This window comes from Pipistrellus hanaki (genome assembly GCF_964339955.1).
Source record: "Pipistrellus hanaki genome assembly, chromosome: 2".
In the NCBI taxonomy this organism is placed as follows: domain Eukaryota; kingdom Metazoa; phylum Chordata; class Mammalia; order Chiroptera; family Vespertilionidae; genus Pipistrellus; species Pipistrellus hanaki.
Window position 1 is genome coordinate 182,414,628 of NC_140504.1, and position 140,161 is coordinate 182,554,788.

At 55.8% G+C, this 140,161-nt stretch overlaps 2 protein-coding genes across 4 annotated transcripts; both read left to right on the forward strand.

The window, feature by feature from the left end:
• The first annotated feature begins 7,986 nt into the window (after positions 1-7,986).
• On the forward strand, positions 7,987-33,163 carry LAPTM5 (lysosomal protein transmembrane 5). Its single transcript, XM_084874361.1, has 8 exons — positions 7,987-8,169; positions 24,395-24,488; positions 25,188-25,264; positions 26,674-26,802; positions 27,997-28,119; positions 30,127-30,222; positions 30,930-31,022; positions 32,684-33,163. The coding sequence occupies exons 1-8, from the start codon at positions 8,086-8,088 to the stop codon at positions 32,771-32,773; spliced, it is 786 nt and encodes a 261-aa protein (XP_084730487.1). The 5' UTR covers positions 7,987-8,085; the 3' UTR covers positions 32,774-33,163.
• A 13,661-nt stretch (positions 33,164-46,824) lies between these two features.
• On the forward strand, positions 46,825-56,087 carry MATN1 (matrilin 1). 3 transcript variants are annotated; one of them, XM_084875689.1, is made up of 8 exons: positions 46,825-47,343; positions 48,970-49,316; positions 50,939-51,161; positions 52,219-52,344; positions 52,720-53,136; positions 53,944-54,096; positions 54,950-55,029; positions 55,580-56,087. In XM_084875689.1, the coding sequence occupies exons 1-8, from the start codon at positions 47,250-47,252 to the stop codon at positions 55,628-55,630; spliced, it is 1,491 nt and encodes a 496-aa protein (XP_084731815.1). In that variant the 5' UTR covers positions 46,825-47,249; the 3' UTR covers positions 55,631-56,087. The 3 variants fall into 3 exon arrangements, with proteins under 3 accessions (XP_084731815.1, XP_084731814.1, XP_084731813.1); XM_084875688.1 differs by lacking the exon at positions 46,825-47,343 and adding an exon at positions 47,765-47,942; XM_084875687.1 differs by lacking the exon at positions 46,825-47,343 and having other exon boundaries at positions 48,470-49,316.
• Positions 56,088-140,161: the final 84,074 nt, after the last annotated feature.

Genomic DNA, 140,161 nt, shown 5'->3' on the forward strand with positions numbered 1-140,161 from the left:
CTCTGTGAAGAGCGATTTGTCAGTATGCAGTCTTTCACATGCTAGTAATTCCACTGTTAAGAAACTTATCTCACATGTGTACTCAAACGTGAGAGTGATGCACATACAATGAGATCAACGGCTGCTGTGTCTGTAATTGCAGAATTGGAGTTAGTCTAATACCCACTGGTTAAAGTTTACTTAGTGATGAGGGAGCCTCTCCAAGGAAGACTATGCAGCCATCACACAGCGGGGGAGCACTCTGTATGTACCCGAATGGGACAAGCTCCAAACTTGTGTAAGGTTTGCAGGCATTTAAAAAAAAAACAAAAAACATATTTTTATTGGTTTCAGAGAGGAAGGGGGAGGGAGAAGGAGAGCGAAACATCAGTGATGAGAGGGAATCATTGCACACCCTCGCTGCCTCCTGCACACCCTCTCCTGGGGATTGAGCCAGAAACCTGGGCATGTGCCCCTGACTGGGAATTGAACCGTGACCTCCTGGTTCATAGGTTGACGCTCCACCACTGAGCAACACCGGCCTGGCTGTGCTACCGTTTTCAGTAATGATGGTATAACGATATGTGTGTGTATATGCGTAAAAAACTTGGGAAAGAAATGCCAGCAGCCAGGTGTTAGTGTTGCCCCGGGGGTAGCTGTTGGACTGGGTTGGAAGGATACCAGTTTTCCCCTCTAGGTCCCTTTGTGCAGGTGCAGTTGCTACTTATTCAAAACTAACTGTAAAACATTGACTGGCAAGGGCACTGCCTCACCCGCAGGAAGCAGGGCTGATGGGAGAGCCTCAGGCATCACGAATGAAGGAGCAGAGAGGACAGAGCCTGTCTGCACCCTGTACCTCCCTCAGCACTGCTTTTCGGTCCGGGGCAGCGTCAGGAGGTGCTGTGGGTTGGTGGAGACGATGAAGGCTTCAAGCCTGAACCCCAACTCGAAGCGGGTCAACCAATCCACCACTGGGAGCCTCAGTTTCTCAGTCTGTAAAAAGGGGACACACCCAGTCCCTTTGCAGACTTAAAATGAGACCGTGCATGGGAAAGGCCAACCCTCCACAGGGGCTCTGTAACCCCTGGAGGTTCCGAGGGATGATGGGGTCAGTGATGTTTCCCTGGACGCCGTCACTGCCCCCCCGAGTCATTCCCGGGAACCCCCTAGGGGGCAGGGCTCAGGCCCCCCTCCTCGGAGGAGCACGTAGCCGCGTTGCTTAGCAGAGCCGCTGAGGGGTGGGGTGGAAAATGTCAACATCAGATTAGCCCGATGGGAAACAGCACTCGTTGCCAACCACAAACACCCCCACGTTTCCCTCCGGCACAAGGGGGTTTTGGGGAACTGGAGGGGGCCGGAGGCTGGTGACAGCAGTGACACCTTCAGGTCTAGCACCCCAAACCCTCTGGCCAAGGTATTGGGGGGTGGGACGCCCCTGCAGGTTTCTGGGCTCGTGGCTGCCCCACCACGCGGGATCCGGAAGAGCTCTGCCTTAGAGAAGGGCCTGCCTTCACGGGGGAGGGGCAGAGGTGCCCAAGAATGGGTCCTACAGGCTCTCCGGCGCCACGGCGGGTTCCCGAGCCAGCCAGGGCTCATTCAGAGCCAGCCTTTTGGGGGTGAGGTTGGCAGGGAGGACGGTGATGAGTTGGGGAGAGCAGGTACCTCCGAGGCCCTGTACCCAGCGCCGCATCTTCCCCGTCTCAGTCTCCACAGTAATTCTGCAAGAAGGGCCGGCCCACTGTTCCGCCCACTTTACAGATGAAGAAACAGAGGGAGCCGGTGAGCCTGGCTCTCAGCCACACAGCTTGCCCTGGGTGAAGGTGGGGTGTCCCTGCCAGGGGCTTCGGACTTCCCCTGCACCTGACTCCTGTCTAACGGAGGGGCCCGCTATTTTTAGATCGCCGGCTTCATTTCGATTATCCTTTTTACTAAGAGGCAGAATGGGTACCCCGGTCCCCGCGATGCTGTTCCTGGTCGTGTGGCTATTATTGGCTGCCGTCTTACCCAGCTGGGTTTTGGCGACTCGCGGGGGCTGCCACCTGGGGACCTGGCTTGCTCAGCCTCAGGCCCTCCTGACTGTGCAGAACCCACCCCCCCCCCCCGCCCCCGACTTTCCCGAATGGGGGCTGGGATGGAGCGGGCACCCTGCTCGAATGGCAGCCCATTCGCAGGCAGGACCTTGGCCTTGTCCACTGTTCTGTCCACGGGGCCTCGCACGGGGTCTGAGACAGTGTGGGAGCACAATAAATTAAGGTGACCAGACGGCCCGCTTTTGGCAGGACAGTCCGATCTTTAACAGTTTGTCCCACGTCCCGCGGCGTTTTAAAAAAGTCCTGATTCTTTCCAAAAAGCGGGCCGTCTGGTCACCTCACAATAAATGCTGAATGAGGAAGTGAGTGAGCAGCCACCTGTCCAATTAGCATGTCCACCTCTACTCCCCGATGAGGACCCTGGCATAGACCCAGCTTCCCCTGACCGTGAGACCAGGGCTGACCTGGGCCTGGGGCAGGGGGCAGCGGGGTGCCCAGAGCAGGGCTGGGGGACCCCGGGACAGCAGGCGGGTGCCGCCCAGCCTCGAGGCCCGGCTTCTCGACCTGCTCAGGGCCCTGCCCTGCACTGGCAGCGAGAGCACTTGGCCACAATCGGGCCCTTCAGCCTTCAGCTGGCCAGGGACGGGCCTTTCGGCGGCTGGTGGGGATTTATTGGCGGCGCTGAGAGGCTGCAGTTAGGAGGCTGGGCCGGTAGAGGGGCTGCCCCACTGTTTGCCCAGGGCGGAGGAACCTGAGGCAGCACGTCCATCCCCGCCAGGCTGGAGTGGCTCCAAGCGCTGGGCCCAGCAGCTCAGGATCAGGAACCTGCCTGGCCTGGGACTGGCCCAGGGGACCACTCCTTGAGGTTACACACAGGGAGCCCGAGGGTGGGGTGGGGCGTGGTTGTCCCCAAACCTGCAGGGGGGCTGTTCTCTGGTCCAGACCAGACCGGCTGGAGGAGGCTGGGAGCGGCAGCTGGGAAGGGGCACTTGCTGACATGCCCTCGTTCCTGTGGGTCCTTGTAACTGCCTCCCCACCAGGATGTCCCCGTGAGAACAGGGGTCTGTCCATCTTCCCCCCCCCCCCAATATATATTTATTGATTTTCCACAGAGAGGAAGGGAGAGGAATAGAGAGCTAGAAACACTGATGAGAGAGAAACATGGACCAGCTGCCTCCTGCACACCCCCCAGTGGGGATGTGCCCGCAACCAAGGTACAGCCCTTGATCGAAATCGAACCTGGGACCTTTTAGTCCGCAGACTGACGCTCTATCCACTGAGCCAAACCGGTTTTGGCAGGGGCCTGTCCATCTTGCCCTCTGCCGTGTCCCTTGTGGCTGACCGGTCCTCTTGCTGAATGGATGGATAAGTCGGGAGCCTAGGTCGGGTTCCTTTTATCACCTCGCACATGTCCCGAGGAGGGGGGCTCAGAGCGGGAGCAGAGGCTGCACGAGTCCATCAGCGCCCCCACTCTGTCTGTCTCTCTCTGCCCTGGACCTCGAGGCTGTGGCTTTTGTCCTCATGCTTCCCCAGGGGCTGCCGCCTCACTGGGCACTGTGCCTGCAATCCCGGCAGGAAGAGGGGAGGTAGGACAAAGGGTGGAGCAGGCATCGCTGATCTGTCCTTTGTCAGTCAGGGTCACCGTAGATTTGATTTCCTAGAAGTCCCCGAATAGTCAGCCGTGGTGCGTTGCTTTCTTACGTTTTTAAACCTCTCTCAGGGCCAGGGCCCTCGGCAGGCCTCTCACGTGTGTTGTTGGGTGGTTGTTGTGTTGGTTGGCTCAGTAAAAACCCCCGCTCCAGGGGAAATGCCCCAATGAGGTCATCCCACCGCAGTGCCCACGGCAGGTGTGCCGCCGCGGGACCTGGATCTCAGGTTCTTTCCGAGGAGGGTTGGCAACTGGCAGCAGGGAGGCGCTGGCCTTCTGGTCCTCGCAGCAGCCTGGGCCAGCGTGGCGATGCCCGCTCCCGAGCGCCAGAGCCGGGCAGAGGCCGGGTGGGGCTGCAGCCGGAGGGGAGGGGCGTGCCCGGCTCCAGGGTCAGCGCTCTGCTCCCCACAGACAGTGCCCGTCCTAACAGGTGCCGTCACTCCGTGGCCTCCTGCCCAGGGGCCTCTGCCTTTATGTATTTATCTTTCTTTTTTAAAATATATTTTTTATTGACTTCAGAGAGGAAGGGAGAGGGAGAGAGAGAAACATCGATGATGAGAGAGAATCATGGATCGGCTGCCTCTGGCACGCCCCACACTGGGAATCAAGCCCTCAGCCCGGGCCTGTGCCCGGACCCAGAATTGAACCATGACCTCCCGGTTTATGGGTTGACGTTCAACGGCTGAGACACGCTGGCCAGGAGCTTCTGCCTTTAGAGCCACGACAGCATGGACCGCCCAGTAGATGGCACGATGTGGCCCGGTGCAGCCGGTGACGGCTGAGCACCTGGGTGAGAGGCGGCCTCCTTGATGGGATGACCGAGAGACAGCCTCGGGGGCCCTGCCTACCTGGCTGGCTGGCTGGATACTGGAGGGCGTGCTGTCCCCAAGCCCAGGCCTGTGGCCGTTCTTGCCAGGCTGACCCTCGGAGGGACGGGAGAGGAGGGGCGGGATCCTGAGGTTTCATGCCAGGCCCCAGCCCCTGGTGGTGGGCATGCGAGGTTGCGGGCAGGATAAGGGCAGGGCGTGCGGTGGGATTCTCCAGTTCCCAGGCGGCAGCTCCAAACGTCAAAGATGGGAGTGAGGTGGGGAGGGCGGCAGGAGGGAATGCCCGGGAATGCCAGTGGTCTGGCAGGAAGCTGGACCTTCGGCCTGAGCAAGGTGCAGGGGCCCCAGCAGCTCCAGAGGGGAGAGGCCTGGAGCTGCCCGGGGCGGCCCCACTCACACACCTCCCCAGCAACTGTCCCTGAGCAGGACCTGAGGTCTCCTGATGCTGCTGACCAGCCATGCGCCCGCCCAGTGGCCGGTCGCTGCCCTCCTGGCCCTGCCAGGCACAGCTCAGCACCTCGGGGCTGCCTTCTGGTCTGGGCTGGGGCAGTGGAGGCCCCGCTGAGCTGGGAGCTGGGACAGGGCTGAGCTGAGGACAGAAACGATCGCAGCAGCGGTCAGAATCACACGATCCTGCCGCTGCGGCCTGACTCAGAGCCAGACTCTGCTCCGGGGAAGGACACAGGGCTGTCCAGCTCTTTGTTTAAACTTGGCCGAGCGGTGTGTTTATTTTTACCTCCAGGCATGTGGGTGAAGAGGGAAGTTCCGGGCATGCTCTGGCTTGACAAAGAAAACTTGTCACTTCCCTTGAGGCACAGAGCTGTCTGCGGACACCAGCGTGCGCCACAGCGGCAAATCATCCAACGAGACACACAGCCGCGGGATGGGCCGTCTCGATGGAAGATGCCGTTGTTGGTTGTGCACATCCCTCCTGAAGTCAGTGGGTTTTGAAAGCCTCCTTGGTCAGAAGCAACCGTTGGGAGGACAGTCTGCTAAGCAGTCCCGCTCCGTTTGGCTGTGACCTTGGAGCTGGAGAACAATTCCTCCCAATTATCCCGAGGACTGAGGTTTCCAAGGTCCACCCACTTTAGAAAGAGAGTTTAAAAAGTAGTCCACGGGAGTTCATGATGTGTCATTTGTGACAGAAGATGGCAGAATAGGAGTAAGGGGCATATTCATGGTGCTGCCCCTGTCCCCCGCCCCCTGCAAGGGCATTTTCTTATTGAATACTCACAGGCCATGAGATGGTTTTATCCCCACCCTACAGAGGAGGAAGCTGAGGCTCAGAGGAGTCCTCAAATCGTACAAGGTCACACAGTGAGGAAGTCAAGGGCTGTGCTTCTCAGGATGGGGGTGGGGATGAGGACTGTGGCTTCTGTGGGGTGGGCTTGGGCTCCAGTGTCAGAGGGACCTGGGATCCACTATGGACTCTGCAGAGGAGATGTATGAGTTTGCCGTTGCTGCTGTAACAAACTAGCCACAAATCAGCGGCGAGAAACAACACCAATGTATCATCTGATAGTTCTGGAGGTCAGAAACCCACAGTGGGACTCACTGGGCTAAAACCAAGGTGTCAGCAAGGCCGCAGTCCTTTGGACCGGGGCACACCTTCCTTCCTTTCCCAGCTTCCGCAAGAGGCCTGTGTTCCTGGGCTGCGGGCCAGCAGGTTAGCCTCTTCTGATCTCTATCTGACTCTGATATTCCCACTCTTACACGAACAGGGACCCTTCTGACTACATTGGGCCCACCTGGATATTCCAAGATAATCCCACCATCTCAAGATCCTTTATTTAATCACAGCTGCAAAGTCCTTTTGCCAAGTAAGGCAACATATGTTCACAGGATCCAGCCATTTAGATGTGGGTATTTGGGGGTGGGGGGTTCTGTATTCTGCCCACCGCACTGGGCTTGGTCAAGGGCATGGCCTCTGGGATAACAGCGATTCCTCTCTCAGGAGGTTCGGAGGAGGTGAAAAAAGAAGACTGGGATTCTGTCCTTAGAAAGCGACGGAGGTCTCCATCAAGGGACCAGCTGTTCCAGAGGCTGGGGACCCAGCAGAGAACACGTGATCTATCAGAAGTGTGCTTCTGGGAGGGAGCCGGCCTGGGAGATGTGGTCACTGGCCCCTCCTGGAGGCGTGGCCCGGGACTGCATCAGGCCCAGCTCTACCTCCCGCAGCCTGAGGGGGGTTGGTGGGAGGGCGGGAAGGGGAGCCGGGTGGGCCAGGAAGGGAGGAAACAAACAAGCTGGGTTTGCACATGACCTCATTTCACTGCCACCAAGGTGGAGCTTCTGCCTCTGGTTTGCAGATGTGGAAACAACAGCTCAGAGACCTCAAGCATCTTGTCTGACATCACACAGCGACTGCAAGATTTCTCACCCACCAGGATCCCTACACCCGTGGTGCCCACTCCACCTCCATGGCTGCTTGCCACACCTGCCTGCCTCCTGGCCTACGGTGGCTGTGATATTTTTCTTTAAATCAATGTATTGCTTTTTTTTTTTTTTTTTTTAAACTTAAATGCATCTATTTTAAAATGCGACCTTATATTACTCCCATACATGGAAAATCACGGAATTCACCAGCGGGGTATGTATATTTTTAAGATGCACACTTAAACGAATCTGTCATCCGTGGACCACATAAAACAGCTGACACCCAGTGCTGGCCTGTGAACATGCCTGTCTCTGAGGGTGCAGGGGGGCTGGAGGGGCAGCCTCTGGAACAGCGAGCCCCGGTCCAAGTCCCCATTCCGCCACGGGCTCCCGTGTGACTTTGGACAAATCCCTTCCCACCTCTGAGCCCCAGGTTCTTCATCTGCAAAGCAGGGACAATAAGAATACCTCCTGCCTAAACCAGTTTGGCTCAGTGGATAGAGCGTCGGCCTGAGGACTGAAGGGTCCCAGGTTCGATTCTGGTCAAGGGCAAGTACCTTGGTGGCGGGCACATCCCCAGTAGGGGGTGTGCAGAGGCAGCTGATGGATGTTTCTCTTCCATCGATGTTTCTAGCTCTCTATCCCTCTCTCTTCCTCTATAAAAAAATCAATAAAATATATATTAAAAAAAAAAAAGTACCTCCTTCAAAGGGCGGAGGTGAGGGTGAAAGGGTTAATCCGGGCCCATGCTTAGAGCGGGCAGGAATGAGTAGATAACAGTTGTTTTCCCAGTCTTCCAGCCCTGGCTGTGGATTCTGCCACCAGCAAGGACTGCTGTGTGATTTTAGGTGAACGCCTTGATGTCTTTGGGCCTCTGTTTCTCTCTCTGGAAATGGGCCTGGTGACAATGCCTGCTTCTAAGGTGGAGGTGAGCATCCAGCCTGCCGGGGGGGACGGGTGAAGACGCTTCCACAAGGCAGGCAGATGCTGACGGTGAAGGGCCTGCCCTTCCGGGAAGCCCCCTTCCGGAGGGGCAGGGGCCAGCCGCCTCCCAGGCGGGCGGGGGCCCCCCCAGCGGCCCCGCCCCATTGTGACGGCCTTGCCCCTGCCTGTCTGAGGGGCAGGAAGGAAGTGAGGAGGGCAGTGGCAGCTTCCCCTTTTCTGTCCTGCTCCGGGAGCCGGGCTTCTTCCCCCTCAGAGCCTCCGAGGAGGGGACAGCGGCACCATGGCTCTCGGCACGGCCGTCCGCCAGACCTGCTGCTGCTTCAACGTCCGCATCGCCACCACCGCCCTGGCCATCTACCATGTGGTGAGTGCGGGCTGGCCCGGGGCCCGGGGCCCGGGGGAGTGTGTGTGTGAGTGAGAGGGGGGACCTCTGGTCTCCTGAGCCCCTCCAGCTGGGCAGCCACCGGATGGCCGCTGCTCCCCACCTTTCTGTGGGCTCCTGCTTGGGTGTCACCTCCCTCCCTGTCCCCTGGCGGTAGGGGAGGGGACCCTGTAGCAGCCGCCTGAGCCGAACAATGGTGGAAGGAGGGGTCCTTGTAGCAAGGTAACATAGTTCACGCTCTCTCAGAAGCTCAGTTTGTCCCTCTGTAAAATGGGACAAGAGAGCAGCCCCAAGGTCAACCGGATGGCAACAGAACTCTAGAAGGGAAAGTGATCTGGGAGCCAGGACTCTTGGGAGAAGCGGGGGGCTGGGACTGCTGCCAGGAGGTGGGCCAGGCACAGGCATGGCTACCCCCCCCCCCGTCCCCCCCCCCCCCCCCCCCCCGGAATCTCTCTCTGTCTCCTCATGGAGGAAGGAAGGAGTCCTCGAGTTTACAGCCGGCCAAACACTGCCTTCTCCTCAGGAAGCCTTGAGGCTTTGTGCTAATGGATAGGGGGCCTGCCTGGCTCTGTCTCTTGGGGGGGGGGGGGGTCATCCCGAGTGGGGAGCAGGCCCAGCGGTTCCACTTCGGGGGCTGGTGTGCACCTGCCTGGTGTGGAGCCTTGACTCTGGGGGAGTCATAGCCCTCTGGGCCAGCGGTCCCCCATCTTAGTGGCTGAGGTCTGGGGCTCCCGCTCCCCCTCCCCATAACTCCAAGCCGTGCCCGGCCCCCCGGGCCTAGGCGCCTTCCCCCAGGGTGAGTCATGGCCTGTGGGGAGCAGTTCTCCCAGGAGCCTGGAAGGGCTTCCTCAAAACCAGCCCAGCCCGCAGGCGGCGGGGGCTGCGCTGAGCTTAGGCCTGGCTGCCTCCGCTTCCTGTGGAGGCCGGCGGGCCTGCGGTGCGGGAGCCCAGCCTGCAAGGGGTGAGGATGCTCTTCAGGGCACACGGCCTCTGGGTACGGTGCCCTGGGTGCAAGTCCTGCCCCGCCCCCACCTCCCCACTCCCTAGCTGTGCAGCCCTGGCTACTTGCTAAACCCCGCGGAATGTCAGCTTCCTGCTCCAAGGAAGGGCCACCCAGCAGCCTCTGGGGGGCCGCCTGTGAGGGGCACAAGTGTTACCCCCAGGGCAGTGCCTGACGCAGGCTGAGCCTCTTAGCGAGCAGGGTATTGGTCACCTGCAGTCACCCCGCAGCCCCCAGACGCTGGCTTGGGGCGGCGCTCCGAGGTCGCCCTGCCTGGCCTCTGCCAACGCAAGGCGATGCTGAGAGAAGGCTGGTGGCGTGGCTGTCCCCACACCAAGTCCTGTGGCCCCTTCAGCTCGGAGGTCGCCAACGTTCTCGGCAGATCAGGGTGGGTCCGCAGAGGAGGCCCCTCGGACCCTTACCCCCCCCCCCCCCCCCACTCTGCCACTAGCCAGCCGTCCTATTTGGGCAAGCCTCGCTCCTGGGCCTCAGCCTCCCTTTGTAAAAGGAAGGAGGTGTAGGGGGTGTGGACCGGCTCCGAGGTCTCAAACTCCAGCACCTGGGCAGGGGGTGGGGAGGGGGGGCAGGCGGTCATGGGAGTGAGCGTGGGGGGCAGCCGGACCTGCGGGGGGCCTGGGGCCTGTCCGGGCCACTCTGGCAGCTGCTCTCTGTTTCCGCCGATTGTTGCCATGAAGGCATGTGGGCTCTCCTGGTGTTTAGAGAAACAGGGAACACGGGCTTTGATGTCTTAGCTTCTGATGTTTCCAGTTGGTGACTGCTTCGAGGTAAAAAAAAACAACAACAAACCCCTGTGCAGGCCAAGCCGAAGCCACCTGCCGGCCGCCTGGGTGGGAGGCTGCCCTACAAGCTCTGGCCTCTGTGATCTGAAGGTTTCTCCTGAGGTCCTCACCTTAGGTCCTCACATTAAGTCATATCAGTGCCTGCCCTCAGAGGAAGGACCATCTGCGGGCAAACGATCAAGGGAGACCTCTTGGAGGTGGTGTCCTGGGCAGAGGCATAGAGTCCCGTGGTGTGGGGTGTGGGTGGGGCAGAAGGGGTGTGCTGAGGCGTGGAGGCCGAAGGACAGAGGCTTGTGCCGGAGACACTACACAGACCCGCCTCGAAGCTTCCGGCTGGCGAGCAGGAGGCGGGAGGGGCCGGGAGTGACAAGGGAAAGAGCCGGGACTTTCTCTGCTGATGTTTGGGGCTGGAGAGCGAACCCGTGGTTGTGGGGCCGGAGCTGTCTGTTGTGAGATGTTTGGCGGCATCCATGGCCACGGCCCACAGGGTGCCGATAGCACCCCCCGGCTGTTAACCAAAAACATTCCCACACGTTGCCGACGTCCTCTCCCTGGAGAAACACTTTACGGCGTGAGACACGGCAGCCATGGGATGCTCTGGAGTGGGAGGTGTGAGTAGAAGCCTGGAAACTGTCTGTCAGGCTCGAGCAGCTGTCTCTGGGCTGCGGTCCTTAGTTGATTCCAGTGGGGGGAGGGGGGGAGGGGAATAGGGAGGAGGGGAGGGGTCCTCCTCCTGCCCACTCTGTGACGGGGACTAGGGCTTCTCCTGTGGCCCAGCAGCCGGTGGCAGATGTGCTGTCAGGGCCTTGAACATCTGGATGGAAAAGGAGAAGTCACCGCCCAGATGTGTCAACCACCGAGCTCGCCTTCATCTGGAGCCAGCCGAGGGTGACCACGCTAGCGTATTGAGAGCTATTCGTGGACTCGGGCCTCTGGGGAGGGTTAAATCGGGCCCTTGGTGCCTCGGGTCGCGTTACACGCTATGGAGTCACAGGGAGCGTTATTCCTGGAGGGACCCTCTAGTGTCCGATGGCTGGAGGCCCTTCCGCAGGGTTTTGCTGGGCTTGGGGAGAAGATTCGCTGGGTCACAGGTGATTTCTAACCCAGACTTGCGCAGGTAGGGGAAGGAGAGGACTTTCTTACAGTGGCCACGTGGGTCCTGGCTTGTCTGGCGATCCTATGTGTGCCCTAAGTCAGTGGTAGGGGGGCGGGGGGAGCCCTAGAAGATCCTTCTGCCCAGAGGGATTTCCTTCCCTGACCTTGAATTCCATTGGAAGTGCATTGCCTCGGGGAGAGCTCACAGCTGCTGTGATTCTGACCCTGGAGCAGCAGGATACGGTGAGGAGGGAGGGCCCTGGCCCTAGTCATCTCTGGGTGATAGGATTGTGAGCTCAGGTTGTTCTCAGCTTTTCTCTGTTCTTCCTCTGGTATCGTGGGCACGACTGCTTTTAAAAAGGACCTCTTGATTTGGAATGGTTTGGGTTTGCAGAGCAGTGTTGAACAGAGCCCAGAGTCTGTGTCTACTCCACACCAGGCTTCCCTCGTTGCCAACATCTCACATTAAGGAGGCACAGGGGTCACAGTTGCTGAGCTAGTACCGTCCCCTGTTATTAACTGAAGTCCGTCCTTCGTTCCGACCCCTCCGCTGTCCCCGATGCCCCTTTCCTGTCCCGGGAGCTCCTCCAGCCTCCCCTGTCACCCTGAGGCCTTCGGTTCCTCTCGGCTGAGGCGGTTTCTCAGGTTTTCCTCGTTGGCGATGGCCTTGACCGTGGTGAGGGTACCGGGGAGGCACTGTGCCGGATATCCCTCAGAGGGGCTTGCCTGACAGCTTCCGCGTGGCTGGACTGGAGGGACGTGCTTTTGAGAGGAAGACGGCAGAGGCAAAGCTGTTCTCAGCTCATCATCACATCACATCACTGTTGACCTTGATCCCCTGGCTGAGTGCTGTCAACAGCCTTTTCCACCGTGAAGTGACTGTACCGCCCCCTCCCCCACCCCGCTCTCGTGGGCAGGAAGTCACTGTGCACAGCCCACACGTAAGGAAGAGGGAGGTGTGCTCCCTTCTTGAGGGCAGCGTCGCTACATAAATTATTTTATTTTTTTTTAAAAAAATATTTTATTGATTTTTTACATGGAGGAAGGGAGAGGGAGAGAGAGTTAGAAGCATTGATGAGAGAGAAACATCAGTCAGCTGCCTCTTGCACACCTCCTACTGCGGATATACCCACAATCTAGGTACACGCCCTTGACCGGAATCGAACCCGGGACCTTTCAGTCCACAGTCTGACGCTCTGTCCACTGAGCCAAACCGGTTAGGGCTACATAAATTATTTTAAATTCCTCATGGGACATTTGTTAGTTCTCCTCATTTATTACATAAATAAGGGGCTGATTTATGTTTTTATCAGCTTGGCCTCCGGCATATTTATTTTATACTTTGGCTTCTAATCCAATGCTACTTTGTTTATTTGGTCGCTCGAGTGTGTACTGCTTTTTAAATTGGGAAAAAAAAAAAAAGCAAAGCAGCCTCTGTTATGTCAAGAGTCTCTAGTGAGTACAGATACATGTCTTCATTTTTCACGCTCGGCCCCGGGCCAGGGCCCAGGCCTGGCTCCTTCCTGGCCTCTGCCCTCCAGGGGTTCGAGTCTGTCCCGGAAACGCTGTGACTGTGACTCTGATGGGTGACAGCGCTGGTGATGGGGTGCCGAGGAGGGGTCTTCACCCAGCCCCTGGTGGAGAGAGAGGCTCCAGGAAAGGCTTCTTGGAGGAGGCCCGAGAGCTAACTCTGAGCAGGACTTCACTTGGGTATGTTGGGGAGGAAAGGGAGGGGACAGCATGAGCAAGGCTTGGCGGTGGGGAGACCATGTGATGCTGAGACATTATCAGGCTGGGCTGGAGGAAGGAGGGCTGTGAGGAGCGGTGGGGGATGCGGGAGAGGTGACCAGCGGTGGGACTGGACCAAGTCCCTCGCTTCTTTCAGGCTTCATAGCAAAACGCTGGATCTCTGCCTGGCCCAATCCTCACATTTTACAGAGGAGAAGACAGAGGTCCAGGAGGGGTCACCCGAGGTGGAGGGGGTGTGAGCAAGGCCTTGGCACCCAGGTGTGCGGAATAAGCCCGGCAGAGAACAAATGAATTATTTTCCTGGCTCACAGGCCAGGGGTGGTTAGGTGTCTGGATGCCCTTCATTTCTTCTTTTTGCTTCCACCTCCAGGAAGCCTCCCCAGATTTTCTTCTTCTTTGAATTCCAGGGGCTCCTCTCTCTGTTCCACTTTGAGATAGGAGAGATCACAGACTTGTCTGCATCACTTACACTCCATGTGACCTTGAGCAGGCAGGCCTCTTTGCTGGCTGGGCCTCGGTTTCCTCACCCATTCAATGGGGCTAGTAGTCCCTGTCTCCAGGGTAACCGTTTCCAGGTATTGAGCCCATGAGGCCCCAGTGGAGTGGGCGGCGGGAGCTGGCAGGCAAGGCCCAGCGTTGTTCGCCAGAGCAGACCTCAGAGGCCACGCTCCTTTTCAAATCTCAGCTGCTTGGGGCCTTAAAATAGGCCCCAACGGTCGGGCGGTGAAAGCCCCAGATGAGAATCTGTTAGGTTCTTTACCTTCACGCCCAGTGCCCCCGTGTGGGCCAGAGAAGCCTTCACGCCTGATGCTCCCGTGTGGGGCGAGAGGCCTGGCCCTGTGGGCCCTTCCTGCAGGGCTGGGGAGGTGAGGGGAAGGGATAGGGTGGGGTGTCTGCCTCTCCCCAGCACCATGGCCGAGGGAACGAGTGGTGCTCCTCACCCCAGGCCTGTGCATCCCACCGTCTAGCTCAGTGGTCGGCAAACTCATTAGTCAACAGAGCCAAATACCAACGATACGATGATTAGAATTTCTTTGGAGAGCTGAATTTTTTAAACTTAAGCTTCTTCTAACGCCACTTCTTCAAAATAGACTCACCCAGGCTGTGGTCCTTTGTGGAAGAGCCACACTCAAGGAGCCAAAGAGCTGCATGTAGCTCAAGAGCCGCTGTTTGCTGAGCACGGGTCCAGCTTATAAAACGTTGAGGGCCCACGAGGTGGCTGGACCCATGAGGCCAAGGGGAGAGGCGCGCGGGGCCCTCTGTGGCCAAAGAGGCTCTTGGTGCTGCACCAGGTCAGTCACCTGTGTGAGGTGAGCTGGGCTGCCCGACCCTAGCCTGGGCCTCATCCTCTCCCCAGCGGCCTGGGTCTCAGGCCCAAAGGAAGGGCAGGAGGAGGCTCTGGGAATGGCTGGCGGTGGTGGTCCAGTCGTTGGGGTCGCCTTGGTGGGAGATACTCACCGCTGTCAGAGGGCCTCTGCGGGGGGGAGACACCGGCCTGGGAGAGGGTCCTCCTGATGCAGGGACTGGGCCTGCTCAGACCGGTGTGGCGGGAGGGCAGGGCCTGGGGGGCCGAGGGTTCTTGGTCACCACCCTGTCCCCGAGCTCCCAGGAAGCGAGGCTGTCATTTGCAGCTGGGGCAGCGGTCTGGAACTAGGACTCGGCTCTGAGGTCACAGTGAGGCCTGTGTGGGTCTCCCAGGGGACCCTGCATTGACGGAGGGGAAGCGGGTACAGAACACCCAATGAGGCGTGCAGCTGAACAAGGAGCTGTGCAGAGCGGGCCTGCTGGCTCCCTGCCCTTCCATCCTCAGCCCGGGCGGGGCCAGGGTGTCCCTTCCAGCCTCAGTGTCCTCCCCTGTCAAATGGGGGTCAGCGACCATGACCTGCAGAGCTGCTCGGAGACGCCAAAAAGAGCAGGTGGCCTCACACCTGGCACCTAGTGAGTGCCCCACGAATGGCAGCTGCCGCCAGAGCCCCCACCTGACAGAGGAGGAAACGGAGGCTCAGAGCGGCCGGCTCTTCTGTGCTCCAGACTGTGGTTGGGGAGGGGTCAGGGGTGGGGGGACCATCGGCTGTAATATCCGATTGGGAGCCTCGTCCCGATCGCCTTTTTTCTTTTAAGCAATCTTGATTGAAGGGCAGCTGACACGCGCGTTCCGTGGGCTTCAGGCGTTGGGCACAGTGATTCTGGGCGGCTGTGCCTCACCGTGCGGCCACGGCGATGTGTCTCGTCCCAGCGCTGTCACCGAGCAGAGTGATGCTGATGGTGCATTCCCGGTGCCCCCTCCACATCCCCGTGGCTCACCCCGTTTACAGCTGGGAGTTCGCACCTCTTGTTCGGGGAGCCTGGCTCTTATTAGCACGGAGCCCGCGTGGGAAGACATGTCTCCATTTCCCTGCAAAACGGGGCAGACAGTCCTGTTAGCAGAATCTGCCTCCCAGGACGAAGCGAGGGCGGGGGAGGTGGGAGTCTGCGTTCAGAAGACCTGTCCTCCCATAATGCTCAGCTGTAAGAGCAAAGCTTATCATCATGGGGCGGGTGTGTGTGTGTGTGTGTGTGTGTGTGTTTGGGCGGGTGTGTTTGCTCTGAACGGGAATAGGGAAGTCATGGTTCATGGGGATAGACTGTGGGGTGCGGGCCACTTCCCTAGAACCCAAAGAGGAGGAGGACTAGGGCTTAGGTCAGGCCCCTGAGTGTCGGCCCATAGAAGATTTGATAATGTAGTCTCCATCCTCTCCCTCCCCTGCCCCCACCTCCCTGCATGTGGAAAGCCCCTGGAAGTCATTAGGGCAGGAACTTTTTAAAAAAATGTATTTTATTGATTTTTTACAGAGAGGAAGAGAGAGGGATAGAGAGTTAGAAACATCAACGAGCGAGAATCATCAATCAGCTGCCTCTTGCACACCCCCCACTGGGGATGTGCCCGCAACCAAGATACATGCCCTTGACCAGAATCGAACCTGGGACCTTTCAGTCCGCAGGCCGACACTCTATCCACTGAGCCAAACCGGTTTCAGCTAGGGCAGGAACTTGATCCTCCATGCCCGTTTCTTGCCATTTTGCCTTCTTTCATCGGGGCAGGTCCGGAAGGGCAGAGGCCAGAGGGCAGAGGGCATGCCTCGCTGGGCTGCCACAGGCCCCGCACGGGCGTTCCCACGAGGCCCCGGGGCAGAGCGGGCCGCTCCCTGTCCGGTGCTCCGGTCCCTGTTCCAGGCTGCGGGTGTGCACAGCGTGCGGGGCGTCCACACGGCGGCCAGCCGGCCTTTGCCCAAGCGCTTCCCTCCGGTCCCCGCCAGCCCCAGAGTCACGCCTTCGGAAAACCCTGTGCCCCCCAGCGTCTCCCACATCCTTCCCCCAGCCCAGCCACACGGCAGCTACCATTTCCTGGCCTACTGTGTGCCAGGCACATGGGTCACCCCCAGTCACAGCTCCCCGAGGGAAACTTCTTGCCGTTTCCTCAATGCACCTCATCCACGTTTGCTTTTTCCTCCTGCCTGCCATGCCCTCTGCCTGCAGCACCTTCCCATGTCCTTTGGGAGAATCATCAAGACTTACCGCCTCTCAGAAGCCGGAGCTCCCTGCACCCACCCCCTCCCAGGGCGGCTCACGGCTGAGGGGGGGGGTCAGCTCCAGGGTCTGACCCAGAGGAGGGGTCAGCCCCAGGGTCTCTATTTTATTTCACCTTTGTAGACCTTTTATGGATGTGTAACTGGCCTATCACCACCACACATCTGGACAAACTTCAGCAGAGCGAGCACACCCGTGCAATCGCTACTCACATGATCGTAGCTGTTACCACCACGCCAGACCCAGCAACAGTCACCTCTACCCAGATAAGGAAATAGGATAGGACCAGCACCCGGAGACCCCCAATCCCTCCCGCCGCTGCCACTCCCCTGCCCCACTGACTGCCCCCAACATGCGAGGCTCTAGGCCACCCGGGGGTGAGGTCACACACACGTGCAGCTCCTTTTCTCAGCAGTGTGTCTGCGAGCTTCCCCCATGTTGCTGTGTGCTCATCCCTCTGCCCTCGCCCGTCAAGTATTGTGTGTCATGAACATAGAAAGTGCATTTGCCTGTCCTGTTGGGGGTGGGAGTGGGGTGGGGGATATGGGCCGTTGCCAGCTTAGGGCAGTTACCAATAGCGTGGCCACTGCACGGGGACCTGGGGCTTGATTCCTACTCACCAGTGCTTTTGCAGGCCAGTCCGTCCTCTGAATCTCTAACTTTGGGGACAGGCCTATGTTCTGCAGACGCGGCGGCTGGGCCAGGGGAGGAGAGCGGCAGGCGGAGCGGACAGGGACAGAGATGGGAGGACAGGAGGCGGCAGCCCCAGAGAGGAGCGGGCTCTGGGCAGGTGGGGCGGCCGGGCTGGGGCTGCAGCTGAGCCTCGGCTCTGAGGCTCTGAGAGGGGGAGTCGCGATGGTATCTGGGCCGCTGGGGATGTGGTTGCGGAGATAATGCTGCAGGGGAACGGCCCCCACCGGTGCCCCCTGATTAGCTGCGGCAGGAAGTGCGGGCTGGGGGCGGGGAGCTTCCTCTTGCCGCTGGTGCGTCTGGTTCTCTTCTCCTTCCAGAAAACTGGGGGGGAGGGGGTGCGGTGCACAGGGAAAGCAGGGTGAGCCTGGGAGGTCGGGAAGACGGAGCTCCAGGCTGAGGCTGACAGCAGGGATGATGGTGGTGGCCTCGGTGTGCTGGGGCCCTGCAGCCCCAGGCCTCCCGGCGGAGGGTCAGGCTGAGGACAGGAAAGGGTGTGGCCGGGGGGGTCCGGTTTGCAGCCTGCGTTATCTGTGGGAGACTCCAGCTTGGCCTCTGAGAAGTCACACACAGGCCCCGCTCTCTTCGTGGGGAAGTGGGGGGCCATCGACCTCACAGGCCTATCAGGAGGCAGCAGAGAAGGTCACGGACGGATTTGTGACCTCGCACCGCAGGGACATGGCGGGGGCCCGCGGAGGGCTGATCTGTCAAGTGGAGCCCCTGAAATCTCAGAGGGGGTGTCTGCCTGCTTCTGAGAGGCTGGGTCCTGCACTGCCAGGAGGCCAAGAGAGTGGGCCCACCTTCTGGGGAGGGAAGTGGCATTTGAGCCCCACACGAAGGGGTCCAGTATCCCCATCATCTTCATCACCACCCCCGTATCCTGATGTCACCACCCCCTCCAGCAGCAGCAGCAGCAGCAGCAAGGCCGTGTGAGTGATCGCTGCAGTTAACCGCCACTCACCAGCATCACTTTAATCGCCACCAGCGTGGCCACACCCACTGCCGCCTCTGTAATCACCGCTCACATGATCGTGGCTGTTCCCGCCACACCAGACCCCGCGGCACGCAAGCCGTCCCCCCACCTCCCAGCCCGGTCCCCACGGCGGGCCTCTCCCCGCCAGACTTCCTTTTTTTTAAAAAAAAAAAATATTTTTATTGATTTTTTACAGAGAGGAGGAGAGAGGGATAGAGAGCTAGAAACGTCCATGAGAAAGAAACATCGACCAGCTACCTCCTGCACACCCCCAGCAACCAATGTACATGCCCTTGGCCGGAATCGAACCTAGGACCTTTCAGTCTGCAGACTGACGCTCTACCACTGAGCCAAACCGGTTTCGGCTCCCCGCCAGACTTCTTCCATTACACTCAGCTGTGGCATCACGTCCCACGGCGAAGGCCATGCTCAGGAGGGCCCCGTGCCCCTGCAGCCCGGTTTCCCTCTCCTCCCATGGGCCCTGCCCCTGTTTGTCAGCTGAAGCTCTCGGTGGCCTCTCAGAGCCACCAGGAGGACAAACAAGAGCGCCCGCCGGCCGCTCGCCCGCGGCTCAGCTTGGGGAAGTGGTGCTGGCGATTGAGAAAGAAGGAGCTGGGTGGGGGTGGGGGTGGGAACAGAAACCAGGGGGAAGCAGAGAGAAGGGCTAAAAAGAGGAATGGAGAGCGGGGGTGGCAGGGAGGGCGGTTGGCAAGGCCAGGACTGACTCAGTCTGGCAGCCTGAGCCCTAACGTGGCCCCGGGAGGAGGGAGGCCGGTCCTGGCTCCACAGCAGACTTCCCTGCGACACCGTGGGCTGCTTTCTCCTCCTCTCCGAGCGCCGTTCCCCCTCCGGGACCCCCTCAGGGAAGAGGCGTTCCGCCCGTGTCCCCGGACCTGCACTGCCAGGTGCCAGGCCTCTGCACATGACATTCCTTTCTCCAGGAGCGCGTTTCTCTCTCCCCATCGGAAAACCGCTCTTTGTCCGGCAAAAGCATCTCAGGCTTTCCCCGCTGGTGACATCCCCCCTGAGGTCTCCGGGCGGCGGGGATCACTGCTTCCTCAGGGACCCTCACGCCTGTGTGCTCCCGGTCATGGCTCTGAACACACTGGTCACTTAGCAGTCCCCCCGGAGGACTGTGGCACCTGCTCGTCGCCAGGGTCTTGGCTTACCCAGGGCCTGGGCGTGGCCTGTGCTCAGAGAGTATTTGCTGGAAGGGGAAGAAGGAACACCCACAAGGTTCGTGAACACTGCCCCGCAGTGCTGGTTTAGTAGGGGTGTCGAAGGGGCCAAAATCTAAAATCCAGCCTAAATCGCTGGCCGAATGGTTTACTGAACAGTCATAAACTGACAATGTCATAAACTGACAGCGGAGTGCAGTGATGACAGCGCGGTGCGGGCCACATTGCAAGGCCTGGCGGGCTGGATTTGGCCCGCGGGCCTTGTGTTTGACACATGTGGTTTAGGGCGTGCTGTCTGTCTGTCTGTCTGTCTGACTCCGGGCCGCCTGCCATTCGACCGGAGAGTGACCTTACAAGGCAGGGCCGGTTATTACACCCATTTCCCAGATGAGGAGACTGAGGCTCAGAGAGGTTAACGGTTCACTTAAGAGGCTAAAGCTCAGCTTAGGCCCAGGACCACCTGACTCTAGCACCGTGCTCTTCACCGCATGGTTTCCCCGTGCAGAGTTAAGGACTAGGGAGAGGGAAGACGCAGTAACGGAGGGACAGTGGGTGCGTGAGCGCTGTCTGCCTGGGCTCTATAGGAGAGAAGCCCTGTCCCAGGAGGGTGTGGGTCACGGCCCAGCCAGGCTCTCGGCGCTCAGGGAGAGGGCAGTGCTGTGTCCAGGTGGAAGCCGGGTGAGGTGAGCGGAGCGGATGGCCTGGGAAATCGGGGCTCCTGGGTTTTCCGGGCCTCTCCCAGCAGATGCTGAAGGTAAGCCAGGTACTTTTCCGAAATGGCAAATGTCTTGGTTCCAGGCTTGGGTGGAGCAGTGAGGGCGGTCGGATGAGCAGGGTGCAGCTCAGGGCTGGAGCCTGGGTGCGATACGCCACAATTTGCAGAAGTTCCACTGCCCTGACTCTCCTGTGCTCAATCGTCCCGGTGGAGCTGGGTGCAAACGGGGTGACTCTGCTTGTTGACAGGGGTGGGGGGGAAGGAGGAGGGGAACACAGGCCAGGGAGGAGCCAGGACCTGGCTAGGCTAGGACAGCAGTGAGGCTGTGGGGGAGCTCCCCTCCCCCCTGTAGTGCTCTAGCTGCTATGCCCTGAACCCCGAGTCTCTGGGGCTGGGCAAGGATGGGCAGAGGCTTGGTGTGACCTGGGGCTGAGCCCCGGAGCAGCCACTTGGCCTTGGGTGGAGCCCTGGGCCCTGGGCGCACAGGTACCAGGGTTCAAATCCCAGCTGGACCACCTGCCCCAGAGCATGTGATTTCTCTCCTCTGAGCCTCCGCTTCCTCATCGGTAACACGGGGAACACGCTGCCGTTCTGGTAGTGTTTGGCAGTTTGTGGTGCAGACCTGTGAGTACCGATCTGAGCACACCGTGGCTGCTCCCTAAATGTCGATTCCTCACCATCCCATCTAGGCTGTGGAGTCTCCTCTCTTTCTCCTGGATTGGGGACCTGTGTCTTTGTGGGAGGTTAGGGGTCCGAGGAGGGTCTGAGTCAGGCCCCGAGGCTGCCTGGGGCTGTGACCCGGGGCTGGCTCCTGCCCTTCGGAGCCTCAGGGTTTCCATCTGGTGAAAGCGGACGGAATCGCCTCTCCCTGTACAGGAGTGCCGAGGAGGTGAAACGGGTGAAGATGGGGGGCTACAGGGCGCCCCGCTCTGGTGCTCGCTGCTGCGTCTTACGTAAGCTGCGGGCAGGACAGGGACTCCAAGGGGAAGGAGGAGAAGCGCGTCCCTCTCTGACTCCACGGGGGCGCTGACGTGAGAGAGGGGGCGGGGAGCAGGCCTCACAGAGCCAGGAGGCTGGGGGACGCTGGGAGGACCGGGAGAGGGGGTGAGAACCACACTCTTCAGCCCCAGTTTGAATCCTGGCCCTACAGACTGCAGACTGGGGAGCCCGGGACCTCGCTGAGCCTCACTGTCCCCATCTTTGAAATGGGGGTGGGAGGATGCAGCACAGCCCTTCACCGGGCTGTGGGAGGATCACCGGGCCCACAGCGGAGTCAGGTTGCACAAATGTCCCTCCCCTTCCTGCAGGAGGCGTGATGGGGCGCCAATGGCAGGACTGAGGCCTGGTGGGAAGGCACCAGGGCAGCACCGGGAGACTTGGACTTCAGTTCCATCTGTCCCCAGCTTGCTGTGTGTCCCTGGGCAAGCCACCGAGCCTCTCTGAGCCCATAAAACAAGCAGAGGGAGCTTATACAAGAAGGGGACAAAGGCTCTTCCCCAAAACTGGAGGTTGAGATCCTCTGACTCTGAGCTTCGTCCCAGATCGCGGACGAGCCTGGATTCTCTAGATTTCAAAAAGATAACTGTCCACGGAGACACCTGGAGGGGGGACGGGCGTCTCCGTGGAGAAGTTAGGGGTCTCTCTGAGCCCGGCTGTGACTCCTCTGGGCCCTGCTGGCACACTCCCAGGCACCTCACCCCGCAGGGCCCTGTCCCCGGTTCGGTCCTAGACGGAGCTGTCGTCCGCCTCCCTTTCTCTTTCTTTCTTTCACTGAAGGTGAAACTGGGGGGAGAGGGCTTGAGGAAGCAGCGTTTCTCCCTCAGGGCAGTTTCTATGGGTGCCAGCTGCAGGCCCCGCCGCGTCTGCCTTCCGGTCTGGGCTGCTCTCACCTTCCTGGTGAAACAAAGCCTATTTGGTGACCCAGGCGGAGGGGGCAGCGAGAGCAAGCTCACGGCCAGCCCCTGGCACCTGCCCCTGGGACTGCCCGACCAGCCCTCTTTGGCTAAGGTGATCAGACGTCCCACTTTTGGCGGGACAGTCAGGATTTTTAACAATTTGTCCCGCGTCCCGCGGCGTTTTAAAAATGTCCCGATTTTTACGTCGTGGGACGCGGGACAAATTGTTAAAAATCCGGACTGTCCCACCAAAAGCGGAACGTCTGGTCACCTTATCTTTGGCTCATAGGCATCCCTCAGAAATGAGCCCCAATCCGGTGATGCTGCTGAGCCCCTATTGCCAGGCCCCAGGCTCAGTTCTTCCCAAACACAACCGGATGTTTTCCCTCTGGATCCAGGGATTGCCACGTGCCGGCGAGAACACAGAGAGGCGGAGTGACTTGCCCAAGGTCACACAGCGACCCGGATTCACACCCACCCCTGCCTCCCTCTGGAGTCCAGCCCTGCATTCCTGCTCTGTGTTGCCCCTTTCTGCCCCGCCGAACAGGATGTAACGTGGCAGGAAGACCCGCCGAGTCCTGTGTCGGAGCTAAAATAACCGCACCGTCTGCCTGGGGAAACAGATGGTGGGGTCGGGCTGCCTGTCAGCTGAGCATGAGCTGCCAGGGCAGGGCTGCCTAGAGGCCCATCTAAACATAAGCCGTATTGCCCAAACCGGTTTGGCTCAGTGGTAGAGCATCGGTCTGTGGACTGAAAGGTCCCGGGTTCGATTCTGGTCAAGGGCATGTACCTGGGTTGTGGGCACATCCCTAGTAGGGGGTGTGCAAGAGGCAGCTGGTCGATGTTTCTCTCTCATCGACGTTTCTAGCTCTCTATCTCTCTCCCTTCCTCTCTGTAAAAAATCAATAAAATATATTAAAAAATAAAAAAATAAAAGGCTAACTTAAAAAACAAAACAAAAACAAAAACAAAAAACATAAGCCGTGCTAATAGAGGCCGGACACCCGCTGCGAGGGAGGAGACAGTCTGGTTCTCAGCGTGGGCAGAGGGTGCCCAGAGAATTGGGTGTGTGATGGAGGAAGGGCAGAGGCCTCCTCGAGGACACAGATGGAATATTCCGAGTCCCCGTGGCGGGAAGCATGTGGATAGAGGCTGTGTGACCGGGACGCCTGCAGGGGAAGGGGGAGGGCATGGACAGGTGCCCCCCGAGGCCTTTCAAACTGAGGCTTGTGGCTGGACTTCGTCAGTGGCTTGGGCCACCTCAATACTCACCCCCATCAGATGTGCCCCTTCTCCATTATTCTCTGCCAGGGTCCCCTGAGGGGATGGGGTTCATTAGTCCATCCCTCCATCCCTCCATCCCTCCATTCATCCCTCCATCCTTCCCTCCATCCCTCCCTCCATCCCTCCATCCCTCCATCCTTCCTTCCCTCCCTCCCTCCCTCTCTCCCTCCCTCCCTCCCTCCCTCCCTCCCTCTATCCCTCCCTCCCTCCCTCCCTCCCTTCCTCCCTCCCTCCCTCTATCCCTCCCTCCCTCCCTCCCTCTATCCCTCCCTCCCTCTCTCTCCCCATCCATCCATCCATCCATCCATCCAGTCAGCCACCCATTTATTCATCAAATAAAACAGCCAGAGCAGTGAACAGGAGAGACACAGAAGCCTGTAGTCCAATGGGGATAACCGTAATGATAGGAAACAGGCTGAGTGCTTAGATTAGGGGTGTCAAACTCAATTAGATAAGGGGCCAAAATCTAAAATCCAGCCTAAATCGCGTTCCGAATGGTTTACTGAACAGTCATAAACTGACAATGTCATAAACTGACAGCGGAGTGCAGTGATGACAGCGCGGTGCGGGCCACATTGCAAGGCCTGGCGGGCTGGATTTGGCCCGCGGGCCTTGTGTTTGACACATGTGGCTTAGATCCACCAGCACTGTGAGTGAATTCCGTCCCACTGCAGCCTGGGAGGCAGGCATTGTCATTGTCCTCACCTGGCAGGTGGGCCAGAAGGAACGGGTTGTGGAGGGCACCCCAGGGACTCATGGGTCAGATGCTCCCAGGCCTGTGCTGACGACTCCGTGAACTTGAAGCTCTCTCCTGCTCAGACGCCGTGGCTAAGGTCCCCTGATGACCAGCGCCTGCGGTTAGAAAAGACCCAGGCTCAGCCCCCACCTTCTCTCCAAGGCTGCCCTCCAGCATTCCTTTGACCCCTGTGATGGGAACACGGGTCTGAGAGCTCTGGGGATGTTCTCATTGACTCCTCCTAAGACCCTCCTAAGGTGGCTGCTCCGGTACCCTCCTTTTCCGGAGGGGGAAACTGAGGCCCAGGGAGGCCACTAACTTGCCCAAGCCACTCAGCTGGGAAGAGGAAGAACCCGGATCATGAGCTTGCTCAGGCAGAACTTTAATCAGGATGCTCTACTGACCTGCCCTCCCATCTCCTCCAGGACCCTCCTCCCAGGCCCCGCTGGCCCCTGAGGAGGGAGAGGGCTGGGGAGAGGGGGAACAGTGCTGACCCCGCTGACGCATGCTCCGTTCTGCCCCCAGATCATGAGTGTCCTGCTGTTCATCGAGCACGCCGTGGAGGTGGCCCACGGCAAAGCCTCCTGCAAAGTCTCCCAGATGGGCTACCTCAGGATCGGTAGGTCCCGGGGACCAGAAGGGGAGCCGGGACTGAGAGGGGAGGGGGCCCTGGCGGGGGCAGACTGGCTGAGGTTTGAGGCTCTGCCACTTCCCCTTTTTGAGCTGCAGATCTTTCATCTGGCAATGAGCCTATGCCACCCGCCTGGCCCAGGTGTGGGAGCGGACGGGAGGGCGCTTTGCAAACCTAACCAGCTCAGAAAGGGGACAGGAGGACCCCACTGCCCACACTGCCAAGGCTGCCCATTGAGCCAGAATAAAATTGTGAGACGCAGCCCCTGCCTACCTGCTGGCCACACAGGTCCTTGAAGCTCCCTCTTGGCTTCCTCCAGGCTGTCCTGGCTGCCCGAGCTCCTGCTGCTCTGACCGCACCTTGTCTCAGGCCCCTGCCTGAGTGCCTTGTGGCTCAGCTCACAGGCTGCCCCCCCAGAGGTCTTCCCAGTCCTCACCCTACTGACACAGACCCCAGCCTGCCCTCCCCGCCTCAGCCGGGACCCCGTGTCATACATACCCTCTGTGTCACCTGAAATGCTATGATTGCATCGCTGTAGCCTCTTAAGACTGAGAACTACTGAGGGGAGGGCCTGGGCTTCCTTCTTCCCTGGGCTCCCACACCAGTGGTTCCCAAAGTGTGGCCCTTGGAACCCCGGCGGGGTTCCCCGGGCACCTCTGGTCCCTCACTGCTCTCCCTGCCTTTCAGCTGACCTGATCTCCAGCTTCCTGCTCATCACCATGCTCTTTGTCATCAGCCTGAGCCTGCTGGTTGGCGTGGTCAAGGTGAGAATCCTGAGGGGGAAGAGGCAGGACTTGGGGAGCCCCAACTGCCCTCCTACCCCCTCCTAGTCTAAGGTGGCCAGATTTTAACATTGGTAAAGCGGGACACCATTGACGGGGGGGGCCCCGGGGGATTTTTGATTAAAAATTTGGTCTAGATGGAGCAACAAAAATTTTCATAGAACGCAAAAATAGTATTGTAATATTTTTAAAACGCCGTGGGATGCAGGACAAATTGTTAAAAATCGGGACGTCTGGTCACCTTATCCTAGTCACACCCAGTGGGTGGGCAGAATTGGCTGCTGAGACGGTGGGTATTTTGGGAGACCCCACCTATACCCTAGACATCATCCCTGGTGACCCACATTTTTTTATAATGCAAATGGAGGCAGGGCGTTTGGGTGGCAGAAGAGCGGTTTGGAGGAGTGAGGAGGGGGGAGGAGGCAGCCTGCTCACTGTGTAACCCGGAGAGGAGCCAAGGCAGAGGGGCCAGTGTAGACGTGGACAGCTCAGTTCGTCGGTGAGCAGAGGAGACCGCGGGGCTGTGGCTCAGCCTCCTGCAAAGAGGAACCACTGCCCCTCGGCCCCCGGGAGGCGGAAGCCAGGACCGGAAGCAGGGCCTTCCCGGGCAGACAGTGGCCTGGAGCCCTCAGGGCCGGGACAGGGAGCCCCGGGTGTGGTGCCAGGTTGGAATGCTTCCACCTTGCATGCAATGTCACCCTCGCCCCCTGGCCAGTGCCAGCTCCCAGCCCTGCGCCCCAGGGACGGGCTCCCCCTTGTTCAGGGCGGCACCCCGGTGCTTAGGCAGAAACGCAAAGGGCCCAGCGATCAAAGGACCCGGGCCGTCCCCGGAGGCTCTGAGACCGGCCTGGGTCGTTTGGGCCACATCCTGAGTGGTTTTAGACAACCACCTGAGAAACCAGAAAACCACCCTTTCTGTGATCTGGTCCCACCTGTGGTTTCCGAGGCAGTCCAGCCCCACAGAGGTCACTGCTTTCGGTTGAAGGAGAGGGAGCTCACTGCTGGCTCGTCTGCCTCCACTACCCTCCCCCTTCCCACCCTTCCACGTCTACCCGGTGCCTCCACCTCCAGGAAGTCCTCTCTGATCCCTTCTCGTCTGTAAAATGGCCCATCCTGGTGGAGTTCCTGAAAGGGAATTGAGCCGAACCTGCTCCTCGAGGCCCTGGAGCTCTTCCCTCTGTAGATGGGGACCGTTCTGTGTCTCCCGGATACCAGGGCTCCTTGCATTCAGGGCCAGGGTCTTGCCTTGTCCCCATCCTCATAGCGTCACCCAGGGGACGGCATGTGGAGTCACGGGGGATGGGAGAGTGGGCTGGGAGGGAGCTGCTGGTGAGTGGGGGCACGGGGACGTGTGCCAGAGACGCCCTGACCGCGCCGGGCCTGCCTTTCAGAACCGGGAGAAGTACCTGCTGCCCTTCATGTCCCTGCAAATCATGGACTACCTGCTGTGCCTGTTCACCTTGCTGGGCTCCTACGTGGAGCTGCCTGCCTATCTCAAGTTTGCTTCCCGGAGCCGGGCTGTGAGTACCCAGCCCCCACCTCGGCCCACCCAGCCTGGGGGTGGGGGGAAGGGCTGAGGCAGAGCCAGGGAGCCCCCGGAGTCCCTTCCTAGCTGGTGACCTTCAGCAAGTCCCTGGGTAAAGTGTCCCAGAGTTCCTTGTTCTGGGGAATGGACCTGGGAGTCCCAGCTGCTCACTGCGCCCTGGCAGCACTGACTGAGGACGGGGTGCAGAGGTGCTCACACACGGGGAGCACTCAGCACATGCCCACAGCGTGAGCCCACAGCGGGGGGAAGGGCGTGGGCCCCCCTTCAGCCCGCTCTGCCTCGTCCCTCCTTGTAACTGAGGAGGGACGAGGCAGCAAAGCTAGCATTCAGAATTGAAGGGCAGATAAAAAGCTTCACAGATCAGAAAAAGCTAAAAGAGTACACCACCACCAAACCAGGATTATATGAAATGCTGAAATGTGTTCTTTAAAAAGAGGAAAAATGAGAAAAAAGTAAAGACAACAATTATGAACAACAAACACATATCTATCAACAAGTGAATCTAAAAGTCAAGTGAATTAAAAATTGGAGGAACAGAATAAACTGGTGAATATAATAGAACCAGGGGCATAGAATGGGAGGGGACTGATAATTCTCAGAGGGAAAGGGGTGTCTGTGTGGGGGGTATGGGAAGAGACTGGACAAAAATCATACACCTATGGCTGAGGACAGTGGGGGGAGGTAAGGGCAGAGGGTGAAGTGGGGACCAGGTGGAAGGGAGCTATGGGGAGGGGGGAGGGAGGAGAAACAATTGTAATAATCTGAACAATAAAGATTTATTAAAAAAAAAATAAAGAGAGAGGAAGACGGTTAAAGCCACGCTGAACACACACGTGAGATGCCCTTGCTGGCTTGCGCCACTCGCTGACGTGGCTCCCCAGAACTGCTTTCCACATTTCCCTCACAACACCGGGGAGCTGGACTGTGGAAGGGCCTGGAAAGGGGGTCAGGACCCTGGCTCTGGTCCCAGCGTCTGCCACCTGCCCTGGGCACGAACTCTGAGCCAGGGGCACCCATTTCTTTCTGGGCACAGGGGACTGGAGGGCTGCTGGACGCTGTAGCCGAGACAGCCTCTCAGGCCGAGGGCCCTCCACCTGCCCCGTGGTCCAGGGCCTCTGGTTGGGGGCTAACTGTGGTCTGTCTTCCTCCTTGTCTCTGTCCCCCTCAGCACCCCTCCAAGGTCCCGGTGTTAACCCTGCAGCTGCTGGACTTCTGCCTGAGCATCCTGACCCTCTGCAGCTCCTACATGGAAGTGCCTACCTATCTCAACTTCAACTCCATGAACCACATGGTGAGTCTGGGCCCGGGGCCCACTCGGGTTGCCGGCTGTGTGGCCTTGAGCACGCTGCTTCCCCTCTCTGTGCCTCCGTGCTTAGGCTGGGCCGGAGGGGAGCGTGGGAGGAGGATTCTTTTATGAGTGGTTTTTGGAGGGGCAGCGCTCAGGAAGAATCTAGAAAACAGCGAGGGAGGCAGGTGAGACACAGGGAAGCAGCCAGGCAGACACGGGGCTTTAGGAGTAGCCCTGCCCCATCCCAGAGGGAGCCCTGCCTTGTGAACCGCACCACAGAGGTTACATTATCTTTTTATTATGGCCTGACCAATTCTCCCCAAACAGGGACTTAAAGCAACAGCACTCGTCTCACACAGAGGCTGGAGATCAGGACTTTGGGAGCGGCTTAGTGGGGTGGTTCAGATTCAGAGTCTCTCTCTCACGAGGTCCCAGCCGAGATGGGGTGGGGCTGCGGACGATGAGGGCTTGGCTAGGTCTGAAGGACCCCCCCAAAGATGGCTTACCCATGGGTCTGTCAGCCCTCTGCCTCCATCCCGCAGCCTGTGTACCTTGGATAAGGAGCTTGAGCATCCTCATGGCATGGCTGCTGGCTCCCTCTGCCCCGTGAGTGTCTGAGGGGTGGAGCCAGGAGAAAACTGCTGTCTCTGAGGTCACCCTCACCTCTGCCTCCTCTGTTATCCAAAAGATGTGAGGCCCCAAGTCTGGCCCACGCTTGGGGGAGGGAAGTGAGCTCCGGGTTTTGAAGGGGGGGGTGTCAATAAATGTGTGCACACGTGTGCACATGCCAGAGAGCAGGCATGTCAAACTCAAAGGCTAACAGGGTCACATGAGCAAGGTGTAAGTTTGTGTGGGCCGAAAAAAAACAAAGGCTTCAATTTCCAAAGAAACGTAGGCTTATTTCGATGGAAACATGCTGAACACAAAGGGCTGAAATAAATGAGTCATCGTTAACATAAAACAATAGAACATTTAAAAAATATATTTTTATTGATTTCAGAAAGGAAAGGAGAGGGAGAGAGAGATAGAAACATCCATGATGAGAGAGAATCATTGATCGGCTGCTTCCTGCACACCCCCTACTGGGGGATCAAGCCCGCAACCCAGGCATATGCCCTTGACCGGAATTGAACCTGGGACCCTCAGTCCACAGGCCAATGCTCTATCCACTGAGCCAAACCAGCTAGGGCAAAACAATAGAACATTTTAATAAAAATTAATGTTTTTTTCTTGGACATTAACTTACCAAACACTGAATAATGGCACAAATTAATAAGCGTAACACAACTAAACCTATTTTTCTTGTTCTCCGAAAGCGAAATATTTCCTGTTGCATGCACCAAACAAGTCAGTACAAGACTAACGACGTGGCCATCGGCTGCTAAAATATTCACCCTAGTGTTAATGGAGAGAAATGGCGCTCCTGATCGGAGAGGAAGGGACATGAATGCAGCACGATTACAGCAATCAGTCACTAGCGAACGTTGTAGTTTGTTATTAATAATTATGTATAACAGGATGTTGTAAAAATTAAGCTATGGAATTTTTATTAAAACATTTCTTACATGCCGTTATACTGGCTGGGCTGCGAAAATACTCGTTGTGGGCCGCGGGCTTGACACGCTCGCTGTAGAGGCTGTCCTGCTGTGAGCAGAGACCTGGCCCCCGTTAGCTCTGCTGTGAGCTGCCCCTAGGGGAGGGCCCTCCCAAGTGTTCAGGATCCGGTGGTTCTATCAGCCAAGCCTGCTCCAAGGAGGGCATGCCACCGCCAGCAGGGGTGGGGCCCCGTCAGGTGAGGGCCATCGGGCCGGCAGGGGCTGCAGCTGCTTCTTTTGGTTTGCTCCTTCGTCACCTGGGGCTGATGGTAAGCAGCACCTGCCTCCCGGGGCCCCTGCAGGATCAGCCAGGGTAGTGGCTGTGCCATGCGTGTTCCTGCGTGTGCGGCGAGCAGGTATGTCGTTCTTCCACGTGTAGCCAGAGGCACTGACATGGCCCCCAAATCTGTTGCAGAATTACCTGCCCAGCCAGAAGGAGATGGCTTATAACCAGTTCGTCAAGATGATGATCATCTTCTCTGTCGCCTTCATCGCTGTCCTCATCCTGAAGGTGAGCAGCGCCTGCCCCGTGGCTCTGGGAGGGGCGGTGAGGCGGGGGGACTGTTTGGAGGCGGGAGGAGGGAAGATGTCTTATTCTTTTGTCTTTTTTAAAAAAATATATTTTATTGATTTTTTACAGAGAGGAAGGGAGAGAGCTAGAGAGCTAGAAACGTTGATGAGAGAGAAACATCGACCAGCTGCCTCTTGCACACCCCTACTGGGGATGTGCCCGCAACCAATATACATGCCCTTGACCAAAATCGAACCTGGGACCTTTCAGTCCGCAGAGTTGTCTTATTCTTCTCTGGAGTGGTCAGGCCCAGAGGACAGAGTCCAGTTCAGGTCCCAGTCTCTAGAGAGATGGTGACAAACAGGAGGATGGAGGCCCTAGGGGTGAACAAGTGAGCTCCCAGGCCCCCGGGTGAACAGTGGGGTCTGCAGGACTATTGGCAGGGGCTTGAGGGTGGCTCAGCAGCTTCCAAAAGCCCCTTCCTGTGCTGAGTCTGTGGGGTAGTAACCAGGGGGATGCCTGGAGCACTTAGGACTGGCAGGTGAGGCCCCCCTTCAACCAGAAGAAGGGTCTGAGCAGCAGCAGCATGAAGGATGCTGCCTTCCCAGGGTGAGCTGGGTCTTCCCAGGAAGCCTGGCACCTATCTCAGGGCTGCGGGGGCAGCGAGGAAGGTCAGCATCGCTCAGCCTGACCGGGGCCTTTTCTAGGTCTACATGTTCAAGTGCGTGTGGAGATGCTACCGGCTCATCAAGTGCATGAACTCGGCCGAGGACAAGAGCAGCTCCAAGATGCTGCCGAAGGTGAGCCTGGGGGGTTTCGGGGAGCATTGGGTCTGCCCCTCACTATGTTATTCGGGGAGGTCTCTCTCCCTGGCCGTGCCTCAGTTTCTCCACCTGTAAGAGGAGGGCTGGACCAGACAAACTCCCAAGATCTCTGATAATCTAGGGTTCTTTCGTGCAGGCATGCACCCAGTACTCCCTGCCTCTCACTCTTCCTTGGCCTCACATACAACCCTGGGGCTATAAGAAAAACGAAGATGCCACCCCGTTCTAGAGGAGGGTACAGTCCAGAGCGAACCCAGACACAGAGATCTGGTTACAGGGGCCTGTGCAGGGGCGATGGGAGCAGAGGAGGGGGCTGGTCTCATCCGGGTGTCAGGTAAGCTTCCCAGAGGAGGTGACATTGACCAAGTCTTACACTGTCCGCTGGTCCAGGCTAGCTGGGAAAGGTGGCCTTACAACAGCTGTTGGGAGAAGGGATGGGAAAAGGGCAGCTGGTTTAAATGGCTTGTGGTTCGCTGTCCGCATCTGTGAGACGGGCATTGTATTCGACATGGCTTTTTTGTTGCAAGTGGCAGGAAGCCAACATAATCCGGCTTAAAAAAGAAAACTGTATTGGTTCACAGAACTGGAAAGTCCAGTATATGCCTGGCTGAGTCCCGACATCCAGATGCGACCTCATCCTTTCCGTTTTTCTGTTTGTTTGTTTTTTTGTTTTGGGCTATTTAATTTATTTTTATTTTTAAAATTAATTCCTTTAATTTAAAAGGTTAAGGTATCACATATTTGTCCTCAATCCCCATTCCAATCCACCATCCCCCCCACTCATGCCCCCACCCCCCTATTGTCCTTGACCACTGGTAAGGCTCATATGTGTGCACATAATCCTTTGGTTGATCTCTCCCTTTTATCTCCACCCTCCTTTGAGGTCCAACAGTCTGACCCATGACTCCTTATCTCTGGGTCTGTTCTTGTTCATCAGTCTATGTTGTTCACTATTTCCCCTAGATGAGTGAGATCCTGTCCTACTGGAAATATACTTATCAGAATCAAAAATGAGACAAGCAATAATCGTTGTGCTGAAAGGCATATGAATCAGTCTGTAGTGAGCTTCTTTCTGGGCCACCAGTTCTTTCGAGACCCAATTTCAATGTCAACCTTTCCATCGTTTGAACCTCCTTTCCTCAGTGGAGGCTCCATTTGAGGCAGCCCTTTCCTCATGGTGGCAAAGTCGCTGCTGCAATCCCAAGGGCTGACATCCCACCCTTTCAGCAGCCCCAGCAGAAAGGAAGTCCCCGAAGCAGCTTCGATTGGACCCGGTTGGGTCACCAGCCTATGCCCAAACCAATGACTATAGCTAGCCAGGGGGATGAAATTCTACTCTGAGGGGCCCCGTCCAGATCATCTGTCTACCCCGTCCATCTGAGGGATGGGGCCGATTCTTCTGGAAGCAGATGGATGGAGAATGTTTTCTCAGGGAAAATGTGTGTTGTTGTCAGACACGCAGAGGGGGCTTGATGCAGAGACAAGCCTGTTCACGACAGGAGCAGAAACCGCACCCGTGTGGTGCACGCTATGCCCGGCACCTAGTAGGTACACAAGGTGTGCCAACCATGGCATCCTTCTGTCAGAGGGGTGGTTCCTTCTGGCCAGTCCTCAGCCCTCGTCTCTGTCCCTCCCAGGTGGTCCTGCCATCCTACGAGGAAGCCGTATCTCTGCCATCCAAGACGCCAGAAGGGGACCCAGCGCCTCCCCCGTACTCCGAGGTCTGATGGCGCTAGGCCCCCGTCCCAGTGCCGGGAGGGACGGGGCTGCCTCGCAAAGCACTTCTTCGCTTTGGCAGCCCCGGTGGCCCGGGAGAGCCACCCAGCCGACTTCAGGACAATCCGCTTGTGTACCCCTTGCTGGCCTGCTTTTCCCGTGGGGCCCGGGAGACGCTCACCGCTGGGTCAACCCTTTAGGCTAACGGACGCCTTGGGTCTCTCGAAGATTCGCTCTAACAACACGTGGCTTATTTTGATCAGCTTTGATGTTTATTTAAACAATTGGTCACTCTCAATTCGTTGAGTTTGGTTCAATAACTTTCAGCTTGGCCAGCATAACCAAGTGGCTGACAAATTAAAAACTTGTCAGTTCAGTAAAATAATTCAGTAAAACAACAACAGTCCGTCGCGCTGATTTTGTAAGTAGCTGTCAGTTCACACAGCAATTTCCTGAAGTAATCATCGATGAGTCCCTCCCCCCGCCAAATCCATATGTTCAATGTCTTCAAATAGCTTGCTTACATAATGATCGAGTCAGCCAACCCAGCCAATTTAGAATAGGGAATAACTTCAATAAGAAGATGTCAGATAATTCAATCCGATCCAGTAACTGGCTGCCCACACCGGCCAATTCAGTACTTCCGAGTGGCTGAATAATGGTTAATTCAAATGAAAATCCAGGCAGTTGCCAAACCATCACTCAATAGCTAGTTCCAGGGAATAGCAGTCACTTTGAACACACATTGTTTTGCTTAAGAGTTGTCACCGTCAATGTTCAGTCACACGTGGCTGGAACAGTCATGTGTGGTCAGGGCAGTCACACAGCCGTGGACTCCGTGAAATGGGTCGCCTCGACCACGGTCACCTCTAGTAACCAGCCACCAACCAGTCCATTCCTCAGCTCAGTCCCTCCAACGCCAGTTTGTTTGTCAGTGACCCGGTGCTGCCCGATGCTTGTGGTCAAGCAGAAATTCAGCCTTGAAATCAGGCAAATCCATTTGTTGGACTAAATCCACAGGTTGGTTCAGTCAAAACAGGCAAACCCTGATGAGTGCAGACCGTGCCCTGGGGGCTGGGGTTGGTGGGGCTGTACGGAAGGTTTTGGCCCCAACACCCCTTCTTTTGCTTGCTTCCCTGAGGACGGGGGTTCCCGAAGGAGCTGACCCAAAGGTGGAGACAGGGCCATAGGGGCAGGCTCTCGGGTGTGGTGGGGGGTACAGAAGGAGAGGGCTCGGTGCCAACACCTCACCAAATGGCTCTGTGTGTGACAGAGATAAAGCAGCAACATGCTTCTCTTAGGCTGATGTGCTTCCTCACAGATGGAATAGGCGGGGCTCCATCATCCTCAACACACACACACACACCCTGTTTGTTCCATAGACTCCCAGGGCAGCATGGCCAGCTGGGGAGTGCCATGACGTGGCATTGTTTTTGATTACAAATCACGGGCCATGTACACATCATGATGTCTCCCAGGTAAGGTGGGAACTCCACTCACCTGGAGAGCACCCACCCCAATCCAGATGCTCACGGGGGTGGGTGTTGCGATGGGTCAGACTTGCCTCCCGTTACCCACAGTGTAGGGTGGATGACGACAGACCCATAACTAACGATAATCGCTCGAGGAACAGCCAACACCATGACGGGGAAAGTCTGAGGGGCGTCAGGCAGTCAGAGAAGGCTTCCTGGAGGAAGTGTCACCAAGCTGAGTGAAGATTGAGCGGGCAGCAGTGAACAAAGTGGGGCAGGATGTTCTAGGCAAAAGCAGCAGGATACGGACGGCCCCTGCAGATGCGGGGAGGGGAGCTGGAATCCAGAGCCCAGTCTGGCTACTAGTCAGGAGGGCTGGAGGGAGGCTGGTAACCTCTGGGGCCTGGGTCAGCTGGATCAGGAGGAGCCTTGGGGACCTTAGGGCTTTTTGGCTGCAAGCCCACCCTGTCTGACCTTAGCCAAGAAGGACATTACAGGAAGGAGATGGCTGCAGGAAACATAAACCTGAATGAGCTAAGTTTGTTTTTTAGGAAAAGGTGGTCACGGAACTTCTAGTTCACATAAAGGAGAAGCCCAGGCACTCCTGGCGTTAGGAGTGGTTGGACCTGGGATTCGAACTCTTCACTAATGCTTTCTCTCCCCCACCTCTTGCCCTCTTCCTCCCGGCCGAGCCGCTGCGGGCCTGCCTGAGCGTGCCGTCGGCAGGGAGCCCAAGGCGGTGTGAGTTGGGCTTCTCCACTGGTGTCCAGAGACCTAACAGAGCCTTGAACGTCACACCCAGAAGTGTGGGCTTATCCCGGGGCGGGGGAGTCTTTGAAGGGTTGGGGCAGTGGAGTTCCAGGGTCAGGCTTGGGCTTGCGTTTTAGGAAGGAAGAGTGCCAGTGAAGGGACCCATAGGAGGCTGGCGAAGGTGACCTTGGGGAAGAAGGGGAGGGGATGGACTGGAGACGCCTGTCAGCTTTCCTTGGGGGCAGCAGGTTTCTTCAAGGGTTTCAAATGCTCTTTATCAGATCACCAAGCAACGGATAAAGCTAGGCTGTGATAGAGATGGACAGCGAGCTCCCATCCACACAGGAGGGCACTGGGGCCCAGAGGCATCAAGTAACTTTCCTGAGGCCACACAGCAGTCAGGGATTACACCAAGGGTCTTCCCCCGCTCCCTCCAAATGGAGGCTGTTAAGAGGGGTTGGGGTCCCAGCCTGTGTGAGCTCTTGCTTCTTTGTGCAGATTCATATGAAGAGCCCCCCAACCCCCCCCGCCCGCCCCCAATTACCCCACCAAGTGGGGACTAGGGGCAGAGGTTACAGGAGGAAGGACTGGCCTTGTCCCCAGCCTCGCATCCTCATCAAGAGGACACCACTCGGCCGGCCGAGGCTGTGTGCCCCCAGGAATAGCTGAGGGGATGCCGCCGCCCCCAGCCCTGGCCTGGAGCCGAGGATCGGGCTGGATGTGTGGTTGGATTGTGCCTGCGGGCAGGCGGCTGGGAGGGGGCCGGCCCAAGGAACAGGAAATAGCTGGGTTTGGGGAAGTCTCGTGGGCCGGCCAAGCCAAGCCAGCCCTCGATCCGCTGGGCAGCTCTCACCAGGGCCCATCAATGCCCTGTTTGAGGCGCACACAGGGGCCTTTGACGGGGCCAGGCCGGACCACTGTTCCAGCCACTGAGAGGGCCTGTGTGAGCTCGCAGCCTGGAAGGGGCTGGCCCGGCACAGAGGGCTGCACAGGCCGGGCAGGTGAGGGCCACCCAGGCGGCTGTCTCTTGGGGAGAAGGAGAGCCTGCGGAGCCAAATCCGGGGGCCACGCACGAGCACCTCGGTCCTCAGGCTGGGATGGTGGCAGGCATGGTCCCCGCAATTGGTACACTCTTCAGGGTCATCCCCGTGACTCTCCCCCTGGCCCATGCGGCAGGTGCCGAGGGATGGTCGTTCCTGGGCTTGGGGTTGGCCAGCCATTGCCCAAGGTCGCAGTCAGTTGAGGGGCAGAGCTGGCAGAGCTGTGATGGGGGCGGGGTCCAGGGTGGGTGACTGGCCCAGACAGAAGGAGGTGGCCCAGCGGAGGAGTGCTGGGGACCTGACCCAGACAGAGACAGTGGGGCTGGGTACATTCAAGAGGCATTTGGGAGGCAGGACCTGCAGGGCCTGGACAGAGCAGGGAGGAAGAGGGGGATCAAGGCGGGTGCCCAGGTGTGGGGAGCATTTGGGGTGGTGGTGCCCAGTTCAGAACTAAGGCCACAGGGCGGGAACCAAAGCTGTGCTCAGCTTTGCTTACTCTTAGCTAGGGGACACACGCTCAGGGGACGGCTGTGTCTACAGGTCTGGTGTTCAGGGCGGTGAGCAAGGAGGGAGGGGGGGTGTGAGTGTCCACCGTGGTCACAAGGGGGGGATGTCACCGAGGTTCATGGAGGATAGCACACCAGCCGGACACGAAGCCGACACGCCCCATGGCCAAAGCACAGGCCTCCGTGCCCTGTCTGGCCTCTGGCCCCCGGCGCCCGACCACCTCCAGGGCCTGAGACCAGCACAGCACGTGTGAGGTGTGACGAACCACCTGAGACACACACACACACACACACACACACACACACACACACACACACACGGGGCCCTGCGCAGATGGGGAAACCTGTGCTGATGGGCAGGCTCTCCACTCTGTGGGGTCTCCGCTGGCTGTTGGGGAGACCAGAGACTCATACGCACGCAGGCACCCCGGGACTGCCTCCAGTTGGCAACGAAACCATTGTACGCGCGAGGAGAGCAGTTCCAGGGTTAAAGGCAGTGGTGGGGGGAAGCTGGGCCCACCTGGGGTTTTGTGTGGCATCTGAGAACCAGCTACTGTAGGTGTCTGTGGCCACAGGCCCTGCCCACCACCTGCCCGATGCCCGCTGGGAGTCAGCATGCACAGCCCGCCCTCTCTCCTGGGGCGCCGGGAGGAAGCTGGCTAATTAGCCACCGAGTGCCCGGCAGGCAGCGGGCTTGGCAGAGCGCGGTTGCACCGGGAGCTGCCGCCCTCAATAAACATGGTGCGCCCGGTAAACAGCTCTGCTGCCACCTCAGGGCCCCGGTGCTCACCTGCTGGGGGCACCGGCCTCGCAGCTGCCTCTGCCCACCTGCTGGGGGCACAGTCCAGGCCAGGAGACGGCCCGGGCAAAGGCCTGGAGACAGACCGCAGGTCACAGGGCCACTGCAGCCTGGGAACCTCCAATTCCAGAGGTGCTCAGCCCTGACCTTGACGGGGCCACGCTGCTGGACGTTCACCCATCGGTGGAGCTGAATTCCCACCTGAGGCTTTGGGAGAGAAGGAGGAACTTTCATTCCGCAGCACTTCAGGGGGGACGGGGGAAGGGATGGATGTGGCAGGCGTGTGGGAGGGAAGGGGTCCGTGTTCTGGGACTGGACATCCGCATGGACACGCTGACAGTCCACAGGGCCAGGCCTTCTCCCCAGTCACCAAACTCCACGTTCCCTCCCCCCTTCCTGGCGGAAGCACCGGAGGGAAGGGCCTGGAGGCTGGGCCAGGAGAGCATCCCGATAGCTGGAGTTTGGTCCGTTATTTAGCAACTCCACCTTCCCACCTGACCTTGAGCAACTTCCCCCCAACTGAAAAAGGCTTTATTTCCTTGTCAGTCCCCTGCCCTCTTCCCCCCTTCCCTTCTTCTATGCCCAGACACACCACCCAACGTAGGCAGGATTCCGAGATGCCCTCCAATGACCTATGACCTTGTCTAGTCTTCTCCCTTCTTGAGTGTGGGTGGGGCTGGTGACTGACAGGACAGTCGCTCTTGGGACTAGGCTATGTCACATGGCACCGTTAACGTGAAGAGAGGGACATGATCTGGGGTGGGACCCGGCTCTTCCTGAAGAGGGGGGCTCGGCATAGGAGAGAGGTGAGGCACAGGGGGCCTCGGAACAGACCATACGGCAGGGAACTGTGGGTGGCCTCCGGGAACCAGCGAGGCCTGGCTAACAGCCAGCAGGAGGATGGGGGCGGGGAGGAACTGAGTTCAGCCCAGCACTGTGTGAGAGTGAAAGCGGATCTGGGCCCCAGAAAAGAACACAGCCCAGCCAACGTCTGTATCTCAGCCTGAGAGGCACCGGGCAGAGAGCCCCGTTTAGTGGTACCCAGACTTCAGACCTACGGGAACTCCGGGAACACATTTGTGCTGTTTCAAGCCGCTCAGTTTTCAGTAATTTGTTACATACCAATAGAAAGTGAAAGTACCAATTGGGAGGAAGTTTTGTAAGTTTTGTTTCACACACACACACACACACACACACACAAATATATATATTATTGATTTTTTTACAGAGAGGAAAGGAGAGGGATAGAGAGTTAGAAACATCGATGAGAGAGAATCATCCATCAGCTTCCTCTTGCACACCTCCTACGTACTGGGGATGTGCCTGCAATCCAGGTACATGCCCTTGACCGGAATCGAACCCAGGACCTTTCAGTCAGCAGGCTGATGCTCTCTATCCACTGAGCCAAACCAGTTTCAGCTACTTATAACCAGTTTCAGCTACTTATATATTTTTAAAATATGTTTTTATTGCTTTCTTTAGAGAGAGAGGAAGGAAGAGGGACAGAGAGAGAGGAACATCGAATTGGCTGCCTCCTGCATGTGTCCTGACTGGGAATCGAACCAGCGGTCTCTTGTTTACGAGGTCAACGCTCAGCCATTGAGCTACACCAGCCAGGCAGGAAGTTTTCTTTCTTTCCTCCTTAAACTTCTAAGTGGCGGCAACAGCAATCATCCTGGAGGTCTGAAATCTTGGTCAGTGTAGATCCTAAGGTTTGAAAGTGAAGGATGAAAGAGGCGAGCGGAACACTGTTCACATCGTCATGGCTCTTAGGTCTCCAGAGGCTCTGTTTTGAGGCGGAGGGGACCCAGCAGGGATTTTAGGCAGCACAGAGTTGAGAGTAGGTAATCTGGGAAATGGGGGAGGAAATATATTCTGTCCTGCTAACGGGAGGATTACATTAAATTCAGAGCCCGAATCTTTCAGAAGGAAAGAGACAAATTGAACTGCCACCGGGACCTGGCACCAGGCTAAAGAGGATGTTTGTAAGAAACAAGGATGTTTTCATTAGAGAGGCACCAACTCAGCGGAGACGTGACCGTGGCCTTCAGGTCACTGAACATGGTACACCAGCAGGCGTGCTCGCTGCAGAGTTGATGGAATACTCGTTGGTTGGATACTCCCTATCCAAGAGGTGTTCCCAAGACACCGAGAGGATTTATGTTTCATTTGGGAGGCTGGACGAAGTGGGTGGTTTAGTTACCTCAGGACCACCTGGAGAGCTTAGAAATACAGATTTGCTGGGTCTGGGATGGGGCCCGAGAATCTGCTTTTTATAGAAACTGATGAACAAAAGTAGATCCAGAGACTAAGAAACACGGATCAGACTGTCCAGCCTCAGAGAGAAGGAGGAGGGAGAGTAAGAGATCAACCAAAGGACTTGTTTTCATGCATATTAGCATCACTGGGTGGTGGGGGCTTGTTCTGGGGGGTGGGAGTGGTGATGGGGGAGGGTGGTTAATTGGGGAAAAAGGAGACATATGTAATACTTTAAACAATAATAATAATAATAAAACAAACAAAACAAAACAAAAAACACACAAACCTTTACCAAACCTGTTGCCGGGTTGGGGTAACTGAAGGAGGGATAAAACAGAATAATGCAGCTGATCTAGATGATGATGTTTATTCTGTTTAGCATGAGTGACGGCGGGAGTCCTTCCCCACAGGAACCTCTGACAGCTGCCCCCAGCTGGCCACAGGGCCCTGTGCAGACACCTCCCTTTCTCGCGTTCACCTGTCAGGACTGTTCTCCCCTAGGAGAGCCTCACACAAGGCCTGTCTGGGACTCCCGCCTGGACAGAGCTTTGCCTTAGCTTCGTTTAAATGCCTCCAAAGCTGATCCCGAGACAAAGGCGTCATTTATTTGGGAGGTGGTCCCAGGAAATACAGTGAGAGGGGAGGGGAGGTCGGGAAGGGATAAAAGCCGGTAAAAAGTGCATTCACAGTTCGCTCCTGTGGCAATTGGGGCTCACTCCCCGTTGGGGACTCTCCGAGGGACCATGAGGAGCACATCTCAGCACTGTCCACCAGGGGGCAGTGGGAAGCTGGGGTATTGGTTCACAGTGTCCATCCCCCACTGGTTGAGGGTTGCCCTCCAGATGTGAAATGCCCAGGCTGCCTTGCTCACTGTCAGGGAGTGGGCAGTCAGGAGATGTGCCTGCTGCAGCTGTCGGTGAACCAGAGGTGGGTTGAGGGGCCATGGGGAGGAGGATCGACTGGGCCTCGGCCTGCTGCAGTTCCCAGTGCTAATCCTGTGCCCGCCCTCTACACGAGTGACTGACAGCGGATCCTTCCCCAGGGGAACCTCTGACAGCTGCCCCCAGGGCTGGGGGCTGACCCTCCGGCAAGGGACTCTGTGTTTGTAACCAGCTCTCCAGAGAAGCACGATTGGGGGGGAGGGGGGAGGGAGGTGGGCTGTCTGAGTTTCCTTCAGGGCCTGCGATTCCAGGGTTTACACATCCCCCAGACAAGATGAGTCACTGAGGGCGACTTCTGAAAATGGTGCTGCCAAAGGCAGTCTCTGCCTCTGCAGCTCTCAGGGCCCAGGGGGTGGGAATCCCTGAACCCAGGAAGTCAAATCTGAAAAAACACCTGCTGCAATTGAGGCAGAAAAAAAAAAAAGGTGTGAAAACGAAGGAGAGTGTGAGTCACTGTGTGGCAGAGAACAGAGGCCGGTGGGGGAGGGGACGAGAGGCTGGCACGGCCGGGGAAAGCTTGTGCAATACCCTCAACGCCAGCGAAGCTTGAGTGTTCAGGAGAGGGAAGACAGTGCCCACAGGAGCTTTTTTTTTAGTTTTTTATTTTTATTTTTTCACTTGGGAGCGGTCACTGCCCCACTGAATACCCACGTCCCACCCCTGGACTTCCAGGTAGCCAGGCGATGTGCACTCCATGTCTGAGGCAGTAGGAGAGTCACTTGCTGTCCCTCTCATCCCTGTGGCTGGAGATGAAGGACTTGGACACGATGGGACGGAGAGCTGACTGTCTAATGTCGACCTCGGTCACGAGACAGAAACTGGCCCATGTGTTAACGCCATGGTGACCAAGGGCTTGTTTGTTCCTGCAGCTTAACCTGTTCTCTCCTGACTACCATGCGAGACACAGTGAAAACAACACGGACACAGTGTTCACTACAGTTCCTTCTCAACCACCGGTGCCACTGCCGTAGAGACCCCAATTTGCAGACGGGACCCCCAAGAGCAGTAAAGTGAAGGGAGTCACCTGACGTCAAAGCCGCTGGCAGGTGGCAGAATCAAACCCAGCTCTGCCTGGTCCCAAAGTGGCTTCGCCTCACAGGATGCCTCCAAGTCTGGCCTGCGTGCCACTGGCAGGATGCAATATAATTTTTGGCACTAAGTGGATAAACTCGCAGGCTCTGAAGGGAACTCGGACAGCCCACCTGTCCCCGCGCTCCCCTCCTCCCTCCACCCAATTGTGCTCCTCTGGAGAGCTGGTTACATTGAACTTGTTTCTAATTTGTTTAAGGGCATATCAGAACAAACATATCTATATATTGGGTCGGCAGCTAAGTAATTGCGGGTTTCACACATATATGGCTTCAGTTGAATTTTTAGGTTTGCAGACGTAGTACAAATGTAAAACACATTTTGTTATTTGATAGTTGGCTATTCAGCTGTTAATCAGTAAAAAAAGTTTTTTGATCTGTTTTGTAGTTTTCGTTTGGCGTTCGTTGAAAAATGGAAAATCAAAAGGAACATTTTCGTCATATTTTGCTTTTTTATTTCCGCAAAGGGAAAAACGCATCGCAAGCTCATAAAAAGTTATGTGCTGTTTATGGTGACGAAGCCTTAAAAGAACGGCAGTGTCAAAATTGGTTTGCCAAATTTCGTTCTGGTGATTTTTCACTCAAAGATGAAAAACGCTCTGGTTGTCCAGTTGAAGTTGATGACGCCCTAATCAAAGCAATAATCAATTCGGACTGTCACAGTACAACACGTGAGATTGCAGAGAAGTTTCATGTATCACATACATGCATTGAAAATCACTTAAAACAACTTGGCTATGTTCAAAAACTCGATACATGGGTTCCTCACGAACTGAAAGAATCACAGTTAACGCAACGCATTAGCAGCTGCGATTTGCTAAAGAAACGTAATGAAAATGATCCATTTTTAAAACGACTGATAACTGGCGATGAAAAATGGGTTGTTTACAACAATATCAAGCGGAAAAGATCATGGAGCAGGCCAGGTGAACCAACTCAAACAACATCAAAAGCTGATATTCATCAAAAGAAGGTTTTGTTATCAGTTTGGTGGGATTACAAAGGAATTGTCTACTTTGAACTCTTACCACCCAACCGAACGATCAATTCTGATGTCTACATTGAACAACTAACGAAATTAAACAATGCAGTTGAAGAAAAGCGGCCCGAATTGACAAATCAAAAAGGTGTTGTATTCCATCATGACAATGCAAGGCCACACACATCTTTGGTCACTCGGCAAAAATTAATGGAGCTTGGTTGGGATGTTTTGCCACATCCACCATATAGTCCTGACCTTGCACCATCTGATTACTTTTTGTTTCGATTTTTACAAAACTCCTTGAATGGTAAAAATTTCAATAATGATGATGATGTCAAATCGTACCTGATTCAGTTTTTTGCTAATAAAAACCAGAAGTTTTTTGAACGTGGGATTATGATGCTGCCTGAAAGATGGCAAAAGGTCATTGATCAAAATGGGCAATACATTACAGAATAAAGTTATTTAGTTCCATGAAAAAATTGTCTTTGATTTTCTTTTAAAAATCCGCAATTACTTAGTTGCCGACCCAATATATAAAAGCCTAAGCAACCGAATGACTGAACGACTGGTCGACTGGTTGCTATGACACACACTGACCACCTGGGGGCAGACGCTCAATGCAGGGGCTGCCCCCTTGTGGGTCAGAGTGCTCCCATAGCCAACCTCTCATGGTCCCTGCCCCCAATCGCTGGCCAGGCTGAAGGACCCCACCTGTGAATTTGTGCACTGGGCCCCTAGTAAACAATATCAAACTGGTGATTTCATGGCTGTTACTTCTTGGAAGGAGGAGCAATTTCCCACCCAGTAAGTGGATTTGGATTTCAAGAGAAAGATGAAATAAATCGCTCTCTTAAACTGGGGCAAAGGGGACGGTCAAGGTTTATGTGGATGCAGCCACCCTGTGGCGATGATGGGGGAAGGGGGAAGGGGACATGCTGCCCTAGACAGGGCTGCATTCTTGTCTTGGGAGCTCGAGGTGACCAGGTTTGCTCTTTCGGAGAGAAACTGGGCCTCGGGGGCGGAGCGGGAGCCCTGTGCGCTTTCCACTGAGCCACACTGCCGAGGGGCCCCTCACCTGGTCACAAATGCGCTCTCTCTCTAGGATAAAACACTAAAGGCTTTAAGTCTCTGGCAGCCCGAGGTGTGTGAAAACAGGGAGCGGGAACAGCGCATTTTTTCCTCCGGCCCATACCGGACCCACTGTTCCCAGTTTTGATTCCAGGGGAGGAATGTTTCACATTTTTGAAACGCAAATATTTATTTTCTTTCCTCAATGTATATGCTGAACTTCCAGGTCTCCTTCCCCGCAGCCCCACTCTCGCTCTGGAATGTACAGCTGCCCCTTTCTGGGGCGGCTCCATCACTGCTGCTGAAAGCTTACCTGTCGCACATTTCTGTGGCTCTGCTAATGAGTGGCGAGGTGGCCCAGAAAAGGCGCCTGTGTTCCTCCCGGCCTCCATAGACCGGCCATTCAGAGCCCGAGCTGAAAGGGCTGTTTCATGGGCCCAGCTGCCACCCCGGCCAACAGCGCTGCACCCTGAGCCCTGGACACAGCCCTGTCCACGGGGGAGGGGGCTCCGGGTGAGGGGCCCCAGCTCACGTTCTCCTCGTCCACCTTCCCCGGGGCCCTGGGGGGAATGATCTGCCTCTGTCACTGCCGGTCCCTTTGCTGACTCCAATCGGACCCTTCATCATTAGTTCAAAAAAATTAAATTAAATTAAATTAAATTAAATAAAAAAAAATATATCCCCCAATTGATTTCAGGGAGGAAGGGAAAGGGAGAGAGAGATAGAAACACCAATGATGAGAGCGAACCATTGATCGCTGCCTCCTGCATGTCCCCCCACGGGTATTGAGCCCACAACCCAGGCATGTGCCCTAACTGGGAATCGAACCCTGATCTCCTGGTTCATAGGTTGATGCTCAACCACTGAGCCACACCAGCCAGGCAGTTCTTGCTTTTAATGCATTTCCTCATTTGCACACCAGATCCCCTGCTCCAGGCACCACGCTGAGTCCCGGAGGTTCAGTGGTCAGTGAGACAGGCCAGACCCCTGCTCCTGACACACTCCGGGTGGGGACAGTATCACAGTCATAACACAGTGGGGGGAAGTGATAAGTACCCGGGCATCATGCCTGCACTGTCTCCGGAGGAGACAATTAGGCTTACAAGTTGCAGAGGGAAAAGAAACCAGCGGCATCCCGGCTTTGGAAGTTGGGGAGGGCTATGAATTATATGAATATAATGAAACTTAAATGAAAAAAGTCAGAGGGAAATGCTTCCAACTTCCTAGTTCCAGGCTGGGTTCTGCCTCTCACTGGCTGGGGGCAGTCATGAACTTCTCTGAGCCTCAGTTTCCCCATCTGACAAATAGGCTAACATACTCGGATCTGCTGGCATCGAAGGTGTCCTGGGAGAACGAAGAAGTGCAGTGACAGGGTGAGCAACGGCACCGTTATGGATGAAGATGTTGAGAATGCCGGCTGGGTCAGCTGCGCCCGGCAGTCATTGTAAGGATGATGTTTGTATATCTCCTTTTATAAAGGTACAGTTTACACGGGGTGAAGCGCACAGGTCGTACGTGTTCATGATTCTACTGCCTGGGAAGATAATACTTCTTTGGCCCCATCTCCACTCCTATCCTCTCACTGCCTCCTCCCATGGTCCCGTGAGGCGGGCAGGCCAAGCACTGCCATTCCCACTGCGTGATGACAAGCCAAGGCTCAGAGAGGGTAAGGCGGCAGCTCTGAGGTCAACAGCAGAGGTGGATTTGAACGCGGGTCTCTCTGGTGGCCAAGTCCATGCTCTTTTCACTGTATCCCATCAACTACTGGCCCTGGATGCAATGGTAAGGACCATTCCTGATTGTTTCTTTAGTTTTTAATTAAAAATATTTATTTTTAGAGAGAGAAAGGGAGCGGGAGAGGGAGAGAGAAGAGAATCATGGATGTGAGAGTGAAACATTGATTGGCTGCTTCCTGCATGCACCCCAACGAGGGATTGAACCTGCAACCCAGGCAAGTGATCTGAGAATCAACTGGCAACCCTTCGAGGCTCGGGACAACCAACCAACTGAGCCACACCGGCCAGGGTGACGTTCCTTTATTTTTGCCTCCTTCCTGCAGACCCTGGGCTGGGCCTGGCTGTCGACATGAACCCACCAGCCCCTTACCTACTCATGGACGGGACAGACAATGCGCAGAAGCCCAGGGAGTGGGGAGGAGGTGGGCATGGAGGAAGCCCCTCCAGCACACAACACCGAAGAAAGCAGGCAGCTGAGAACACCGGCCTGGCCAGTGTCCTGGCAGTGACCCTTCTCAGCTGTGTGACTTCAGACACGTTACTGCACCTCTCTGTTTTCCAGTCCCTCTTCCGGGAAATCAGGGTCATCACAGTAGCTGCCTCACAGGACTGTCCAGAGGATGAAACGAGATCGTTCATATACCTCTGCTCTTCTAATGAACTCTAGGAGGCAGGCGAGGGGAAGCCGCTGGCCCACGGTCACACAGGTGGCATATCGCAAATCCCGCTCATCCGCCCCCGGTCTGTGCTGCCCGGCACACTCCAAGTGCGAATGTACCCGTGACGCCAGTTACGGTCTTGGAAGAGCCTGTTTGGCAGGGTGGGTGGGAGGAAGGACGGCCTGGGCAGATTGCCCTGTGAGGGCCAAGGCTTGGAGAGAGCTCTGAGGACAAGGTGCAGCCGGAGAGCAGGGCTCACGGGGAGAGGCAGGGGGTAGTTGAGGCCGGAGAGGGGAAGTGTGTCTAAGGTAAGGTGACCAGACGTCCCGCTTTTGGCGGGACAGCCCCGCTTTCTAACAATTTGTCCCGTGCCCCACGTGTTTTAAAAAAGTGAAAGAAAAATTGGGACTTTTTTTTTTTTTTTTTTTTTTTTTTAAACGCCTCAGGACGCGGGACAAATTGTTAAAAATCGGGACTGTCCCGCCAAAAGCGGGACACCCGGTCACCTTAGTCTAAGGCACATGTGTCAAACACAAGGCCCGCGGGCCAAATCCAGCCCCCAGGCCTTGCAATGTGGCCCGCACCGCGCTGTCATCACTGCACTCCGCTGTCAGTTTATGACATTGTCAGTTTATGACTGTTTAGTAAACCATTCGGCCCGCGATTTAGGCTGGATTTTAGATTTTGGCCCCTTCTCTGATTGAGTTCGACACCCCTAGTCTAAGGAGAACGTTGGGGTTGACATTGCAGGTGAGAGGAGCATCGGGGTGTGGGGCAGGGCCGCAGGGCGGGGCTGGGGCGTGAGGCCCAGGACGCGGGTCTCCCTGGTCGGGGAGTCGCGGCCTCAGGTCAGCTCGGGCTCCAGCCCCGGGAGGTGATGAGGGGCCGCCCTCCACCCACCTGAGAGTTCCTGCACGGCAGCTGCAGCTCGGGCTGCTTCTGGAAGCAAAGGAGGCCTTGTGGTTACGGGGGCCTCTCCAGCCCTCTCCGGCTTCCTCCCTTCCCGCTCTGGAGGGAGGGAAGCACGCCGCACTCACACAGCCCCTTTTAGCCGGCCCCACCCCTCCAGGAGGCCGGGGGCAGGGCAGGGCCTCCTGGCCGGGAGGCTGGGCGGCAAGGTTGATAAGACCCGCAGCCACCGGGCCTCCACAGCTGTGCCGGCCGCTGCCCGCGCTGCCAGGACCATGAGGGTCATCCCCGGCGCCGTCCTCCTGCCCTGCCTCCTGCTGCTGCTGCCCCTGGCCCCGCGCACGCACGGCCTGGCCCCCCAGCCCAGAGGTGAGGGGCCGAGGGAGGTGGGGGGCGTTGGACGACTGGCCCCTGACCAGCAGCCCGGGGACTGGGCACTGAGGTGGGCAGAGAGCAAACGGGATCCCAGAGGAGGAGAGGGCGGGGAGGCAGGGCGGCCGGCCCGGGAGCAGACAGAGATGGGGACGCGCCTGAGGGCCAGGGCTGGGGGGACCCTCAGCCTGGAGTGACCCTCAAACTTCTCCCCGGAGCCCTCGGTCTTTCCTGGGGGTGTCTCAGGCCCTGGCTGCCCGCAGGGACGTTCATGCTGCAGGAACTGCTGCCTCTCGGGTCTCTGAGGACAGAAGCGACGCAGAGGGCTGCGGACACCTGGGGCCGCCCCGAGCCCGGGGCCGAGCGTGTGGCTCTGTGAGGAGTGAACCTGTGGGTGGGGGTGGGGGTGGGGGCTCCATGTCTGGTCACCAGCCCTTCCGGCACATCCCGATGGGGCTCCATGCGTGCTGTACCCTTTCCAGAGCTCCAGCCCCTGAATCCACGAACACCCAACTCTTCCATTACAGATGGGGAAACTGAGGCTGCCCAGGGGAGGACCCACGGCCACACAGTGAGAGAGCCCCAGAGCCTTCTGGGTCTGGATCCATTCTTGCTTTATGCTGCGGCCGTTTCCCTCTCCCTCTCTGCCTCAGTTTACCCGTTGTGCCATTAGCTAGAGGGCACCAGGGAGGGGCTGCCAGGCCGTTTCTGAGGCCCGTGGGGAACGCTGATGCCTGGGGAGGGAACTGGGGCAGGGAGCTGGGACCCGGGGCCGCCGAGAGCACCTTCCTGCATCCTTATTTGGGAGCAGCTGGGCTCAGTCTGGACGCCCTGTGGCTAGAGAGGGAACAGCCTTTGCCCTGAGGCTCGCTGGCCGCAGGCTCCGGCCGGTGACCTCATCGAGCGGTAGTCATTCTCCCAGGAGGGCTGGAGAGACCTCTCTCCTGGGGGGTGTCCTGGGGGCCCCCACCCGGCCAGGCCGCCAAGGCGGCTCCTAGACGTGTCTGCCCCTTCCCCTGTCCTGGGACGCCAGCCAGCGGGCCGCGCCAGGGAGGGAGACGGGTCCGCCCGGGGATTTGCTCTGATGTTCAGATGAAAGAGCCCGTGTTGACAGGCGCTGCGCCGGGCCTCAGGGCCCCGTCCCCCCGGCGGGCCCACCCTCGGTGTCCTGTGGCCCGGCTCGGAGGAACAGCTGCTCCTTGTTCGTGGAGCCTCTCTGGGCACAGACAGACCTGAGCAGCAGGTCTTAAAGGGCAGCCAGCCTCCGCAGCTCCCTGAGCCCAGCCCTGGGCTGGCGCCCCATGTGCACTTCTGTTCGTCCTCAAAGGATCCTGTAAGGGAGGGGTTATCCGCCCATTGCACAGACGAGGAAACCGAGGCTCAGAGAGGTGAAGCGGGTTACCCAAGGCCAGAGTCTGAGCCTCTCCCCCAGGAGCTGAGCTGTGAGGCTGAGAGTCCACATGCTGGTCAAGGCTCAAGGGCCGTCTACGCTGCCCGAGGCCTCCGGTCAGGGTCTAAGCAGCCCCCGATGCTCTGCCCCGTCGCCTGAGTGTCTGGTCCAGCCTTCTGACCTCTGCCCCTTGCTCTTTGCCTCCTCCTCCCTCCTCCTCCTCCCCCTCCCAGGGCACCTCTGCCGGACCCGGCCCACGGACCTGGTGTTTGTTGTGGACAGCTCGCGCAGCGTGAGGCCCGTGGAGTTCGAGAAGGTGAAGGTGTTCCTGTCCCAGGTCATCGAGTCGCTGAACGTGGGGCCCAATGCCACCCGCGTGGGCGTGGTCAACTACGCCAGCTCCGTGAAGCAGGAGTTCCCGCTGCGCGCCCACCTGTCCAAGGCCGCGCTGCTGCAGGCCGTGCGCCGCATCCGGCCGCTGTCCACCGGCACCATGACCGGCCTGGCCATCCAGTTCGCCATCACCCGGGCCCTGAGCGACGCCGAGGGCGGCCGCACCAAGTCCCCGGGCATCAGCAAGGTACACGCCCCCTGCCCCACCCCCACCCCCCTGCTGGGGCCCCACTGGGTGCTGAGAGCTTTGCCTGCGGACCCTTGGATTCTCCCAAAGCCCCTGCCAGGTGGCCATTTGCAGTTGGGGGGCAGGCAGAGCCGTGGCAGAGCCGAACCCACCTTCCCCACCCTTCGGACCCCGGGGATGTACTTGAGTATATCCGTTTAGTTGACCTTGGCTTCCCAGCCGGTCTGGGCTCCTCGAAGGCAGAGTGAGACAGTTCAGATGTTTTACGGGATGGTCAAGGGCATGGGCATCACCACCCGCCTGCCTGGGTTCAAGTCCCTGCTCCACCACACTAGCCTCTGAGAGACTGACTTCATCTCACGTGCCTCCGTTTCCTCGCCTGTAAAATGGGGGTCACATACGCCTTCTCAGGGGGCACCTAGGATAAGGTGATCAGACGTCCCGCTTTTGGCGGGACAGTCCCAATTTTTAACAACTTGTCCTGCTTCCAGCAGCGTTTTAAAAAAAGTCCCAATTTTTGGAAGAATTGTTAAAAATCGGGACTGTCCCGCCAAAAGCTGGACGTCTGGCCATCTTATCCTAGGAGGACTAAACGAGTTTATAAGCACCAAGTGCTCAGAACAGTGCGTGGCACCTAGCGAGCCCCCTGTGCGTGAGCTGATGGTTTATTTAATACGCCTTCGAGGGCGGGGGCTCAGACACACAAGGCAATGTCCCCCACTCCACTGCAGGCCACAGGGCGGGGCGTGGGCACCCGGGCCAGGGGTGGGGACCCAGGAATCAGAAGCAGATCCAGGTCAGAAGCTGAGAAGCAGCCAAGGGGGCTGGATGCCGGGTCCCAGACTCTGGCAGAGCTTCAGGGCAGGCCCTGGCAGGGGGAGGTGAGGGCCTGGCTCGGCGCCAGGGTCCCCTCTGTCTCCCTTCTCAGGTGCAGAACAGAGGAGCCTTGTGGGAGGACAGCAGGCAGCATCTAGCACAGGGGTCTTCAAACTACGGCCCGCGGGCCACATGCGGCCCTCAGAGGAGTCTGATCCGGCCCGCCAGGTTTTTTGGGCAGTGAGCGCAGCCGAGGTGTTACAGTAGGAATTAGTAGTTCATATAGTCCGGCTCTTCAGCTCTCTGAGGGACCGTGATCTGGCCCCCACTTTAAAAAGTTTGAGGACCCCTGATCTAGCACCTGGGAAGGGAGGGAGAAAGGTGGCATCCTTCTTTCCTCGGATGGGCATCTACGTAGGTGGGAAAGGCCCTCCCTCTGCCGCCCTCTGGTGGCCAAAAGGCAGAACGGCAGGCTGTTGGCACACTTGGGCCTCCTGAGAGGCCCCAGCCTGGGGGGTGGATGGGTGGGTGGGGATAGGGGTGGGGAGACCCGGTCCTGACCTCTGTCTGCCTGATGCGGGAGACATCAGACACCCCAGCCAGACGGGAGAAACCTCAGCCTGCTCTCTTTCCGTCAGAGGACACCTGTCTCGTCCTCTGGCCTCGGTCTCTCCCCCGGGGGAGAGCCCTGGGGTGGGGGGTGGGGGTGGGGGAGAGACTGGATCCACCTGCACCCGGCCAGGCTCCGCCTCCTCCCCGCCAGCGCCCGGCCCGGCCCAGCGCCTCACCGTGTCCCGCTGCCGCAGGTGGTCATCGTGGTGACGGACGGGCGGCCCCAGGACAGCGTGCGGGACGTGTCTGCGCGGGCCCGGGCCAGCGGCGTGGAGCTGTTCGCCATCGGCGTGGGCCGCGTGGACAAGGCCACGCTGCGCCAGATGGCCAGCGAGCCGCAGGAGGAGCACGTGGACTACGTGGAGAGCTACAACGTCATCGAGAAGCTGTCCAAGAAGTTCCAGGAGGCCTTCTGCTGTGCGTGGGGAGTGGGAGTGGAGGGGGGTGGAAGCGGGGAAGAGGGTTTATAAGGTCAGGGCAGAGATGGAGCCAGCCTCTGGGGCGGAGGTGCCGATCTGTTGGCCGGTCCTCAGCCCCGGCAGAAGGTTAGCTGGGGAGAGGCCATCCAAGAACCCTTTTTATGTGGCAGGGCCTGGTGGGACAAGGAGGGGCGGGAATCCACTAAAATCCTGCGTGTGATGACGGCGGGTTTGGGTGCCAGGGCTCTGCGGTGGGGAGGATGTGAGCGGCGTGGGCACTGGGCGGGGGAGGTTTAGTCCTTCAAAGAGGGGAGGTGGGTTTGGGACGTGACAGTCATAAGGGGCGGGGCCTCGAGTAGGATGGGCGGGGCCAGGGTGAGAATATTCCCATTTGGAAAATGGGTCCGAGGAAAACATGCACCTGAGTGTGAGGAGCCCATGAGAGGACGCCTGGTGCAGCGCTCCGCGGGTGGCAGGTGCCCAATGCAGGTCAGACCTCTTATCCAAGCTGCCTTCTCCGCTGCGTGTGCTCTTCTCCACACGTGGGATACAGCGGCGAGCAAAGCAGGGCAAGGTGCACCCTGGTCCCTGTGGCCTTTACCTCTTTAGCAGGAAGTTCTGTTTTTTTTTTTTTTTTTTTTTTTGTTTTTAATATATATTTTATTGATTTTTTTACAGACAGAAAGGGAGAGGGACAGAGAGCTAGAAACATCGATGAGAGAGAAACATTGATCAGCTGCCTCCTGCACACCCCCCCCTGGGGATGTGCCTGCAACCAAGTTACATGCCCTTGACCGGAATCGAACCTGGGACCCTTCAGTCTGCAGGCCGATGCTCTATCCACTTAGCCAAATGGGTTTCGGCAGGAAGTTCTGGTTTTATAATCAGCATTTCTTCGGGGATGTCAGCCCTGGGGCAGTGATTCCGGCCCTGGGCTGAGCTCCGGGGCTGGACCCCACCCGGCAGGGGCCTCCGTTTCCCTGAGTGTGTGAGGGCCCACCCTGGCTGAGATACTCAGGCCCCGTGACGGTGAGATCCCCCTCCTGTCCCCGCAGTGGTGTCAGACCTGTGCGCCACGGGAGACCATGACTGCGAGCAGGTGTGCGTCAGCTCCCCGGGCTCCTACACCTGCGCCTGCCGTGAGGGCTTCACCCTGAACAGTGACGGCAAGACCTGCAACGGTCAGTGGGCTGGACCTGGGCGGCCCTGGGGAGGGGCTCAGGAAGGGACGGGGGTCTCGGCCACTTCTCGGTCCATCAGGGCCTTCCCACACGTTGCCTCTGGACCCATCTGCAGAGGCGATAGGTCCTCTTTTTCACACCATGGCTGGTGGTTTGGTGCGGTGGAGGGAGGCACTCATCTTGAGCTCATGTCTTGGTGCTACTACCTCTGAGCTTAGGATGTGCCAGCTGTAAACTTTGGCTTTAGAGAGAGAGTTAGAGTAAGGTGACCAGACGACCCTCCACACCGAGTGTGGTGTGTGCTGGGTGCCCGGCCAACAGTCGGACGGATGATGACCTTTCAGCTCCATCCCCTTGCCTGTCCGCCCTCCCCAGTCTGCAGCGGCGGCGGGGCCAGCTCGGCCATCGACCTGGTTTTCCTCATCGACGGGTCCAAGAGCGTGCGGCCCGAGAACTTCGAGCTGGTGAAGAAGTTCATCAACCAGATCGTGGACACGCTGGACGTGTCGGACACGCTGGCCCAGGTGGGGCTGGTGCAGTACTCGAGCTCCGTGCGCCAGGAGTTCCCGCTGGGCCGCTACCGCACCAAGAAGGACATCAAGGCGGCCGTGCGCGGCATGTCCTACATGGAGAAGGGCACCATGACCGGGGCCGCCCTCAAGTACCTCGTCGACAACTCCTTCGCCGTGTCCAGCGGGGCCAGGCCCGGCGCCCAGAAGGTGGGCATCGTCTTCACCGACGGCCGGAGCCAGGACTACATCAACGATGCCGCCAAGAAGGCCAAGGACCTCGGTAGGTGCGCCCACCTGGACCCCGAACGCCACGATGGCCGGGGGTGCATAGCATAACCCCCCTGTAAGGGATCTCAGTGTCTATTCTGATTGCATGCCCAAGTCCCGGTTCATGTAAAAGAGGAAGGACTGGTTCATCCATGTTTTTCCTACACGGTTGACAAGGTGGAGGCCCCAGAAGGGTCGGTGGCTTGCTTCTGATGGTCCTTTAGTGGGAGGGGGTTGGAACTGTTCCAGTTGAGTGTTCCCAAGAACATACCCATAGCCAAAACCGGTGTGGCTCAGTGAATAGAGCGTCGGCCTGCAGACTGAAGGGTCCCTGGTTCGAGTCTGGTCAAGGACATGTACCTTGGTTGCGGGCACATCCCCGGTGGGGGGTGTGCAGGAGGCAGCTGATCGATGATTCTCTTTCATCGATGTTTCTAACTCTCTGTTCCTCTCTCTTCCTCTCTGTAAAAATCAATAAAGTATATTTAAAAAAAAGAAAAGAAAGAAAGAACATACCCATGGCTTGAAAGGACAAACCTGAGCCCTGTTTTATTGCCTATGGGGTGAGGAAAAACGATAACCACCAGGTGGTGGTTATGAGAGTTAAATGAGGTGACAGAGCCCCCAGGCAGGGGGTCAGCACCTGCCTGGCAAACAGTAGAATCTCAGTAATTCTACTGTCTTTGTCCCAGGCATCGTGCCTGCACTCCCAGCAGCTGCCACCAGGAGGTGTCTGGAGTTGGTTTCCCAGGCATCCGCCCAGAGGCTCAGCCTCCGCGGCCTGCCCCACCGCCGCCCTCACTGTCGGTCCCTCCCGCAGGCTTTAAGATGTTCGCCGTGGGCGTGGGCAACGCCGTGGAGGACGAGCTGAGGGAGATCGCCTCGGAGCCCGTGGCCGAGCACTACTTCTACACGGCGGACTTCAAGACCATCAGCCAGATCGGCATGAAGCTGCAGAAGAAGATCTGCGTGGGTGAGTGAGGCCGGCGCGGGCGTGGACGGGAGGGGCCGGAGGGCCCTGGGGTGGGCGTGGAGCCACCCTGCAGCTGGATGTGGGTGGGGAGAAGCAGGAGATGGGGTGGCACCAGGAGCTGGCAGACCCAGGAGGTGGGCTGGCCAGTCTAACTCTTCCTACCAGCAAACATGCATTTATTGAATGCTCATCACACGAGTGACGCTGCCCTCAGTGCTCTCCAGATATTAAATCATGCACTTCTATGCGGGAGGGATATTTTTGTCCTCGGTTTACTGGTAGGAAAACCAAGGCCAGAGGGATCAAACAATTGTTAATAACTGGAGGAGCCTGGGTTTGAATCCTGCCACCTCCCCTGACCCTGCCTGGTGACCTTGCCAGCTGGTCCCCAGGGGCAGAGTGTGGACTCCAGGGCCAGACATGTCTGCATTTGCATCTTTGCTTTGACCCTGACTACCTGTTGGCCATGGACAAGCTGTTTTACTTCTCAGGTTCTTCCTTTGTTCACGGGGTTAATGAATTTACACACAAAGGATGGGGGTGAGGAGTCACCATGATGACATAAAGGCTCCCGACAGCAGTGCCCTGCACCTAGTAGGTGCTCAGTGCAGTGATGCTGCTATTGGAGTTCTTTATCAGGGCTCTGGGGGGTCAGGAAGACATTCAGGGGTCACCCTCCATCACTCCCGGGGGCTCTGTCTCAAGGATTCTATGTATGTCTGCCCCCTCAGAAGTCCTGGGCCACACATTCCCGCAAGACTCCCTAGTCCTGGCCCTGGGCAGTGACGACCCCACCTCCCTGCCTGGCAACCCCCACATCCCCTTGTCTTTCTCTACCTCCTGTCCATTCCAGAGGAGGATCCCTGCGAATGTGAGTCCATTGTGAAATTCCAGGCCAAAGTGGAGGGGCTGCTGCAGGCCTTGACCAGGAAGCATATCCTTCCCAGAGGCCGATGCAGGGAAGGGGAGGGATGGGGACAGGAGGCGGGGTGAGGGGTGAGGGGTGGAGGGGGCAGGCATGGTGGGGAGGGGAGCTGTGATGGGGTTGGGGCGGGCTCCTCCTTGCCTGCTCCCTGCAGAAGGCAGGCTTGATTCTGGCCAGGTAGGCTGACACCAGCTTTGATACTGACCCTATCAGAAGCAGAGGGTCCTAGAGGGTAGACAGAGAAACTGAGGCACAGGTCAGGATCTAGAGATGGACACACACTGGAAAGCATGGTGCCCGGACTCCCCCTTCTCAGGCTCCTGGTGACGTGACCAACACCAGCTCCCACTCAGATGGGCTGGGCCCATCGAGCAGCTCCCCTGGCTGGGTCAGGACCAGGTGGGGACCAGCAGGCCGAAGCCTGCAGCTGTGTTTGGAGAGCACCATTCTGAGGTCAGCGGATGGTAAATTCCGGGGTGGTGAAAGTGCTGGAAGAGGGGTACTCTGCAGGAACAGGAAGTGGCTGGGTCCACATGCACCTCTCCTTGACTCCGCCCACTGGAAGCTGTGAGCAAGCGGCTGGCCGTCATGGAGAACAGGATCGTCTGAGGCCCTTGTCCTGCTGCGGCTTCTCCATCTCCCCGCCCCGGCTCGGCCCACAGAGTCCGGAGTGCCCCCTAGAGCCCCGAGTTTAGTCTAGCTTTGTCACTTAGCGAGGGGGCATGGGAGGGGCAGGCCCTGGGATGGCAGCAGCCTCTCCCTCGTCCACCAGCCTTGGAACCCTGCCAGGGTGTGTGTGGGTGAGTGAGTGCGAGTGCTGGAGCCCGCATGCATGCATGTGTATGTGTGTGCATATATGTGTGCATGTTTGTGCGTGTATGCGTGTGTGTGTGTGTGTGCACGCGCATATGTGTGTCTGGGAGCTATGCATGAGTGAGAACACAAGGGCAAAAGTAACTGGGACTGCGTTTGCATTTTTTTAACCGAAAGCTTAATATATTCCTGTTGTTAGACCCCCTCCCTGACTGTGAGTGCTGTGAATCTCTCTGACTTCTCCATTCCTTTTGAAAAACAATTAAATGTGATTTAACGAAGGGCTGGATGGGCCCGAGGCAGTGTGGTTATTTGGGGAGCGGAAGGAAGGATGGCTGGGGACAGGGCGATGGCGGACGATGGCAGAGGTGGTGACGGTGATGACAGCGACTGCTCTGAAGCCTGTCACCCGCTCACAGTGGTCTTGCCTTTTCGGTTACACATTCACTTCTATGCTCTCATCTCGTCCACCCAGTGACTCATCCCATTTCACAGCTGGGGAAGCCGGGTGTCTGAGGGTGAGATGACGGGCTCAGCACTGGGTCTGATGGAGAGACAGGACTCCAGGACAGCAAAAGAAGGACACGGAGAAGGCAGTGGCTCCTGATCAAACCCATTCATTCATTCATTCATTCATTCACTCATGCAGACAAAAACACTTACAGAGCACAGGCCCCATGTCAGACAGTGGGGAGATGTGGCCTATGAAATAGTCCTTTCTCTCGAGGGACTTACATTGATCAGGGTGCCCTGCCACCCCCATATCACTGGAGAAAAGAGAGTGGGTTCAGGCTGTACCTGAGGTGAGTGTGTGTGAGAGCGGTGACGGGAAGGGTCCCGGCCTGAGCCTGGCTGGCCCAGGAGCCCTGTGGTCCTCTCTGTTGGCTCCTTGTGCTGCTGAAGCTTCACCCCGACCCTCAACACAGACAGCTGCACCCCCACCTCAGGGGCAGCACAAGGGAAAGACTGCTGACTCCCCCCCCCCGACACCTGGGGGGCCTGCGGCCTCCCCCGGCCCCCAGGGTCAGTGTCCCTCTGAAAACCCAGCTCCTCGCCTCCCAGCGGGAGCTGAGCTCATTTTCTGAGCTCATTCTTGTTTAATGGGGCGTTTTCAGTGCTGCCGCCAGATTCACAGAAGCTCAGAGCGTCCCGGAAGGTCTTCCTTAGAGGCAGTTCAGGAGGCAGAATAACCCCCAGCAGCACCCAGGAGCCACATCACACAGCTCCCACCTCACGCGCCCCTGGGACAGGACCCGCCACCCCACGCTAAGCCCTTTCTTTGTGCCTGGCCCCGGGCTAGGGGTTTCTGCTATCTGAGGAGGCTCCTCGTCACACACCCCGTGGCAATGCTCAGCCCACACTCCCCTCTGAGATCAGCCCCACTTCCCACCCCACAGCGCCTGCCTCTGGGCCCAGCTGGTTGGTCAGTGGGTTTGGACACGGGGACACCAGTGACCTGGCCGCTGGCCCTGGAGCTGGGAGGCCTATATGTTCTTCGGGTGTGTGGAGACTGGGCCACCGTCCTCAGGAAAGAGAAAAGCAGCTTTGCTGGCTGCCGATAGCTCTCCAGTCCACGGGTGCTTCCATTACCTGCTGCTGGGTCACCCACCGCCCCAAACTCGGGGACTCAAAGCACCCCTCTGTTATTGTCACGGTTCTGTGGGTTGGCTGGGCCCAGCGCCCATCCACACTGGCAACTGTTTGGGTCTCAGCCAGGTGGGGGCCTCCGGCATGACCCACTCAGGGGACTGTGGCTTTCAGAGAGCTGGCTGCGAGGCTCTCTCTCTCTCTCTCTCTCTCTCTCTCTCTCTCTCTCTCTCATCAATAAATAGAAATTAAGAACAAAATAAATGGGGCTCATGTTTTCCCCACATACACTCAGATGGGTGTGAGGCAGGCTGTGCAGCGGCCTCGGCTGGGATGGGCAGGGGCCCTGATCAATGTCACAGCTGAGGAAGGTGCTATGACTTTAAGGCTGGCCTGCTGGGTTCTGAGCAGGATGGCCAGCCTGCTGTTGGGTGGAGCAGCGAGTCCCTGGCTGGGTCAAGTCCTCATTTGCAGGGGGAGTTGGGAAACTGACGGTGGCGCTGAGGCCCTGGTGAATCCTGCCAGGGACCCTGGGCACTAGCAGTAGTGCCACCATTTGCAAGTGCTGGGACTGCCCGAGGGAGTGAGGAGCTGGATTCCCAGGTTTACCCAGCACCAAGCCCTTTCTCAGCAGCAGCGGGAACCCAGCATTGCTGCCTGCGACCATGAATGTCCAGCCTCGGGCACACAGGAGGTGCTCAGCAGGTCCCAGTGGCCTCTCTTTCCCCTCAGCAGGCTCAGCTCAGCAGAGGGCGGACCAGGTCCTGGAAGAGCCTGGAGCTGCATCCAGGTGCCCAAGGGCAGAGGGGCAGGGTTGAACCCCAAAGAAGGGCAGGTGGGAGCTGGGCAGGGAGTGAGGGCCCCACCCAGCAAGCGGGGGCCAGGGAGGGGCCCTCTGAGCAAAGGCTGCCAGAGGCCACAGCCCAGAAGCTTAGAATGGTGAACCGGGGGCTGCTGTTGTGGTCCCTGACCCGGTCAGGCCCAGCTCAGTCCCCCGTCCAGGCTGAGCTGAGGTGAGTGGGGACCTGGAGTCTCCGGGGCTGAGCCTCAGGATGGTCCATGAGAGCAACAAATGGAGGGGGCCTGGGCCCAGGATTGCCATGTGGTGAGCGGAGGGCTGCTGCCTGCTTGCAATGTTCCTGATCCAGCAGGGAGAGTGCACGGCAGCTGGTGGGGACGCAGCGAAAGCAGCCATGTGGGGACTGGACCCCAGAAACCTGGGCCAGAACGGCGAGTTAGGGCTCCTGGTTAAAGTGACAGAAAGTTCACACCAACCAGCTCAAGCACAAGAAGGGGGCTGATGGGGCCCCACGAAGGTGCCGCGGGAGGTGCTGGGCTCAGCAGTGCCGTCAGCCCTCGGTCTCTCTGTCCTCTTGCCTCTGGTCTCCACCAGGACCTCACACCCAGGACCTCACACCCAGGCAGGCCCCCTGGACGCCCCCCCAGCCCCACCCTCAGCCCCGCCAGCTCCGAGTTCACAGAATTCAGCCTCCTGGGCTCAGCGGGCCCTGTGCCCGTCCAGGCTGGGATCAGGCACAGGCCCTGAGGATGGAGAAGGCCCAGCAGGGGTTCCTCAAGGAGGAGGAGGGTTGTTATCAGATGCCAGCGTCTGGGCGCTGGTGGACAGAACCCACAGGCGTCCCCTAGGGTGGGGTGGGGGTCAGGTCGGGCAGGAAGCCCTGCCTGGACTAGAGTCCAGCGTCTCTCTGGCCCCTGTGTGTGTGTGTGTGTGTGTGTGTGTGTGTGGGGAGCCAGCTCTTCTAGGGTCATGTTTCCAGGCTCTGAGGAAGGTGGAGCCCGCATCATCTGAGAGTCTAACTCATCATAATTCTCCCCACAGCTACTCCGGGTCCCCCCGCAACCCACCCTTTCCACCCCATTCCCTCATCTCCCTGCTCTCGGCTGCATTCACAGACGGCCATAAGCAAATCCCAGCAAGCAGGAGAGCGGCCTGTCCCAGGGCAACCGGCTTATCACAGACGGTGCATTACTCTGTAACCAATATTTTTGTTGGTTTTTATTTCTAATTTTTGAAAATACAGATAAACAGGACTAGACCAATTAGGATTTTTTTTCCTTCCCTTTCCTTATGTCTTGGATAACAATGGGAGTCTCTGGGCCCCTCGTAATTGGCTACCAGGTTTCAACAAGAGGTTTGTCTTTGCAATTACAGTTCATTAATGGGTTTACAAGCGAGGGAAGATGGCGAAGCCCACTACGGGAATTGTTCTGCAGTCTCCTCTTTTAATTACACGGTTTTCCCGTAGCCCGGTGCTCTGTGAAAAACAGGGTGCAGGGGGAGGCCCAGCATGCCATCTGTTCCAGATGCAAATGCAATCAATTGGGGGCAGAGAGGAGCTGCTGGGGGCCTCCTGCCGCCGGGGCTGGGCCTGCCTCCTCTGAGCTGCTGCAGGCTGGAGGCGCAGCCACCGGAGCTCAGGGGGCATACCGACATGGGACAGACCAGGTCTGTGCATGGGGACCTGGCAACCTGAGAGGATTTGGGGGTCAGAGTCAGAGTGAGGTCCCTGCTGTGTTACCATTTTCGGATCATCCTTGAGGTGCCAGGGAATAGGTGCCATTTCTAAGTCAGAATTCTCAGTGATTTCACAAAAAGGGGAGACCAAGGCTGTCAGTGGTGGTGTCACAGTCAGCAAGCGCAGGCAGGGCTGGGGTTCGAACCCTGGAATCCTGGCTCTGAAGTCAGGCTTCTTTCCAGAACATGGCCTCTCTGAGCTTCAGTCATTATGTTGAAAGGAAATCTAGCCTTTTCCCACAGGTGGGGAGATAGCAGGTGAACCGGCCTTCCTGCCCATTCTTTTTTTTTTTTTTTTTTTTTTTTTTTAAATATTTTTTAATTGATTTTTTACAGAGAGGAAGAGAGAGGGATAGAGAGTTAGAAACATCGATGAGAGAGAAACTTCGATCAGCTGCCTCCTGCACACCCCCCACTGGGGATGTGCCCACAATCCAGGTACAAGCCCTTGACAGGAATCGAACCTGGGACCTTTCAGTCTGCAGCCCGATGCTCTATCCACTGAGCCAAACCGGTTTCGGCTTCCTGTCCGTTCTTAAATCCATTGTGCACATCGGTCCCAGAGCGATGGCCCCTCGGGTGGCCTCGGACCAGGTCACAGCCCTGCTCAAGAGCCTCCTCTGGCTCCGGAGATAAAATTCAAACTCAGTTGGACACCCTGGGTTGTATGGTCTGGCCACTGCCCCGGCCTGTTAGCCTCCAAGTCCTTACTCCTCCCGTTCACCCACTGCCGCTAGGGGGTGACTCGGTTTCTCTCTCAGGGAAATGGTCTTCTGACGCTGGAACGGATGCTCCCTAGGACTGCCTTGGACCTCGGAGTTAAGCCATCTTTCTTAGTGGGCTGGAGTCGCAGGCCTGAGCTGCTATGGAGGCATCTGGCCACACGGTGGCACCATTGGCCCAGGAATGGGGTGGCTGAGCCCCGCTGGGGGATGGGCTTCAGCCATTGTCACTGAGCTGGGTTAATCTCCTTCCCTTTTAGCACCTAATCTAATCCCTTTAAATTGTCCCCTCCCTCCCGCCCGCAAAGATTCCCAAGGGGACAGCGACCTCTCTCCAAGGGCAGGCCTGGCTGTGGGTCTCCCCCACCCCAGCCACACTCCCCGTCCCTCCCCACGTGCCTGTGAGGGGCCCGGGCTGGCTGCAGGGCTGGTGTCCCAGGGCCCTCGGCCTTGTGGGGTAGCGGAGGGGGAGGGCCGTTCACACCTGGATGTTGGGGATGGGGTGGGGGCTCAGTAGGAGTGCCCCAGGAAAGTAGTAGGTATTGCCTCCTTCCTCTCTTGTTTCTATAGGCAAATGGCTGAGCCCTTTGTCTCCAAATGAGGAAATAATTGTTTCTGAGTCCAGATGAATGCAGTCTGGTGAGGCAAGGAGGCTTTGGGGTGACTTGGGGGCCCCAGAAAGGCCCCTCAGACACCCCGGAGAGAACACAAACTCCACGATCCAAAGGGTGGGGGCGAGTGTGTGTGACTGCAGCACCTGCCTGCCCCTCTGGGTCTCAGTGTGATCCCCTAGGAAATGGGGAGAACCATTCCCTCCTCGCTGGGGCGTGGAGACCGAAAGGAGACTGTGTAGGTGCTCAGTGCAGGCGAGTACCCATCGGTGTCCATATGGGACAGCACCTTCCCCGGGGTTCGAGCCCAGGTGCCACCTCAGTCACAGGCCTCCCACCAGCACCCGAGGAGGAGGCAGCAGCTCCTCCAGATCAAGAACCCTCCTCTCCTTCCTCATGGAAGCCTGCAAACAGGCCAGGACGGGCCCCTTCCTTGTCCCCCAGCCCACACTGTAGAGGGGACATAGAGGAATGTGGCCCAGCTGGAGGTTCTAGAGGCGGGGCCAGAACACTGACTTATGAACCCCCAGAGCACCCAGAGGGAGGAAAGGTCTGGGGCCATGTGGGGCACCCGGGCCTGGGTTCAAGTCCCAGAGCCTTGACTTGTCTCTTCGAAGCCCTTCTGCTGAGCCTCACTTGATCCGGCCTTTAAAATGGGGGTAGTCCTTTTTCCCAAAGTGGGTGTGAAGAATGAATGAGGCTAGCACTAGGAGGACAGTGCCATACTCATAGCAAGCACTGATGTATGTTAGCCATTCATAGGTTTATATTTAGAAAGTACTACTTATAGTTTATAATATACTGTAAATGTATCATCATATATTGTAATAACTAGAGGGCTGGTGCACAAATTCATGCACCAGTGGGGTCCCTCGGCCTGGCCTGTGGGATTGGCTGGAACCGGCTCTCTGACATCCCCTGAGGGGTGCCGGATTGTGAGAGGGAGCAGGCCAGGCCGAGGGACCCCACTGGTGCATGATCAGGCCAGAGAGGACACGGGAGGTTGGCCAGCTGGAGAGGGACTGTGGGAGGGCTCCAGGGTGTGTCCAGCCCATCTCACTCAGTCCCTGTCAGCCGGACCCCAGCAGCAAGCTAACCTACTGGTCGACTGTCTGCCTCCTGGTGGTCAGGGCACGTCATAGTGAGCAGTTGCATGGCCTTAGCATATCATTAGCATATTTTGATTTGATTGGTTGAATGGTTGACTGCTCAACCGGACACTTAGCATATAGGCTTTTATTATGTAGAATATATTTACACATATTATTTATCTGGTTATATTATTATATTTTTATATATTATAATTCTTACATAGCATATACGTATTATATATAATATAAATATGTACAATATACTACATGTACTGTGTACTAGTATATACTATACCGTCTCCCTATCTCCCCTGACGGTTGGCATGGCTGCTGCGTGGGCATGTGGCCACCACTGGAAACATTATTTTCCCTCTCCTTGGTGTCAGGTTTTCCCTTGCAGTTTCCGGCCTTCATTCCTGGCAGGAGCCCTTGGCCCGAAGACAGCAAGTGCCTCCCAGCCTCTCTCCTGTGGGTGGTACCAAGCCCAGAATACTGCCTAAGCCTATGCTTCCTCCAGCAGCCAGGAGGGGTGGGAGAGCATGCGGTGTGCACCCCGACATGCACCCGGTGCTCAGGGGCCATCGGGCCATCATGGCCTTCTGATCCCTTCCCCCTGGGGCCTGAGCTCCCAGGGTCCGGGACAGGCCCAGCCCCTCTGCTGCCACAGTTTCCCTGGGTGAGGCCCGGCCTGGGAGCAGTGGGTAGGGTGGAAGAGAAACCCCACCGTCCTGGGCTGGGAGAGGTCAGGCCACATCCACCCGCAGATGCCACCGCCTCCCCCTTCCCCGCCTCCCCAGCAGCAGGCCCGGGCCTCTCAGGGGAGTGGGGCGTCCTCACTGGGGGTCTGAGAGGTGACTGCACTGGTGCACGAACAGACATGAATATCTCCTATTTTACCACTTGGTTATGTATTTTATTAGGCATCAGAAAACCCCACCGCAGGTCGTGCGTTGAACCCTGGATTTCATGGAAATTCTTGCTCAGGGTGAGGGAGCCCATTTCAGATCAATGTCAAAATCGTGCAGGTGGAGGGTGGAGATGGCAAGAAACAGGGGAGGACCGGGGGAGGGGCCGGAGCTGGGGAGACGCTGATGAGGCCCGTGAGCCCCAAGTGAGGTCCCGGGGTGCAGCCTGGCTCTGCCTGCGGCTGAGGGACCCTGGGCAGGTCCCTGACTCCCAGAGCCTTCCTTTCCTCCTCAGATGAGCAAGTGGAAGGCGAGAGAGGCCAAGGTCACACAGCGGGGAGTGGGCATGCCAGGGTGTGAGCCTGTTTCCAGGCGCTCCTGGGCTGGGTGCCTGATGGAGCTGTAACTGGAGCTTATTTCCCATCAAGGTTGGCTGTGGCTGAAGGAAAATCGTATAAAGTGGAGACATGAGCAGAGGTTCCCTGGGCTGTTGTGAGATTGAGTGTGTGATGCACCGTTCCCAGGCCTGGCGAAGGGCGGGCTCCGAATACAACCTTCCTCTGCACCACCTTCTCTCCCAGGCCCACCCTCAGGCCTCAGTCTCTCCCTAGTCCTGTCCCGGCTGCCTGTGCACCCTCCTCTGTCTGTGTGTCCTGTAGCAGCCACCTCAGCTCCGGGGCTCGGAGTGGAAACCAGGCCAGAGGGGATGGGGCTGCACAGCCCTGATCTGTCCCCTGGTGGCTCCGGCTTCACAAGGCGTCTTCCCACGTGGGGGCAGCCGGCACTGTCTGGTTCTTGAGCCAAAGGCCTGTCCTGCCTGAGCCTGGGTGGGTGCGGGCTCCCCTGTTCACATGCGGCCAGGGACCCGGCCAGCCGCTGCAGAGGTGATCCCACTGCTGGGCCTGAGGCCACAGGAAGCAGATTGGCGAGGCCCCTGCCTCCTGGCCCCGAGCGACCCCCTCCTCTCGCACGCAGGCCAGGCTCCAGGCTGCCCAGGGCTGAGCCCACCCCCCTGATCCTCTCTCCATGACCAAGTCCCCCGGGCTCTGGGCTCCGGATTGTTCTCTGATGCAGGGGGCGGGGGTGTTGGGGACTCCCACCTTCCTGCCGGGACACCCTGGAGGCACGCCTCCTCTAGGATCCCAGCCCCGCCCTGCCTGGTCACCATTTCTCCCCTCCCCGGGCCCCGTTCCTTTCCAGAGAAACCAAACTGAGCCGGAAGGACAGCCCTTGCTTGGAGCCACCGAGAACACGGATTAAATGCTGAATATGGGAGAGGACCTCCGTGCTGAGCAGGGCGAGAGGATCAGGAAGGACAAACAGGACTGAAATGAAAGTGGGCTCCTGGCTTCCCGTCCCCAAGCCGGTTATGGTGAGGGAGACACCGAGAAAGTTCCACTGCCGTCCCCACTATCGTCATAATTAACACGACAGGGAAAACCCCCCTCGTTACCTCGGCCTTCAAGATCCATTTCACTCACTGGGGTGGGGCAGGGGTCCTTCTGGTGACCTTCCAACGGGTGGCCACCACCTCACCGAGCAGGTCCCAGCGTGGAGCAGCGGGGGTGCAGCCCACACTCCCCTGCCTGGAGTCGGCGGGGGGGGGGGGGGGGGGGGGGGGAGGGGGGAGGGGGGGCTGAGGGTGCAGGAGGAGAGAAGGGTTCGGGTGGAGGATAGGATGGTTGTGTCCCAGCCCTGTTTCTCCAAACCAGGGGATGGTCTACAGGGGAAGTGTGTTTGGGAGAATCCAAAAAGAAAGCAGACTGGCAGGGACCAGGGACGAGTCCATCTCTGCAGGCAGATGAACCAGGGTCAAGTGAAGGGGGAGGGGGGGGACGGTGGGGGTGCAGGCTTCTGGAATGTTTGGTCAGCCTCCTGACTCTGGATTTTTGAAGGGGTGAGCCAGGTGAGGAGGAGAGAGACGGGAGAATGGGATGGGAACTCCCAGGAACTCCACTTTGTAATGCTGAGAGGCCCCTGGAGATAAACGGCCGAATAACCTCCCTCTAAAGATGCCAAAAGGGAAGGAGCTCAGGGCCTCCAACCTTCACGCCATCACGCAGCTGCAGCAATTGTGACTAAGCCAGCACTGTTCATAACATCTGAGATGCGCAGGCTTGGAAGTAGGGCAGCTTTTACCGACTCAAAGAGCATTTTATAGAACCTTCGAGTTTCAGGATCTGAGCATCTCGTCTTCGCACGGAATCCCAGCATGATGCCTCACAGGTGCAATCACTGGCTCGCAGGCCCACAGAGTCTTAGGGTTTAGGAATCTCTGCAAAAGAGTTGAAATAGCCGAGACTCGTTCAGAGAAACTCAGAGCTGAAATAGAAATCTTGGAATCTGAACATTAGCACAAGCAGTGTCCTGAGTTCAACCTCTTCCTTCTCTTTGCTGTCCTGAAATAACTCAAACACTTCTAGGGACAGAGAGCTCATTACCTGGCAGGGCAACTTGTCTCACTGTTCATGCAGGCAGGCTCACTTCCTCCCATCCAATCATTCATACTGCCATTTGCTCAGTCATTCATTCTCAGTGCATTCATTCATTCTTGTTCTCACTCATTCTCCTCATTCATTCATTTATTCATTCATTCAGGCATGGGTTCCCTTGTTCCTCCACTCCTTAATACCTTAATTCCTTCAGGCATCCTGGCATGCCCAAGCCTGCTGCTGGCTGCCTTTCTCCAACTTGTGGGCACACTGTCCCCTCAGAGGTGACTCTGGCCCTAGCTCAGTGGATCAAGCATCAGCCTGTGGACTGAAGTGTCCCAGGTTCGATTCCGCTCAAGGGCACATGCTCAGGTTGCAGGCTTGATTCCCAGTGTGGGGTGTGCAGTAGGTAGCTGGTCAATGATTCTTTCTCATCATTGATGTTTCCCCATGGTTGGCACAGGGCCAGCCCCATCAGCGCTGGGGGTGGATGGCTCTGTGCCCGCTCTGCCCTCACTCGCTGTGGGGCCTTGGACAAGTCACCTGACCACTCAGAGCCTCAGTGTCCTCATGGCTGAAAGGGGTGACGCCCACCTCCCAGGATTGCTGGGGTGTGAAGGAAGGCGTGTGCGGACAGCCCCGGGCACAGTGACGGACACAGTGACGAGAACCTGCAGCAGTGCCCGCTCTTAGACCCCAGCCTCTCCCCTCCTCCTGCCTCACTCCTTTCCATTCTCACTCCACCTCTGAGGGCTCCACGCTCCTGTAGGGCCCCCACCCTCTCCTCCCTCTATTCAGAAGAAAGGTAATGAATCCCGCTCTCCCCCCCATCTCTGCTCTCCCATTCCCAGCTTGGTGGATGGGTCCTGTTGGCCAGGGAGTCAGGGACACACGGCCCAGCCAGGGGCACGTGAAGCGCAGGACCCCTGGCTCGTCCCTGGCAGCTTCCCCCTGCGCCTCCCCCGCAGGCTTCTCCCGCCCTAAATTGGGTTGTTCACCACGTTTGGTATTTGGAACTCAGGGAGCGAAGACTCTGCTTTATAGAGGTGCCGACAAGCGGGGCGAGGCAGCCCCGAGCTGCAGGTCACGGAGCTAATCACTGGCAGGGCCGCGACTGCAGCCCGTTAATGAACTACCTCATGTAACAAACATTCATCAACGTCCAACTGCGAGCCACCGTGTGGCGCGTCCGAGGTGAGCGGATCCAGCATCGCCCGGGGCGCTGCGCGAGCGGCCAAGCACCTGTGCTGGAGCGGCGCCGGGCTGGGCCTGCGTGGGCTCTGTGCACGGATCACCCCCGTTCTCCTCGGTGTGGGCACGGCATATCACTGCCCCATATCACCAAGGAGGGAACAGACGCTCTGAGAGGTGACGGGCCGGGAAGGCAACCCCGAGAGCTAAGGCGAGTCCAGCCCTGGCCAGCAGACTCCAAGCTCAGTGCTCTGTCGGAGGGGCCGCAGATGGGGCCGCAGATGGGCCGGCTGTCAGGAGTAGTGGCGAGTCCGGTGGCAGCGAGGGCAGTGTTGGCCAAGAAGGTCCTGGGGCTGGGCTCCACAGGAGAAGGGCAGGAACTCCTCTTCCCTGCTCTCACCCCGTCCCGGACGGCCATGGAGCCTGTGGACTCTGCTTCAGGATGTCCTTGAGCCATTTTGCATTTGGATGTGGGCCCCATCTCTTAGTAGGGGTGACTCTGGACACATCCTCAACCTCACTGGGTCCCGGGTTCCTCACGGGAGGTGCCCAGATGTACCCCCTGGGCCTGGGAGGACTCAATGGGACATGCCCCGCCCAGAGCGTGGCACATAGTAGGTGCTTGTGTCAATTCTCTCCTCCCTACTCCTCTCCTGGGGAGCCTCTGGGGGTGCCTCAAGTGCCCCAGTTGGCTGTGCCCCAGTGGAGAAGCCAGTGTCCGTGCCGAGGGCTGGGCCCTCGAGCACCCAGAGCTGCTGGTGTGGGGACAGGAGGCCCAGAGAGAAGCAAGACCTGGCTTAGTCCTTGCAGCTCCTGAGCTTGGCTGCTCCCTGGCCCCCAGCTTCCTGGGGAGAGAAAGCAGTGTCCCAGCGTGTGCTGGTGACTCCGGCCCGGAGCACACTTGTGGGCCCCCCTCCAGAGTTCCAGGCCCGCTGTTGAATCAGGGGTGGAGGCAGGAGGGAAGAGGGAGTGGGAGGACCTCAGCCACCTCCGTGCCACTTCCCCGCTGGGGCCCCTGCACCCGGCTCAGGCCCGAGAGGGAGCAGGAACAGGTGTGTGGCCTTTCGGTGCGGCCAGCGGCCAGGCAGCGCTGGGGGGTCCCCCTGGAGTGTGCGGGCAGCAGTGAGGTGGGCACAGCTGAAGGCAGGGCTGGAGGAAAATGACATCATTTCTGTGTGCTCCTCCATCTAGCTCAGCCCACCCAAAAGACTGGTTACGTATCTATTCTGTGTTTTTAGATGAGGCTGGGAGATTCCCATCTGCCTCTCCCACGAAGCTTCCGCCATAAGTATAGGTACCACTGCGCCACTGATAGTAGGGAAACACAAAGAACAAAAAGAGCAACCGAAACAAGTTAACCCAACAAGAGCGTTTGGTTAACTAACCGTGCGGACTAGGCCACAGGCTGTGGAGACATCGTTTATGCTCCTACCGGGTGGGACGTGCCTCACGCTGTACTGTTAGGCTTTTTAAAAGCCTGGGAGGTGAAGTTCTACGTACAGACCAAAACAGCTGTGCCCGAGAAGCTGACTAAAAAATACTGAAAGACATGCAACCACATGTGAAAAATACACCTCCGGATACTGAGGATGCGTATTAGAAAGAAAAAAAACACTTATTATTATTTTTTTTATTATTATTACCAGTGTTCGCTGATTTAATTTAATTAAAAAAAAAGTATTGTTATTGTTGCTGCTTTCTTTTCTTTCTGACTCAATGTGACAGAAGCCGTCAGGTGTGTCCTCCTGTCCCTGTAGCCAGTGAGACCCCCGGCCCCCACCCCGTGGAGAGCTGGCAGCCTCATTTTCTGCCGTCGGCCGTTCTTTTGTGCGATCATACTTTCCGTACTGTCTCTCCACCTCCTTCCCCCTCTCATTTGTCTTGGAAATGTCTCTCTGACAGCGTTATAGATTTACCGCATCTCAGAAAAACCCTGTATTTCATTCCTTGGTGTGGATGGGCGTGACGTGGTAGCCAGTCCCCCTGAGGGACATCCCGGGGTTGCTGGTTCCTCCCGCACAAGCAGCGCCTCTAGGAACACTCCTGGGTGGACATTCCCGGTAGGGGTTTGTTACCACGGGATAAGTTCCTGGATGTGGGCTCGCTGGGTGCAAGGGTATACGCATTTACGTATTGATCCGCACTGCCTTCTAAAACACCGTCTCCGCTTCTACTCCCACCAGCTCTGTCTGAGGGGGCCTGGGCCTCCCGACCCCATCCTCCTAAGACCGAATCCTGAGCCGCAGGGCTGCCCCGGCCACCAGGTCTCAGGTCTGGTGCTGGCCTGCACATGCAACCCTTTACTGAAGACACTTATAAAGACTCCCTGCATGCCAAAACCGGTTTGGCTCAGTGGATAGAGCGTCGGCCTGTGGATTGAAGGGTCCCAGGTTAGATACTGGTCAATGGCATGTACCTTGGTTGCAGGCACATCCCCGGTGGGGGGTGTGCAGGAGGCAGCTGATCGACGATTCTCTCTCATCGATGTTTGTAACTCTCTATCCCTCTCTCTTCCTCTCTGTGAAAAATCAATAAAATGTATATATTTTTAAAAAGACACCCTGTGTGTGGGGAGATGGTGCACATGTGAATGCATATCTTTTACATGGGTCAACATAACGTACTTGGTTATTTTCCTTCCGGCTACCATGGGCACACACAGTCTGATCCTCTAGCTCGTGGCACACTAGTGTGCCGCGGAACAGCGGTTGAAAAACGCTGCTCTAGCTCTACCCAGTCACCTCTTCCGCTGAACAGGACAGCGCCGTGGCCTCATCTCACCCTGCGGAGGGAGGGGATGAGGAGGTGCTTTGGCGGCAGCGTTGAGAAGCCTGGCACGTCTGCTGCTCGTGTCTAATTACTCTAAGTGTTTACTGCCTCTTTAATTCCCTTGGCAAACATCCTCTCGCTGGGAGTAATTTGCCGACACGGGCGTGGGCTGTGAGGCATGGAGATTTCGCGATGGCCCCACGGGCTCCGCACCCTGGACGTGCTTGCACAGCTGGCTCTGGAAGGCGCTGAGGGAGCCCAGGGCGGAGCTTAGGACTGGGAGCTCTCAGGCTCGGTTCCGCCTCACTGTAGCCCCCTCTGACCTCTGTGATTAGGGCTGGACTGCCTGGTGATTAGGGCACGGACCCTGAAACCCACAGGACCTGGGTTCAGGCTCCGGGAACTCCTCCTGCAGAAGTAGACGCACAAGAATTCCCACGCAAGAGCAGCCTGCATCTTGATGAGGGTGGATCAGGCCAGCGGTCGCCAACCTGTCGGACCTCAGGGACTGGTTGGTGACCGCTGGATCAGACGGTGTTGGGAGGGACTGTTGGAGGGTGAGGCTGGAACTGGGGAGAGATGGGGAGTCCTGTTGGATGGATGAGCAGGAGGGCCAGAGAAGAGTCCCTCTGTTTCTCTAGAGAGGCCCTAGGTGGTGGGTGAGTGTGCCCAGTGCACAGAGCGCTCCTAATCCAGCCCCCACTGCCTGTTCCACACAGCTCTGCAGACGGATGCCTCAGGCAGGGGGAGCTGGAAATGAGCTCCACTCACCCACCTTCCTGCCCCCGCTCTCCCTTCCCTCCTCCCCCTCCCCCCGCCCCCGCCCTCTGGAGAAGGCACTGCGTTAAACTCTCTGGCTTAGCAAAGCGATGGGACTTGGAGGCAAAGTCCTGGGCGAGCTCAGGACAGGGGTGCTCTCTGGAGCCTGTGCTTGCGGGGTGCTTGTTTCTGAGGAAAGAGACCTGCCTGAGGGTGAAGCTCTGGGGCCACCTGGCTTCTCTCCCAGCAGGCTCCCCTGGCATTTTCCTTGGCAGGCGGGTAACCTGGGTTGGGGTTTTCCCGCTGCCGTAGCTCTCTGGGCCTGTCCCCTGTGGGTCTTGCTGCTGTTGGACCCACACAGAAACCAGGTCTGCCTGAGTCCAGAAGAGGCCTTTGATTCACGAGCGGCTGGATTGAGGCGGATTTAACAGCCAGTTTTCCATTGATTTCCAGGGGGAAGGGATGGAGCCATAAGCTCCTAAAACAGCTCGCAGCCTGGCCGCCCACCTGCACCAGGCAGCGGGCAGGAAGGTATTGGCGTGGCTTGGAACCCTGAGAGGGAAAGATAATGAGGTTAAGGAAATCCATCTGTGTGGGGTTTGTCCAGGCCCTTGAAGATGTAGCTTCTCCTGATGCACATGCGCAGCTCTGCAGAGGCCCGGGGAGGGGATGGAGGGAGAGGGATGGAGGGAAGGTGAGCTCCTCTCCCCTCCCAGCTCTGGGCTCTCAGAGGAGGCTCTAGCTTTGCAAAGGATTGAAGCCTGTGATCATGAACTTGGGAGGTCTCCAGAGACCTGGGGGCTGGCTGTCCTGTCTGCCCTTCCCACAGGTCCCAGCTGGGCCCCTGTCTCTGCACCTTGCTTATTCAGTCCCCATGCAGGCAGAACCAGGAAGGGAGGAGGAAGCCTCCTTCACTGTGGGTTTGGGAATGGGGAGCTCTGGGTGTGGATTCTACGGGATTCGTCTACTTCCTGGCCTTGGTGCCCCCTAGGCCTTGCTCAGTCATTAGTGATGGTTGTCATGATCTCAGAAGGTCCCTGTCCAGCTCCCACTCAGGGTCAGCTACCTCAGGGTCTGCCAGCCCCAACTTGAACAGAAAGACAGGCCAGAGCCAGGTGGGATCCCTGGGACAGGCATGTGGGGGAAAGCGTGCATGTTGTGGTCGGTCAGACTTGGTTTGTGACTTGGATCTGTCCCCTTATAGCCCTGTGACTTTTCGTGTTACTCTCTGGGCCTCAGTGTCCTCACCTGCAAATTGGGATCAACAGCAGAGCTGATAGCAGACTACTATGGTAAGTGAGAGAGCAGGAATGGAGAGCTTGGCACAGGGCCTGGCGGGGGCTCAGGAGGGCTGGTTACTGTTGTCAGACTGACTGGCGTCCTGGAATCAGGGAAGGGAGGTGGCTGGTGGGGAGAGGGAATGGGGAAGGGACTAGAAGCAGACTGTTTTTCTGGGTACTGCTCACAGGTCAGGCAGTCTCTCAGCACTCCTCACCACAGCTCTGGGGGAGATGTGGTCTCAGCCTGATTTGCAGATGAGAAAGGGGAAGCTCAGAGAATTAGTAACCGCTGCAACCAGAACAGGGCTCTGGTTTGCCTCGCCCTGGTCCTCCCTGGCCCTCTGAAACTGTTTATTCAGATTCCTCATGCCCAGGGTGACAGTGTATTCAACAACTAATTACTGTTAATGAGGGCAGCATAGATCAGGGGCAGAGTTTGTCACTGGCTTGAGTTTCCTGCTCTTGGCTTCTCCCTGGAACCCCTAAGTGCTTACAGAAGGGACCCGGGCACCCAGCTCATTAGAGGCTATCTGGTGACCAGAAAATGTGACCGCCTCCCCATGCCCCCAGCTCCAACACCCTCCCCAAACCTCTTCTGTCCCAGTTCTGTTCCCATTGAGTCTCCTGGGCCCTCAGCTCAAAAACCCCACCACACTCTGCCTCTTTGGCCCCCCTTTCCCCTAGCCTGCACCTTGTCTGCTCCTGGTCATGTCCCCTGGACACCCAGCAGCCTCCTGGGCCTGCAGGTTCACCCCATCAACCCCCTCGTGCACAAAGTCATCTCCTTTAAGCCCTCTCCGCCCCGCCCCGCCCCACCCCGCCTCACCCTGCCCAGTGCATGCAGGCAGAGGGAAGGAGAGGGATGGAGAGGGGAGAACCCGGTCACTCACTCACAAACATCAGCGTCCATGCTAAGAGCACTCCTGGCGGAAGGGCTTTGGCTAGGGCCTCCTCCATCTCTTGTCTGCTGGAGAAATGAAATCTGTCAAATCTCTCAAAAACCAACTGTCAAAGTAAAGCGCTTCGGGAAAACAGCTCTTACTCTGATGGTAAAATTTATTTGAAATGATCTTTTAGTCCAGTCTCCTGACGGAACCGGGGCTGCAACTACCAGAATAAAGCCTGTTCCCCCCAAATGGCTTCTCCCACTCCTCCCTCGAACTCCTCTCCTGGGCTGCGTCCTCCTCTCTTACCAAATAATGCAGCAAAGAATTGCAGCTGGCGGAATGATAACCGTCTGGTTTCTCATCATGGTTTTTAGGGAGAAAATGGCAGAGCGCAAAGCCTTGCTGCTCAGTGTCTGTGGGGAAGGGAGAGAGGTGCTGGCTTTCCCAGGCTCTCAGCCCAGGGGATGGCTGCACAGGGGTGGGCGGGGTCTGACACCTGACGTCTGTGTGGTAGGACAGGGAGGTGAGGGGATGGCAGGAAGCACAGTGGTGCCTCATCCTGTAGGAGCCAGGGGCTGCTACCGTTTCTTTGATCCCTGCACACTTTTCTACCCTTTGTCTGTGCCCCTCCCAGAACCCGACCAACAACTGAGCTCAGCACTTTTTTGTTTCCAAAGTGCTTATGTATATACTAGGGGCCTGGTGCAGGAATTCATGCACAGGGTGGCCTGGGGTCCCTCAGGCTGGCCTGTGGGGATTGGCCACAGCTCACACCCCAGCCTCATAGCCGTGCAGCTCTGCATGGCACCCTGCCATGGCACCCTGGTGCCACCCCTTCACCTGCTCCACTGTCCTGCCTGTGGGGCAGGGATGGGGGGGGGGGGAAATCAATAGTTGTTGGGCCCCCTGCCCAGATCTCTCAGTGCCTGGGAGTTGGACAGCGGCCCCACCCACCCACCTACTGCTGCTGCTGGTTTCTGTCTATGGGGTGATTGATTGGGATCAGGACCCCTTGCTGCTGCCACTGATCGCCATCACCCAGGCAGGGTGATCGGGCCCCTGCTTGCACCTGCTTTGGCCTGGCACTGCCTGCTCACCTGCTCCACCATCCTGCCACGGTCCTGCTCTTGTTGGGGCCCATGGTGGTCAGCATACATCATAGCGAGCGGTCGAACTCCTGGTGGAACAATTTGCATATTAGGCTTTTATTATATAGGACTAGAGGCCAAGGGCACAAATTCATGCTCAGGTGGGGTCCCTCAGCCTGGCATGCAATTGGGGCCCATCGGGTCATCTTACCCTGTCTCAAATGGGGGCCAGCTGGCCAGGGAGGGACCATAGGCGGACTCCAGGGCGTGTCCGTCCCTCTTGCCCAGTCTTGATTGGTCAGACCCCAGTAGCAAGCTAACCTACTGGAGTGTCTGCCTCCTGGTGTTCAGTGCATGTTATAGCAACTGGTCGAGGTTGACCCAATGGTTGGTTAACGGTTGACTGATCGGTTGGACACTTAGCATATTACGCTTTTATTATATGGGGTTCCTTTATCCATTCACTCTTATTATTCACACCCTGTCATTGGGGCTCAAAAGCCATCCGATGCTCTGAAGACCAACAAGACACATCCTCCACCTCCAGGATTCCAGGGGTGGCTGGGGTGCAGTCAGATGGCCATGACTCGTATGAGAGAGGTGTGCCTTGCACATAGTAGGCGCTCCCACCCATTAGTATGTGCCAGGCAGCATGTACCAGAGACCCAACAGCAATGCCTCCAGCAATCAGAACATGAAATGCTCTGACGGAGTCAGCTGTAGAGCAGGGCTTGCTGAGCCTCAGCCTGCGGCCAGTTTGACCCACCATGCTTGGGCATGGCCTGGAGCTGAGGGTGATTTTTACAGATGAACGTTCGCCATCCATTTGAGGACAGGGAAAACTCATTTTGAATCCCAAGTAAGTCATTTGTTATCCCCCCATATCCCCCCCAAAAGAAGGCCATTATTCTCATTACTAGAGTGTGTCATAAAGATTGCGTTTGATTATTCTATTCTGAATTTTATCAATAAAAACGTGTGGATATTTATTTTCTCTCTTGTTTAATCAATACTTACACAAGCATCCTTGGTTTTGCCTCTTGGCGCACAAAGCCTAAAATATTCACCATCTTTCCCTCGACAGCAGTGGTTCTCAACCTTCCTAAAGCCGAGACCCTTTAATACAGTTCCTCATGTTGTGGTGACCCCCAACCATAAAATTATTTTTGTTACTACTTCTTAACTGTAATGTAAATATCTGTGTTTTCCGATGGTCTTAGGCGATCCACAGGTTGAGAACTGCTAGCAGAGTCGCCTAAGACCATCGGAAAACACAGATATTTATATTACGATTCATACCAGTAGCAAAATTACAGTTATGAAGTAGCATCGAAAATAATGTTATGGTTGGGGGTCACCACAACATGAGGAACTGTATGAAAGGGTGGCGCATTAGGAAGGTTGAGAATCACTGTCCACAGAAATGCTTGCTGAATCTTGACCTTGAGGGAGGTGGTCTCACGTGGTCAGATGCTCAGGGAGGTCAGCAAAGAGCGTTTTCCTTTTTGTCGTTCTTGGCTGTGTTGGCTTTTTGTCAGCAGCCTTTTGCTTCATGGTGACAAGATGGGGGCCACAGCTCCAAACATCACTAGCTCCGCTGACAGCACTCGGATCAGGAAGAAGGGGAACAGCTGAGGCAGAAAGGATACCTCTTGGTTGCAGTCCCCTCCTGGGGGCAGAGTGTCCCTCACACCTCAGTGACCAGATCCGGGTCACATGCCCACTCCTAACGGAATCTCTGGAGAAGGAGGATGAATGCAGGTTGGCTTCCCCCTGGGGCAGGTCGGGGCCTGCAGGACAGAAGCAGAGCTCTGCATGTGAAGGAAGGAAGGGACGGATGCCAGGCGGGCAGCCATGTATGCTCACACCTTCTCGTGACTGCATTTCCCAGGCCATGCAGGCTCTGGGATGATGGCCAAGCCTAGGCCCTCCTGGGGGCGGAGAGCTCCGCTCTGACCTGCTGCCTCTCCCCCCGCCATCCGACCATGTGACCTGGGGAGTATGTGACCCACCCATGCACAGCCTCCTCCCCGTGGAGTGGGGACCATAGCAGCACCTGCCACACAGGTCTGCCATGAAGGTGACATGGGGTCATGTGAGCAGGCACCTGGTGCAGGGGTGTTAACAGCTGCTAGCTGTTGCAGCGATGAGCCCATCTATAAAATGGGCCCGTGGTGCCTCCTTTGGGGGGACAGTAGCAATAGTATCCGTCCCTGGGGTGCCCTTCTCTGGTACTCTCTCACTTCATCCTCACAACTCCCATGAGGCGGGGGCTGTTCTCACCCTCATCCTACAGCTGAGGACACTGAGGCTCAGGGAGGTGAGCCAGGTCAAGGGAGGACAGATGGGGCCCTAGGATCACCAGATGCCAGCCGTCCTGCTCTGGCCCACTGCAGGGCCTGGTGGAGCCGCACAGGCAGGGGCTCAGGTAACCCCTCCCTGCCCTGCTGACCACCACCCGGGTCCAAGTGGTGGCTGAGATGACCTCTCTCCTGAGCCTGCTCTCTGCCCTCCTGGAGCTCCAGGGACCAGGACCTGCCTGAAGCAACGGGAGGTTTGCCCGCCGTCCAACTGCCCCTCCCCCGGGAGGATGAACGGACTCACTCCGTCTCCGGGGCTGGGGGACACACTCTTGCCAGGCTGGTGTCCCTGTGTTGGTGGGGAATTGGCACCGTGCATTCTTGGGGAAACAATATACACTTATGCAGAACACAGGCATATGCTAATGATGGCTAATTACACTCGGTATTTATAGATTTCTCAAATATGCAAAACCACTCCTGACAATGAAACACCTACAAGCACATCGAACTTAATACCTGCACACGAGGCCCCTGGCCACACCATGATGTAAGCGTGGACACCAGCCCTGCTGGTGGGGACTGGCTGTCCCTGCTGCTGGCCCTCACCCAGACCTCTGTCCATCCCTACCCTTCCCAGCCTCCCTGGTCCTCCCTGATTCCAGAGAGATGACCTAGCCCGTGGGCTATGGGGCAGAGGGAGCCAGTGACAGGACCCGAGACAAGCCTGTGGTCGGGTGTGTGCAGGGTTAGGGGAGGGGGGAGGCTGGGAGAGGCTTGTGCGGGGGTGGGGGGTGGGAGCAAATTGCTCGGGCTCATTGACAGGGTCAGGGCTGAAGGGGGGGAAGATCAGCTGCATTAGGGAGGAGTGAGGAGCACCTGCTCTCGATCCTCCCCTTCCCTCCCCACCCTCGCGCCTAGGCTCTGGGCAGAGGCCGACAACTGGGTGCTGGGACAGGGAGGGGGGAGGCAAGAATGGGCGGGGGGTGCCATAGGCTAGGGGTTTTCCAGGGGTTTCTGTCACCAGATAGGGGCTCCCTCATTTCCCGGGCCCCAGCTACTTCTGCCTTTCTCAGTAAATGCAAACTCAGCAGCAGAGATGGGCATATTTGGTTGAATTACCACGTACAGCTGATGCTGGTTAACCATTGTGATGAATAAAACAGCAATTTCAATTGCTCCAAAGTAATATATATATATATATATATATATATATATATATATATATATATAATTTTTTTTTTTTTTTCACTAGCAGTGACCAGGTTGCTTTTTCTTTATCAGATCCACACTTGCTGTGAACAAGCTGCCTGCTCCTCCCCGTTTCCCTTCTCCCCTCCGCTTCCCTGGAAGAGATGACCCCTAACAGAACTGAGAAACCCTGCAGCCACCTTCCCCACGTGCTGACCGAGACGTGGCTCCATCAGCAGCACGGGGAGCCCAGTTCTGGCTCCCGAGACCCACTTAGCAGCTGTGGTGGCTGCCTGCTGCGTCCCTAACAAGCCCCCGCCCAGCGGTTCTGCCGCTGCTAAGCTCTGGGAGGCTCGCATCCCGGGCCCTGCCTTGCTCCGAGACACACAATGGCTCCCTATTGCCTGCTGGAAAGTTCCGACTCCTTATCCTGCAATTTAAGGCCCCCAGAATCCGGCCTCACTGCGCTCTAGCCCTGCCATCAGTTCCACTTACCTCAGGGGGGTTCCCGGCAGGAGGGCTGATTTGGGGTGACCAAGCCAAGTTTCACTGCAGGGCCACTTACACATCCATTTCTGCAACTCCGAGGAGGGCGCTGCTCCCCCATTTCCGGCTGGTGAAACAGACACAGGCTGTCAGGGAAGGTGGATGGATTCAGCTGTAAAGAAACAGAAAGCCCAAAAGGTAGTTCTTTTCAGGTCCAGATGATGTATCGCTATGTGGACAGCAAAAGCAAGGTCAAGAGAGGCGCCAGCAACACAGCCCCTGGGACGGCACAAGTCAAAGGAGCCGGTGGGGTGCTGAGGGGGGGAGGAGCCTCTCTCTCCCAGGGGAAGCTCTGCGCTCTGTCGCCTGCAGCTGCCCCGAGGCCCATGCTCTCAGGTTCTGTGAGGACCACTGGGCCTCTGCCGAGACACACCAGCTGCAGGTAAGTCTTCCTTCATGGCCAGTGAGGAGAGTGCAAGGTGGCCAGGGACCAGGGACCTGGGCAGAGCTACTCCCCTAGGCAGACCTGGGCTCATGGGGCTGGGCATTGCGGTTGTTTTAAAGCTTCCATTTGGTTCAGTGGATAGAGCATCAGTCTGCCGACTGAAAGGTCCCGGGTTCGATTCCGGTCGAGGGGCATGTGCATTGGTTGCAGGCATATCCCTGGTAGGGGGTGTGCAGGAGGCAGCTGGTTGACATTTCTCTCTCATGGATGTTTCTGGCTCTCTATCCCTCTCCCTTCCTCCCGGTAAAAAAATTAATAACATATATTAAAAAAAACAACAACAACAAAAAAAACCTTCCAGGCGAGTCCAAGGGGTGGCCGAGGTGAGAGGCCTGGTCTAGACTTTGTAGGATCTCTGAGGATTCCCCCCAGCCCTGCCTGACACACTCACCTATCACATGAAATGCAGTCTGTACATGCCTCTCCCTCACTCCATGCCTGTGTCATATATCGTGCTTACCTGCTAGGCGCCATTTCCATTGAGTCTCATCCCATTTAGGGCCCCCCTGATCCATGGGGGAGGCCCTGAGAGCCCCCACTTTTTAAACAAGTGAGTGGTCCCAGAGCCAAGCCTTAAAGCCAGGCCTCTCTCTCTGAGCCCCCGGTGCTCACGCTGACCCCCAGGTTCCGTGACGTTCTGTGCGTCCGGTAACATCCCATCCTAACACCCAACCACCCTATTGTTTTGTGAGCCTCAGCTGGTGGTTTTAACAATTCTACTTTAATGTTTCCCACTTTTATGTCAACAACTGTCACATCACTTCACTTGAACAGTCTCTGACCTTAACATTTGGCACGTGTAGCGTTCTGTGACTGTGACATGCCTCCTCTTCTCCCCCAAACAGGCAGCCATTTTCCAACCTGTCTCCCCAAGTTTCCAGTCACCCTCCGTTTCCCTTTAAATCCTGTCCAAACCATCCAAGGCCTCCGCCTTCTCCTGGGCCTGCTTCAGACTTGCCGCGTTGATGGCCGTCACAAAGTGTTATGAGCCGTGACCATGACAATCAGCACAGTTATGCTGGGTGAGAGGCTCCCAGATGCCGGACCCACAGGGATGCTGGGATCCTGGGGTGGAGGCGGCTGGCACTCACCCTGGCTGTGCCCGACAGGCCTCCACTCACCCCGGCTGTGCCCCACGGGCCTCCACTCACCCCGGCTGTGCCCAACGGGCCTCCACTCACCCTGGCTGTGCCCCACGGCCTCCACTCACCCCGGCTGTGACCCACGGCCTCCACTCACCCCGGCTGTGCCCGACAGGCCTCCACTCACCCCGGCTGTGCCCCACGGGCCTCCACTCACCCCGGCTGTGACCCACGGGCCTCCACTCACCCCGGCTGTGCCTGATGGGCCTCCACTCACCCCGGCTGTGCCCGACGGGCCTCCACTCTCCCCGGCTGTGCCCCACGGCCTCCACTCACCCCGGCTGTGCCCCACGGGCCTCCACTCACCCCGGCTGTGCCCGACGGGCCTCCACTCACCCCGGCTGTGCCCGACGGGCCTCCACTCACCCCGGCTGTGCCCGACAGGCCTCCACTCACCCCGGCTGTGCCTGATGGGCCTCCACTCACCCCGGCTGTGCCTGATGGGCCTCCACTCACCCCGGCTGTGCCCGACGGGCCTCCACTCTCCCCGGCTGTGCCCCACGGCCTCCACTCACCCCGGCTGTGCCTGATGGGCCTCCACTCACCCCGGCTGTGCCCCACGGCCTCCACTCACCCCGGCTGTGCCCCACGGGCCTCCACTCACCCCGGCTGTGCCCGACGGGCCTCCACTCACCCCGGCTGTGCCCCACGGCCTCCACTCACCCCGGCTGTGCCCGACAGGCCTCCACTCACCCCGGCTGTGCCCCACGGCCTCCACTCACCCCGGCTGTGCCCCACGGGCCTCCACTCTCCCCGGCTGTGCCCGACAGGCCTCCGCTCACCCCGGCTGTGCCCGACGGGCCTCCACTCACCCCGGCTGTGCCCCACGGGCCTCCACCTGAGGACGGTGACGGTCACAGTCACACAGGGATGCCCCTTCTGGATCAGTGCCGCCCTGTGTCACTTGGGGACCCTGCAGGGAGCTCACCCAGGCCTGGGGTTTCTTGGTTGTTTGGATCCTGAGCCCCTTCCCCTCTCTCCTCTGAGCCTCCTGGTCTCAGGGCAGCAGCTCATGGTTCATCTCTGCGGGCCTCTCCAGAAGGTGGGTCGCATCTGGCTCCACACCCTGATGGAGGAGGCTCAGCCTGGGTAACAGCCCCCCGGGCCCGGTGGAGGAGGCTCTGACCTTGGTCACAGCCCTCGGGCCCGGTGGAGGAGGCTCAGCCTGGGTAACAGCCCCCCGGGCCCGGTGGAGGAGGCTCTGACCTTGGTCACAGCCCTCGGGCCTGGTGGAGGAGGCTCAGCCCGGGTAATGGTCCCCGGGCCTGGTGAAGGGAGGCAGCAGCCCAGTGGGGAGCACCCACCGGGGCTTCTCACCACTGGGGCAGCGAGTGGAGAATGGCCTCGGGTCCCACAGACCCGGGTCCACTCGCTGTGTGACAGGGCTGGTGGCTTAGACCTCCGAGAGCCTCCTCAGTGTTCCCTTCGGAAACACAGCCCAGTGATGCTACCCACACACACACACACACACACACACACTCACTCACACTCACACACTCACTCACACACTCACTCACACACTCACACACTCACACACTCACACACATACACACACACTCTCACACACACACACACACACTCATACACTCACACACTCACTCATGGGGCTGTCATCAGTGGCTGGAGAGGAGGGTGTGTCTGTGGGCAGTGAATCCCCGGGCTACCCCTGCTGGAGGGTGTGGCTGTGGGCAAACGCCTCCAGCTCTCAGTGCTCAGACCCTCCAGGGCCCCTGCTGTTGTTATCCGGCGGAGGAGGGGCTGGCGGGGAGGAGCCCCTTCTGTCACCTCTTAGAGACGAAGAAACAGAGGCCGAGGGACACTGAATGGGACGTCTGAGAACAAGGCTGGAGGGCGCGCCAAATTAGGCAGGAAGACACTCAGGCCCCAAGTGATCTCCTCCCCACACCTGATCCCTCCCTCCCTCCCCCAGGGTCCCTGCTCTGACAGGCCTGGAAGCTCAGGGCGGTCGGGCTCAACGCACATCTGTCACCTGCGTCCCCCATTCAAGACGGTCCAGCCACAAAGGCCTTTCTTCTGCCCCGCGAACCTCTGAGGCTTTGCACGTGTTGTTCCCTCTGCCTGGAACATCCCCTAGGACATCTCACCTGGCTGACTCCTCTGTGTGTGTCATGTCTTAATACAGAAGTGCCACTTCCTCCAGGAAGCCCACCTGACCTTCCCCCCAACCGGGTAGGTCCCCTCTGGCCCTCAATTGTGAAAGCTGGTTCTTTAGGTAGTTATTGCTTTCACAACAGCTAGTCCTTTTAGACCGGAAACCCTGCAGGGCACAGGCTGTGTCTGTCTTAGTCACTCTCCCCTTCCCTCCCACATCCCCCCCACCCCCACTCCCCCCGCCCCAGAACCCAACTCTGTACTTGGTCCTAAGCAGGTGCATACATGCACTGGGGACCTGGCCTGTCTGGGGTCTGTCTGGGGCACTAGAAGGTAAGAGGCTCCTGTGGGGTGAAGGGGGGGATGGGACAGGAGGTGGGGACCAGTGTGGGACAAACCCTGCCCTTTCTGCTCCAGCTGCCTGGATGGTCAGGATGGAACCAAAGCCACAGCCCTCCGCAGGGAGGCCCGGTGGGCACTGGGGCACGTGGGCGGTCATGAATGATCAGGCCGCTCGCCCTCCACGTCCCCGGAGACGGCGAGGCCGGTGCATTAGGAAGTGAACAGACTCATCTCCAGTTAAAGGGTAATTTCGCTAAATGACTGGCTCCCATCATTCCCCGCATCACCCTCCGGCCGTGGCTGCCTTTCTTCTCCTCCTCTCCACGCTGCTTCGTCCCTCTTCCCATTCTTCTCTCTGCTGAGCCACGAGAACAAGAAAGCAGAGCGGAGCTGCCTTTACACCAAGGAACCATTTTGCAAATTGCAGGGAATGATTAGGAATGAGAATAGCATTACATCAATTACAGCTGGAGATGGGACCTCGGGATGATGAGGTGGGAAGAGACCTTCCTTGAGAATGGGGCGGGGAGGGGGGGGCGGGGAGGGGTGCAGCGTGAGCCGCGGAGAGAGCACGGGACTCAGCCCCCTAACCAGCCTCCAGGCCTCAGCAAGCCTGACAGGGCGCTGCCTCGAACCTCTGTATGTGCAGACAAATGTGCAGACATGCACAGTGCACACAGGGACATATGGACACATGCACAGACACACACAGATAGCCCCCATGTACACACACACACACTACACACAGAGACACATGACTTCTCCCATGTGCACACATGCACCACCTTCCCCCTCGCCCCAATCCAGCCTATGCCTCATTTCAGACCCTCTCAAGTTACCTGTTTGATCTGTGCCTGCGGCCAGGACCGGTGTGACCTATTTCTGCTTCCTTTTCCTGGAAGACGAAGTCTCTTCCAGCCAGGAGGGGAGTCCCGGGCTTCTCTCTGGCTCATGATAAGCAGTGTACCTGCCTCTGAACTAGTCTGTGCCGGTGGGCCCTGGTCTGGGGTACAGATTAGCCGAATCGGGCACCAGCCCTGGAGGTAGGGGTGGGATCAAAGCTGCCACCCAAAGGGGAAGGCCTGGAGCGGGTGCTGGAGGGACCATCGTGGCGTCCCCTTCTCAGGGAGCAGAAGCCCTGGCCGGGTGAGAGGCAGAGGCAGCTCTGGAACGGGGTCGGGTAGGGGGGCGGGCGGAGGGGAGGATGAGCCTGTGAGGCAGAGGGATGGGGCTATGTACCGGCCCCAGGTGCCCCTGCCTCAACCGACGTTCCTTCTTCGAAGGGAGGTGGTGACAGTGGAGTACCCAGACTGAAGACAGGGAAGCCCCCAAACCCAGGCTGAGAATGAGCGGATGAGCCCCCTTCCCAGATCCCCACCCTGCCCTCCCCCTGGCGGCCCTGTGACCTCTCAGCATCACTGCAGCTCCCACAGCCAGGGCTCTGGCTGGACAGACTGGGCTGCTGCATGCAAAAGAGACTCAGAGGGTGTCAGGGCTTGGATGGGGGGGAGGGGGAGAGGGGCTGCAAAGACTGCACACAGGGAAACTGAGGCCCGAGAGCAGGCGCCTGTCTCCCTTCACAGCGCTGGGCCCGGACCCTTGTTCTCAGGCCTCGTCTTTCTGTTGTGCTACGCAGAGGGGCTCCTCCCAGGAACTCCCCCAAGCTGGAGGCCCACCCCAAGCTCCCCAAGCCTCCTCCTGGCTCCCCCGCCCTCCCACAGGGGGGGGCCCGCCTCTCCAGCCTGTCTCCCGTCCTCACTGTCTCTCCTCTCTGCCGCCTCGGGCTGCGGTCGCTGAGTGCTAGAAAGTGCACAGTTCCAATGCACGCCATTGGTGGCGAAGTGGGACGTCCCAGGTGCTGAGCCGTGTGCTTCCCACGCTCCGTCTCATTCATTCATGTACCCTGATGTTTCCTCTGTGCCGCACCGGCAGGAACTCACTTCCTGGCCTCCCGGAGCTCCCGGTTTTTTTCTGGAGGAAACAGTTATCCATCAAAGAACAAAAAAATAAAATTAAAAAAAAAAAAATCCCAGCTCCCGGTTTTAGGTCTCAGGAGAAGATTCCAAGCCGAGATGCGATGTGGTCTGTTATCCCATTAAGAAAATGAGAGATTTATCCTCCTTCCTTCCTCCATTCACGGGCACTCACTGTCTCCTCCAAGGCCAGGGGCCTGTGTCAGCAAGCAAAGAGGGGTTAGGAGCGGCCAGCGCCTGCCGGACATCCTTATCTCATCCCTCCCACAGCCTTTCTGCAAGGAGACATTGCTGTTCCCACTCGGCAGGCGAGGAGCTCAGACTCTGGCTCAGGGCTGAGGTCGCATGGCACTTGCTCTGGGGTCTCTTGGTCGCCCAGGGAGGGGGTTCCTACAGACAGTGACATCCTTTCTCTGTCTGTCTCCCCAGGAAGGGCTCCCCTGTGCTCAGGACACTGTGTTGTTATCATGCTAATGACAATAACGGTGTGGCAGCGGCAGAAGCAGCCGGTCCTTACAGAGCCCACCACAGGCCGGGGAGAGAATGAAACGTATAGAGAGATAGAATGCAGCCTGATGGGACACCTTGTCTGTGACCGCAATGTGCAAAGCGCTTTGCGTGCCTGGTGCCATGTCATCCATGTAGCAAAGGACACGTGGCTCATGGGGCAGGATTTGAAGCCAGGTCTGCCGGGTCCTTGACCGAAAGGGTGTGCCATTTCTTCCACCAGAGGAGGGACAGCCATTCCTGCAACACGAGGAGAGAAGTCAAGAAGCAGGAGGAAGAAAGAAACAGGAAAACTGCAGGGAGAGGCCCTGGCCCCGGGAGAGGGTGGGCAGGGACCAGCCTGGGGCCCAGCGGGAGTTCCATCTCTATGTCCAGGTGCCGCTGAATTTCCAGACTCACCCGGCAGCCCAGTCCCTCCCTCCCATCTTCCTTTGCTTAAATTACACCGAGTGCTTTCCTGCTATTTGCCAAGAGTCGGACTCAGATGGCAAAGAAATCTGCTTATTAAAAAAAAAAACAACCATACCCCCAACTGGTTAAAAAAAAAAGCAACAATCCTAACAATGAGTGCCTCTTGTTCAGAGAGGCCTCATCAAACAGGAGGAAGGAGGCGTTTGCAAACCTATATGGAAATTAAACCCGCAATCTGGGCACACGCTTGTCTGACAAGTGATAATTAACTGCTGACAATATAATTTCAGTTTGGACGCAACCGTGTTTTTCATTAGAAAGTAATTTAAGATCCTTGCATGTGGGAGTCCAGCCTCCAGCAGGGGGAGTGCAGCTCCTCGGCGGAACAGCTTTTAGGGCTGCACTGGGCACCCCCTGTCCCCGCCCAGGTGGGCTCGGACCCCCAAAGTGACACCGAATCAGGTTCCCAGAGCAGCTTCAGAAAGCAGCTCAGTCAGCCCCTGAGAGAAGGGCCCAACACCCTCCTCTGGACATCTCTGACCCCAAATGTCCCAGAGTAGGATGGCAGTCGGTGCTGACCCCAATTCCAGGGATGGAGGGGACACTCTCCTCTCTCCAGCCTCTACTATGCAGCAGGTCCTACAGGGGTCATATCTCCCCATTTTACAGATGGGGAGACTGAGAACCAGGATGTGGGAGTCACTTATTCAAGGTCATTGCTGGTGAGGGGCTGGATGGAGATCTGAACCCTGACCTGCCCGATTTCCAAGTGCAGGCCACACCCACCCACCTCCCTTTCCTCTAGTTCAGTGGTCGGCAAACTCACTGCTCTATTGACTAATGAGTTTGCCGACCACTGACCTAGGATCTCGATTCCAATAATTACAGGCTGTTGTTGTTCCTTGTGATTAAGCCCCTATCCCAGTGGTCTGCAAACTCACCAGTCAACAGAGCAGTAGTTTGCCGACCACTGCTCTAGTCAATTCAACTCCTTCGTGCCTCTGTTTTCCCATCTGTGAAATGGGAATAACAGTGGCACTTGCCTCATAAGCTCGTTGTGAGTATGAAATAAGTTCATACACAGAACAGTGACTGGTACGGAAAAATCCTCTAATAGATCTTAGCTACGATGTGTGTGTCACCTGCCATTGAGTTGTCTCTGACTGGTGGCCACCCTGTGAGTGAGGAAAGTCGCAGTGCCCTGTTCACCACAGCTTTTTGTGTGGCACGCTCTGAGTACCCATGGAACGTACAGGCAGATAAAATGCACCCTTGTCTGACACCTTTGCTTCGAGGAGAAACCATTTCGCCCCAACGGCGGCTTCCTGTCCACAACACAGGTTACACTACAGAAGGTCAAGTGCCCAGGAGCCCCCATTTCGTCCAGAGAAGCCCATAGCGTCTCACCATGGACAGTCAGATTGCAGCCAGAGGCTTCCCTGGAGTCTGTGAGCACAGACCTGCTTTGGAAATTCTCTGGCGACGGTAGCCTCCAGCGAATGTCCGCCGTCAGCTCTCGAGTGCCTCTTGCTCGGTGAGTCCAGCGGGAGCACCGGGCCAGTCCCGCTCCACACCTGGCGGGAGCCTGTGCCACATCACATTGGGCAGCACGTGACCTGCGTGGGAAAGGAAAGCAATGGCCCGGAGGACTCGGCATCCGTGGCACCCCGTTTCTTGAAGATTGGGATGCAAACCGACCCTTCCCGGTTCTGCAGGCCGTCGCTTTGTTTCCCACGTTTGCTGACATGTTCCTATTAGGATTGTGACAGATTCCATCTCTGTGGCTTCAAATCATTCTACCCCTGGTGGCTTATTTCTGCCTGGTACGTTCAGGGCTGCTTTGGCGTTGCTTTCCAGGGTTTCAAGTTCATCCTCAGAGGAACCGTCTTCACAGGTACCCGGCATGCTCTCGTCTCTTCTGCGTCGGTTTTCAGCACGCTGCTTCCACCTTCCCTCTGTTTCCTCCTGGTCCCAGGATGTGCTTCCAGTGACCGGTCATCCAGCATTCCAGGCTAGGCTTGAGTTTCTCTTGAAATTATTGAGTCTCTTATTTTTCCCTGTTTGGAAGTAGCTACGATATTTATTCATGAATCCAGGTGATAAATAGCATTCCTCGGAGGTCAGCGGACTCTAGTGCCCTGCTCTGGACTCTGTCCAGACTTCCTGGGTCCACGTGAAAGGAAGAGCCACATGGGACCCTCACTTTCACTCCTCTGAGCACAGACAGCTCAGTGCCCCGAGGCTGTTGTCACAAAAGCTTCTCTGGTCTCACCCACACTCAGCTTGTGGCAGCTACGAGCTGCAGGATTGTGTTTCTCCCTCAAGTCTTCCTCGCTGCCCTCGGAACCTGCACCCCCTTTCACCTGCTCCCACCAGCAACACGGAGCCACTCACTGCTCCCGGAATTCTCTAGAGCACATGTGTCAAACACACGGCCCGCGGGCCAAATCCAGCCCGCCAGGCCTTGCAATGTGGCCCGCACCGCGCTGTCATCACTGCACTCCGCTGTCAGTTTATGACATTGTCAGTTTATGACTGTTCAGTAAACCATTCGGCCCGCAATTTAGGCTGGATTTTAGATTTTGGCCCCTTCTCTGATTGAGTTCGACACCCCTACTCTAGACTCTTCAGCATCTCCAGGACATTCCTGTTAGCAACAGGGAGAAGAAGGGGCATCCTGGGAGGCGGAAAGGAACTGACAACCAATAAAGATAAGAGACAGAATGTCCCGTGTCCACACCAGTAGAGAAGAAGAGAGGAGCAAGACCTTGATTGATCCGTGCAGCAGGAAGTGGGTTTTCTGTGGATTGCCACGGCAGGAAACGAGCCAAAACAAACAGGTGGAGGAATCCTGATAAGTTGAAAGAACAAGAAAGGCAGAATCCTGGCTCAGCCGTGCAGGAGTGTGTGATTTGGGGCAAAGGCATTAATGGTCACCCTCTTGGAGCCTCAGTTTCCTCATCTGCACATGGGAGGATGGGGTCCCCTTGTCACTGTTGTGGGGTCACAGCGAGACTCAGCTGGTCGGGTCCTCAGGGCCGGGCCACACAGGTGGGAGCCAGTGGCTGCCCGCCACCTTCTGCAGCCAGGGACCTCGGGTAAGACATGGACTTTGTGGCTATTGCAGTCCGAGCGCCTTCTTTTTTCTTTTTCCCTTTGGTGATAAAGCTTTCTGCTTCAAGCTTATTTTATCAGAAGAATAAGAGATGATCCACCTGGCTCAGGCGGTCCATCAAGGCAATGCCAAAGGGACAGAAGCAGAAGCCTCTCTCCCGAGACAACCTCTGCTCTATCTTTAAATAAAATCCTCACTCCGTCCACAGCAGCAACAACGATTTGCATGATCCCAGTGTCCCAGGTTCTGTGCTGTTGCACCCATGTTCTTTCATTTCAATTTGCCTGGCAACCCTGCGGGAGAGGGGCACTCAGCAACTTTAGGAAGGAGGAGACGGAGGCTGGGAAAGTGATGCTCAGATCTTAGCTCTCCCTTCCGTTTGTTCTTTGAATAAGATTATCCTTCCTGCCTCCTCTCCACTTCTTTCTCACTGATCTTTCTTTTTCTTCAACTTACTTATCCTATATAACAAAAGGCTAATATGCAAATTGTCCCCTCAGAGTTCAACTGACTGGGAGTTCAACTGCTTACTATGATGTGCGCTAACCACCAGGGGGCAGTGTGGAACGAAGGCAGCCAGCAGCTGGGGGAAGAAAGACCCTGGGCCAGCAACTGGAAGGAATGCCTAGCTGGCAGCCAGAAGGTCCCAATTGGCCCTGATTGCCGGCCAGGCCTAAAGACCCTACCCATGCATGAATTTTGTGCATTGGGCCTGTAATAATATTAAAATTTGGAAGGAAGGAGGTTTAGGGATGAAATAGTCCAGCCCCCTTGTTTTACACATTGGAGGCTCTGAGGCCCAGAGGGGAGAAATGATGAGCCCAAGGTCACCCTGCCAGTCTGAGGCCGAGCCTCGACACCCACCAGCCCTGGCCCAGCCCCATTCTCATGCTTGCTGACCGCCGAATCCCCCCTCTCTGAGGTCCCCTCGGACCTTGCCTCAGAATTCTCTCCAGATACTTGCCTCAAAAACAAACCCAACAAATTGGATGGCTGTTGTGGAGTGGCTGAATTGCTCCAGGGCTGTTTTCTTTCTTTTTAAACTAGACACACACACACACACACACACACACACACAGAATTTCTGATCTAAACTTGCTGTCAGTTTCACGCCCAAAGAAATGCATGTGATCTGTCACCCATGGGAAGATTACATGGCTATTGATGTAATCACATCCAGTTGAAATCCCAGTGACAGAATGTAATATAAGGAAGGGTTTCATGTGGGAACATTCACGTCACCACACACACCTATCTATTTCATCTTTCAAAAATAAAATGTTTAAGCCAAAAAAAAGAGCAAGTCATTTTTAAAGGTGACTGCATCCTTATAAACGCCCTCTGGATGTGCATCCTGCAAGCACGCGTCGCGTGTGTGAATGCTAGTGTTTTGTCACTTGTATAATCTGGCCATCTTGTCTTCCCCCACTGTCTCCGAGACCTTGGCAGGCGGCTTGCTCCCCCACCGTGTCATTGGCGATTTCTCTTTGTAGCCTGAAGATCTGTCTTTTTCTAATCCGCTCAGAGAGTGCGCACAGTTACTGGGCCACAGAGGGATGAGGGCAGGCAGCTGAGAGATCTCATTTCCGATTTCTTGGCGTCTTCCATACATCGATCGTCACAGCTATCATCTCCTGAGGGCCGGGCGCTGAGCTGGATACTTAAAAAAATTCCTCATCCCCAACATCATACTCTCACTCTGCTTCTGTCCACCGCGGCCCACAGCCTGGCTAAACCCAACCAGCCGTCTCCCCGGTTCTGTCTTGCCCGCTACGGTCTGTTCCCCGCTGAGCACCAGGAAAGAACCTTTAAAAACGTACTCACCTTATCAGGAAGTATATACATCTTCTCAAGGCACATAAATCTCTAGCCACGATGTTGGGCACTGAAGTGCATGTAATATTGAACGTCAATTATAATTGAAAAATAAAATTCCAGAATGCCGCTGGAGGAGCCTTAGAAGTGGAACCACTTCTCTCCTCGGCTCCCACCCTCCCCGGCCCCCATCTTTCTCAGGGTAGAGCCAGAGTCCTTCTCTGAACTTGGTGATCTCTGTAATTCCTCCCCTCCCCCACTCCGGCCCAGCAAGCCAGGCCTCCTTCCCCTCTGGCCTCCGCCCTGTGGCTCCTAGGCCCGGTCACTCCTCCCAGGTCCGCTCCTGGCTCAGAACCACTCATCCATCCTGTCTGTGCTCAAATGAGTCCTTCCCGGTGAGGCCCTTCCTGCCCCCCTCCCCCATATAAAACTGCACCCCGACCTCCTGACAGTCCTCAGCCCTCCTTTCTGCCTCATTTACTTCCTTGTCATTTACCACTAAATTATAAATGTGACGTCTTCTATGTATTTTCTTTACCTTGATTATTGTCTGTCTGTCTCCCCAACTTCAATGCCTATGAAGGAAGGGCTCACTACCGAGTCGACAGCCCCTGGAATATAAACATTGATTGTACGAATGAATGAAAGAATTGTATTCAGACAATAAACATCTTACCTAATAAAAGAGTAATATGCAAATTGACCATCACCATCACTCCAATACACAGTATGGCTGCCCCCATGTGGACACAAGATGGCAGCCACAAGATGGCCAGCAGGGAGGGACCAGGCCTGCAAGGGAGGGCAGTTAGGGGCAAATAGGCTGGCAGGGGAGCAGTTAAGCATCAATCAGACTGGCAGGGGAGCGGTTAGAGGGTGATCAGGCTGGCAGGCAGAAGTGGTTAGGTGCAATCAGGAAGGCAGGCAGGAGAGCAGTTGGGAGCCAGCAATCCTGGATTGTGAGAGGGATGTCTGACTGCCAGTTTAGGCCTGATCCTACCGGGCAGTTGGACATCCCTCAAGAGGCCCCATATTGGAGAGGGTGTAGGCTGGGCTGAGGGACCCCCCCACCCCCATGCACAAATTTTGTGCACTGGCCTCTAGTGTAACAATTAAAAATATAATTTCAGAATCATGTGGAAAAGTGCCCAGGGGCAGCTTTAGGTTGGAACCTAGGAAAGCCTCCTGGAGGAGGTGGCGTTTGAGCTGAGACCTGGATTTGATCGACCCGGCAACAGGCCCAAGGAGGGGCTGACTTGCCCAAGGCTGTGCAGGTGGAGTCCTGGGTCCTGTGGTGCCCTGTGCTGACCTTCACTGTCCTTGTGCCCAGTGGTCATCACTCCCCATGGTCTTTGTCCTCACAGCGATGAGAGCTACTGGGACATCAAACAACGCCTATGTCCCCAGCGCCACCCCCAGGCCAGCACCCAGGGGCCTCTGCAGGTGGGTTGGGAATGACCCTCAGGGGGGGCAGGGGCGGGTGTGTTGCAGGATGTAAGCTTCAGGGACTATCAGGCTATGAGAACCCTGGAGAAAACTGGGTTTGTTTTATTTAAACGGAGAACACTGAGCCCCAGGGTAGGGATGGACATGCCCGAGGGGTGATTGACTGGAGGCTGGGCGGACAGTCTGGGGGAGGGGGACAGAGTTGGGGTGCAGACCTGGCTTGCAGCCCAGTCCAGCATGTCCAGGTGAAGGGCTTTGAAAGTCAAAACAGCGGCCCATCCTCCTGCTGCCCGCTGAGCGCCTGACATCAGTCCCCGCCAATCACCTGGCAGCTGCTCTCTCAGAGCTGTTGTTCTTTGGGGACGTGTTTATTCTTTTCTGGGAAGATTCTGGAGGAGAGATAGTGTGTGCGAAGCAGAGAGTGACAGTGACTTGATTCAGCGTGGAGTGCTGGTCACCTGAGTGATAAATCTCGAGGCTGTAAGGGGGTGGGTCTGCATCACAGTCAACGCTGGGGTCAGGCTGGGGGAGGGCTGGGATCGGCCTAAAGAGGCTGCAGGAAGGGAGACGTGGTATGGTCCCCTGGCCAGGTCAGCCTTGGCTTGAGGCAGGAGCTGTACCCTGGCTCGCCCACTAGATGAGATTCCTTGAGTAAATAGCAGCCATTTGTTGAGTCTCCAGCTGCTCAGTTTCAGGTGTTTCCCCTCCCACCCCTGCGAGTTACATGCTGGTGTTGGATTCTATTCCCTGGGAGCTGGTAGAAGGGAAGAGAGGTGAACAGGGGACACAGGAGCCAGGCAGGGAACTTCTTGTTTATTCCCGTCAGAAATAACCAGCTTCACTCAGATTCATTCCGGGCTCGCCATAACTGAAGCATAGAAATGAGCTAGTCAGATTCATTTTTCGTAGTCTAGGACTAATCTATTAATCAGTTTAGCTCATAGGAAGAAAACATGCTTCTTCAATAGTTTTCAAATGGAAAATAAGTGCCTCATTAGGTTAAACGTATTAACCTGAGGACAGCATTGATGTCAGACGGACTAATGAATGTCATTACAGGGAATGCACAGCAGTCCTCAGAGGGGCCGACCTGCCTTCAGGAACTCTCTGTGAGTGTGCTCAGCTGTTGTCCAGGCCGAAGAGAGACCGAGGGGTAGGGGATTCCTGGAGCCGTGGCTGTCCCTGTGACCGACGTCACCTGATCATGCAGATATTTTGGCCACTGAACACAGGGCCTCTGAGTAAGGAGGATCCTCCTGTGATGTCACTCCCCGTGGTTTCCCAGACGTCACAGCTGGCGCTGGCCCCGGACCAGGGGAGGGCTGCAGGGCGTGGGGCTGGGCCTTCAGGTCCAGGTTCAGCCAGCCTTTACTGAGCCAAACAACATGCTTGCACACATGTCATGGAACATACATATACATGGAACATACATAGAGGACAACATGCATATGGAGGCCTCCTGAGCATCCAGTCAGGTACTTTTGCCCAGCATTTAATACTGACACATGCAAGGTCCCCAGTTTTAAGTGAGCCAACTGAGTTGGAACCCAGGTTGGATGCCTTGGGGTCTTTCAGCCCACATGGACCCTCACAGCCCACATGGACCCCAACTCTTACCCTCAAAGAGCCTGTAGAACCACAACTACAGCTGGTGGTGCAGAGTCCCTCTGTGACTACACAATACGCAGCCAGGTGTGGAGGAAACTGTGCCCCTAGGAGGCAGCCTGACTCGGGCACAGACCCTGGCTTAGGAGCTTACCAGCCGCGAGCCCTGGGCCAAGTTCATGAGTCAGTTTCCTTAGCTATTAAGTGAGGAAGGAGAATTCCAGCCCACAGGCTTGTCCTGGGATCTAATGAGTTAATGCAGAAAGGCCTTGACACACAGCCGGTGCCCGGTGCCCGGGAGGCACTGCCCTCTCACTCTGCACAGCTCCTGTTCCACTCTGTCTGGGTGTGGTCCTCGGCCCGGGGCCCACGTGGGTGACCTGCAGAGAAGCAGAGCTGTTCTCCTTGTCTAGTAAGGCCCATGGTCCACCCACATCCTCTGAGGCCTACTGTGACCCAGATGAGGAGGGTCACGTTCTCTGGTACCTGGCTGTTCACAGCCTGCTGGGGAAGACGGGAAAATGGCCCCTAAGAACCAAGCTCAAGGGTAGGGCAGGAAAGAGAGGGAAGCACTGGATAATAGGGCAGAACCACTGGACATGGCACGGGAGAGAATGGCAGCTTGGCGAGGTGCCCCTCTGTGCACGGGCCCGCAGGCCCTCCCCTGAGCTCTGTGTAAGGGGGCTGGGCAGCCAGAGGCCTGGCCCAAGGTGGAGGGAAGAGAAGAAAAGGACATGCCAGTTCACAGGGCCCCAAATCCCACCCCCCTGGCACCACATGCTCCATCTTCCCTGAAGTTATTAACGAGGGAGTGGACGTCTGTTAGGAATGAATCAGGACCCATACACACTCCTTTATATGTATGATTCTTCGGATTCTCATGCAAAACACTCTCCCAGACCCCGAGCATTTGTGATTATCACCTGCATGTGTCCAGTGAGGGATGGAGGCCATGGTGCCGAGTAACTGGGCCCGGGTCACAGAGCCCACAAGTGGCAGAACCACTGCTCACTCCCTGGCTGTCCTGCTGCTTGGGCCAGTTTCCCACTTGCCATGCACCTCTTACACCCTCAGGCTCTGCTGGGCCGTGTTGGTGCTCCCCGTGGACCTCCTTCCTCCCGGTATTGACTCCCAGGCAGGAAGTGTCCTGGGGGACAGAGGTGAGGACTCGCCGAGCTCTTCCTGCCTTACCAGCTGAACTGTTCTCCCCTCCGTGCCCCCCTCCCCCATGTGTCAGCACTATCCCGAAATCCTTGGCAAGGCCCAGAGCTCCTCCTGTGATTCGGAGCGGATGTCCTCACCACGCGGGCAAGCCAGCTGCTCATGCCCAGGTGTGAGGTCCCTCCCTGTGAGCACCTGTGCCTTCACAAAGTGCCCTCTAAGCACGGAGGCTGCAACTGCATTCCAGGCTGGGGTGCTTCGTGAAGCTCAGTGAAACGGGATTTCATTCCAATGTAATTGCTGCAATTATTCCTTTAGAGCCCGTGTCCCCCGTGTGTTCTTAGGTGGCAGGGACCATGACCTTGCACATATAAACACAGAATGAACATTTGTTGAATCAGTGAATAAAGGAATGACTGGAGGAGACATGGGTTCTAGCAACTGCATGCCCATGCTCCCTAGACATGGGAGAAATTCTCTCTCTCTCTCTCTCTCTCTCTCTCTCTCTCTCTCTCTCTCTCTCTCCAGGAGTAAAAGTAAAGACGAAGGTTGAGGAAGAATTTGGAAGAGACAAGGTACTAGCTACAGGGTTGAAAGATGGCTGAGTGCAACTGCTTTGGGATCAGGTATGATGTATCAGATAGCTGCTGCTGTGTAACAAGCGATCTCAAAACATAGTGGCTTCAAATAACCAATGTTTCTTTCTTGTAGGAGTCTGCAGGTCTGCTGGGAGGGTCTGTTGCTGTGGGCTGGGCTTGGCTGGGCTTAGATGGGATTGTTAGTGGTTAGGACAGCTGCTGTGTTGGCTGGAGGCCCGTGGTCCAGAATGGCCTCAACTGGGATGGCTTATCCCTGCTCTTTATGCTCCCTCACCCTCCAATGATGCGAGAGTTGTTCTTGTAGTGAAGGCAGGTTACAAAACATAGAGCAGAAGTATTCACGGCATTTTGAAGTTTAGGCTCAGAAATGGCACCTGGCACTTCTGCATTGGCCAAAGCAAGTCATAAGGCCCGCTCAGACTAAAGAGAGGGGAAATAGAGTTTACAGCTTGCTGGGAGGACTTGCAAGAGGCCTGGATACAGGGGTGTGGAAGTGGGAGTTAGAGGGAGGCCTAGTAGTGAAGGGAAGTGCTTCAGCTTTGGCACCAGACCTGGTTTCACTTGCAACTTGGGTGTTTTCGTGCAAATGACTTGGACTCTGTGAGCCCCAGTCTCCTCCTCTATAAAATGGAGATGATCATTCTGGGTATGGCACTGGGTTATTGGGAGGTTTAAATGATGTAATCAATCCAAAGCACGTGGGGCCAGGCACATGGGCTCTTTCTGGGGCTGAGAGTTGATGGCAACAGCACAGTCCATGTTGTGTGATCTTTGTTGAGAGCATCCTGGCCTCTGAGGAGGCCCTGGGCTCATATCGCCTCCCGGAATTCAGAGTCTTTGGAAAGGATATTCCTGTTGGCGCAGAATCCCCGCCTGCCTCCCCTTCCTGAGGGCCGGTGGTGCTCAGGTGGCATTTCAGGGGTCCTCACTCCCCGCTGCCCCTAAATTGTGAGGACACCTGGCACCCAAACTGTGGGGTGGGGGTGGCTGAGGGGGGCTGTGGGAACCAGAGGCTGTTCCCGACGTTTTCACTGGGCTTGGGGGTGACACGAGAGGGGCTCCTCCATCTGCAACATGGGGCTGATTTGCTCTCGGATGAGTCTCCCTTAATCTTCCTCTCCAGACTCAGAAGTGAAGTTTCATTCCAGCTGGAGGGAAATAATTAAGACTTGTAAAGCCTTGCTGCCCATGGCGTTCAAGGCCCCCTCCGGGATTGGCCACTTAGCACTTGTTAATGGCTTTGCCTTCCGCAGAGGCCTCCGTGGAAGTGGGCTTTGGAGACAGGAGATAACCATCAGGGAGCCCGCAGTGAGCCACGCTTTCTCAAGAGGCAAAACCAAGTGCGTGACACGCGTGACCGGGGGAATGAAGGGCTTCCCCACTGGGAGGGTGGTGGTGGGAGGGGGCGGGGGGGGGGAGCTTGTGTGCAGTCTGTTCACCAGGGGAAGGCAGAGAAGAAATCAGAATGTATTAAGCCCCAGCTTTTTATAGACACATTTCACAAGGGACTTCATTGCACCCTCCCCATTAGGGCTGCCTGCGTGCCTTCCTTATCTCTTTATCAGCAGCGTTATCTTCTCTTTGGGGCTCCCTTTCTTCACTGTCAGTCCACGGGTGAGGCAGCACCCACAGCTCAGAGGTGGCCACACACGCTAGGCTTAAACCCATTTATTTAGACCAGTGGTCAGCAGACTCATGAATCAACAGAGCCAAATATCAACAGTACAATGATTTAAATTTCTTTTAGAGCCAAATTTTTAAAAAATATATATTTTATTGATTTTTTTTACAGAGAGGAAGAGAGAGGGATAGAGAGTTAGAAACATCGATGAGAGAGAATCATCGATCAGCTGCCTCTTGCACACCCACTATTGGGGATGTGCCCTCAACCACGGAACATGCCTTTGACTGGAATCGAACCTGGGACCTTTCAGTCTGCAGGCCGACCCTCTATCCACTGAGCCAAACCGCGGTGAGAGCCCAATTTTTTAAACGTAAACTTTTTCTAGTGCCACTTCTTCAAAATAGACTTGCTCAGGCTGTGGTATTTTGTGGAAGAGCCACATTTAAGGGGCCAAAGAGCCTTTGTGGCTCTCGAGCCAACGTTTGCAGACCACAGTAACTGGCTCAGGGATGGATGAGCATGTGATCTAATCAGATGCTGTTTAACAATGAGTCTTTTACTGGAGCTTCTGAGAAATAGACTCTTGCTTTTCCCACTGAACTTGAACTGAATTCTTTCCACTGAACTTGAACCTGGAAGTGCATAGTCTGGAGCTGTTGCTCCCATCTCAGGGGTAGCCTGAGAATGAACACAACATATGGAAGAGAAATAGAGAGACTTCTGCTCTTTGTGACCCCATCAGGTCATTCCTGATTTAACACCACCCTTGCCCGTTCTCACCACACCAGCCATTGAATTAATTCTCCTTTTGCTTGAGCTATAAACAAGACCTAATTGGATCACAAACTCATCCAAAGGAGCTCAGGTAAAAACAGGATGTAAGGTAAGACTCTAGAGATGCCTCAGACCCCACCATACAGACAGGACCCCCAGAGTCACCTGGCAGAGATGCTGTCTGACTCTCTGAGCCTCTCTCTGCAGGACTGGGTCTGCAGTGTGACTCATCTGCTTCCCTTTGCCCATCTTCTTTACCTCCCTGCAGTCTGGCTTCTCTGCTCACTCACGACCGACCCAGCATGGCCATAGCTGACTGATGAGATGGGGGAAGTGAGGATGTTGGGAGCAGCTCAGTAGGCAGTGGAATTGCCTGAGCTGATGTGAATGGTTCTAAAAGTTTTTTGACTTTGTGCCCTTGTTCCAAACTGAGACTCCAGGAGAGGAGCTGATTTTCCCAGCCTGGGTGAAAAGTCCACCCCAGGCCTGATCAACGGCAGGAGTTGAGGGAGATACTTACCGGACCTGTGGGCTGATAAGGAGAGGTGGGCAAGGAAAAACTAACTGGCATTTCTACACGATGGGAATTAGAGTCCCTGCTTTGCAGAGAGAAAAACAGACTCAAAGAGGTCCAGGGAGGGACCTGCTGAGCCCTGGCAGCTGGTAAGCTGTGGATTCAGGATTTGCACCTTGTGCTGCTGTCTTCCCTCCCAGAGTGCTCCTGTGGCTAGCTCCCTGCTCACCTTGGCCAGGAGGACCAGAGCAGGACACAGGAGCTGAGCTCCCCGGAGAGTGGTGACCACAGGGACCGGCGAGGGGCAGGCCCAATCCCCACCCCCCCCAGCATTTGCAGGTTCCCACAGGAGCAGGCATCTCGCTTCCCCAGGCCTCCTGATGTCCACTGGCCCACCTCCCGAATAAACCCCTGCCTCAGGGTCTGCTTCTGGGGAAGGGAGACTGAGGCCAGAAGGGAGAAATGGGTCCAACGGGAGCAAGACGGTGTCCCAGTCATGGGGATCCTGGAACCAGGCAAGGGTCCGAGGTGGGGATCTGGTCTGAGGAGCGAGGTGAAAGCCCCTCACTGCACCCAAGGGTGGTGACAGCGACGAGATGGTGAAGAAAACCCGGGGATGGCAGAAGTTGCCACAGACACCTCCTCTCTGCCAGCCACTATTCCTACACAAATGACCTCCTTTCATCTTCACGACAACCCTGAGAAAATATTCATTAAAAACCTACATATAGTAGGTGTGCTGGAGGGGTGGGGTCAGAGAGATATAAAGTAGAGGCTTCGTCTGTTGCAGAACACTTTATTTACTGTTGAACGAGTTAATATTAACTTATACATCAGTATTCTATTCCCAACATTAATATTAACATCACACACACGGATGTGCATATGCATGCACGTACATATTCGCAGGGTCACGGGAGAGGGGCATTTACTGTACAAAAGAATTCTACACTCCTGCTCTTTACAAAAGGATTTGCCAAAGGCTTCCTTGAAGTGCTGGCTCTCTGGGGAGCAACAGAAAAGGATTTGGGTTTTCAAACATTTTCTTTTTATGCTCCGATGCAACCTTAAAAGCGTGTTCAATTTCTGTTTCAAGTTCGGTTTGATTCAACCAATATTTTTCCAAGTTCCTATTACGCGTTGAGCCCCATGCAGGGCCTGGTGGGGAACAAAGAGGAATGAGATCGGTGTTCAGAGGAAGATGGACTCTGTCACCAGAGGCGGCCCTTAAAGAAGAATGTGCCTGGGCAGTGTCCTCAGGAGTGACTGTGAAACCCCCAGCACGTGCTGCCCACTGATCCAGCCAGCAGTTGAGCCTGGAGAGGCGCCCCTGGGGCCCAGGCTGGTGGGGAGACGGAGGTCTGCAAAGGGAGGGGAGGAACCACTGCTCTTCTGAGCTCTTTCCCCATCATCACGCATGTCCCCACCTTTAGAGAAAAGCCTGCCATGGCCGGTCCAGGGTACACCAGAGAAGGAGGTGAAAAGTGATGGCCCTTTAGAGATTTGTGGTCCCCCAGCAAGCAGGCCTATTTCCTGAAATGTATCCCATCTGCAGGGCCATCCACCCTATTTTTTAAAAATATATATTTTATTGATTTTTTACAGAGAGGAAGAGAGAGGGATAGAGAGTTAGAAACATTGATGAGAGAGAATCATCGATCAGCTGCCTCTTGCGCACCCCCTACTGGGGATGTACCTGCAACCAAGGTACATGCCTCTGACCAGAATAGAACCCGAGACCTTTCAGTCCGCAGGCCGACGCTCTTTCCACTGAGCCAAACCGGTTTTGGCCCACCCCATTTTTGAACCTGCTTATGGAAGGCTGTGGGTCCATGGGTCAGGTTGTAATTCCTTCCTTTAATTTCCTTCCTTCTTTCCTCCCTTCCTCCCTCCCTCTCTCCCTCCCTTCCTCCCTCCTTTCCTCCCTCCCTCTCTTCCTTCCTTCCTTCCTTCCTTCCTTCCTTCCTTCCTTCCTTCCTTCCTTCCTTCCTTCCCTCCTTCCTTTGTTGAGAGTGAGTTTGTGACAATGAGTACAGCATTGAGTACAGATGAGACGGGTGGAGGTGAGGATGTTAGGAGCAGCTCCATGAGGAGTGGAACTGCCTTGTTGTGTGTATACCTTCTTTGGAGAAATGTCTATTCAACACCTTTGCCATTTTTAAATTGGGTCATTTGTTTTTGTTCTTGAATTGTAGGAGTTCCTTATATATTCTGGATACCAGCCCCTTATTAGATATATGAATGGCAGGAATTTTCTCCCATTCTGTAGACTGCCTTTCACTCTGTTGATTATTTCCGTTAAGGTGCAGAAGTTTAAAGGTTTGATTTGATGTGCATAGTCCCATTTGTCTATTTTTTTGCTTTTCTTTTTTAAAGCTTTTGGTGTCATATCGAAGAAATCACTGCCAAATCCAACATTATGAAGCTTTTCTTCTAAGAGTTTTACGTTTAGGTCTTTAATCCATTTTTAGTTCATTTTTGTAGACGGTGTAAAAAAAGGGTTCATCTTCCCTCTTTTGCATGTGAATATCCACTTTCCCCATCTCCATTTGATGAAGACACTATCTTATCCCCATTGTGTATGTAGTCTTGGAAGTCTTGTCAAAGATCATGGACTATATATGTGAGGTTTTTCCCCCCTATATATCTATGTAGAAATTGATCCATATGTCTGTCTTTATGCCATTACCATACTGTTTTGATTATTATATTTTGTAATATGTTTTGAAATTAAAAAAAATTATTAATTTTTTATGGAGAGGAAGGGAGAGGGACAGAGAGCTAGAAACATTGACCAGCTGCCTCCTGCACACCCCATACTGGGGATGTTCCCCCAACCAAGGTACATGCCCTTGACAGGAATCGAACCTGGGACCTTTCAGTCCACAGGCCGACGCTCTATCCACTGAGCCAAATAGGTACTAACATGTTTTGAAATTTGAAAGCGTGAGGTCTCCAACTTAGTTCTTTTCATAGTTGTTTTGGTTATTTGGGCTCTCTTGAAATTCCATATGAAGTTTAGGATAAGTTTTTCTATTTCTGCAAAATAATGTCATTGAGTTTTTGGTAGAGATTGCATTCAGTTCTATAAATTGCTGTCGGCAGTATGGACATTTCAATAATATTAAATCTTTTAATTCATGAGCACAGGATATTTCTCCATTTATTTGTGTCTTATTTAATTTCTCTCAAGTGTGCAAGTCTTTTATTTCCTTGATTAAATGTATCCCTAGGTATTTTATTCATTCTGATGCTATTGTAAGTGGAATTGTTTTCTTAATTTCCTTTTTAGATTGCTCATTGTTAGTGTATCAAAACGCAGCCGATCTTCTGCATGTTGATTTCGTCCTGTGGAACTTTGATTAATGTATGCATTGCTTAGAACAGGTTTGCTTTTTTGGACATGTCTCTAGGTTTTTCCACAGCTGAGACCATGTCATGTGCAAATAGATCATGTTACTTCTTTTCCAGTTTGGAACTCAGGCACCGACAGGGGGAGCCCTTTGTCTAAGGGCCCGAGACAAGGAGTGGCTTTGCTGGAGCTCCACACCCCTTTGCAGGAGAGCAGACAATCGTGTGAATGGAAGTTCCTGAGCACTGGTCCTCACAGCCCCTTGTCTGTGACCATAGTGGAGCCGTGTAGCCAAGCAGCAGCACTTGTTCCTCTCATTCATTCACTCATTCATTCATTCATTCATAACCCTATGTTGAACGCCTGCTACAAATCTGGCTCTGGGTGAGGCACTGATGGGCCTGAGGTGAAGATGATAATTCTGCCTACCTGGAGCTCAGAGTCAAGCAAAGAAGACAGAACACTGGGAAAATCATAATAGTACAATGTGCAGGGTTTTACAGGAGGGTCACCCTGCCTCCCCTCTGAGATCAAGTCCCAGCTGGCTTGCTGGAGGCTGAGAAACCTTGGTGCCCAGTGGTCCCAGCCACTTCCTGCCAACCTGCAGGAGGGAATTGCCCAGCGGAGCCCCGCCTAAATGGCTAACTTTGGAAACATAAACTAAGGAAAATAGTGTTCAAACCACTATATTTTGGGGTGGTCTAATATACAGCAGTTGGTTACTGACGCAGAGGACCTTGGCCTGGGTTTTCCTGAGAGAGTTCAGCTGCTGCGCTAAGTTGCAAAGTATCAAAAGATGTCGTGTCACTAGGGCAGTATGGACATTTTAATAATATTAAATCTTTTAATTCATGAGCACAGGATATTTCTTCATTTTCTGTGTCTTATTCAATTTCTTTCAACAGTATTTTATAGTTTTCAGTATGCAACTCTGTATTATTAAGATACTATAGGCCCGATGCACGAAATTCGTGCAAGGGGCTCAGCCCTCGCAGCCATGGTAGCTTGCCTTGGTTTCATCCAGGAGGTTGTCTGGAAGGACATCCGGTCTAATTAACATATCATACTTTTATTATTATAGATGGCTAATAAGGCTCAAACATTAGTTAGACAAGACAGAAGCATGTTTTTTTCCATCGGTAAATCCCTAGTGTTAGCTACCTAAGGGCTCACGTGATGGCTCCACTGTGTGGAGGAGCAGGCTGCTTCCATTCTATTGCCTTGTCATCCTAAGGTGTTTATCCCATCACTGGGTCAGATACGTCCCAGCTCTTCACCCACATTTCGGCCAGATGAAAGGGGGGATGAGAGGACAGCCACATTTCTGCCTTGCGAGGACGTGGCGGGCCCTTGCCTGCAAGGACACAACCTGAAGGTTCCTGTGCACCACTGTCTTCTCCACTCTCCCTTTCCCTCTGGCCCTGGGGCCTGGGAGGAGGGTGGAGCCCTGGGGCCTTAGAGGTGGGTGGAGCCATGAGATGGAGGGAGGAGCCTGGGCCCTGAATCCCCTCCAGGAAGAAAGCCACCTGCTGGCTTGCAGTGTTAGAGGTGAGCACTGGGGGGCGGTGAATGAGTGTGTGATGGGGAATCCAACTCAGCCTGGGATCTAAAGAGGCTCCTCAGAGGGACTGGTGCCTGAGCTGACTGTTGAAGGAGGTAACCAAGAAGGAGAGGGGGCAATCCACGAGGCAGAGGGCATGATGCATGGGGGAACCTCAAGAGGTTCAATGGAGTTGAGTGATTCTTTCTCAGGAGAGAGGCAAGAGCGGGTCTGGAGAAGGGAATGGAAGCTGAAACTTAAGGAGTCCTTGTGCCAGATGGTGGAGTTTGTGGATTATCCTCCGTGCATCAGTGGCTATTACAGGGTTCTAGCCACGTGGCCAGATTTGGAATTAAAATGAATCCTCTGGAGGGGGAGAAGGAGAGACTGGAGGCAGGAGGCCAGGAGGAGACTGCCTGCCACCAGCCGATGGTGGGGGACTGAATTGTCTGTAAGGGGAATATAGGATTTAGAGTCAACAGCCTTCATGATTGTTTGCAAAGGAGAGGGAGGATGAGGTTTTGGATCTGAGGGTCTGGCCGGGTTGGTGAGGGGCAGGGCCATCACTGAATGGGGACACAGCAGGAGAAGCAGGTTCAGAAGGGGAGGGGAGGAGCCCAGGTGGGGCACTGAGTCCTTTGTGGGTAAAGATGGACCGACTTAGTGAACCTTATGAGGACAGACCTTGTCTGCCTAGTTCCCTGTGCTGCTCAGGGCTCTGCACAGCATGGGACTCACCCAGTGTATGCTGGAAAAAGAAAGGAAGGGAGAGAGAACAAAAGGAAGGAAGGCAGGAAAGAAGGGAGGGAGGGAGAAAGGAAAGAAGGAAGGAGAGAAGATGGGGAAGGAGGGAGGAAGGGAGGGGGAGGGAGAGATAGAGGGAAGGAAAGAAGGGAGGGAAGGATGCAGCTTATGGAGCAGCACCCAGTCTTAAACAGGCAGCTCTGCAAGGCCGAGGCCGGTCTCACAGAGTCAGTGGCTGAGAGGCTGTTAGTTGGGACAGGACTGGAAGTAGAGGAAGGGGGGATGATGGAAGGGGGTGAACCTGGCATTGGGGCAGGGCAATAGGGGTGGTGTGATGCAGGCCCATCTGCTTCCTGCCTTCCCTCCCTGGCTCCTGGAGTAGGTCAGTGGTGGAGCAGCTGTGAATCTGGCCTCGATCACCAGCCAGACTCAAGGTGGTGAAGGTGGCAGTGAGGAGTGGGTTTTGATCTAAGGGGATGGGAAAAGTAGCTGAATCCAGCGGCGAGGCAGAACCAGGCATTCCAGATTCCCTCTAGGACCAAGAAAAGGGACACCATTGGCGAATAGCCCTTAATGATCCCTGGGGATATTGGCCTCCAGGAGTTTCTGGGACAGAATTCCTGCTGGACAGTAATGAGGAAGGGTGAGAGCCTGCTGCTCGCCAGTGCATCAGGGAAAAGCACCCCCACTGCCCTCCCTGCCACCAGGCCCTGTCCCCCTCCTCCAGGCAGCAGGAGATGGATGACTTACACATCTAGTTCCCATCTGCCAGAGTGAGGGGGATGAGCTGGAAAACGATGCAAACCCAGAGGCACCTTCAGAGCCAGGCCATCCGTCATCCACAACCCCCCACCCTGTACCCATGACTTGTTCCACCAGCACAGGCCAAGTGGCCAAAGGAACGGTAGTGAGCATCTCACAGGGGTGTCCCCCACCCTCCTCCTGCAGAGCCAGGCTTCCCAGGCTCCTGCCTGGACACTGCCCTGTCCCCCTCACTCCCCAGGGCTGCCCACAGGGCCCCTGAGCATGTTTCCAAAGCACAGGCTGTGGTGGTGGTGTTACTGAATGGGAACTGGCCCAGAGTGGCCAGTCTCAGGCTGGCCTGTGGTGTGTGGGTTCCTGACTTTGTGCGGGAAAGATTTCACAATACAAGTCCAGGAGATTTTGAGAGTACATCTATTAAAGCGGAGGACAGACACAAAGGAAGGACCTAGGGTAAAAGAAGCAATAGGGGAGAGCCTTAGTGGTATGCTGCTTTGGTTCCCTAGAAATATTTTAGGAAAGAAATGAGCCACTCTGGGCTGCTGTTAGCTCAAGAGGAAATGAAGTTCACAGCAACAGAAGTGAGCCAAGGTGGGGGTGTCAGCTCACTGGGAAGTCAGAGAAAATGGGGTCTTGGAGGCAGGATCAGGGAGTAAGCCCCAGACGAGCTGCCACTGCCTGCTGCTTCCCTGGTTGCAAGTCTCGTGGGAATCCTTTAGAGTTCAGGATGAAGTAACAAGTTCTTGCCTGAGAAGGGGCATGGGTGTGCTCCTGAGCCAGCCATGCTGGGTCTTTGTCTTAAGGGCTTTTATCTTTCTTCTGAGGGTGAGAATTGTAGGGGAGGGTTTCAGCAGAACTTTTACCAGCCTTCCAGGTGTGTTGTTAAAATGCTGATGCATCAGAATGAGGTACAGGGGAGTTTGGGATTATTCTTTGGTCTCTTTTACTGTTTGACTTTTATCTTGAGTCCATCTGGCTCTGATGGGGCTTTTGTTATTTGTTCCCCTGATTTCATCTGTCTTTGGGTCTAGCTGACCCAAATGGCATTAATCTGGTCTCTGTTCTCTGTCTCCCAGACCGGGATGACTTAAACTAAGTGTTCGCTGGTTGGGGAGGGGAGGTATAAACCACTTACTCTCCAGTGTCCTTGGTTAGGGAAGATAAGGCCTTGCTATTCACTTGCTGGCTGTAAGTGGTTCCAACTGTTTGGCCTCGTTTAATTTTCTTGTCTCCATTTCCCCATTCCACTTGCCCAGGAATTTCTCTAGCTTTTTCCTATCCTGCCATAGTGTCACTCCTGCTACATTTGATGGCTCCTCATATCCTACTGGAATAAGCCACTAACCTTCACGGGCCAAGCCAACATGATTAGGCTTGTGACAGCAAGAGGGCAGGGGAATATAGTGGTTAAGACCCAAACTCTGAAGCCAAATCCAAATCTGGTCTCTGCCACCTCCTACTAGTTGTGTGACCCTGGACATGGTACTTAACTTCTCTAATAATAATACTAGAGGTCCAGTGCATGAAATTCGTGTACTCGGGGAGGAGGAGTTCCTCAGCCAGGCCTGCACTCTCTTGCAGTCTGGGAGCCCTCGGGGGATGTCTGACTGATGGCTTAGGCCTTATTTCTACCAGCAGTCTGACATCCTTAGCACTGCTGTGGAGGCAGGAGAGGCTCCCACCACCGCTGCTACCCTTGCCAGTCATGAGCCTTGCTTTTTGCTGAGTGGTGCTCAGCCGGTGGGAGTGTGCTGACCACCAGGGGGCAGCTCCTGCACCGAGCATCTGCCCCTGGTGGTCAGTGCGCCTCATAGCAACCAGCTGTTCAACCTTTGGGTTGATTTTCATATTAGACTTTTATTATATAGGATTCATCTTATAGGACTGTTGTAAGGAAAAATGAGATAATACATGTGGAATGCTTAGAACAGGGTCTGATGTATATATAAGCTCCCAGTATGTGCTGACTCTTGTGCATATCATTTTTCTTTTTGCCCAGTCAGCATTTTTCCTTTGGTCAGGCTTTTCTCCCCATCCCTGCCCATCCATCCTTGGACTGACAACTCACCTGAGCCAATGGGTTTTCTTTTAAATTCAGCCAGAATGAGCTGGGTTTCTGCCACTTACAGCCACAGAGTCCCAACCCACAGGAGGCCAAGCCAGTCTCTGCAGCTGTTCTTGTCCCTGCTCCCGGATCTGGCCCACCGACTTGCCCCTCAACATGCTCTGTTCCGTACTCTGTGCCTTGTTCTTGTCATCACCTCTGTCTGGAATGGCCCTTGTAACATCTCTTGTTCTGCCCAGATGCCGAAAGTCCTTCACCGTACCTGTAAGCTCAAGGACTTTGAAGCTTAGATCAGGGTTTCTCAGACTCAGCCCTGTTACCTTGTGGGCTGTTAACAGGAGGTTAGGCTGTTCTGTGTAGTGTAGGGTGTTTTGCAGCAGCCCTGGCTGCTGCCCCCTAGATGCGAACAGCATCCCAGAGTCATGAAAATATCTCCAGGAATTGCTAAATGTCTCCTGGGGTAGGGGCAAAACCGCCCCTGGCTGAGAACTACTGGTAAAAGGAAAAAGTAGACTTGGCATCAGCAAAAGGTTTGGTCTTTGTTCCACCCCTTCCTTGCTGTGTGACCACGAACTTGTTTCAGAATGGCTCTGAGCCGGGGTTTGTCCACCAGGCATGTGCAGATGCTGGCACCAACCTCACAGGGCTCTCAAGGTGGATTGGCTTGACCATTCCTGAGAGGAGGCCTGGCGCCTAGTAGGTGCTCAGTCAGGAGCGGAGGCTTTAATTGGCTCACAAAAGCCAGCACTGCCCTGGTTCTTCACCTCCAGAAGGGCAGGCACGAATCCTAGGGAAATCTCACCCAGCAGCCTTGCTCTGGGGAAGAGAAAATAGCAGATATTCTAATTTCAAAGTTTAAATGTCAGTGGCTTGGGGAGATGCATGAAAATAAACATTGTGCATGGAATGGAAGAAAGGACGGTGGGAGAGAAAGCAGGGAGTGGAGTTGGAGGCCTAGTGCTTAAAAATTGGGAGCCCAAGCCAGTTTGGCTCGTGGATAGAGCATTGGCCTGTGGACTGAAGGGTCCCAGGTTTGATTCCAGTCAAGGGCACATGTCCAGGTTGTGGCTTGATCCCAAGTGGGGGGCATGGAGGAGGCAGCCAATCAATGATTCTCTCTCATCATTGATGTTTCTGTCTCCCTCTCCCTTCCTCTCTAAAAAAAACAAAAACACCCATATATATATTTCCTATATAATAAAAGGCTAATATGCAAATCGACCAAACAGCTGGTCGCTATGATGTGCACTGACCACCAGGGGGCAGATGCTCAATGCAGGAGCTCTCTCCTGGTGGCCAGTGTGCTACCACAGGGGGAGCACTGCTCAGCCAGAAGCCCTGAGCTGGGCTCATGGCTGGCGAGCACAGTGGTGGCGGCAGGAGCCTCTCCCACTTCTATGGCAGTGCTAAGGATGTCCGACTGCTGGCTTAGGGAGCAGGCCTACACTAGCAGTTGGACATCCCCCAAGGGCTTCTGGACTATGAGAGGGTACAGGCTGGACTGAGGGACCCCTCCCCCTCTGAGTGCATGAATTTTGTGCACCGGGCCTCTAGTGTGTGTGTGTGTGTGTGTGTGTGTGTGTGTGTGTGTGTGTGTATTTAAACATTGGGATAATGCACATAAAAATCTGATTTCCTTTTCTCCTGAAAAACATGGGAGGTATGACCAATCTGGATGTGGCCTAGACAGGCATGGTCTCCTAAGCCTCTGCCATTCCTGGCATCCCCTCAGTGGTGAGGCTCAGCAATGAGCATGTCTACCCTGTTGTGTTCCTGTCGCCTGGACACATGACCCTCTGACCTCCAGAGGGTTCTAGGTGGTGACCCTAGGATGGAGAATCAGCCCGAAGATTCTATGATGATCTCAGCTCAAAGCCACCTCCTCCGAGAGGGCTTCCTTGACCACCTGTTACAAAAAAGTGCCCACCCACTGCCTTATGTGTCGTCCCATTGCTTCACCAGAAAAACGTTTGCAGTGGCCCGGGGTCGGGCTTCACAGTGGCCGGTGGAGGCTGCCTCACACCACGTCAGAGAGAACTTCAGTGCCAGTGGAAGGTTGGATAGTGGCACCAAACACAGGATGCTAGTGCCTGCCTCTCTACAAGCTGGCCTTCCCGGATTCTGACGGCGACACACAGTCCTTCACTTGTCCTTTATCATCACGCCATCACCCTTGCAGCCGAGGAAGAGGGGTCAGGAGGTCTGGTTCTGGCTCTGTTCTGATGGTCTGCCTGTCTGTGTGTCTGTCTGTGTCTCCCCTTCCCCCATTGCTCCCCATTGGGGTAGACCAGGCACAGTGCTAACTGTTTCTACATGTTGCCTCATTTAATCCTCCCCAGAATCCTCAGACGAGCTCTCAGGTGAGCCCATTTCCCAGGGAGGGATGGAGGCTTCAGGGAACTCAGAGGCGCCTGTCAGATGACGTGGCAGAAGGTGACGGTGATGGGGTTGAACCCAGTTCTGCTGACTCCCGAGGCCCTGTGATCACAATACTGCACGGTCCCCCATGTGACCGGGGTCAAGATGCAGATAAAAGACTGGGAGGGGAAAAGGGGGGAGAGAAGGAGAGGGGTGGAGAGGTGAGAGGAGAAGAGACAAAAGTCTCCAAATTGTGGTGAGACCTTGAGAAAACCATTTCTCTTTGAGCCTAGTTTCACCTCTGAAAAATTGGGGTGTGGGGAGGGAGCAGGCGGGTGGACCAGATGGCTCCAAGCCCCACTCTTTGCTCCTCCCAGCACAGAAACCACGCCTCTCTACTGTCAACCTGTGACTCAAGAGGTTGTCTGTCCCCATGTCCAGCACCAGAGGAGGGGCAGCAGCAGCAGAGGGAACTGCCACAAGCCTCTCCCGCGAGGCACTGTGACGGGAGGAGTGGGGGTGGATGGGGGAGCAGAGGGCCTGTTCCACCTGGGAACGTGGGTCCGCCAAGCAGAGCGTGGACCAGGGAGACATCTTCAAAGCTCCAGGGAAGTTCGTGCTGTGAACCTCTGAGTCCCCCTTGTGGTCCTGGGGTCCACCCACGGCAGCACTCCTGCTTCCCACAGTCACCCAGCCTGGGACCTGGCTCCCAGGCCCCTTGCCACCTCTGTTCCCTTCTCTGAATTCCCAGTGCCCTGTGCACGTGGGAGCAGAAAGCCCTCCTTGCTTCCAATCAGGCCCCCAACCTCTGCAGCTGAGATGGTCACTCGCCTCTCCCTGGGATCTGGGCCCGGGTGGGGTGGAGGCCCAGCCCTGGCTTCTGCCCTCAGAGGTCTCAGAGGACATCTGGGTTCTGGGAGCCTGTGGGAGCCGGCTGTCAATCACAGAGAGATTCCTCTCACACCTGGACAGACGAGCTTCAGGGAGGATTGATCGCCCAGGCATCGTCCATCCAGGGTACAATTGCCTCCTGGTGGTGCTTGAAGGATGTTCACCAGCTGGAACTCTGCCCCAGTGGCCAGGGAAGCAGAGAGAAGACCCCTCATTATTGAACTTGGGATACGACAGACCCCAGGCAAGGCGATTTTGCATGAGATGCAGTATTTCATTGAATTGTTTCCTTAGGGCAATTAGTTCTCTTTGGGCAAGCCATTGCCCTTTTCTGAACCTCAGTTTCTCCGTCTGTAAAATGGGGTGGTCAACTACACCCTCCTCCCTGGGGCTGTGAGGACACCCCCCCTCCCGCCCCCCTGACATTTTGCTGCTTTTCCTGGAATGCAGCTGAGCCATCACTGGTCTAAGCTGTGCGGCAGCATTTTATCTCAACAACAACAAGGAAAGAAAATTCTCCGGGCTGTCCCCTAAAGTCCAGAAAAAGAAACTGGGTTCCCGAAGAGGCAGGAAGCAGTGGTCTAGAGAAAGCAGGTTTTCACTTTCTGGAGTATAAAGTCTTCAAATTCTTGAAAACAAGGGGCACACAGGATATTGAACACATTTAAAGTTTCTCTTCAAGTCAGTAAGAGAATCCAAGCCAAAGGTTTTTAAACCTTTATTACATGTATGTCATACCTGGTTTCAAAGATCAGTAAATGTATTATTTTTGTTCATTCTGATCCTTCAGAAGGGATCAGTTCCCATTCGGTCTCTAAGTACTCCGTTACTTACATATCATTATTCATTAATTTTTACTGTCAATTTTCTATGGTCTTTTGAAAAAGCAATTTCCAGCCTGGCCAGCGTGGTTTAGTGGTTGAGTGTGGACCTAGGAACCAGGAGATCATGGTTCGATTCCTGATCAGGGCCCACCAGGTTGTGGGCTCAATCCCCAGGAGGGGATTGGGGTATTCAGGAGGCAGCCAATCAATGATTCTCTCTCATTATTGATATTTCTATCTCTCTATCCTTCTACCTTCCTCTCTCTGAAATTAATAATAATAAAAAAAAATCAAAAAAGAAGCAGCAGCAATTTCCACTTTGGTTTATTCGAGCTTGAATTCCACCAACTCAACTCCTCAAAAAAAACCCCAAACCCAAACCAAACCCCCAAACTACCAGTTCAACCCCCGTAGATATAAGCGGGGTAGAAAAATCTTATCACCTGGAAACGACCAAGATGGATGGACACTCGGAGTATTCTTTTTTTTCATAAGAAGAATACAAATAAAACAAGAGGAGCTTAAAACTCTACAATTCAAGGCTTGGCATTAAAAAAAAAAAAGAATTACATATTCTAAAAAAGGATTTTAATGACAGGAACATGCTCATGACAAATGCTAAGCAAAAAGTCCATTGAGTGAAATGTTAAACAAACCTCTACTGAGTGAAGGATGTATATATACCGTATAAAAACATACCAAATATCAATAGCAATAGCGATTGTCTCAGGGTAGAGAGCTCTTGCCATCCCCTATCCTACCAACTTTGAACAACCAACACTCATCCTTTAGGGATTAAGAAAGAAAATGATCAGGAAACAAAGAAGGACAAGTGGAAATTGACATTGCTCTGTAATGAAGCCCAGGCACTAATAAACAACGGACACAGGTTCTGTTTCAAAAGCTAAGCCTTGGGCTGGCAGGCAGGCGGGTGGGTGGGTAAGCATCGTGTCATGACATTGTGACATTCTGGTGGGCCAGTGCCTGGCCATGCATTGTGACATGGGGGAGTGAGGGCCATGTCACTGCATTGTGACACTCTGGTATATAAGGCCCTCGTGGGGCTCGTGCCTGCTACTTCCCCTGCAGTCCTCAGGGGCTCTCCCAGCTTCCAGAGCTCCGATCGATCACAGAGAGCGTGGACATGGCAGGAAGAGGAATGCTGATCGCGCTGCCGCTGGGACTGCTCCTTCTGGCACTGCTCCTCCCCCAGCAGGTCTATTCAGCTCCTAACAACCCCACTGTTTCTAAGGCCCCGAAGGCAGCTGGGAGCACCCCCAACGCTGCTGCTACCACCAAGACCACAACTGCCTCCAGCGGCAGCATCCTGCAGCCCACGGTCAGTGTCCTCGTGGTTTCTCTCTCTTCCCTTCTTCTCCGTCTCCACTTCTGAGACCGTCGGGCCGAGAAACGTTTTCATCTTCCCAGCTCATCTGCTAAAACTCCATCGAAATGGCTCTGGATGGTCAGGAAGATACGAAGTCTACTTAAACTCTACTCCATATTTTATCGGTACAAGGTTGGGAACATCAAATGGGAAGGCTTTGAAGAGCACCTGAAGAATTCCGCGAGATCTTAAATCTGCCAGCATCCGGGATACAAGGCTGCAAGAAAAGCCAGCGGCCGAAATTATCAGACAAATCGGGCTTTAAAGAACATGGACTCTTAAAAACTCTACCTTGAAAATAAGAATCAATTTCAGCTTAATTTAGAGGAAAAAAAGATGGGCTGTGGAATGGAAATGTTTCATTGGGATTCACCAAATCTGTAAGGCCATTAAAACCATTGGGCAATACCGCGAGGCTTCCGTGATTGTCTCTGTATGTGGGAAGGGCTCCTGGGGCTTCCTGGGAGGCAGGACGCTTGCTAACATGTTTATGTGTTAAGCTTTTGCTGGATTCTTGGGAACTGACTCTTCCTCTGAGGCTTTGAACTTCACTTTGTATGTAGTCATTCACCCATGTCAGAGCAATGACGGAGCGAAAACGACCCCACATCCAGGCCAAGTGAGTCCATCTCGCTTATGCCCTTATGAAAGCAAATGGTAGGCACTTCCCACACGTTCACATCTAACAGGTGGGCCAGATTAACATTTGTTTTGTGTATTTTAAAGCTAGAGGCCTGGTGCACGAATTTGTGCATGGGTGAAGTCTGGCAGGCCCAGGCTGATGGGGCCTGGCAGGCAGGGGGAAAGGGCTCTGGGCAATTGGCCAGCCGGCCCTGCCCCCAATGGGCGGGGGGAGGTACAGGGGTGGGGCTGACCAGGGGAAGGGGCCAAGGGCCATTAGCTGGCTGGCCCCAACTCCTGGTTGACCTCCCGATTGAACTCCTGGTCGAAGGGACAATTTGCATATTAGCCTTTTATTATATAGAATATGTTTTTATGAATTTTTAGAGAGAGATTCCTGGTCAGGGCACATGCCTGGGTTTCAGGCTCCATCTCCAGTAGGGGGAGTGCGGGAGGCAGCTGATGGATATTTCTCTCAAAATGCTGCTTTTTAAGGAGTGGACAGATGGGGTCCTGCTTCCTCAGTGCCAGGTGAAAGAGACTTGTCCCCAGGGAAGTAAGTGGTGGTGGTTTTCATTTCTCAAGGGAAATGACACTCCAAATGCCGTCTCTATTCACAAGGTGGGACCTGCCGACCGAAGGCCTGGTGTCCGGAAAAGCCACGGGGCAGCCACTGGGCGGTCATGGCTCTGTCCAGGTGGGTTCCCAGGGTCCCAGCTGCAAGACAGCCAAGCAGCCTAGAGTTCCCCCAACCACCCAACCAAAACTGTGGTGTTCTCCCCTCCTCCCCGCCTCCCCCCATCTTTTTTTCACAGTTCATGAGGCTGTAACCTCAAATGCTGCTCACAAGCCTCCTTTGTCCACATCATCAAATCCACCTGGCCATGTGTGGGGGCTTTGGTAAGGTCCAGGCCTTTAGCCGCATTTTCACACTTCTCACTTCTTCACAAAGGAACGCATGGTGGAGTTTCGAGCACTGGATGCAGGGCGATGCAGATGGCCGAGCGGAGGAGTTAAGACCAAACAGGCGTAGAGCGATGCAGACCTGGGTTCAAATTCTGGCTCCACTTACGTCTTAGGAGTGACCCCTGGGAAGGCACCCTGTCTGCTGACACAGAAGCATAGACCAAACTGCGGGATCTCAGAGGGAAGGCCGGGGAGGGTGGGTGGGAAGAGATCAACCAAAGAACTTGTATGCATATGCATAACCCATGGACAGACAATAGGGTGGCGAAGGCCTGGGGCGGGGGTGGCCTAGAAGAGGTGAATGGTGGGAGGGGACATAGCATAATACTTGCAACAATAAAGATTTGTTTAAACAACAACAACAAAACAAAAATGCAGATGAGGGTTATTGTTACAGCAACAGGGCAGCAGGTTGGTGGGCCGAGCCTGGCTTTTCCTGGCATCGCTCGCAGTCCTGAGACAGAGCCAGCTGCCCCGTGGGGACATCACTCCTCACGTAGAAGTCCCAAATCTTGCCTTTCATGGTTTATTTTTTTAAGAAGGCTGTTGGTCAGATGTCCTGGTCACATTCTCATGCAAATGATGACCACACTTCATCATTTGGAAATTTCAGGGAGATTGTTACAGCATGGGTTTCGCAGTGGAGCAAAGGCAGCCGAGCAGCGGGACAGGCCTAGGTAGGCCTAGGTGAACTCGGGTTCAAATCCTAGGACCAACAATTGCCCCACCAGCTTCTGAGCCCCTTCTCTGTGCCAAGCCTGGCGTTAGCAGGTGCTATTGCCCCCGGTTCAGACGGGGAAACTGGCACAGAGCAGTGAGCTGACCCGCCCATGGACACACGGCCGTTAAGTGGGGGAGCTGGGATCGGGCTCACGGTGACCCAGAAGTCTGAGAGGCTCTGACCACAGGCTTCGGCTGAGCCACAGAATGCTCTGAACCTCAGTTTCCTGGTCTATAAAAAGGGTTCACTCTGCAGCAGATATTTGTGGAGCAGGCACAGCGCTGGGCTTTGGGACTGATAGTCCTTGCTCCACGTGTTGAAGATATTTCTGGTTGTGGACAAGCTCCCTGTCCTGAGGGCCCTCGGCCCTCACGGAGAGGGCGAGTCAGGAGCACTCTCCCACTAAAGCTGTGGCCCGGGAGGCCCCAGGGCCCCAGGGAATGAAAACACTGACACTGGGCCCACCCAGCGGAGCTTGCTTCCAGTGAGGGGTGGGCTGAGCCTCCTCCAGGTGTCCCAGCCAGCCTGTCCATTGAATCTACTCTGTCCTGGAGGGTGCTGGGTTCCGAAGTGTCTCAGGTGGTATAACACTAAAGCATGGACTCAGGTGGTATAACCTGTAGCATGGACTCAGGTGGTATAACCTGTGCATGGACTCTGGCGGTATAACCTGTACATGGACTCTGGCGGTATAATCTGTACATGGACTCTGGCGGTATAACCTGTGCATGGACTCTGGCGGTATTGAAAGACCCCCAGAGGGAGACCCTCACTCTGTCCCAGGGACAAACGGCGACCCCAATCAACCACAGGAGGCGTCACTTGATGCAAACAGCAAGAGGCTTTTTATTCTAGCATGCTAGGGCTCAACTCGTAACTCACGCAGGAGCAGAGGAGTCCAGCCCCGAGCAAAAAAGCTCACAAGTATATATAGGCAAAAACTATACGTCGGGAGGGGTTACACACAGAGCGGGAAGAGGGGAACAAAGGAATTCTAAAAGGGGAGACTGGGTTTGTTAATAATGTATTTTATGACAGGGCTTGCGCTAAGTCAACAGTCCTGTCCGGTAATCTCGCACCCTATTTCACTGAACTGTCAAAGCAAGGTTTACGCTGTTATCCTGTTTCTCTTATTTTGTCGGAGTAAACCCTGCTCTGTTTACTCCCTGCTCGGGGCTGTTTCCTGAGACAACTTTAAGGGTCCTGTTCCCATCACTGGCGGGGGCCTTGGATAGTTGAGATAACACAGACAGCTTTTAAACATTTTTATTCTTTCAGTATAACCTGTACATGAACTCTGGAAGTATAACCTGTGCATGGACTCTGGCGGTATAACCTGTGCATGGACTCAGGTGGTATAATCTGTGCATGGACTCAGGTGGTATAACCTGTGCATGGACTCTGGCGGTATAACCTGTGCATGGAGTCTGGCGGTATAATCTTTGCATGGACTCGGGCGGTATAACCTGTAGCATGGTGTCGGGCGGTATAACCTGTGCATGGACTCAGGTGGTATAACCTGTGCATGGACTCTGGCGGTATAACCTGTGCATGGAGTCTGGCGGTATAATCTTTGCATGGACTCGGGCGGTATAACCTGTAGCATGGTGTCGGGCGGTATAACCTGTATATGGACTCTGGAAGTATAACCTGTGCATGGACTCGGGCGGTATAACCTTTGCATGGACTCGGGCGTTATAACCTGTAGCATGGTGTTGGGCGGTATAACCTGTACATGGACTCTGGAAGTATAACCTGTGTATGGACTCGGGCGGTATAACCTTTGCATGGACTCGGGCGTTATAACCTGTAGCATGGTGTCGGGCGGTATAACCTGTACATGGACTCTGGCGGTATAACCTGTGCATGGACTCGGGTGGTATAACCTATAGCATGGACTCAGGTGGTATAACCTGTAGCATGGACTCAGGCCTGCCTGGCTAAGGTATGAAACAGTTAACACAGACTCTGATTCTCAGAGTTACTGTGGAGATAACATGACGTTGCATATGTGCAGTTTATCCTATAGCGCCTGGCACACAGTAGGTATTCAATAGGTAAAAAGTGTTATTATGAAGGAGTATTTCGTGCAAGAGACTTAGAATGTGGACGATGGCGATCCCAGAGGACTGGCATCTCTCTGCAGCCCTCGCTGGCCTTTCGAGCGATGAACTGGACTTTTAAACATGTAAGCAGCCCGGGCAGCTCGGCGTGAAGGTCAGCAAGTGCCCACTGAGCTGCTGTCGCTCTTGGAACATCCTGCTGCTGACTCATTCAAAGCGCGCATCTTCTGGGGGCTCCAAGGGGCCTGCAGGCGGATTCCCACGTGTGGCCCCAGAGGAGCTGTCGCTGGAATCTTCTTCCAAGACGGAAGGGCCTCCACGTTCTGCCCACCAGGCCCCTCCCTCCCCTTTTCCAGAAAATCGGAGCCTTTCCTGTGAAGTCCCTTCTGATCAGGGTTAACGCGGGAACTAGATTTCTGGAGGGCAGCCTGGGGGAGGCATTACCCCGCCCCCCATCCCTCCTTCCGGTCCTGCCAGCAGCTCCCAGGGCACCTTTAGGGTTTGAAGGAGGAGCAGGAAAGAGAAGTGAAATGAGGTGAAACCTCCAACTGCTCTGTTTATTTCCATTCGATCCAGGTTATCTTTAAATGGGATAAAAAAAAAAATCCCCTAATCCTCTTTATCACTTCAGTGCTTCTAGAGGAGAGATACTTGACATTTAAGGTGGTAGGCAAAGGGGGGAAAATACCAATAGGAGAGAGACACCACAGTCCGTGGAAACTACAGGATGGAGAGGTTTCAGAGCACTCGCACCCGGATCCTCCTTTATGTCTCTGATAATAAGCCAGGTGAGGAGAGAAGGCGAGACCAGCTCCCGGCCCTCCTGCTGGGAGCCGCTTCCAGACTTCCCGCTGCTGGGCCATCCCTGTCCTGGGGAGAAGGAGAAAGCAGGACTTTTGCCTTCGTGTCCTCACGCCTGGCACCTCCCCCCATTAAGCAACGGGGCTGCCACATCCCCTTATAAGCCACTTTGCCATTCCGGCCCCGCCAGCTCAGCGCCCCCTTTGTCATCCACTGCCCGCATGCAAAACAGATCCTTCACACGCGCCTCCTCCCACCGCCCCTTCTTCCTGGTCTGTGTTCGTTTTCCACAAAGAGCGGGCGGTGGGGGGTGAAGGAGGGGTGCAGGTGAGCCAGGCTGCAGTGGAGGGTTGTATCGCCTGAGGCCGAAGCCTGTGGGGTGGACAGCGCTGGGATCTGGGAGAAAGGTCTTCGGTCCTGACCCTGAGAAACAAGAGTCTCGGAGCCATAAAATGCTCCCTTAGAGCAAGAGGCAAATGGCATCTGCCACGCCCAGCTCTGCCTGGGGGTCCCAACTGCCTGGCCTGAGAGGGCAGGGCGGGGCGGGGCTAACTCCTGACTCCATTTGGTACTGTGGGGCAGGGCAGAGCTATCCTCCATTTTGTAACTAGACCTTAGCCCTCACCCAACCAACCAGGGTCAGCCAAAGCAGTGACATCACCACCCCTCTAAAACCCCTTGATCTGTTGAAGCTTGCTCTCTTCCGCCACGCCGCTGGTGGTGTGAGTGGGACAGAGCCCATGCTGGCATGGATAAGGAGCTCTTTTGTTCTTTGCTTTGGACTCGGCTCCCTGGTGGTCCTTGGGGATCACGAAATCTGGGCTTAACATTTGGCCGAGGGTCCTTCAGGACAGGGGTGTTCTGCCCTGCCTGGGGTGCTCACTGCTTCCTCCGCACTCCCCTTCCCCCCCTTCAGTCCCACCTAATGACACCTTTCAGAACACACAAGGTTACCAGCATGGGGGCCCTGTGTTTCTTCCCAACCCCTTCCCAATACACTCACCATTCTCAGCGTGTTTTTTTTTTTTTTTTTTTTTTTTTTTTTTTTTTTTTTTTTTTAGTGGAGAGTTGCCTCAGGCAAGCCTGGGTTTTCTCCTCCTTCTCCTCCTCCTCCCCAAATTTAGGTCTCATTTCATCGGCCCAGCTGCCTTCCCTACCCCCTGGGCCTCGGTCAGAGCGACCTGGACCTTCCTGATCCATTTTCAGATCTTCCAATCTCAGAGAACAGGCATCCATCTGCTTGTTCATTCCTTCCCAGAAGGCCCTGGGGTACTTAGGGAAATTACCCATTCTAAAACCGCACTGTCCTTCATGTCCATGGTTCAATGGTCTCTCTGCCAGAAAGCAAAACAAAACAGAAAATAAGTGAAGTTCAAGCCCACTGGAAGCACTGCAGCATAAATAAAAAGATTTTCTCATTCAGAGTCAGAACTGCAAGTATTTGCTGGCTGATTTCCAGGAGCCTCGTGGTGTGCACAGTTATATCATTATCATTCTTTCCTCACTGTGTCACTGGGAGGGAGAGACCTGTAGCAGGTTGGGTTCAATCAGAGGACAACCCACACAGGAATTTGTTTACTTATTTTTGTTTCGTTATTGATTTTGAGAGAGAGAAACATTGATTTCTTGTTCCACTTATTTATACACTAGAGGCCCGGTGCACGGAATGTGTGCACGGGGCTGGGCCCTCGCAGGCCCTCACAGCCCCAGCTTCGTCTGGAAGGACATCCAGAAGGTCGTTCAGCTATTCCATCTAATTAGCATATTAGCTCTTTATTATATAGGATTCATTGTTTGACTCTTTTTAAAAAATATATATTTTATTGATTTTTTACAGAGAGGAAGGGAGAAGGATAGAGAGCCAGAAACATTGATGAGAGAGAAACATCGATCAGCTGCCTCCTGCACACCCACTACTGGGGATGTGCCCACAACCAAGGTACATGCTCTTGACCGAAATCGAACCCGGGACCTTTCAGTCCTCAGACTGATGCTCTATGCACTGAGCCAAACCGGTTTCGGCTGTTTGATTCTTGTATGTGCTCTGATGAGGGATCGAACCCACAACCTTCATCAGGATGATGCTCTAACCAACTGAGCTCCCTGGCCAGGGCCCACATGATAATTCAAATAATATGAAAATAATCTACTCCAACAGGGGAATAATTATAACGTTGAAAAGGGAACTTCAAAGGAAACACCAAATAAATGGAGAAGACTAACGTGTTTACGGGTCGGAATACCATACAGTTAAAATGTCCAGGAGTGAATCTTCAGATTGAGCCCTCCGCACTGGATGCTCCCTCACGGGAATTTAGGACTCTTGGGACAAAGGACACACAGGGACTAAAGGATGCGAAATAAAGTGTATTACTCACATAGTGACCAGCAGAAGGATGCCCCGAAGAGTAGGGTTTGGAGTGGAATTAGATTGAGGGGCGGGGGGATGGCTCTGAGTATTTAAATAGCATAGGCTGACATGCTTCCTCCCGGTTTCCCTTCCAGAGGGCTATCACAGGACCTTGTCTCTGGGCAAGACCTTCCCACCAGGATGGGGAGGGTGCTAGGCGAGCAGAGCTCCATCCCATTCACTGGAAGGGATCCCAAGTAGAAGGAGCACCAGGAGCAGCTGGGGAAACTGAGGCCCAGAGTGAGGAGGCGACCTGCCCAAGGTCACACAGTGAGTTGGCTCAGGGCAGAACAGAGACCAGGACTTGAACTCCTGACCTGTATTTGATGCTCTCAACTCTGCCCTGGTCACACGGATCTCAGGCCTGGGTGGTGGTCCAGAACCCCAAGCCTGGAACAGAGAGGGGAGGGTGGAGTTGGGGCAGGAGGTGTGGACCGGGGCGGAGGTGATGAGATTAAGCCCAGGGAGTAACTGTCTCACGCTGGGTCCCCCTATGGCTCTGGAGGGAGCAGTGGATGAGGGTCTCCCCAGTCCTGACTGGGGTCTGTGGACAGACTTGGACCTGATGGCAAGGCAGCCTGGGATGAAATGGTCTCAGGCTCCCAGTGAAATGAGAAAAATCTGGTCCAAATCGCCTGTCAGTAGAAGGTTGCCAACTGCTAACGCCTCTGAAAGGGCGTCCCTGGATCCAGTTTGGGAAATGTCACGCGGAGGCATTTAAAAGTCATTGAGGAGGATCTTTCAGACTTGGCTGGACTTCCGTGTGAGTGTGAGCACGGCATTAGGTGGTGTGAGCTGTGTCTGTTCCTCTGACATATGATGCAATTGCCCCCCTCCCCGCCCCCCCCACCCCCCCCTCCCCGGCCCATCTCCGATGGCGCTGGTTCTGACGGGAGGGACACGGATAGTGAGAAAGCAGGACTTTCGGGCAGGGAGAGGTCTGTGGGGTGGGGACGCAGAAGTGAGCGGAGTGTTTGTGCATCAGCTGGGTCCCTGCAGGGACAGACGACATGGCCGTCCGATCAGGCATCTGAGGAGAGTTTGAAAGGGAGAATGATTATGAAGGATTAGCTCATTATTAATCATTCTTTAAAATATATATATATTTACTAAGCAGAGACTGAGCTGGCTGCTGGCCAGAGGAGGCCGCAGGAGGCTCAGGCAGGGACAAGAGGGGGCTGGGAGGGTCTCTCATCGCACCCATTGCTGGGCAGGGTTGTTGGAAAAGCTTTAATGGATTAACCCCGTTCACAGTTTTTAGAGCCGACTGCCTGACGATGGGCATGTTACTTAACCTCCCTGGGCCTCGGTTTGCTCATCTGTGAGATGGGGTAATGCTGCTGGGCTGGGCGAGGAGTCAGCCTGTGTGCAATGCTTTGGGGGTGCCCGGCCCGCAGGCTAGGGGAGCGGTGGTTGGGATTGAGGCTCCTTGGGTGCCCCGAGCCTGTGGGTCCCTCCAGAGTGTCAGGTGGGTGGGCGGGCGGACCATCGGTCCCTTTGAAGAAGCCGGATCCCAGGAGGTGAGGCGGCTTCTTTGAGGTCACAGGGCTGAGCCGGTGCCTGGGGAGCGGAGCTCTGTCCTGCTGTCTGACCGGAGCCCACCCCGTGCCCAGAGCAGCGTCTGCCCTGTGGTGGGAGCTGCCCCCCCTCCCAGCCCCTGTGAGCCCAGACCCAGGGGTTCGGGCAGAGACCCCAGATGCTCGTGGAGAAGGGCCATCGATGCCCCAGACCCGGGGGGGCGCTCTCTCCTGCCTTGTCCCACCTCCCCGAAGCCTCTGCTCTCTAAGGACCTCTCACTGGGTCCCCCCCGGAGGGAGCAGGGCGGTGTCTGCGGGCCCACAGCAGAGTCAGCGGCCCTGCCCGGCAGGGAGCGCGGGAATGGCGCCGGCTACCATCCGCGTCTGGAGGAGGCCCTGCTGGAGGATTAATCCGTGTGCACATAGGAGATCTCCCGCAGACTTGTCTTCTAACATTTATTCTGGAAACTGGAACATGCAGATAAGTCCGCGCCTGGTGCTGGAATCAGCCTAATTGCATTCTCTCAGCCACAAAGAGCTGCATTCACACAGCACTGGGGGCAGGGGGCGGGATTGCAGGAAGAGGGATGCCTGTCCCAGCCCGAGGAAGGTCTGATGGGCCCTTTCTCAGTAACGTGAGAATCCGGTTGGCGCTCCACGGTCCTAAAATCCTAGAGTCTTAGACCCCACCACCTTAAAATGATCCCTTAATAAAATTAAAGCCGGAATATTTCAAGTCAGAACCACAGAATTTTAGGACTTAGTTATCTTCACCAGCTCCTGAGTCCCATCCCACAAGTGGCTGCCAGGCTTCTGATCTATCCCAGGGCCACCTCCTCAGGGCAGCCCTCCAGGATAGCCCATTATCCTATTGAGGAGACCTTTGAGCAGGACCTGAATGAGAAAAGAAGCAAGCCAGCAAGCCAAAGAGAGAGAGAGAGAGAGAGAGAGAGAGAGAGAGAGAGAGAGAGAGAGAGAGAGAGGACGTTTCCAGGTGGAGGGAACAGCCGGGGCAGAGGTGCTGAGATAGGAAAGCACTTGGTGTGCTTGAAGGGCAGCAAGGCCTGGCTTCTGCATGTGCGGAGGGACAGGAAGAGCCATGGAGGAGAGAGGGGGGCGAGGAGCTGGGGACTGGACTTTCCTCTGCCCTGGCCTTCCTCGCTGTGCATCTTGGGAGAGTCACCGCTCCTCGTGACCCTCCATGGACCCCTCTGGACAGAGGCAGTCAGTCACACCTCTGCCCCTCAGCCAGGGGCGGGGCCTGCTGCGGCGGGAGCTCCTTCTGAGGCCAGGCACTTCTGCCCCAGATGCCGGGAAGGGAGGCAGGACAGGACGTGGGAGCGATGGTCTTTCTCCAGCTGTGGAGCCGCCCAGCCCAGATTTACAGGCCCAGAAGGTGCTCAGTTTGGCAGCAAGCACAGAGCTGATGGGACAAGCAGGAGAAACTTCTGAATACAGTTCTCATCTTAAGAAAAGCCGCTGAGGGGCCCAGCCCCCCTTCACCCCTCGCCCCTCACCCCTTGAAGCGGGGCTGTGAGATTGTGGACAGCCAGCCCCGCCCAGGCTGAGGGGTCCCCCCTCCACTCCGCTGCCGGCAGTTTCCGAGTTTCCTGATGGCACCTCAGACGAGGCTGGCCTGGAGGATGCGGCCTCCGTCCGTGCCGACACCGCCTCCCCACTTTCTCTAAGAGGGAGATTTGCCATTTTCACTCCACCCTCAGAACACGGCGGCTTCACATCTTACAGGTGAAGTGCTGGGAGCTGCTGGGAGCTGCTGGGAGCTGCAGGCAACTCCAGAGCCAAGAGGGACACACGGAGGGGACAGGCGAGTGACAGCTCCTCTCGGGTCTGGCGCTCCTCCTCTGAGATGGAGCCTTCCTGCTGGGGCAGGTGGGAGGATGGGGAGACAGAGACGGTGGAGCTGGGACAGCGCCTGCACCCATGCTCATCTCCGTCCTTGTCACCCAGCGGCATTATCAGGTGCCCAGGGGTGGTTTGAGCCCCCCTCCCCCAGCCTCAGTGCTTTTCTCAGACTCTCTGGCTTGCTCACACCAGAGGCTGAGTCAGGACTAACAGACATGGATCTGACTGAAGCCACACTTCCTCCTCTGTGTCCACCTCCTTCCTCCCCCCCCCCCCACTCCCCAGTCCCCCGAACCCCTAGTTTTCCCCGGGGTCCCAGGGTAGAATATGCTCCTGTGCTCTGACCACAGTCCTGGTACAGGGAGGCCCCCGGGCCTGGCACCGGAGGAATGAGGGGCCAGAGGCCAGTTCCCTGGGGATCAGGAGGGTCACAGGAGGGTCTCAGGGCAGGACGTCTGTTCCTCAGAGTCTGGATGCGAGGCCTGTGGATTCAGGGCATAAACTCCTTCCTGGCAAATCCACTTTGCCCTTGGGGGAGGCAAGGCAGCAGAGGGTGTGTGTGTGTGTGTGTGTGTGTGTGTGTCTGTCTATGTGTGTGTGTTGCTCATTATCTAATTAGAAAAGCACGGCACCAGACCTGGCAAGGACCGCAGGAGGGCGCTGGGTTGGCACGTGTCCTGTGTTGGCACACCCTCTTCTTCATCCCATTTGGAGAGAGTGGGGCAGCTGGTACAGGGTGCTGACGAGCCACCTGCAGCCAGGGGACCCGTCACCGTCCCTTGGAGGGGGTGTGCTGCACTGAGGAGGAAGGAGGTGGCAGACGAGCCCTCCCGGTGTGAGGTGGAGACACAGAGGAAGCCATCGTGGGCCCTCCCTCGGGCTGCCCGGATGGAACAGCCGGCCAGTCCCGTCTCCTCATCCGTCCCGGATGATGGGTTCTGTAAGCACCTCGAGATTTCACAGGAGACCCTTCGACAGCAGTGGGCTGAGAGTTAGAACGTCCTCGAATGGGGTGGGGCTTTGAAAAAAATCTAGATCCTTTTAAACAACCTGGGTGGGCCCCGGCCTCAGTACTGCTGAAACCCCAGGAGGTTCTGATGCGGGTTCAGGCTGGAGGAGCTCTGAGCCACATCAACTGCCTCACTGTGCAGACGGAGAAACTGAGGCCTGGGGCCCGAGCGCCTCCATGAGGCTGGTCTCCAAGGCCGTGCCAGCGTGCTCTCTGGAAGGGGCTGAGTGATATCCTGATTAGGATCTGGGGCTCTGCAGTCCCACAGCCTCGGGCTTGAATTCTAGTCTGCCTGTCACCAGCTGTGTGACGTTGGGCCGGTGTCTGCACCTCTCTGAGCGCCTCCTCTGTGGAATTAAGACAGTTCTGGCACCTGCTGCACAGGGGGTGCTCACCCCGGAGCTGAGCACCCCGTCGGCGACTGTCACTGGAGCAGCTGCACCTGAGGTCCCATCCTGGAGGCCGTGCCTGAGTCTTTCCTGAACCGCAGTGTCTCTCCAGTCCCTCCCTCCGCTCCTGGTTCCCACTCTGCCTCCTTCCCGGGGCCTGCAGCGGCTCCTCCCCTGCTTTCTTCTCTCACGTCACCTAGAAAGCCATCCTGGCGGATGGATGACAAGAGGCACATTTTTTGAATAAGTTTTTAGGAAGAGGAGCCAAGAAACGAAAGGCACGGCACTTAGGATCCAATCTCAGCAGGCCCCGACCTCGGACTGTGGAATGAATCCGCTCTGAGGGGCTCCCTCAGCACCGTGACCCCGGCGCCACCCCGTCCACACAGCCTGCCACTTCCTGGAAGGTATGGCCAAGCCTTCATTAATCTCTATTCCCAGCCTCTAGGTACTGCCTGCTCCCCAGAAGTCGATAAATATTTGCTGCATTAATGAAAATAAGCCTGTGTCCAAGACATGCCTCGGCGAAATTGTATTTGAACAAAGAACAAAGCCTCGAGCCATAGCAATGGAGCTCCAGGGGCAGAGCGGCCTCTATTGTTCCGTGTGTGGAGGAGGCAGGTGGAATTTTCCATGTGAGGCTTGGTCTCAGGAAACATACAAATGTGTCAAGAAAACAAATGTTTCCCCTTTGCCTTTCTGGCGGGAGGAAATGTCTCTCTAGTCCTGTCAGCTTCCCTGGGCGGGTTCGGGCTGGCAGCATGGTCCATCCTCGAGGCTGCCTCCACTCCCTCCAATGGCAATGCCCTGGCTGACCTTCCCTCTGCCCCAGCCCCGACTCCACAGCCACCGGGCGGCACAGCACGGTCAGTGCAGCTCCACCTGAGGAAGAACGGGGGTAAGCGGGGAGGGAGACCCTGACATGAGCTGAGCGTTGAAGAAGCCTTGTTCTGCAGCTGAGACATTTCCACGTCAACTGGCTGCTTCTCTTAGGCTAATTGGAGGCCCATTCTCCCCACTGGGCCCACGCTGGTCCTCCTGCCAAGCCCCCTGTGCCCCAGCTCTGTGCACTGCCAACCTCTCTGCCCTCCGGCCTGTCCTCTGCAGCTTGCCCCTTGGCAGCATGAAGGTGACGGGGTCCCTCCCAGCTGGAAACCCTTCCCAGGCACCACCATGTCCTTGGGTCACAGCCTGGCCTCCTCAGCCCTGTACCAGCCACACCGAGGCACAGACATTCGCCGGGTACACTCCCGGCAAGCACCTGTCCCCTCCCTCTGTGGGAATGCTCCCCGCTCCCTGTCAGCCTGGTGAACTCTTACTCACTCCGCAAGGCCCAGTGCCTAAATCCCCTTCTCTGTGAAGCCCTCTCCTCCCTCAGGTCTGGGACCTGCCTCGTTTCGCTGATCGACCTCCCGTGCTCCTGAGCCGATCCTGGGGCCAACTGGCCCAATCCCAGATTCCAGGGCCACCATCATTGTTTATTGAGCACGAAATGAGGGTGCCAGGACGCCTTGGTCCTTCACCCCACCATCAAGTACAGGTAGCCCCATTCTACAGAGGCCGTCTCCCTGAGGGGAGAGCTGAGGCTCAGAGGGTCAGGAGCTCACCCAAAGCCACGCTGTGATGATCTATGGCCTGGGTCTACTCCCACCTCGTCCGGTGGGGCTCAGCTTCTCTCACCCTCACCCCCAGTCAGGGCTGCCTCTAGAGCAAGATGAGGCTGAGTCCCCAGGGGATCTTTTCACATGGTAAACCAGACCATCTCGCCCTCTGGCTGAAGGCTTCTGTGTTGGGAAGGGGTCTGGCCTTCCGTGTTGAGTCGATGACCTCCCAGCCAAGCAGATGCCAGTCCCGGGGCAGCTGCAGCCTCAGTGCAGCCCCGAGGCCCTGGGAGATGCTGATTCCCATGCAGGCGGACAGCTTCCCAGTGTCTTCATTTCTCACAACGACCCCTGCGGGGTACACCGTGGTGCCCCGCTTTGCCGGGGAGCACGCTGAGGCTCCCAGCGGTGAGGTGACGCTCTCAGCTCCCACAGCTCGGAAACGGCAGATCCGTGCCCAGGGCCGCCTGGCCCCGCAGCCCCCAGTCAGCCCGTCTGAGGTCTCATTTCGGGAAGGCGGCGAGATTGATGCCCGTGTCTGCAGCCGGGTCCTGCTGTTCCCAGCTCCCCCTGACCCGACCGGCTCAACCAGCAAGTGTTTTATTACTGAAATCACATCCAGTAAGTATTCCCCCTTAGGCTGGACATTGAGAAATGGTCTCAGCCACCAAGGTGGAAGGTGAAAGAGGAATTGCTGGGGAAGAGGGAGAGTGATCGGCTGGACAGAGGCTGGGGCTGACCGGAGGCAGAGAGAGACCCGCGGCCAGGGAGGCCGGTTAGGGCCTGGGCAATGGGCTTCCCGCCCAGCCACCCCATCGCTGGCTCCGGTGACTCGGGCAGGCTGGGAGCCTCTTCGAGCCTGGGTGTGGATTGCAGGGTCCTGGGTACCTGACCTGTGCTCTGAAATGATGCTCTGAAATCGTGGAGCTCAAACCAATGGGCACAGCTTGCTAGCCATGCAGGCTTCTGGCCCCAGGGAAGTAGTGCAGAAGGAGGAGGACCAGCATGCAGAGCCAGGGTGCCGTCTTTGGTCCTGGTCTGAGGATGAGCCCTGTTTCACCTGCCAGACAGCCTGCCCAGGTCTGCAGTGGGAAGGACCCACGAGGCTGGAGCAAGCCCTGAGGGAGACTGAGACTCAGACCCAAAGCCAACACCATGGACAAAGGTCCAGCACCAGACGTAGGGCCCAGAGCCCCAAGAAACAGGGTGAACCATGCATCCTGGTTTCCCCCGGCTTTCCCACAATGCCCTCAGTCCTGGGCAATTTGAGACAGTTGGTCACCAGACTAAGGACAGAATTGCTCAGAAAAAGTCTGTGTTCAAGCAGATAGGGGTTAGCGGGGAGCATCCAACACGAAGCCCCCGTCGGCCCCCCACCCGTACAGGTGAGAGGGGCCTGGCGGGACTGTGTACCTCACCTACTACCTTGCCTGAGGCCAGGGCAGGGCTGGCAGGCCCAGGGAGACCCACGCCACTGCTTGAGCATCCCGGTTGCAGACAGAAGCCTGGGCCCCAGTTTGGAGCAGGTAGTCGCAAACAGATCTGCAATCCATTCAAAGCAGAACCATTCAACCTGCCCTGCGAGCACCCGAGGCCTGATCCACCCTCACTCACCGCGCAAGTAAATACATTGCAAAGAGCCACATCTTAGGAGTTCCCGGCTTTTCCGGGGTCATCTCCCATAATGGATGGTCTGTGAGAATACACAAGAGACACTCTCACTTCAAAGAAAAGAAGGAGGGGAAGGTGACCAGCCAGCGGAGAGGAATCGCTGGTTTTAACATAATGGGGCTTAAGAGGAAGCGCTACATTTTCTCAAATAGCTGGCGATGGGCTCTTACCAGTGTTTGCTCATAAAAGCAGAGGGAAGAGCGAGGGCCTCTGGCCCTGTCTTTAAGCAGGAGGAGGAGAAGGATGCTTTTAGGGGGTCCTCAAGGCAAAGGGGCAGTCTCACCATGAGCCCAGAGAACCCATGGCTGCAGACTGAGCTCAGGCCAGACCGCCCGCCAACGCGGAGCAGAGACACCAGAAGGCGGAGGACAGGAGCCGGTCGGCCCCACACGGGCTCCTGGAAGGACACTGGAGCTGATGCTGGTGCGGGGATAACAGCCCTCCGGTGGGCCCAGGCGGTCCCTGACTCAGAGGCCCTGCAGAGCCCCATCTCAGGTGACACCGGCTGCCTCTGGCCCAGCGCCTCTCCGGTGCCAGCCCCTGTGCCAGGCTTTCTGAGAGGATTATCCACTGGGTCCTCACCTGGACTTAGAAGGAGGGGCTGTCAGGATTCTCATTTTGCTGATAAGGAAACTGAGGCTCAGGGAAGGGGAGGGGCTGGCCCAGGGTCACCCTCCTAGGAGGCAGTGAAGCCGGCAGGGGTCCCAGAGGCCTTCCTCCTACAGCCCATGGCCCTGGTCTGTGTGACTGGCAGGGCCAGGAGGGAGCCCTGTCTACCAGGGTCCTCTGTCTCTCTCTGCAGTCCCTGGACAGTGTTATTGTCCCCTCCTTAGCTCAGCACATTCAGGCCATGTGCCCGGAGCAGGCTGCCGTCCGTCCCATGTGCTCACTCCACACCCCCCAAGAGCTGGTCCTGCAGGAGTGTGGACCCTGAGGTGCACGACCCCTGGCCTTCAGAGACCACCTCCTGTGCTGCTGCCCAGTCCTCCTCTGGGCTTGCCACCGGCTGCCCACCGATTGCCACCGTGTCCATGTCTGCTCAGGGCTGACAGGGCGGGGCCAGCACACCCCTTCCTTTCACACCCAACACCTCCCACCTGTGCCCCTCCAAGCCCAGGGGGCTGTTTGGTGAACTGACCAGTAATTAACACGTCCCTCGAGTGCCCCGCCCCTCACCCGGTGACCACGCACCAGAGGACCCCTGACCTCGGCTCCTCCCGCCCCTGAATCGCAGTGGGCTGTTTGCAAACCCTCTCACACCCACCGCCTGGCCAGGGAGCCAGCCTTCCTTGTCAGAGGGAGAAAGCAGACGGAGGTGGTTCTGGCTTCCTCTGCTTCCGCGTGGGCCATTGGGATGGGAAGGATGTTCGGGCGCTTCATCATGCGCTCTAACCGTCCTATCTTTATTCATTCCGGAAATTAAGTTAGCACTGCCTTCCCCGTCTTTGTTCTCCGGGGAGGAATTCCACAGCGGTGGCATAGACGGAACTGGCCCTAACGGGGGTCTGACATGCTCTCAGCCTTGGCTCCCTGCCTCCGGAAGGTTCACTGCCCCGGAGAACGCCAGGCCGCCAGCCCCCTGGGGATGCGGTGTGGGCACGGTGGGTGGGACACTTGTCTCTGCTTTTCCTTTACTCCCCGGAGAGGAGGGGAGTCAGCTGCCGTGGCCCCGTCGGCTTCCTCAGGGCAGCAGCGTCTGTGAGAGGCAGGCACCGCTGTCCCCATGTCACAGAGGTGGAGGTGGAGGCCTGGCGAGGTCACTCATCCACCACAGTTATGCAGCCAGTGGGGCATTTGAGCTGGGGCCATCTGCCTCCCTCGTGGCTCCCTGGGCAGGGGGGCATCTTGCCCATCGTGGGTGCTCAGGAGATGTGGGTCGTGCCCACCTCCAGTGTCTGGGACTCCAAAGAGGAAGAGAACCAAGGGGCTCCGAGGCCTGGGCTTGGCGAGCAGATGTTGGGCAGGTGTCTCTCCTTCCGCCAGGGCGTCTGGTTCAAGGTGCAGATGGAGGAGAAGGACCTGTGCCCCAGGGAGACGGACTCTCACCAGCCCCTCCACATCAAGGACACGTGGGCGGAAGGCAGAGAGCAGCTGAATGACTGGAGGATTAGCTTCTCTTTTGGGGCTCTGGAGAGCCAAGTTAGGAGGTGGTGGAGGCAAGAGTGGGGGTGGGGGTGGGAGGGGTCGGGGGGAGAGGAGAAGGCTGTGAGCTCCCAGCTTCTATGCTCGGCTGCCAGCTCCTTCTCGCTCCAGCTCCCTCATCTCCAGATTTTCTCACTGCCTCTCGCCCTGTGCATATTAATCTCTATCTTTTTTCCGTCTTGGTATCTGTGCCCTTTTTTTCTTCCATCTCCCACTTCCATTTCCCCCCGCCTGTCTGAACGGCGCCTCTCTCCCTCCATCTCGGTCTGGATGTGTGCGGGGCAGCGGTGGGCGTGTGTGGGGCATTTCTCACCCCCTCCTTGCCTGTCACACTCCGTTTCCCCACCTCCCCCAAGGCCTCTTCCCCGCTCTGTGGGTGCATATCTCCCTCTAGGTGTCTCTTTTCCTTTGTTGTTTGTCCCCTCCCTCCCCCAACTCTGTGTGGATGTCTTCCTTTTCTCTCCCCACTTTCCTGTCTGTGCTGGTCCTCACCTTCCTCTCTGCCCCTCACCCCCTGGCACTTGCCTCTCATCCATGGGGTAGTGCGCTCTCGCCCTTGCTCTTGCTCGGCCACCTCCCTCCAGAGGGGTGTCTCAGTCTCCTTAGTTGGTTCATTTATCTCTTTTTTTCTTTCCTGTCTCTGTGCTTTTTCTCCTCCCCTCTCTCTGTCTTACTGTTTTTTCCTCTCTTGCCTCTCTTACCACTTCTCTAAATCTCTCTCTCTTGAGGCCCATTTTCTCATCCAGGTTCTCTCTCTTCCTAGGCCTCCCATCATCTGTCTTTCTCTGGGTTTCTTCATTCCATTCTATTCTCTCTGTCTTCCCATGTTGTTGACTCACTTTCTGTCTCCCTTTGAGTCTCTCTTGAAATCTCTTTGTTTTTCTAATCTGTGTGTGTTTCTCTCCCTCCCTCTCTCTCTCTCTTTCTCTCTCTCTCTCTCTCTCTCTCTCTCTCTCTCTCTCTCTCTCTCTCTCTCACACACACACACACACACACACACACACACACACACGCACACACACACACACACCTGGCCCAGCTGGGGCAGCAGCTCCTCAGCGGCAGCCTCCAGGTGTGTGTTCTGGTCTGGCCCAGGGCCGGGGAGGCCACAGGAGCCGGTGCTGGGAGGAGGAGGGGCAGAGAGTGAGCCAGGGCCAGTGGGCGGCGCTGCCTGGACCTGGGAGGCAGGGTTCCACTTCCAGAGCACAGGCTTGTGGGTGGTTAATCTTGAATGTTCTCTGGCTCCTTCTGCAGCCTCGCCGCTCCCTCCCTTTTGCCTGCCTCCTCCAGGTTTGCCCCAGGAGGATCCCAGCCAGGGCCTGGGCAGACCCTCAACACTGCTGGCCCCGCCTTCCAGCTCCAGGCAGGGCTTTTCCTCACCGCTGGGCCCTCTGCCCTCTCAACTGACCTTTTGTTTCCTGCCCAGTGTGCCCTGGGTGGGTTCAGAAGCAGCCTTCCCGTACACCCAACTGGATCCCAAGCAGAGGAGCCTTTGCCTGGGTCTGAAGCTCTGACTAGACTCTCCATCAGCCTGAATCTGCCTGCAGGAACGACTGTGAGGACAACAGTCAAAATCACAAGGAATATAACGTGTGGTCAGCGCCCGCCTGCCTCATCTCACTGCATCCCCACCAGACACGGCTACTGTTGTCCCTGCTTCAGAGCTGGCGAGACTCGGGCTCAGAGAGGTGGCCGCTGCCCCAGAGGACAGAGTGAGAGGCAGCTGAGCAGGGACTGGAAAGCAGAGCTCATCCTGCTCACCCCTGGCTGACACCAACACCAGCAAGGCCATGAGGCCCAGCCAGGACCCGCAGGACACGGAGGGCACCTCCGCACTTCTAGCTCTGGGGAGTGGGCTCGAGGAGACCTGACTCAGGTCTGGATTCAGCTTCCTCTCTGGGGGACTTTGGGCAGGCCACCTCCCTTCTCTGGGCCTCAGTTTCCCCATCTATAAAATGGAGATATCAGAGTCCAGGATACATTCTTTGGTTTTCTAGGTTGAATTCTCTGTTCTCTGCCTCTGGGCTGGGCAGAATCTCCTCGTTCCCTCTAAGCCAGATTCTCCTGAGCCCCCTGCTCCTGGTGCACCCTCTCACCACCCTCTGCAGTGTGTGGTGAGCCACTGGGACCCTCATTCTGGGGCTGGTTTACCCCAGGGTCTGTGCTGCTCCAGATGGTATGTGAAGCTGGAGAATAAGCAGCTGCATTTTTATTTTTTTATTTTTTATTTATTTATTTTTTTTGTCTCAGGTGGCAAGGGATGTAGAACATATTTTCGAATTAGAATCAGGATAGATATATCATGGAATAGAGCACAAGAGTCACAGACATTTAAGAAGTGAACGTCAAGCTTCTTCCCCAGGAAAGGCTCAGAAACACCGGCAGAAACAGGTCTTTGGAAGCATAGGACAGGGCTCTGCCCCATCGCTGCCTCTCAGCTGCTGTGCAGCCTTCAGCAACTTGTGTCACCTCCCTGAGCCTCAGTTTCTTCATCTGGAAGATGGGCAGAGGTGTTCAGGGTGAAGGGGATCCGGGGCCCAGCTTCCTCTGGCATGTTGCCTTAGGTGCCATCCTCCTGTACAGATCTTTTTGCATTATTCAGACATACTGGATTAGAGAAGAGAAGTATTTATTCTGGAGGCAGGTGCCTGGGGATAAGGAGGGAAGAAGAATGAAGACGAGGGGATAAGGAGGGGATGCATGTATCACGCGCTTTCCTTCCCTATCTCAGGGACAGGTCAGAGGGGCTGCATTCAGAGACACTATGTGGGGCTCAGAGCCCAAACGTGCTGCTAGCGGCCCAGGCAGCATCCCGAGCCAGGAGATGGGCGTCTCTCCAGAGCAGGCCGCTGGCCTGGCACCACCTCAGCCTCCTGAGAGACTCCAGCCCTCTGCAGAGGCACAGGCTTCCAGAGACACTGGCATTGGTGGCAGAGGTGGGAGGCCCCACTGATGGCCCGTAGAATCTGTCCATGAAGATGGCAGAAGGCAGAGAGGATGGCAGAAGGCAGACGGAGCCTGAGCATGCATCCTGCCCAGGTGAAAGAGGGGAACCCTGGTGAGTCCACCTGAAGCTGGAACAAGGCATGTGCCCACGGGACTCCAACCCTTCATCCCTGTCCCGTGACCTGATCCTGAAAGCTGCCTTCCCTGCTGTTGTGCACAGTACAACGTTCACGCCCCCAAGGGCCCGTCTGCTGAGCCTCAACCCTGCTCCCTGCACTGCACAGCAGCTGACTCCTGCAGGCCTCTGTGGGAGGGCACTGGCCTTCCCTGGATAAACTGGGGTGAGGGTGGGTAGTGTGGGGATGTGGGACGGGCTGGACAGACCTCGGTCAGGCCTTAGCCAGATTGTGACTTACAGGGGACCACCCCACCTCCCTGAGCCTCAGTACCCTCAGATGCAGAGCAAATGTAATTACCTCTTTCTCCCAGGATTGTTGTGGGAACCTGGTGGGTCCCTTTAAATCCTAGAGTCTCATTTCTGCTCCCACAGGTCAAGTTCACCAGTCTTTAAGCAAATGCAGATCCATGCATAGATTGTACGCACACATGCACATACATGAGCACACATGTGCACACCCATGCATGCATACACATGCACACAAAGCACACACACACACATCCCTAGAATATGCCTAGAATTGCATTTCTTTCCCTCTGGTTCCTCCTTATATTTCAAGGGCCCAGCCCAGAAACCCTTTCTCCAGGAAGTTGCCCCAAACTAGCTAGAACACCGGCACTTCTGGGCCATTCTACCCACAGTGCCCCTCTGCAGTGGGTGACCCCTCCCTATGCTGTACTCTGAAGGCTTCGAATGGGCCTCCATGGCCCATGCATCACCTTGGCCCTCCATTGGTTATATATATATAATGGATCCACTCATGTGAGAACTATGCAGTGAGCCCCACAATGTGCCTGCACTGTCCTAGGCTGCGGGGACCCAACGTGAATGCGATTTGAGTTCCGCTCCCCGAGCTCTCGGTATAGGAGAGACATCGGCTTCACCTTGACCTCTAACCCCCGAGCAATGAGCAGAGACCAATCTAGAAGAGACTTTTGGTGCAGGATCCTGGCTGTAACAGAAGGAGGATTCCGCCTCACCTCACCTATGTTGGTTCAAACAATTTCCAATGAGAAATCCTAGGGGGATGGCAGAGTTGGGCCATTTCCTTTTCCAGCTAGAAGGGGGAGTGATCACGGCTCTCCTGCTGCTTTGGGGACTGATTACCTGTGGAGGTCCAGACCTCGAACCGCCATCACAGTCCTGTTGGCAGCTGAGGAGCTGCTGACCCAGGGGTGCCGGAAGACAAATTACTTCCCTGCCCCCCCCCCCACCCTGTGATTGAGCTAACAGGTGGGCAAGAACATCTCCGTCCTGCCAACCCTGATAACAGAACTGTCACAGTCAGACGGCCCTGGGAAGCAAGCGGCAAGGGTTCCAGGAAATTGTGGAGATTGTCTGCAGTGCGCGCCACCTCAAATGAGATCGCCTCGGTGAGCGGTTTCAGACTCTGCAAATTGCATCCTGAGCTCTTCTTCCCCTGACCCTCAGCAGGACTTGCCACTGTGCTTCTCTCAGACTCCGTCTCCGAAAACTCGCTCTGAGACCATCACCGTTAGAGACAGCGGATTGGGGCTTGCATCCCCGGGCAGTCACTGCCTGGTGTGTGACCACCAGCAGGTTCCTGCACGGAGGTGTGGGAATCTGGGGACAATAAGCGTTTTAAGTGGGTCCACTTCTGTTACTATGGACAGACATTCAAACGATCTAAAGCCAGAAAAGGGAATTTCTAGGCTCATGTAATTGAGACGTTCAAGGGAATTCAGGTATGGCTGGATCCAGGCTGTCAGGCATCCATCACACCCCATCTCTTGGCTCTCTTTCTTTTGCGTGGGCAGCCCCTCCTGGAGGCCCCCAGCGACTTTCTCAGAAAAGAGCACTTGACTTGCCCAGTATTTCAACATAGTTCCAGGATGGAGTCTCATTGGTCAGGCCTGAGTCAGGTGTCTCCCCCGGAACCCATTATTGTGGCCTGGTTCCCACACACAGCATGCTGGACCTGACTCTGCGCATTTGCACATGTGGTTCCTGCCACTTGGAACGCCCCTTTTTCTTTCACCTCTGATCTGTACTCCCAAGCGTCAAAATCCAGTCAGCCCCCTTTTCCCAGATGCTCACTCCACCCTGCTCAGTGTTGTCTACCACTGGGCCCTCAGCAGAAAACACAGGCTCCCGTATACAGTAGGTGCTCAATAAATGTTGGCTGAAGGAGAAAATGGTTAGGAGAAATTGGCACATGCTCAGATGGCAGAGGATTAGGGCTTGCGCTGGGCAGTGGAGTGGGGAAGAGGGACATTAACATGGGACACATTCAGCAGGAGATCTGTGGTCAGCTGGCCACTTCCCTCCCTCTGTGTGCTCCAGGTTCTGCGCCAGACATCTGAGGACCCTCCAGGCAGCTTCGATTCTCAGCCTCTCTCTCCTCCCCTCCCCGCTGCCATCCCCACTTGAGTAGTCAATCAGATGTCAGCCTCAGAACTGGGCTAGAATATACTTCTGCATGCAGCAGCAGATCCATTCCTTACAGTGAGGTGACTCTGGCAGAGACAAAATCTCTTGCGGGTCCTTGGAGGAGCCCACACCTTTGCTGAGCCCTAGAGGGAGGATGACCAGAGCGCCTCCAGTTACAGCTGTGATCTTGGGCCAGGCATTGCCCTCTCTGTGGCTCCGTTTACCTTGCTGACGAAGTGGGGACAGTGGCATGATGTATTAGTTTCTGGGGCTGCTGTAACAAAAGCACCACATACCGGGAGACTTAAAACAACAGAAATGTGTGGTCTTCGGTTCTGGAGTTCAGGATTCGGCAATCAAAGAGGCAGGAGGGCTGTGCTCCCTCCGAGGCCTCCAGGGGAGGGTTTGTCCTGGCCCTTCCAGCTGCCGTAGCCCGGGACATTCCTTGGCTTGGGGATTCCTCACTCCAGTCTCTGAACAGCTCCACATGGTGTTCTGTGTGTCCCCATGTCCAGATTTCCTCTTTCTTACGAGGACACTAATCCTGTTGTATCAGGACTCAGCATAATGACTGCATCTTAGCTTGATCACATCCACAAAAATCCTATTTCCAAATCAGGCCTCATTTATAGGGACCGGGGTTAGGGCTTACTGTATCTTTCTGAGAGGCACAATTTGACCCATAACACTCCTTGAGTGAGGTTTTAAGATAATTAGGTAGTGAATGTGAGAGCATGGCACAATCACAGGCCATTGTCAAGATCAGAGGTCGGCAAACTGCGGCTCTCAAGCCACATGCGGCTCTTTGGCCCCTTGAGTTTTTAACAAAGGCCAGCTTAGGAGTACCCTAATTAAGTTAATAATAATGTACCTACCTATATATTTTAAATTTAAAAGATTTGGCTCTCAAAAGAAATTTCAATCATTGTACTGTTGATGTTTGGCTCTGTTGACTAGTGAGTTTGCCGATCACTGGTCAAGATGGAGATCCTGAACTGGCTACTGTTCCGGGGGTCCCTGCCAGCCCCTGCCTCTGTGTCCTTTGATTCCCTGGTCCCTGCAGCCTCCTGGGAAGATGGCCCTGGTGACTCAGAAACGTGAACACCCTCAGGGGGGTAACATGATGAATTGGCTGTGTCTCCTTGTTTGCTGGCTGTCACATCGAATGCAGGCTCTTCCCAGAGACTCCAGTCCTCACCCCAATCTTGTTTCTCTTCGCACTTCCTGTCACATCCAGGAGAAACTGGTGTTCACGGTGTCTGGCAGCCAGCCTTGCTGAGGTAAAATGCTCTAATAGGCTGCCTTTCTGAGGAACCGTACCTGTACCTGTGTTTACCGTGTGGCACCTTGCCCATTTGCATGGCTGCGTGTGGCATTACCTGCAGTGGCTTCTTGAGTCATACTTTCAAGAAAGGATCGAAGAATTTCTTGAGGAAGATGATGTCTAGTCGACCTATAAGAAGAAAACTCTAGATCATTCACCATATGGTAATTTAGTACAACAAACTTTGAACGATAGTCAGCAGGGTTTGCACCCAACAAATAGAATCCACCAAATATCCCTGTATTTCCCAGCATCCCTTGTTGGTAAGTTGTAACCATGTGACTAGCTCTGGCCAATGGTCTAAGGGCTGAAGTAACAGGAATCATTTCTGGCCCGAGGCAGGTAAGAGTGTGTGATGCATTCCTTCCTCTTCCTCTGCAGTGATGGCTCAGGATCCTCCTGTCCCAGAGGAAGGAGGCAGACCTTGCCTATCTACATTGTCCGTTTCTGGTCCCAGCACATAGAAGAGCAGGAGGCAACACATGATGCATAGACAGATGAATGAATGAATGAATGAATGAAGTTTCTACACGAACTTCCAATGTTTCTTCATTAAGCAATGGAGAGGAAACCCTCCCTCCAGTTGTGGCTTGAAAAGTACTTTGTCTTCCTCTGTCTTGCCTGGTTCAAGTCCCATGAATCCTTTGCCGAAGAGTCCCGCTGCCCCTGCTCACACTCTCGAGTCTCCTGAGTTTGCTTCCTTACAACAAAGACTTTTTTTTTACATTGCTAGAGAATCATCATATGGGCTTTCACAAAAAGCAAAGTTTTAATTCCAATGAGGTCCAATTCATCACTTTTAAAAATAGATCATGCTTTGGGTATCAAGTCTAAGAACTCTTTGCCTAGACGTAGATCATCAAGAGTTTCTCCTATATTTATTTTCTTCTAAAAGTTTGAGGCTTTGCATTTATGTATATGATCCATTCTGAGTTATACATGAATGTGTCAAGGCTAATTTTTTTTTTGCCTATGGATGTGAAATTGCTTCAGCGAGGAGGCTTGTTGAATAGGCTATCCTTCCTCCATTAAATTGCTTTTGCACCTTTGTCAAAAATCAATTGAGCATATCTATGCGAGTCTATTTCTGGATTGTCTCTTCTGTTCCATTGATCTATGTGCCTATCTCTCCACTAACACCCCAGTTTCTTGATTAATGTAGCTATATAGTAAGCTTTAACACCAGGTGGAGTGATTCCTCTCACTTTCTTCTTTGTCAAGATTGTTTTAGCTGCTCTAGGGTCTTCCTTCTTTCATATCAATTTTTGAATAGGCTTGTCTATAATAACAAAAAACCATTGCTGGGATTTTGATAAGAACTGTGTTAAACCTACATGTCAATTTGGTGAGAAATGACATCTTTACTATGTTGAGTATTCAAATCCAGGAACACAGTTTGTTTTTCCATGTATTTAGGCCTTTTAAATTTTCTTATAAATCAGTAATTTATAATTTTCAATATATAGATTCTGTGCATATTTTGTTAAGTGTCTAGCTAAGCGAAGTATTTCATTTTCTTTGATATTGTAAATGACATTGCACTTTTAATTTTGGTTTCTGTATGTTTTATTAGCTTGTATGAATATAAACATGTGATTGTTTTTTTATGCATTTATTTTGTATCCTGAGACCTTATTGAATACACTTAAGTTCTCTTCTGGGAGATATTTTGTAGATGCCTTAGAATTTTCTATATAGACAATATATCTGCAAATAGAGATAGTTTTATTTCTTCTTTTCCAAACTGTATGCCTTTTCTTTTTTCTTGTCTTATTACAATGGCTGTAAATTTCAGTTCTATGTTGAATAAAAAAGATGAGAGCAGACATTCTTGTCTTGTTTCTAATCTTGGGCAGAAAGTGTTTAATATTTCACTGTGAAGTACGTGAGCTGTAGGTTTTGTGAAAATATTCATTATTTTTTTAAAAAAAGATTGCATAAAATTGGTGTTAATTCTTCTTTAAAAAATTGGTAGAACTCTCCTGAAACCACTTTTCTCAGAAAATTTTAAAATTATGAATTTAATTTGTTTGATGACTATAGAGTTATTCAGATTATTTTTTTCATGTTATTTTACTTAGCTCAAGTAGTTTGGGGTTTTGAGGAGTTGGTCCAATTCTTTTATTTTGAATATGAAGATATTTATTTGGTGCTGGAAGCCAGTTCCAGCATGTCACAATTGCAAGAGTTTCATTGAAAAGTTCCCAGGGCCCTTTTCACGTCCCAGGCTCGGTGGTAAAACAAACTTGCTCATCATTATTTACTGAGCATCTACTATGTGCTGGGGCCAGAGTTACAGCGGTGAAGATGTGTGTCATGGATCTTGCCATTAGGGAGTGGATGTTCCAGACACAGAGACCTCACATCAGCAGCTTGGCTGGTGATGCCCTGAGCTTGCGGATAATAAAGCAGGCCCTGCTTCTGAACCAACCAGAGGCTCCAGGATGTGGCGGAGAGGCACCTGCCTGTTACCCCCCCCCCCCCCCCCCCCGATGAAGCTGCTGGAGGCGGGGCTCACACCTGCGAGCCTGTGGCCCCCACTGCACACTTCAGGATTAGATCGGCGATTCCAGCCTCAGAGGTAGCACTGGCCTCCCACAGGCCTCCCCAAGGCCAGGAGCTCAGGTGGTTGCTATATCCCCCTGGCATGCGGGAGAGCAGGGCAGCCTGCCCAGGAGAGCGTGAGAAGGCCGGGGCCCAGGCAGCTGGTCCTGCTTCTCCTCCTCACACCCACCCAGCTCTGGGGACACCCCTTCCCGGGGACAGGAGCAGTTGAAGGAAGCCTCCTCCAACTTGAACTAACAAAATAATAGCATGATGGCATGGCTGTCACCATCGGAGGCTTAGAAAAACCCACCCCCTCATCCAGCCCCTGGGGCAGTGCGGCTCAGGAAATGGGCCCAGGTGTCACCCATGCTCCTGCCCTTTGCTGCCTTCACAGTGACCACACCAGGCTTGCACCTGCTGGTCTCGCCCTCAGCAGCCAGCTCCCGCCCTCAGGAAGTGCTCCTTCCCCCTGAGCTCCAGCCTGCCTCCTGGAGCTTCACACTGGGCCTTGTGATGCCCCTGGAGCCGCTCCGTGAGTTTAATCTCCGCAGTAACAGCAAAATAAGCTCACTAGACTCCACCAGAGCGTGCGGTCTCATAGACGGGGTGCAGCACTGCTGTGCCTCAGACGCTTCTCCGTAATTACTAGCACCATGGAAATTGCAGGGATTAGAGACTCCACTGGAGACGGGACAGATTGTGTCACCAAGAAAGTACTGAGGAGCGGAACTTCCGCAGGCTAAGGCGCTAAGGCAGGCTGGGATTTGCATTCAATTAGGAGGCAGGTCCGAGCCCATTAACTCCACGGGGACCGACATGGCCCTTCTAGGGTTTGTTCAGGAGCCAGGGATTCAGCGGAGACAGGGGTGAGGTTCAGTGTGGCGAGCTGGTGGCAGCCCGTCTTTCAAAACCCGATTTGTTAAGTGTCCGAAAGGAACATAGGAGATGTAGGCTAATCTCATTTTCTCAGGTGGAACCACACTCCTGCACCACAACCACCCCTCCCTCACCCTCACCCCCAGAGAAGAGGGGACCTGCCCCAGACACACAGCTGGTCCCCGGGAGACCTGGGACTAGAACATGGGCCTCTGACACTCCGTCCAGTGGCCTTTCCATCCCACCAGGGAGTCCTGGTTCCCCGAAGCTTTAATGATAAAAGTGGTCACCAGCTGGTCATCATGTGATAAAGAGACATCCATGGGGCACCAGAACCCCTCCTCAGTCTCATCTAGTTAACACATCCGCTGTGTGCCATGTGCAGGGTCAGGGTTTCCACATGAGATCTTCTCAAAGCCCTGCTTGATGCCAATCATCCCAATTTACTGATGGGAAAACGGAGGCTCAGATGGACAAAAATGCTTGGCCGAAGCCTCTCTGCTGGGCACCCACAGAGCTGGAGTTCAATCACGGGACTCTGACTCCATAGTCAACATTTCGTGTCGTGGGAGAGTCTATTGCAGTTCTGATCAAATCCATCTCACAAGCCATGCTCATTGGCGGGCTGTGTCTGCTTGACATGCGGCCTCCAAAAGGAGTTTTTGGCCGAGTTCAAGGTCAGGGAGAAGGAGTACTATGAGGGGTTCGTGGCGTCTGCCACCGGAATGCACAGGGGGCCTGCGAGTGCCCTGCACTTGTCAGTGTGCTGAGGCCCGCACAGGCCAAGACCCACTGCGTCACACCTTAGGACTGCCCCCGGGGTGGGGCAGGGCCCTGGCCACACAGTCTCGTCCTGCTCTCTGGCTCTAGGTCACTGCTCCCGGGGAC

What these genes read in the sequence shown, in the direction of transcription:
- LAPTM5 (XM_084874361.1), top strand. Translation starts at nt 8,086, where the DNA reads ATGGCTCTCGGCACGGCCGTCCGCCAGACCTGCTGCTGCTTCAACGTC. An exon ending in TCAACTCCATGAACCACATG is followed by an intron (nt 28,120 to 30,126) that starts GTGAGTCTGGGC and finishes AATCTGTTGCAG; the next exon opens with AATTACCTGCCCAGCCAGAA. An exon ending in TCGCTGTCCTCATCCTGAAG is followed by an intron (nt 30,223 to 30,929) that starts GTGAGCAGCGCC and finishes GGCCTTTTCTAG; the next exon opens with GTCTACATGTTCAAGTGCGT.
- MATN1 (XM_084875687.1), top strand. Translation starts at nt 48,807, where the DNA reads ATGCTGGTCAAGGCTCAAGGGCCGTCTACGCTGCCCGAGGCCTCCGGT. An exon ending in AGTCCCCGGGCATCAGCAAG is followed by an intron (nt 49,317 to 50,938) that starts GTACACGCCCCC and finishes CCGCTGCCGCAG; the next exon opens with GTGGTCATCGTGGTGACGGA. An exon ending in CAAGAAGGCCAAGGACCTCG is followed by an intron (nt 53,137 to 53,943) that starts GTAGGTGCGCCC and finishes TCCCTCCCGCAG; the next exon opens with GCTTTAAGATGTTCGCCGTG.